This window comes from Enoplosus armatus, chromosome 5, assembly GCF_043641665.1.
Source record: "Enoplosus armatus isolate fEnoArm2 chromosome 5, fEnoArm2.hap1, whole genome shotgun sequence".
NCBI classification, from domain to species: Eukaryota; Metazoa; Chordata; class Actinopteri; order Centrarchiformes; family Enoplosidae; genus Enoplosus; species Enoplosus armatus.
This window is the reverse complement of record NC_092184.1, coordinates 7,788,161-7,903,458: the sequence shown is the minus strand read 5'-3', so window position 1 is coordinate 7,903,458 and position 115,298 is coordinate 7,788,161. Positions and strand designations below refer to the sequence as shown.

At 41.2% G+C, this 115,298-nt stretch overlaps 3 protein-coding genes and 2 non-coding genes across 5 annotated transcripts; 2 read left to right on the top strand and 3 right to left on the bottom strand.

Annotated features, from left to right (window-relative positions):
* Window positions 1-25,932: 25,932 nt before the first annotated feature.
* Window positions 25,933-45,456, bottom strand: cog6 (component of oligomeric golgi complex 6). Its single transcript, XM_070905927.1, has 19 exons — window positions 45,322-45,456; window positions 44,718-44,861; window positions 44,161-44,232; window positions 43,903-43,961; window positions 36,954-37,065; window positions 36,387-36,469; window positions 36,066-36,136; window positions 34,977-35,070; window positions 34,106-34,234; window positions 32,873-32,964; window positions 31,874-31,938; window positions 31,662-31,753; window positions 31,270-31,387; window positions 30,300-30,431; window positions 29,957-30,124; window positions 29,390-29,497; window positions 28,159-28,212; window positions 27,959-28,038; window positions 25,933-26,489 (listed from the first exon to the last, which is right to left on the bottom strand). Exons 1-19 carry the CDS (start codon window positions 45,442-45,444, stop codon window positions 26,342-26,344), a joined length of 1,944 nt encoding a protein of 647 aa, XP_070762028.1. The 5' UTR covers window positions 45,445-45,456; the 3' UTR covers window positions 25,933-26,341.
* Window positions 45,457-47,654: 2,198 nt separating this feature from the next.
* On the top strand, window positions 47,655-88,999 carry LOC139285679 (LHFPL tetraspan subfamily member 6 protein). Its single transcript, XM_070906295.1, has 4 exons — window positions 47,655-47,867; window positions 48,684-49,199; window positions 84,606-84,704; window positions 88,239-88,999. Exons 2-4 carry the CDS (start codon window positions 48,815-48,817, stop codon window positions 88,355-88,357), a joined length of 603 nt encoding a protein of 200 aa, XP_070762396.1. The 5' UTR covers window positions 47,655-47,867; window positions 48,684-48,814; the 3' UTR covers window positions 88,358-88,999.
* A 9,697-nt stretch (window positions 89,000-98,696) lies between these two features.
* trnak-uuu (transfer RNA lysine (anticodon UUU)) lies at window positions 98,697-98,769 on the bottom strand. Its single transcript has one exon. It is a non-coding gene; the product is annotated as a tRNA-Lys (tRNA).
* Window positions 98,770-99,476: 707 nt separating this feature from the next.
* Window positions 99,477-99,549, bottom strand: trnak-uuu (transfer RNA lysine (anticodon UUU)). Its single transcript has one exon. It is a non-coding gene; the product is annotated as a tRNA-Lys (tRNA).
* Window positions 99,550-100,457: 908 nt separating this feature from the next.
* nek3 (NIMA related kinase 3) lies at window positions 100,458-105,920 on the top strand. The gene is made up of 13 exons (XM_070906217.1): window positions 100,458-100,574; window positions 100,903-100,996; window positions 101,082-101,179; window positions 101,281-101,364; window positions 101,737-101,804; window positions 101,915-102,001; window positions 103,043-103,097; window positions 103,336-103,536; window positions 103,819-103,933; window positions 104,408-104,575; window positions 104,681-104,812; window positions 104,938-105,055; window positions 105,618-105,920. The coding sequence occupies exons 1-13, from the start codon at window positions 100,458-100,460 to the stop codon at window positions 105,688-105,690; spliced, it is 1,410 nt and encodes a 469-aa protein (XP_070762318.1). The 3' UTR covers window positions 105,691-105,920.
* The last annotated feature ends 9,378 nt before the right edge of the window (window positions 105,921-115,298 follow it).

Here is a 115,298-nt window from a genome sequence, read left to right as displayed (position 1 = left end):
TGCTGTGTGATTTGCAATCAATAAGAATATGTAACTCGTTCAATATTAATGTATTAAGACCTGAATAAATGTACTTCTGTGTTAAACATGTGTCAGATTTTTCATTCAACAATAAGAAATATAATGCATGCAGAGTTGACATCAGCACCTTGGAGTTTTGGTGTGGTAACGAACATGACATAGACTGAAGAGGACTGGGGGATGAGAGCTCAGAAAGCCAGTAAGTGGACCATTGAGCTTACATTCTTTTGTTACATAGAAGTAGTTGGTTGTATAAAGTTAGTTAGCGGGACCAACTCACCAACTTCTTTTCAGAAAGAAATGTAAGCTAAGTGGGAAACTTTAATGGCAGAAACAACTGATTGAAATACATCTATGCAAAAATAATGACTACTTTTACCAATACATGTATGCATAATCATGACAATAAAGTAACTAGAGGGATAATTCGGCTAGTTCCAACTTAGATAATCAGCTAAACTATCTAAGTTATGGATGCTGCTCTTTATTTATAGCTACTAACAAGAGCTCATAATATTACTAATATTACTACTACATACTACTAATGATTCCAGCCTCCAGAGCAGTCAGTCACACACACAAATGATTCTATAAAACTCCAATCTGGTATCTGAGTAGTGTGTCCTAATACCTAACCTGGAGAATGGCTTTGCAGGAGATGATTGTCTGAGGTTGTCTGGCCTGAAGTCACATTTTCATTGCGACTAATAAGCCAACTGACATTTCCAGGTCAAAGTGACTCATGTAGTGCTACAAGACTGACAGTACTTGACGAGACATTTAGTTGCAGAGGGCTATTATTATATATTGTAGGCTATCAACCCATAGTCTGAAAATCAAAGTATATGCAGAGTGAAATAAGCATATTCCCAGCTTTCGTCTTCCATTCAGTGTCCACACTTAAAAACTTGAATGTACACATTGTCAGGGGAGAATAAAGGATCCCAAAACAGGAGATTTAAGTGCAGAGGCTTGTTTTGTAAAAGACTGAAAAATCCTCTACTCATATGCTGCACTCCCAGTTAGCTAGCGTCTCATTTCTTCCCTATAATGATTCCTCCTGGCTTTTCCTTACAGCCACATTCCGCACCATGCACCCCCTACCACTGAACCCAGTCACCCCACACTGCAAACTGCACAGCCTCTCTGGCCCCAGTGTCTTTGACTTTGAGTTGTGAGTAAAAGATAACCTTTAACTAGACAAGCCACTGGGGACTAGTCTCATAAAAAGCCCTGGCTAAGAAGTCTTCTTAAGAAGTTGCAGTCTAGACTCGTTCCAACGCTCACCTCTTTTTCTTATTTACCATTTTTTCTCCTCCTATTCGTTCCGACATGGCAGAATTTCACACTGAAGAAAATTCCTGTGAATTGAGTATCAGCCTGTAGGAATCCCATCACAGAAACTAGACAAAACTATATAATCGACATGCATTAACAGTCAGTTTAACCAGTTGCATGCTTGTAGCTTAAAAAGCTCAACTTGGTTCTAGAAGTGGCACACTGTATGTTTCACCTCCCCCTGTGTCCAGGGAAAAAAATGTGTTTGCATTTCTATACAGTGCACAGCAATGTGGGCCAAGGTTTTGGTGTCAGAGCGAAGTGGGAGGGAGGGGGAGAGGGGGCAGAGAGGACGCTTGTGAGCACATAGCTGAGGAATGTGGGTGTGGACTCCTGCCAAAGGCATATGCGATCCTTATGTTCCCCTGGGTGCGAGAAGGCAAAATGCGGTTCGAAGGCTGGGGCCATGTCAGGACACAGATGCAGTGTGAGGACGTAGTAATGTGCCATGGAGTTCACACTCTTTGCTGCATTTGTGTTTTCACATTTCTACCTATTATTTCCTTGTGCCCATTGTCTTTGAATTGAAGACAATGAGTTAAAGACAGCATTTTGATATGAGGAAGAGGTTATACCACCTTAAACAACTCCTTAAATCTGAATTCTTGCCATTCCCTTTGCGGGACAGTTGAGTCAATATTTGCAAACACAAGACTCTCAATACTAGAGTACTGTGGCCAATAGTCAAATCTGCCACTTCCTGGTACTTGCCCATTAACAGTGAACTTCCATACTCTAGTAACATTCCTGAAAATAAGAAACGCATTTTGAATGTCTGTGGGTCATATATAACTACGTGCTTTTAAGGAAAAAGACAGAATTAAACAAAACTGATGTATAGTATTTAGCTGAGGTACTAGCTTGCAGGCAGGCACCAAGAGTATTTACTGATAATCACAAAAACAACAAGGGACATCTTTGAAGGGACAAGAGAGTTAGTCACGTAATTATCGTAACCATTTAAAGTGAAAAATGTTATGGGCTAAATACTGTACAGTGGGCCAGTAAAAAAAGAGAAACTAAATAATTAGACTGGATCAAAAAGCTCCTGCAAACAGAATCAATCACATTCTGGACAAAATCCAATGATGTCCTCGTTCAATAACACTGCCAGATTAGATGTAAGACTTACATAGCTTTATTGTACAACATATCTTTGAATTTTCAATCTGAATATTATTGGACTCTGACTGTGTAATTGGGCTAGAAAATAACATTGTTAAGGATTTGATTATATAAAAAACATATTTCAAAGGGACTAATAACTAATAACTAATTTCAAATGTAAATAGGAAAACACAAAATAACATTGTGAGACTTGTTCTATCTACTGTACTTATCTTTTCCAGCTATCATGCAAGCCTGAACATGAACATGTGTGTGTGGGTGTTGGAGGTGTGTCTCCAGGGCTCTGTGGGTGACACAAATAAGTCTCAGAGAGACTTTGGACCCAAAAGACACCAAGCAATGGGCCCTGTAACTAGTGAAGTGCAGACGAGGATGACAGAACCCATAGGTGGTCACCAGCACCAGCTGAGCCTGCCTGCTGCACATTGATCCAGCAGAATTTAACATATTGTTATAATTTGCTGCAAAACAGCATTAGAAAAATCAGTTTTGACAACTCAGTCAACAAGTTTCTTTGTTGGATCCAAGACTTAATGTCTTATAACATCAGATGAGGTGATATGTGTAGCTCTTAGTGCCAAAGTGTCTTTTTAAAATACAAATTATTTAATCGGGATGTGTTTGTGCTCCTTTGGTAAACCCAAAACCCTTCTGGTTGACCCAACTGACCCTGTGGTTGGTCTAACTGCCTAAACTCAAGTGCCCATAGTTTGCATACATGCCCCTCTGGTTGGTCCAAGTACCCCTCTGGTTGTCCTAAATGCCTCTCCAGTTGGCCAAAGTGCCCTTTTTGTTGGCCCCAATGCCCTCCTGTTTGGCCTTAGTGCCCGTCTACTTGGCTCAGGTGCCCCTCTGGTTGGCCCATGTGTTCTTCTAGTTTGCCTGATTGCCCATAGTTTGCTTGGCATAAGTACCCCTCTAGTTGCTCCAACTGCTCCTTTGGTAAGCCCAAATGCTCTGGTTGGCACTCCTGGCTGACCCAAGTTTCCTTCTGGTTGGCCCAAGTGCCCCTCTAGTAAGCCCATATGCTTGCAGTTGTCCCAAGTGCCTATATGTCTCTCGTTGGCTTAAGTACCCTTCTGGTTGACCCAAATCCTCTCTGGTTGGCTCAAGTGCCCTTTTGGTTGCTCCAAGTGCTCCTTTGGTAAGCTGAAATTACCCTTTTGTTGATATAAGTGCCCTTCTGGTAAGCCACAATGCTTCTGTGGTTTGCTCAAGTGCTAATCACAACCTACCCTAATGTGCTGCCCCAGTGCACCATTGAAGTACCCCTTTTTTTCCTCCCTGTCCCATAGAAAGCCTGTGCATGCCACTGATCAGATGCACTACATCACACCATTCTTTGGGCCAACAAACGTCACTATGAAACAACACACTTCAGTGGTGGGAAGAGAGACAAAGAGAGAAAGACGTAGAGAGACAGAGAGAGTAAAAGAGAAACAGATGTAGCTCAACTGTTGTGTAAGTTGAGAGGAGACGACCGAGCCTGGGGGCGTGATTTGTGTCCTGACTTGACCTCTCCAGCAGCTCTGATAAGACACCCAATAGGCATGTCACACACATACTAATCTGATTCTTTCTCTTTGACCCTCGCTCTTTTTATCTTTACTGTTTCTGACCATGCTGCCGACCATCACTGTTCCATCCCTTCCCTTTGTGATTTATGCATTTCTGGAACCGATTAGTCCCATATGACTTTAGCTTCCAGGTTAGTTATATTCCACATCAGTCTTTGCTCCTTGCAGACTTTGTAGTGTCACACTTTCTTGCTGAAGGAGCCCTCCTTAACCACCTCTGACATTATTTTAGTATCTATTATCGCAGCACTAGATATATGTCTCAGAGAGCTCCATTTATGTCATGTGATGTAAGCAATCTTGGGAAATGGAGCCAGAGCAGAGTCTGTGAGTAAGTGTTTTGTTGAAGACCAAAGTGTGTCAGAGCCGCCAGTCCCTGACACCTCAAGTGGGGTTCATTAAGGGAGTTTTCTGCCATACTGTCAAGCCCTCTGGTGCTGGGAGGAGGGGACTTAAGTGAAAATTCAGGGAATTTCAAGCATTCAAAATAGATTCAAAGGTTCACTTCTGATGATTAACGGGTTGAACTTGACAACCTGGTAATACCTTATGACTAACTTGGCAGTGCACAGAAACAATAAGAATCCTTTTTCCGAACTATACCACAGGCGATGGTTACTACAGGCTGCCTTTGTGTTGCTCAAAGCTGTTACTACACGCAATGGGAGTCTATTTATGGCTGTTCACTCTGCCTGGCAATGGCTCGCTCACAGCCATATTCCATGATTTATATGAAAAATGCCCCTCTCCACCCAGCTTGGGTTTGTGGTTAGCTGCGACTGGCACGCGACTCCTGGTATTTCCTCCAGAGTGATAGTAAGAGAGTCACACACCGGCACTCTCAAGAATAAACAAGGTCTTCTTGAAAGGCTCACAGGATGTAAACACTGAAGTTTCTATGGTAAAATTACAAGAGGACAAAGAGGGAAAGAAGGAGAGAGAAGAGGGAATGAAGGAAAAGACACGGACAAAGTAAAACATCAACAGAAAGAAGAATGAAGGAGTTAGGTGAGGCCGGTTTATTTGTGTAGTATCATTCAAACACAGAGGTAATTGCTTTGCATGGAGCATGACATGTATAAAAAGGAAAGAAAAATAAACCACAGCAGGATAAGATGCATTCAAATGAAAATACACAAAATAATAATCTATAAGAAATAAAGGTTTAACAGATAGAGAGAAAAAGTGAGACATCACAAAGCAATCAGGCAAGAATGAAGGCATTCGTTTGCACGTTATTTGTTAAATCGATCTTATAGTACTGTAATATTTCCTGCTTAACATTTGTACATTATTCCACTGACTCACTGAGGCAGGCATCTCGAACCACAAATAGAAAGAGCCCGGATCCTTGACTTTCGCCTTTTAAATACTTAACACATTTTATATTAAGCATAAAGTAAGTAAAACTAAATTCACCTTTCCTTTTCCCAAGAACTACAGCATGTGGTCTATCCTATGTTCCTATGTGATGTTCCATTTCTTATACATCAATCCAGCAATGAACTCATAATCTCTCTTAGGCGATTGCAGCTGTACACAGAGACTAGCATTTAAAAACAACAGGATGCTGTGACTGTACTTTGTTGGGTTGTGGCTTATGGTACAGTACATTTTCTGGTTTTGGAACAATAGCGCTCATTTGCATGTTTAAGTCCCAATTTAATACCCGTAAGCCCACAAAGATTGTCTACTCTCTCAGCTGCCCCAGGATGTTTTCATGACTGACAACTACGAGTTGTGGTTCTCTGGTTTTCCACTGAGAGAACTGTTCATCCTAACAAATGCTGAATTGGCCACTTTAGCCCCTGAGACTTAGACCTTTTTGAGTTTGTTGTTATCAAACTGTCGTTTTTATTTTTATTTAGTTAAAGGACACACGTTAGTATTCATTACTGGTTGGCTTGACCTTGCCATAAGTCATGAGTTTTAAAGTATTACTCATCAATGGCAGGGAATGGGAAAAGGTATCCAGCTGCAGCAGTGGGTCATTCAACCGGAGATGAAATTATTCATAAGTGTATTCTGTGTCCCCTCTACTCACGCGTGTCAAAAGGTGTTTCACGCTTGTTTACGTTTTATCCAGGAACATATCAGTTACCTGAGCCAGATGCTAATAATCTGCATCCAGGGTACGTGTAGGTGAGAACCAAGTATCAGCAGGACATTTGAAAACAACACCATCAACAACACTCAGTACGGCTGACAAACACTGATTGCTGATCCTAACAAAGCAGCATGTGTGTTTGGGAAAGTCTGGCACTGCGTTGCAGGTGGAGGCAGTCCGTCTCCGTGTTCCAACCGCAGCATTTGTCCCATCGCTGTTGCAGTCAAAGATTTGTCTTCTGATAACAACTGAGTCAACAACAACATCATTGTCTGGTTTCTGGTTTGAGGGTGTCAGTTTGGTCTCTGGGCTGTCCCTCACTACAGTACATTTGCTCTTCAGTGTCTCATTGAATTTACATATCAGGAATGTAGCTTAATGTTGTATCAATACAAGCTCACAATAACAACATGCCTGTGTTTCAAGCAGTCAACAGAAAGTGTCACAGCTAGAGCATTCTGAGTGTCTGCCTTTTAGCTAATTTCTTCATCTGCACAAAGCTGAGAAGCAGACATAATAGCAATGAAAAAGTCAACCAGTGATACACCCAGTAGAGAACAAAGCAAAGGAAATGGCAACCAAAACCCCTTTTTTTTCAAATTTAGTCATCTTTTCAGCAACCAAAAGTTTTTTGTTTTGTCTGAGCTTTGTTGTGGTAAACACTCTTGCATTTTATTTCAAGTTATCAATTATTTAAGCTTAAATGCTCAGTCTGTAACCTCCCCTCACGTCTTTCATCCTGAAATTTATTGTCCAAACTTTTATTTCTGAAGGTTTTATATGTATAAAGAGGCTATAAAATTTGTTTATATTTTTTTGTTACAGACATAAACACTGAAACAAAATGTTCTCAGTTAGGTCAAAAATGGTCAAAGACAAAATGTTACACTTACAACTCTGAAACATATGAATATTTGCAGTAATAAAGAGTCATTAAACCTGTTTGATTCGATCATTTGTTGGCCTATTTTCTGATTCTATAATTGTCCTCACCAGGATATTACTACTAAATATCAAACTTTTCTTAATGCTTTAATGACTATTGTTAACTGTCATACCCTTTTGCTGTTATAATGCAGGTGTTGCCTCCTACTCTGCACGGTTGCTATGGCAATATCACATTTTCTGTGCTTTTGAAGTAACTCTTTTGATTTGACCAAAAATAGCATCAACCTATGACTTAATCAAAATGGGCAATTTCTATGTCTTGACTGATGAAAGGAAATCCGCACCATCACTGTTCATTATCTTGGAGCAAAAAAAGACATCTTTCGGTGGCTGAGGGATAATAATACTAATATACTAGTAATAATAGAGATTATAGCCAAGAAAAAAAACAACATAAAAATCTGGGAGAGGGCAACTCTTTGAAACCATTAACTATGAGCAAGACAATAAAGAGATTAAAAAGCCAAAAAGCCGCCCTGGAAATCTCTTTTATATTTCAGTCTAGACTTGAGAATGACCCAGAGACCCCTGCCACAGAATCACACAGTGCAGCTCATGGGGGATTAAACGGTCCAGGATTGGATAAAGTCTTGATTCTTTCTCTGTATAACGTATGCGTTGTGGTATCGAGTGGTAGTCTCCTTTAGATAAGGGACAAAAAATCCTGTTGATACTCTCCAAGTCCCTTTACTATTGCTCCTGATAATGTTATGGAGTTAGCACTCTGTGGCTGGCCAAATGTGTGTGTTCTGAGCAACTCCGTTATTGACTTAGAGAGTTCAGGGAGGAGCTCATGTCAATAAACTTGCCTGCCCCATGCTGGCTGCACCATATGGAGAGGTCTGGTTGTAATTCGTGGGACAGGCCAGGGCATAGTGCCAGGGAATTAGAGAGGCGGGCGGCAGGAGACATTTTAATTTGTGCTGCCATGTGCAAAGGCATGCACCTCCAGCCTGGGTCGGTTCCTGTGATTAGGCCGGCCAGCGTATTCTTAGAAGAGGGGAGGAGCAGGAAAACATGGGGAAATAAAACAAGACCCAGGAAATGCTATTGATTATCTAACATGAACTGTCTTAATATAAAGATGTGACAAGAGCAACATCCTGACTTCATCAAAACAAAAATATCATCAGAAGTACGTTTCAGTGACAGCGCTACAATCTAACACAGCAGACTAAGATCAGTGATGTACTTAATTTAAAGCTCCACTAATCAATACCTTTATATTAACACTGGATCAAATTACTATGTGTAAAATTACAAAGGCCACTCATAGTGTCAAACCCAGAGAGAATATCAGCCAACTCTGCAGCTTTTTAGTGTGTTTGAGCTTATTACCTGCAAATTATGCTCTCATCAGCTCTGTCTCCAGCAGCAGGCAGCAAAAAAACTACTCCTGATAAACCAACCATTCACTACTTGCCTTGCACCAAATGGCAGGCAAACAAAATTGAGACTAGCTGGTGAAGAAAGTGAAACATAAGCAGCTAAGGAGCCAGCTATTTCCCACAGGAGTAAGTGGAAACCAAAGCTTTAAAAGGAGAGATATTGGACTTACATTCGTCAGGTGTCCAGAAAAATGACTCCAAGTGAATGATAATCCTCTGTGTCTGCAAGAGCAAGAAATCCACAAGAACATAAAAAGTCATAATGAACAGTAAGTTCCAGCTCGTTATGGAGTTCTACTGGCCCTATGTAGACAGTAACACTTTTTGCTGCTAACTAATTCTTATTTTGTAGTGAAGATGTCTTTGCACAACATGTGGTGTAGGCCCAGGTCCAACATGGCAGAAAAAAAACATTATTTGGCATCCTGCAGGAAAACATTTATCCTGGGACAAAGGGAAACCCATAAAAGGTGTTTAGAATATTGTCATTATTAATGAATGTTAGACTATTAATTAGCAGAGGAGGGGAAAATAATGGACATTTCTATAAAAGGATTCACAGAGTGACTTTAACGACTTTTTCACCTTTTTCTAGAAAGTTTACTTTTGTGGTTTAATGCCAATACAGAGTCAATGTTTACTTGCTTGTGCAGGATTTGTTTATTTCAGTCAGTTTACACTGTAGGATATAATGTATAGCACTAGCCAGGGTAACATGATGGACATAAGTCTGTTTTAATGTTTTTATTTCAGTATTTCTGTGATTTCCCTTTAAATCAGAAGCAGTTGCAGTAACATATAACAGTGTCACATTAAGCCCTGTATCTGTGATTATCTCATCATGAAGAGTCAACTGGTGTCATTCTGAAGATAAATTTGGTCCAGTGGGATGCGCTGCCGTCTCTCCTGGCTCTGGCAGGGAGGGAGCACCTTCACATCTCCACGGTGACAGATTCCCAAGAAAGAAGCCGAGCAGCACACTCAACAGTCACTAAAGATGAAGAGCTTTGTTCTAAAATGAGACATTCAGGATTTTAAAGAGAAAAAAAAAAAAACACTCTTTCTACCAAAAATGTAATCAAATCGTGAAATTGTTTTTGTAAATTGGAATCTTGCTGTCAGATTAGAGTAATTGTGCATTAAAAATCCCTGATTATATGAAAAATACATTGATTTGAGCTGCATGGTGATGTTTGAAAGCCTTTACTTTGCTCTGAGCTGTTATTTATGTTCAATAATCCCGTGTGGCAACCGAGAGAGATTGAATTCACTGGAGGCTTGTCAGGTGTAAAGCTGTAAGCATTCCTCTGTTTCCTAGACAATGGGATTATGGGATATAGACAGTGAGATATGTCCAAACCCGGGGCAGCCTGGGTGTAGGGAATGATCTTGCTCTCATTAGTGAGCTGGGGAGAGGATGGCAATTACCACTCTGGGTCCCACAGGAAGACAGTGGTAACTCTAAAGGGACTTGTTAGGTGTGTGATACACTGTGTGTAAAGGTGACACCTTTTCCTCATGTGAGAGACTTCTGTATGGATGTACCTGGTAGAGAGCACTGCTAACTGTAAAATAACTCAGGAGAATTTAGCATCTTACAGAACCTGAATTCTCATAATCTCATAGTTTGAGTTCTTAGTTATACGAGGATTGATTAAATAAAATATAAAGAAGCAATAACAAAATCTATTTATTTGTTTAAAACAATGGATCATTTGGCATAAATCCGGGTACTGGTTCACATGTGTTACGTTTAATTCTAGGATTTCAAGATTTCAAGACTGAGCCAATTGAAGTCCTGGACCAGATAGGACTTAATGAAGGAGCAAATGTCATTTTTACTATAGATACCCGTGCATTTGTTTCCTATCAAGTAACCTGATTGGACTTTCAGGAAGCACAAACAAATTAATCACAGCAACAATATTAATCTGTTATGTTACTTCAGGTCAAATCACTTCAGTCTCCAAACACAGTAATGTAGAATGGTGATGTCATGATGAATCTGGGTCGAGGCCACATTATAAAACTTGTAGCTTAACAGATGGTGCTCACACACGTGGCAAGGACCTCACATGACCTCATACATACATTTCAAGGGAACATTTCACAACACACTATGGAGAACAAATAGTACTCTTTATATAGTCTTTCCACACAAAGTGTATTCAGGTTCAGTGGAGTAGCATTAATTGCAAGCTTGTGGCAAGCGACGTACGAACAGGACATTTTAACCCTTTTTTGGGGACTAAGTAGGGACACAAACAGCCTGAGTGCGGCTTTTTCCTGCTATATTCTACCCAAGCTTGTTGGCCCCGTTTTTGTTGGTTTTCTTTTCATAGTCTTGGCCATCATTCACATCAGTTATGACATGATGTTATTCACTGGCTTAATTGCTGAAATGCAGGGATGTTAACCAATAGTTTTACAATGAGTGCATGGGGCAACAACACAAGTAATTAAACAGCTTTGAAAATTTCAATTTCAAACAAATGGCATCGATAACTGTTTTAAAACCATGTGTGGCTGTCTGACCTCTCCTGTTGCCCTATTGCACGCTGCAGTAAGGCTGTGTCAGCGATGTCACACACCATTTCCTTAGAATGACGACCAGATCTACAGACCCAGGTGGTTCAGAAAAGGATTTTCAACACACAGTAAGAAGGAACAACAGCCACAAGAAAGCTATTATTCTATCATACATAATGACGAGAGAAAAGCCTTTTCAAATATTGTTTATCTTGAGCAGCATTCAAATAAGCAGTTTCTCTTCAATCTAAAAGCACTATAAGAAATCTCTGAATTCAATGTGTTTTGCAAGAAGCAACAGAACATTTACTAATTTGAGATAATCTCTTCATGACAAATCAAGAGACAGTCATCTCAAATTCTAAATTACAATATGAGTGCCTTGCTCAAGGGCACATCAGGAATAGAAACGCATTGGTGACATATATGAACCGAACAAGAGTGCCTCTTTAAAACGTATACAATGTATTAGTCATGACGAGACCCACTCATACAGTAGTGTTAGTGTAACTCAGAATGAAAAATGTGTGCCTGTGTGTGAGTGTGAGTGTTGGGGGAGAGCCGATTCACTGTTGCTAATGACTGCCTTCCCATGAGCTTAATCAAAGATTTGTACATTTAATTGCTGTCAAGTCAGCGCTCACCACCTGCCACGTCTTGCCACACATGTGCTCACCCCCTCTCTGGGAGCATTTCCAGCTCCATCTATCATCCCTGGCTGAAGGCTGAGACAACACAGCCTGCTGGGCAACCTGCACTCAGTCGTCCAGCCGGGCCCAGCCAGGCCTGCGCAGCATGGACCCAGAGAGCCTGCTCAGCGTGTCGGGAGGTCTGTCAGCACCTGGGCTTTACAGTGCCAAACCATTCCTCAAATTATTAAAAACAGACTAGCCTAAATCTGACACTGAATAAAGCCAGCGAGATGTATGTTTTTGTTTTCTTCTCTCACAGAGGCATTCACACAGCCGCGTGCAACCTGGTCGGGACATGAGATTCATATCAAAGCAGAGGAGTTCTGTGAAACACCGCCAACCGTGCGCCTCTGTAGGCCTCACCCTAACTCCCACGCTAACCGCTATCACTGTGTGTGAGAATTGGTGGTCTGCTTTGTCCCTCAGCACAGCCCAGGATGGAATGTGGGTCTGATCTGTTATCAGTCTCTGCTTGTTTTCCCATTTGATGCCCACAGGCTGGGTGCAACGCAGCCACACTCTTGCACGAGCGGTGTGCGGATCTGTCAGTACTGTTCGCTAATACATATCAACCTTTGGATTTGTGGGGCTACTACAGTATGCATGACAGACATTATTAGTCCCCAAAGGCCTCCCAGTGAGCCACAATACAACACAGTGATGGAGCATCAAGTAGATGCTGAAATACTGGGAGGACTTTCGCTGAGCACCCTGCCAGACAGGATCCAGTATGTGGGGGCTGTTTCATGGACTGTTGGTCATAAGTGGTGATTTCATGAGCACTTCATAGGCAAATGTGATTTCTTACATCCCTTTATCAGTAACTCCAATTTTGGTTATGTTTTCATGTTTCAACAATGCCTCTTTAAAAAAAAATACTGATTTTATAGGTTATAATTAATGGCTGATGCAATTGGATAGACCTACAACCAATCAGAGCAACAAAGAGTGTGACATAGCGTTGAGCGACAGAAAAAGGTAAACAGACTACAGCATGCAGAGAGGAACTGCGATGGTGTAGAGAAAATATAGAAAGCATATCGTCCAGTTTGTTAAATACTGAGGCGATGGTGGATTCAACAGAATGTTCCACATCAGCGGCAGCCATATTTGTTGTTTACGAAAATACCTCAAACCTGCCCCATTTTAGAAAAGCGGTTGTGATTGGCCCGACCTGGGCCAACAGGACTCGCTTGGTTCCTGGGCTAAATGGCTGTATTAATGTTTCCAAATCCTTAGAAATGTATACATGTCCATAATAAACCATTAAAAAGGATAACTTTTAGTATTGTCAGGTTTTGAAGAATCCCTTTGGCTGAAATGAATATTGATATTACTTGCTTTATTGTTTTAGGTAGCTCTTTAATTCAAGAGAAAGCCCTTCCAACGTTCATTCATTCAGCCGACAAGTCTGCAGTTATAAATGTTAGAAAGCCACTAATTAAAGGACATAGCTATCTTTATTAATTATTATTATTATGCATATAAAGAATCAGAATCAGAAATACTTAATTGATCCCCGGGGGGAAAAATAACAGAAGTTACAGGTGTTCCCATTCAAGAGTAGAAAAGTAGCATAAATTTAGAAATGAGAGTATGTACAAGTGAAGATATATATATAAAAACATATATATATATATATATATACAGTGCTTAACAAATTTATTGGACCACCACCCAGTGCAAGGTGTTTGCCACCGCTGCCCTAAATTAACAGTATTGCTGATTACCAAAATATTTTTTATGTTTCTGTAATGGTTAATCCACCAGTATGTGCAAGCCAAGCTCTTTAATAAAAATGATATCTTTAATGCTAAAATATAATTATTGTTGTTAGCCATGAATTTTCCAATTTACTGTTTTACAAAAAAGCAGAAAAAAATAGAAACGCACATTATTATATTTTGATTGAGAACAGAAAATTTTGTTTTTGTGGTTGTATGTTATTCTTGATTAATTTCTGACTTCTCAGAGAATTCCAGTGTGCTGGCTCAAATTTGGGTATAAAAAGTTTGAAATTCCGTAGGGAATTCACTGAGAAAGAAAGAGTCCAAATTAAAGCACTTCATGATGCTGGATGGTCTTTGAGACAAATAGGGCAAGACATAAAGTGTTCTCACAGTGTGGTCAAGTATGCCTCGGACTCGATTGCAGAGACTGGTACTTACAAAATGCGTCAAGGAAGAGGCCGAAAACGAAAGCTAACTGAAGCAGATGTCAGGCACCTCAGGATTTTAAGTACTAGAGACAGAAGGAAGACCACTGCTGATCTTCAGGCAGAGATTAATGCTTCGAGATCAGAATCTGACAAAGTCTCCAGAATGACCAGAGGCAGACGACTGAAGGAACAAGGCTTAGAGGGAAGAATAGCTGCTGAGAAAAAGTTTCAAAAGTTTCATCCAAGTCTCTGGGAACAGCTAGAAACTATTTTGAACTCAATAACAAAAGAGACTGTCAAAAAGTCCATAAAAACAATGCCAGCAAGAATGTAAGCTGTTATCAGGACCAAAGTATTAAGATTTTTGGTTAATATATGTGAATAAGGACTATTTAGCTGTTCCAGTTTGTTATTTGCCTAATAAATAACAATACAATTTTTAGTTTGAAACAAGTTTTTGACAGATTTCTAAAATATTTGTGTTTTCTCGTTTTTATGACAGGTGGTCTAATAAATTTGTTAAGCACTGTATGTATATATATATATATATATATATATACACACACATATGTATAGATCACTAACAAAGCCATGTGTGACAAATCATAACCCATTTATAAATTGTTGCTGATTAAATTGTTTTATTTTGGAAATGTGTCAGACATTCACCCAAAAACACCAGCATGTTTTAAACCACATGGAGGCAGTTTTTCTTATTTTTTTCAAAAACCAAATTATCTAAACTGATATTAATCTCCACTTTACATCTGTTTTAACCCACATTTCCTTTTCCAGTAACATAAATTGTTAAATAAACATTTGCAGTGTTTGTATAACAAAAATCAAACAGGGAAATTAAAAGTAGAATTTGGCTCAGGAAACAGGTGTCAGACCGGTTTCACACATAACCAACCTTTCACACAAGATCACATACAGCATGATGGTGGCTCAGGTGTTACAGTTAATCCAATGTTATACTCGTCCTTGAAAGTTTGCTAATTATCCCGTCCGTAGCTCGAGGCTAGACAGAAGAAAACAGGCCTGACCTGTACGGTGGGAGTCACTTCGACTATAAGCTGGCAAGTCTGGACAAGGCCTTCTGTAGCCTGGCATCTCCTGGGACCAGAGCACTGCATGCAAGGTGTGATCCAGACCTGCTCCCCTGGGTGCCTGAGCCAGGGAGCAGGTGGAAGGCTACAGCTGCCTGTTTGACTCCCTAAGCTCATCAGTGGCCCAGTCTTTTCACTGTCTGGAGGAAAGAGGAAAGCTGACTTGCCTCCATAGTAGGCCTTCCAACAGGTTCATCACGACTGACAGAAGAAAGATTGTCTAGTAATAATGGCCACCTTTAAACTCACTTTGAAGACTTTCTTACTCTTGAGGTTCCCAATTTCAAATCTGAGCTTGGCAAAAAAAGCCATTCATTGTTTTCCTATACTCAAATAGAGTTAACTATAACAGGAAGGACACACCTTAACTGATTTTAATGTATTAATCAAATCCAAATATGTCACTTTTACTTTCAAAGAAAGTATACTTGGTTTGGTTATTTCAAATGATTTTCTCACATATCTAAATCAAATAAAAAGATGTACAACGCAGCAGCAGCATCGATACTGTATGAAAAATATTTCCTGCTGTTGAGTTGCACCCTGCGGTGCTGAACCCAGTCTCACAGTCAAGAGGGAACTCTCCGCACATTCAACTCTGTATACTCGTCACGACAGCAGTGGGTTTAACTGGTGAAATCAGAAGCCAGAACTGGGATCCACCTGCTCAGCTTCTTTCATCGAACAGTGTTATTATCAGAGTACACTGAAGCAGCAAAGGCAAACACTTTTGGTGATTTGTAAGGCTGCAATACATACCTATTGTTCATCCTTATTGCATAACGCAGCATATTCCTGCCATGATTCATGTGACTCAGTACTTCTTCATCATGTAATCTGGACAAAACCGAACCAGACAACCCAGTTTGAGGATTGCACCAGCAGAAAGGAGGCTCGACCATATGGCCGCTCTTCAGGGAATAAAAAATAGATAGAGTTCACGATCTCTCTCATATCCTGACAGCAGATGCAATCCGAGTGGTCTGTTTCGCTGACTCACATGTTTGGGCCACCCACGTATGAGAGCGCCAAGCTAAAATCACACACAGTTTCCACGACAACCATAATTTATACCTTCCAAACAACTTTTTCTTTCATCTCACATAAAATGTAATTAGAAACTTGCTTCTGGACTCAACAATGTCATAAATACTGCACTTTTGCAAATAAGAATAACAGAGTTCCTTTCTTGGGGATGAATAGACTTTGCATAACAGGTAAACTAAACTCCAATAATAATAATAATGATAATAAGGGTTGTTAGACAAAACCTTTGAAATCAGATCTACTTGATAATTTGGCATGTTGCTTTTACGGATGTTGAACCCAGGCAAAGGCAAAAACAGCATAAATCACAGTGCAAGACAAGTGGAAAAGTGTTTTGTGAAAGCATGATCCTCCATTCTTGAATTTTATCTAACTTCCTACTGTGATTTCCTATTTCAGGTCAAACACAGCTTCCTACTTCTTGATCAATCTGTAGCATTTCACATGCCAGAGCCAAGATATCACTTAAGAGAAAGTCAGGACCTTTCGGCGAATGAATAGGAGGAAATGGCTGGAGAGTTTACCCACCATGCCAGTCATTCGATAATAACACCCCTTCTTTGCGTCTGTGTTAAATACCAAAGCTTGTTTTCTCTGCATGGATTTGATTTGCTTCCATGATTTGAAACTGACCGCTTAAAAAGCGCTCTGTGGAAAGTTTTCAGATCTCTCCTCTCCCCGCTCCTCAGTGAAAACAGGGCCTGATCTGGCCCCGGCCCCGGCCCCCGGCTTGTTGGGACAGCTGCTCAGATGATCTGGGCTCTCCGCAGGTTCCATGATTCATTTTCTGAGTCAACACCACGAACTTGAGCTTCAACCTCAATGCAGTCGTGAGTCACGGGCAGATTTGTAAATATGAATGATTACTCAATTTGGTGTGTACAGCGTAAATGCTTAGAGCGTATCTCACATAGAGGCTTTGTTAGAGAGGGCAATAACACTAGAAACAAAACACTGACAGGATAAAAGTGCAGAAAAATATACAAATTCTGTCATTTTTCCAAAACAAGATTTCTGCTCTGAAAACAAACTAAACAAAGATGGAAGTTTTCTCTCTTTTCTTCTCTTTTCCAACTACCCCACAAGGCATATTTTGCTTCTTTGACATGAGATTTGAGTTGTACAGATTATTTTGAGATAATAAGGAATTTCTATTGTACTTTTCTTGTGCCGAGAGATGAGCAGCTGAATCTGTGCTACAGCTACAGCTATGTGTATGATGTGATTATGATTCACTTACACTCCAGTTTTTTCTCTAAACTCCAGGGGGTCCACTGACGCAGGGACTATTGTTAAAATACAAATGACATAGTGAAGTTCCTCATCCAGACTTCTCACTCCCATCATACTGCTAAACAACATGGCTAGTTTATCCAGTTTACAGGACTCATCTGATACTTGATTAACGGTGATGGGAACTTTTGCAAAAACCTGATGGCCAAATTGCTTAAACATGAACAATTCAGTCAATACCTACAAAGAAATAACTTATTGACTTGGAAGAATGCGCTCTGTAGTGTGAGAAAGCACACTCCTTTTTTTCTCTGAGACAGGGCATTACCAGAAAAGCTCCCAGTCACACCCATATGATGAGGGAACGGGCGAAGGTTTCAGTGTGGCTGATCTGGATCGCTCTGGTTCTGCTCTTCACCCCGGACTGAATTAGCAGTACGTCTTTCAGCCGGTACCTCCCTTACCAGTCTGGCGTGGAGAGTGTGTGGGCTGGGATGGATTAATGATGTCAGGCCAGCAGTTTTGTCGCAGCCACTCCCAGTCTGCGTATAAAGCCACTAATCACCAATCTACCTTCTGCAGACTGCCCCGAGTTCCCTACTCATGCTAAATATTATTGTTGTGAGTTGTAGGTCCAGTGACTCATACTTTCCATTGACATCTTACTCATTCAGCCGCTACAATGGGAAGGAGTGGCTTTCTGCTGACGCAGTGGTACACACATTCCCACACACTTCTCCAAACAGCCATATTCAACTGCAGTTTATGCTCCACAAAGTTCAGTTGTGCCTCACTTTAAAGCACCATGAGACTTTTTGAAAACTCTACCAGTGACTAATGAATTGTAACAGCGCCATTCTGTCTCTATGGCTAACGGTGGCCTGGAAGTGAAACAGATAATGAAGTTACGAGTTCAAAATAACAGTTATGTAGCTAATTAGAAAACCCATTAAAAGGTGAAGAAGAAGTCAGTGGAGTGATAATCCTGCTTTGTCAGGTTTGTCAACATTCATGTGTCCAATGTTTTGTGATTTTAGTCACTTGTGGCAATCCGTCAGTTGACAGTTGAAAATGGGAGTAGCTGGAGGTGAGAGGTTGGGCTTTGTTTTTCAAAACCGAGAGGTAGCCAACCTAAAAGGACGATCGCCGACAAAGACAGACGGATGCATCCCTCCTGCCCTCTGTTGCACTTAAACATACAGCAAACGCTACAGCCGACACGCATGTGCGTCCTATACCTGCATGAGAGGAATCAACTAGTCAGTAGTCTGTATGTGTCCTCCAAAAAACATTGCAGAGAGAGACTCCACAGATTCACCACAGTGAATCTGATTTAACAGTCTCGTCGTGTGCTCAGAATGTAAATTGTGAATCCATCTGATAAACAGATCCATCTGGCAACATAAAGTTTTGCTCTGCAATGGCGTTGTCTTTTGCTTGTGGGAAAAGTGAAGGTGAAGGCATAACATGGACAAACTTCACCAAATGCGGACGCCAACGTCAATTCAAAATGCCCCCTGATGAGGACTGACTAAAGCCAGTCGCACTGATCACACAGCAAACATTACAGTAGACCACACATGAAACACAGTGAAATTTTAAAACCAAGGAGTCTCAGAAAAGTGAGGTAAGTGTTGAGTCATACGTGCTGACCAACAACCAAGTCAAATCGTAACAGACACAGTACATTCTGCTCTTTTTGTGTTATGAGACAGTAAAAATGACACATATTCCGCCTTTAAGCTGCTGCTATTTTGCTTGTTCTGCTGTCAAGGGAAACTTCTACTTAATGCTCTTGTGTGTGTGCTGCTGTGATTCTCTGTCACTGGCTAAGCTTTCTTGGTGTGTGTTTGAGTGCACACTATGGGGAGTCAGCATACAGGCCCACTTCACGTGGTTCGGAAGGTGAAGGGCTATTAGGGGAAAGGTGAGTATGGGACTGCTGCTCTGGGTTACTCAGTAACTGGGGCTCTCTCCTTCCCCTCTCAGGCCTCTAGTGCTGTTCCTGCGCAACCACCCACACACACGCACACACACACACACACGCACACACACGCACACACACACACGCACACACACACACACGCACACACACGCACACACACACACACACACACACACACACACACACACACACACACACACACACGCACACACACACTGCACACACGCCGCAGCTGTATCACTGTGTTCTGTCCTCTTTCCTTGAGTTCTTTCTCTGAAAGAAGAAATAATGAAGCAACATTCTAGTTCTCATATTAATTTCCTCATTTCCTCAAAGTCTGCAAGCATTGATATCCAAAACATGAACTTATCTACAAGTGTCATTAAACGTGCAAAAGGTACCCCAATGATTTCACCCCAATAAGTCATTACCAGATAAATAAATTAATGACTCATTAGATTTTACTTTTATATATTATTGCTAACAAAAATCACCAAAACCGACAGCCTCTGCAGCCTCTAAACTGGGTTTTACATTTTCCAATAGGTCAGATTTGATGAAATATCAGCAAATGCTAAAACAAAAAATCTGGTAATAATAGATTTTGCAAAAAGAAAAAAAACTTTGGACTGAAGAACCACCAGAGACAAGGCCAGGGCTGTGACCTCTGACAGAAAAGAAAGGAATTCATGGGAAATGTGGTTTTCACCTATTGAATCAGAGGCCATTTTTTTTCTTTACCTTTATTTGTAGGACTATAATCATGTACTGATTATAGTTAGTACATAAATCAGAAATACCATATATTTTCTATTTTCAGGACATTTGGTGTGAGAATGCTACTTGTTCAAGGTGCTCTAAAAAAGGTATAGTGAAGCTCTTTGCCTTCAAAGGGTTGAAGGGGTTAATTCTGATTCTGACTTTAAGTAAGAAATAACACAGCTGATGTGAGACAGAGACAACAAAGATATGTTTGTACATATATACACTGATCTCATCCGCTTACCATAAATATACAAAGGTAGTGTAATTAGTAAGAGGGTGAGAAAGGGATGCTCAACTTTAAACTAGCACTCTGGTGATCGAGAACAGAACCAGTGCCGGATGTTGCCACCTTTGACCGGATCCCAACCTCCTACCGTTGCATCACCTTCCCGGCACTGTCGTCAAAACACAGCCGTGTGTAATGCAACTATAGCCTGTGCTCACAGCCGTGTTTGTTTACCGTCCCTGAGCAGGGACACATGAAAGTGGGGTAACCAGGTCTGTGGCCGTGACCCCGGCGTCAAGAACAACCCCTGTCCATACAATCGCTGCCTTTCTTCCTCTCCTGCACACACTCACACACACACACACACACACACACACACACACACACACACACACACACAGCTCGGCCCTGTTCTTTCGCCTCAGGATGGGAGTCACAGGACTGTGCTTTGAAGAAGCGCACAGCACGGCCGCATTCTGACCAATGAGGGCGAAGACAGTGCTCTCTGTGTGAGTAATGATTGACAGCATGTTGGATTACTCACAGAGGCATTAGTCATGGTGAATTTGTTACATGTTCTTGTTCTCTATTCTGTCAGTGTGAATAGGTCTGTCTGTCAGGTTCATGGATTTGGTCGTGTGCTGGCGGCAAACCCGGTGATCTTTAAAAAGTTTGGCAAAAAAACAAAAAAGCATCTAAATATACAAATAATTCATGAATGATCAGGGTAAACACAATAGATGTAAATACACATCTGACTACCACTGGGTAAATAAAGACTTAATAAATCTTTATCATATTCAAAGGTCTCTCTTTTGTGATGCAAACAAAAGTTATCATGTTCATGCAGAAAAAAACAGTAAGAGACTTTTCATGGGTGACTAAAACCCAACAACAACAGAAGACAATTCTAGTCATTAGTAAAACAATTCGGAAATCACTGAACGTGCTTGTGTTTGGCCCAGGACTCTGTACAAAGTGTTCATACCAGCAAAAGCAAACATGTTTCTGCTGGGAGGAAAAGGCTTACACAATGAAGTATCACAGCCACACGCAATACTGTACAAGCATTCTGGGGCACCATCAGGGGGTCCAACCTTCTCCAACAGTGTGAGGGCAAGGCTGCTCCATCATTGGCTAATCTTTGGCCGGAGAGAGCCAGTCATCTCTGCGCTCTCCTCTCATCCCACAACTAACCAAACACTGTGCTGTTAGCGTCTCTGATATGCTTTGTTTATCAGGCCACCTGGACATGCATCTGGTCAGCCAGGGAGTATGTCTGTCAATAGCAGCGCCAGATGGACGTGCATTAATAACCGTGTCTTATGTGTCAAAATCACGAGCTGCAAATGCTGACTTTTGAGGCCGTTTTGAAGTTTCTGAAGGCCTGTGTTTTGTTGTGTGCACTGAATGAAATGCTGATTAGGGTGATGGGAACAGCAGAGAATCAGGAAAAAAAATAATTAATTACCGTGCACTTGTGTTTCAGGTCAGTACTTCACAGTGTCCCCCTTCCTGTGCTAACACACACATTGCATAATAACCTCCAAAGAGAGGGAGAGAGGTTTGACATAAGGTAACCGCTCCAAATAATAAAAGCAATGTGGAGGAATAAGTCCAAGTAGTATTTATATGATGCAGAAGATATTTGAGCTTCGTAAAATGATGGATGACCATGCCCTGTGCTTGAAGCAGCACAATACGTGGAAAGCATCTTACATAACTAATGTTTTTATTCTAATGGGCTTAATAAGGTATGTTAGGGGTGAGCGGGTTGAGTGGCTCAATTCAAACCAAGAATTTGGCTGAGGTGATGAAATCCAAAAACAAAGTGTTCTCCATGTATTGACTGAAACCTTGTTACACGTGATGACTGATAAATTAGATTCCCTGGGATAAACACATCTCTTCTTGCAGAAGGTTTGCCTTCAATGTTTAACAAGGGGGCAGGACATGATGCAACTGCCCATGATCTGTATGTACAGCACAGTTTGTGAAATGAAGAACCTAATCAAAACAGATAACACATTAACATTGTACACTTTACAATGTTCGTACTTTGTAGTTTCGCGACGCAAAGTCCATTATTTCGTCATTGATTTCTTAACAACTTCCTATCGGACAGGACGCTATCTGTGGGGGAAGATTAGAGCTGGAAAGTCGAAAAAGGCATTTTGCTTGAACCATGGTGTTGCTGGTAAAGAAAAAATACCAGCAGTGATAAAGGTTTTTTTCTAAGCTCAACGTGTTCCAAACAACTGCCCTGAGGCTGCAAAAAACTGTTCTGTTTTTAATATTCGGTCCTTGCTACTCCTAAGGGTCGGGTTATTTTCAATCAGAACTAGTTCGTACGACGAGATACGGGGATAATGACTCTCCTGGAAGATATTCATAATGCTGCACTTGGTTGGTGGTAGAATGAGAAAAGAGAGCTAGAGAGAGAGAAGTTAAAAGGCTCCTTTCTCACCTCTGCACAGCTGGCCTAGCATGGTGTGAAGTGGGTGTGAATGTCGGATCGTCTGTTTCGAAATGTTACAGAAATTGTTGGGGGGGGGGGGGGGGGGGGGGGGGGGGGGCAATTCATTGTTTCATAACCAGGTTGGCAGATGTATGCACATGATACAGTTATATACACTTTCCACAGAATCATCGCAGCATTTACAATCTATAATTGCACTGTTAAAAAAAATCATAATATTTTAAAACTGTGGCAGTATGCTGCTGATCAGGGGTTGGTGCTTGTGATACGTTGCAATTAAAAGAAATGTTGGACTACATTTCATATCGAGGTACTTCAGATATTTTAGATACTTGAATACATTTAGACTTATTTGAAACGATTTACCATTTCACATTGCAAATAGCGCAACATGCAAAAATCTTTTTGCACTCACTTTCACAGGTTGTTCAGAGAGTCGACATGTGAAACTTCTCCACAGAATGTAAAACGTATCATTTTGAATTGCTTGAGTCGAATTCGCTTGGTAACCCTATCCATGCATGTAGTCATGGGTGATTCAGTGTTGTCATTTAGGACTTTAATTACTTTTATTGTAATTACTATTTTCTATTTAATGTGCTTTTTATGGATGCACACTAATGTTTAATGCACTGTATGTATTTCTTATAGAGCCCATCTGAGGCTATAAATACTATATGTGTCTATTCAGTTAAAAGTGAAACTTATCACTCAGACTACAATTACATTTTTATTTTAATGGACAGTGTAAGTACAGTATATTTCATTCTACTGAGCAATAGACAGAAGATCAATTTTATTGGTACAATGATTCATTTATTGTTTTGAAGAAAGTTTTAGATGGACATTTGAGTTTAAATAAAAAGTAGCTCTTCTCGCATTTATCCTGAAATTGTGTCTTAAAACATTAGAACAGCATCCCGACATTGTGACACAAAACCCTCATTCCTCTTTTTCAGCTAGTTACCAAATCCTGCTTTGAGGAGCTGATGATTCATTTCTAAGCGAGGCAGCAACACATGACATTTGTGAGCATGAACGTGGAGAAAGAGCAACATTAGTTCAGTAAGATGTGTGATTCCCACAGTGGCTGTGCATTTGTTTGAGTCATTTTCCTCTCAAAGTTTCTGCCGAGCCAATAGATAAGACTCAAGTTGTCAACTGTGGATCGACATTAACCACCAGTCACTGGAGCGAGGTGGTGGGGGGGGACTCAGTATTGCCGGCATTATCCTCTAACCCAGATTCCTGCTGGTCTCACGCTTCAGCAGGCAAAAGCTTGGTGACCGCTGTCATATGGAGCGGATGATGGGATGAATGTTTGCCACCCTGCTCACCACTACCTGCCTCTAAGTGGTGACTCCATCACCTCTCACATCTGCTAACTCATTAATACAGTCACCGGCAGGAAAAAGCTCTCACTCGCTGAACTGTGTAGGCCCACATGTATTCGCACACAACTGTTGTGAAGCTGAGCGAGGGCTTGCACTGTGTGTATTGTTACACACGAACAATATGTTGTTATTCAATAACCCTGCTTCTCAAACATCATCCCACTTTCTGCCAAAGAGTGCTGAGTAAAAACAGTCAAGAATCCAGCTTGTATCCGACTGGAGCCAAGCAGAATTGGAAGAGAGAGCTGGTCTATTTAAAGGACTTAAAGAGTGCCGTCCAGATGCTGAACTTTGTGGTATTCCATTTATTCCCAGTACTCAATGTCCTGGCCAATGATATCTGAGTAACATCCGGTGAGCTGGGGAAATCCTGGGACTCAGTGCTGGTGGTGCTGCCAAGATCAGGCCTGCTGCCATGAACCTTGATGTCAGATAGCAGAAATGAAATGCTGCCTCTCAGGCCAGAGACCAGACCAGATCAATATTCACTTATCTTTACTGTTTCAGTGGTGCTTTATTGGGGGTTACGTTGTGTCAGATTTTCACTGATATGATCATCGTCATCACATCACAACTGTCCAATGCGGTGGAGTTTACTTTCAAGAGAGATGAAAAATACCACAATATTGGGATCAACTGTACTGTACGTGCATTTAGAGATAAGTTAGATTGTGGCTACTTTAAAGATAATGGAGCAAATCAATCCTTTTGACGTGCATCTTCAGCCAATTCTACTGAGGTTTCACTTCTAAAGATTTTTGTTTTTAATTCATTTGTCATGCCCTTGTGAAACCAAAGCCTTGAGGGTTAGTATACTCATACTTGAGTATGACAGTAGCTCATGCTATATCACTTCATCCCAGTCACCACTGCATTATCCAGAGACAACTAGAAGGGTATTAGGTTCAAAAGACAGCACATGGTGAGAAAGTTAGTTCATATTTCAATACACTGCAAAACACAATAACATTTTCCTCCACCTGACACACCATAATGTGTTTTAAATGGCCAAAGATTCATGTAAAAGGTAGAATTTATGGAAAATTATACAAAATCCAGTATCATGTCAGTAGTGGAAAAGGCTCTGGCTGTGTGCTGGTTGAAGAGCCGATTGATCACTGAGGCGGCCCAGCTCAGACAGACTCCGGGTGTCGACCGACTGTCTCCCCAGTCGGTCATTGGGAAAGGACTTTATCCAAGTACATCTTACCTGTTGTGTGTAAGTGGACTGTTCAGTTAACAGTGACAGAAACTGTTGTGTTTAATAATTAGGCTACATGGAAATTGCTGGATGAGAGAATTATTCCATTTGTGTGAAATCTCACCCACTGCAAACTACTAAGCGTTAGCTGCTTATCCTTCATGTTTATTCCTTTATTACTAATTTGGGCTCGTATTTCTTGTTTAACTACATTAGTAATAGTATTAGTGTTTTAGACCACACACACACACACACACGCACCCCCACCCCCCTCATTGTGGCAGACAGATGGTAAACAATGGTGCCCATGTATCTGATTCCTAAACACGTCAGTAAAGTTTTATGAATCCATGTCCAGTCTCCGTGTCCTGACCCAACACCCCATATTGGTGAAACCTGCCTGAACTACATCCTTCATTACAATAGTCTTGTTTTCACATCTTAGTCAGCATGGTTGACCATTTTTTGAAAAGCTAAATGAAATGGTAAGACAGATTTTCCATTTTATCCCTACAACTGAAAACAGTTGAGATTAAAATAACCACAACATTTGTGCTGAAGCTTCTGAGGTTCCTCTTGGCATTGAGGCTGGATTTTTCCTGACCACTTTTAAGTGTGGAAAAATAAGATAAGTCTCTTACATTCAGTGTATCCTTTTGTTTTATGTAATGTTCCATATTTTCAATAAAAAGACATTGTTTTGTACAATTATGGAGCCCAAACAGAGTACACGGTGTGAACACAGACAGAAAGAAGAAGACATACGAGCTTTACACATACGAGAGAAAAACAAGCCGACTGCCTGCAGCAGTGAAAGTAAATAGATCATATACGTATAATGTTATTTCCTCCTGGCACACAGGAGTGTCTCTCTATGCTGTCAGCGACCCACATCCCACATTTCCCACAAAGAACCCCACCTTAACAACTACTTTTATATACATTTGTATTATTATACTGTACAAATTACACAGCTCTTTAAATAACCTGCAGGCTGTCCTTCGCTGGGGCTCACTCTGTGTTTTTGAGATCAACCAGGTGGGACAAGAGAGTCTCTCAGGACAGCAAGGTCTGAACCTGTTTAGGTGATCTGGGTACCAGGTTCTCTGGGTCTTGGTAGCTGTTAGCTGGGCTGGTCAGCGCTGTGTAAACCTCCGCATAGGCTCTGCACACCAGCTCTGTCGACTGACGGAAAATTTGCTCCCTGCACAAACAAATAAAACTCTTTAGATTTATATACTCACAAAACAAGTAACAGCAGTGAATGGGCCTTCATTTGGCCTCCAACATTTCCAGTCTAAATCAGACAAGCAGTGCTCTGCTGTAATTGGTCACTGATAGAGAGCTGAAATAAGTCAGCCATGAGTAAGAATTTGTCCTAATTACTTTTTTGTTCAGTGACCATTGTGTGCCCCCGCTGTGTCAAAACAATGAGTGGCAGTATGTGGTGCACACTGCCATCTATGGATACATATAACAGCATTAATGCACAAGCATCAGGTGTCAGCCACAGCAACATTTACTGAAAAAAAAATCATTTGGTTACTATTTTGATAATCAATTCATGGTTTTAGTAATTTTTCATTCGATGGTTCTCAAATGTGGGAATTTGCTACTTTGCTTGGTCTTACATTCGAGTAAATGAATATATTCTATTTTAGTTCTTCAGTGTGATTTAAAAGATAATCATCATCATCATAAAAAATTAAACATATACCATTAAGTGAAGGACATAAAGTGACTGTCTTTCAGAGGAGTTTGAATGGAAGATGCAACAAGTTGGACTGAAGAGGCCAGTCAGAGGACTCAAGAACACAGTGGAAGCGCCTCTGTTGTATCCCACTCAGGCTCTTGAGATCCATATTTTTAATTGGCCCACAGAGAACACACAACCACAGTGCTGTGTATAACACCTTACCCCACACCAAGTGCACTAACACAAAATGTGAAACGAAGGGAGTCTAAAAGTACATTCCCATTATTTGTGCGCTCCAGGAGTGTTTTCAGAGTGCTGGCGGGTGTTTTTGTGTATTTAGGTGAGCAGAGAAGCAGACTTGAGAGATAGCGGGGGAGAGAGAGAGAGAGAGAGAGAGAGAGAGGGAGAGAGGGAGAGAGGGAGAGAGAGACAAAGAGGAGGAATGATTTCAGGGAACGAGTGTGAGTGAGAAATGGACCAGAAGCTAATTAATGGCGTCCTGCCCATCAGTCCTCCCATGTCCATTAATAGAGAACATTAACCTGAGGTACAGAGTGCTCCTCAAGCCTGCTGCACTTCCCAGTAAACGTGACTCATAGAAAGAGCGCTCCAATGTAGCAGCTGGATTGAGCTAAAAGCATGTGCATTTTCTGATCAGTAAGACAAATACAGGTAGTCCTGCAGACCGCTCTCTCAATGTGTTGGTGGCCTTAGCAATTTAGCATCCAAACTCACCAGGCATTTAGTCGAGTGTTTTGTTTGGAATGCAGTAATGATCGTATTACATCTGGGAAACTAATGAATGTTGAACATTATTAGTCCAACGCTCCCTCTATTTTTATCACTCTGAATATGCTCTTTACCCTGTTGAACCATGCGATGTTGTAAACATTTAGCTTGAAGCCTGAATATCGCATGTATGCTATTCCTTCCCTGAACGGAGAGAGCTACTATCAGAAATAGGGATAGGAACTCACTTGATGGCAGCGCTGAGCAGGAAGTTGAGCTGTGGCATCACAAGAGTGTCAGGCGACGACAAGTACCGATCAAACTGGACCTGTTGTTTGCATGGGAGAGTTAAAAACAGGCAATAAGTCAAAGAATCGTAATAATTAAGTGTGAATGTATTAATTCCTGCAGGAAAATGTGCTTCATTAATACAAACAGCGTAACTTACCATCGCTGCTTTCACTGAGGAGCCGTCCATGCTCGGGAGGAGGGATAGAGGACCCTGAGGCAGAAAAGTAAACATGCACTTAGATAATAATAATAATATAATGTTGGTGATTTATAACTGGTTATCATTCAGCCCCAATTTATCAGTTTTTTGAATAAACTGAACTTGGACATGTAAATCTTGATTTGTAAAATCAACCCCCCACCAACTGTGGATGTTAACAAGACAAACTGATACAGTCTTGTAAAGTCTAACTAACTAAAACTGTGCAAGGTAAACACATGACTGACTTTGTGAAAACAACAGCAGGAACTTTTAAGGCAATTAGCTGACACTGATTATCCAGGATGGCAACATTAAGTCAAGCTAAATGCCTGAATTGCCTACATTAAAAGGAGCAAATAGAAGGCAGTGCAAGGGTCAACGTTACAGTGCAGTACCTTGAGTGATTTTATGGAGATATGGGCACATTAACACTCTGTGAGCCTACAAACTCATCTGCTAGCTACTAGCCAGTGAACAGTATTGTTTAAAATCACAATATTCTTGTTTCTCATCTGGTGTATCACAGAAAACTAAACAGTGAGAGTAAACCTGAAAAGTCTAAAATAAACTTGGGGATTCTTGTTGGTCATTGACACCGGGGATGCCATCATGTGTAGACAGCTCTACTTGATCTTTTCAAACTATTTAAAGAAAACCCGCGACAGGCCACCGGAGGAGAGAAGTAGTGTGCAGAAGAATGACAGCTCATGATTGAGCTCTGCGATGAGCTGCTGCTGCTGCTGCAGCAGCTCATCGCAGAGAGCACAGGCAGTGGTGTGTCCTGACATGACCCGGAGCTTCAAGTCTCGAATGCTAAACCACAACTATGGGTCTCAGTCAGCCCAGTAGCAAAGTGTGTTACAAGGAGGGAGGAAGGCACCAGGGCATCAGCTCTCTCATCTGCACAGGACACTTCTGGAGAAGCTAATATATTTTAATAGAACATAATAAGATCTGCGTCCCTCTGTCCCTCTCTCAAAAAGGATAGAAATACTATTATGCCCTAATAAAGACATCGGTCATGTGGTAACCATAGTGATAGCTATTGTAAAGCCTGGAGAGGTAGTGTAAACAATACTGTTAGGGCCTGTATAGTATAAAACAGGACCATTAGAGAGTCTAACAGGAGAGATGCGAGAAAAACGTCACGAGCGAGTGCATGTGAACGTGTAGTTAAGTGCTCCACCTGTTCAGCACTGTGCTGCTGGACACAGCTGTAGATATAACTCAGCCCGGCTCTGGTCAGCACGTAGGATGCCTGCTCGTTGATCAGAGTGTCAAGGTGAGCCTCGATCTAGAAAATGAGAGAGATTGTTAACCAATGATACTTGTGGTTAATGGAGAACCACTGTGCTATTGATAATGAAACTTCAACAGGAGCTCTTGTGGTGCTCAATTACAAAAGACGTGCTAAAAATAGCAGGATAGACGGTACATTTGAGCATGAACAACAATACATGACGCACACCCTTCTATGAGACAGCAAATTAAATCTTTTTAATAAAAGATTTGGGCTCTATGGGTTTTCATTAAAGAATAATAATGAATTATTTTCAATGAACAATACCCCTACGCACAGACGATGTGATGCCTGTAAGCTGAGCATTCATGTTGAATAACATAAGTGTTTCATGATTCACTTTGTCTTGTCCTACTAAGGTGTGGTGTGTTGTTATTAGATTCATGCCCTTGACTAATTGTAATTTATTATTCATTATCGATTTGTTGATGACTGTGCACAATGAGGGCAGACCTGGAACTCGAGCATCTCAAGCCTCTTGTCAGTGAACTCAAAGAGAGCCAGCGTGGTCTTCATGACGTATAGCGAGTTGACCATGTAGGTAGCCATGTCAGCTGTGCCGAGGTTACTGGCTGACACAGTACACAACTGTAGGAGGGGATCCAAGATGCAAGAGAGCACCTGGGAGAGACAAAGTAAGACAGAGCCTTAAGAGACGAAATGAAAAAGAGATGACTTTGATACATTGGTGATAAAAACAAATATTAAGACATTTATATCCCATAAATTTAAGAGATACAGCAATTGCTTAAAATACGACAATGAAGGGAGATTTATGTTTGACTTATGAATTTACCTGAGCAAAGTCAGCCTGGCGGGCATCCAGAGGAACCACTGACGAGTCGTGGGAGGCCAGCACCTCCCTGAGGAGGGAGAGGGTCTGAGTGAGGGAGGCTGTAGGTCCCAGGTCTGCAGGTGGCAGCTCCACCTGCCCAGCCAGACAGAGCCAGAAGAAGACAAGGTATTAGTAGATGGAAAAGAGTAAAGTTATTATGGCAGAGGTTAGTTGTGTGTGGGCTGTAGCCTTCACCAAGACAAGCGGACCTCATAACATTATCAAAGCATTAAACATCCCTAATGAGCAGCATGACAGACCGAATATACAACTGCTTCTCTGCTGCCACTACTCCTCAGCTTGCTCAGATTCAGTAGAGCTTTTTTAATGAAGAGGGTTTTGATTTCATTGGCCTCTGGATACACAACACAGAACTGAGCCTGGCCACCTTTGCCCACCTAATAGAGGAAATTATGAGAGGGCTGTGTTCCTGACATTAGCTGGAATTGACACCAAAACCCTGAGGGCCTCCAATTTGATTAACACCAAGCTACAGGGATAATTCTTGTAACTGCTATTGATCAGGACACAGCCAGCGTGTTATGTGGAAGAGCTCCCGCTCGTGCTGAGGTATATTTGGATCCCAATTTAACTAAACGCTAACAAGTCTGGTGTTTTTGGGCAGCTAGCACCTGTTCAATTCTGTGGCCAGCAGGCCTAAACTGTTTACAAGCATAAGTGCTTCAGAAATAGCCTTGTTGTCTTTGAGGGTTTAGACGCAGGGCTGAAATACACAATGTGTGTCCGCAGGGTGCAATACTGAACTTCTGCACTGTCATTTAAGCGATTCTATGAAAGAACATTGCGAACTGTCTCTTCTTGCTCTATCTCCTTGCTTAGGTGATGGTATTGTTTTCCTAGCAGTCACTTTCTCACAAGTGTACAAGAGACAACAATATCGTGGATTATGCAAATAAAAACCATACTGTACCTTGTCCATGAGTCTGCTTGCATGAAGGCTGAGGCTGTTGAAGAACATCTTTTTGCTGAGGACGTGCATTTCTTCAATAGTGATGAGCAAGGAGGCCACGCTGGTCCCAATGATAGAGCTGAACAAAGATAAAACAGGGGGATAAGTCAACTAGGACTGTATCCGGTGATTATTTACATGAATTATCTTTTTCTTCCCGTTTCACCACTAATCGTTTAATCTACAAAATATCAAATATAGCACATTCCATGAGCACAAAGTGACATCTTGTGAATTGTTTGTTTTACTCTACAAACAATTAATCAATTAACAAAATTATAATAATAATTAACTAATAATTTCAGTCATTGTTTGGTTATAATTGTGCTACAAACCTGAGTGAGTTCAAATACCTGATAGTGTGGTGGTAGAACTTGAGCAGGTTGGACAATTTGTAAAGCAGGACCGCACCTGGCTCAGCCACAATTACCTGTTCTATCCGCACCTGACAGATCCATAACACGCAGAGTGAACGCATGAGCAGAACATGACAGAACACAGTATGCATTCAACAGAGCTGGTCAGTGTTTCTTTAATAGCTTCTTAAACTAATTTGGTTGCTCACTTTCAGCGGCCTGCAGACTCCCTCAGTGATGTGTCCAACCACCTCCTGCATGTTCTCCTCCACATCTAAAGTAAGAGGAACACAAACACAAAAATAGTTAGGGCTATTTGGGATGAAATACACCAACTGTTTTGAGGAGATCATGAATATAAGCACAGTGTTAATAGTGTGATACAGGATTGGGGAAAAAAAATCCTCTTTTGGATCCAAAGTGCAGTACTACACTGACTGAGTATAACATAAGGTAAGAACATTCCTAATTAATTCCTGCATTAGTCTTAGGATTAGTTCACACGTTCATGTTTACACCAACTTCTACATTTACTTCTTGAGTTCCCTGTGTTTAGGCAGGTAAAATCAATGCCATCATTTAAACTGGCACCATATAACCATACTGACACCAGGGTGAAAATGCAGGGCTCAATTTTCTTTCCAAGTCAACTCTTACATGATTTGTTCGGAGACCATAATCAAAATTCACTGCAGAACACTAACGGTGGAAGGTGATAAATGTTGACACTCGACAGCCTGGATGTAACAGCTTAGCATAACAAAATGAACCAAGGGCAAACCCCGGTCTCGACTGATCCCCCGACTGTGCTGTCTTCATTCTTAACTGCTTTGGGAACCGAAGAAGTTAAATTAGGGAAGCAAGCACAGGATTAGTCCATCAGGCTGAACTAAATGTACTGGAATTCGATTTGTTCACACTCTCTAACTGCTGCCAACATCTCTAACCTCATTGAACGACTGGTTACCCAAACTCTGTCCAATGAGCAAGCTATTTTTTGTGACATTTGTTTACAAGCCCTGATTCACTTGTAAAATACACCAAATTAAAAGATGCAGCAAAGCAAATGTTTTTGATAAAGGTACGATTAAAACAAAGAGGGAAAAAGCTGCAAGTGTGATCACATCATTTGGAATTGAAGGTGTGGCATGAACCAGAGATGATGGAGACCTGCACACTGCGTAATCAGCATGTACGAAACGTCATACCTTGCAGAGTGACTTGCTTCAGCAGAGCTTCTAGATGCTCTTTCTCTGAGGCGGTGGCTTGGTGCAGCCAGGCCAACATGTCCCCAACATACCTGAAAGAGCGACAAAACAGTCTGTATTAAAACAGTACGTCACTGAGGGGCCAACCCGAGGGCTAATCTTACCACGCCGCGACCACAGCTACATCGAGGCATGGGTCATCGCGTTTCACTCCCCTCACACACAAACACACACATGGCTTTTGGTGTTACATAACGGTGGAAAACAGCAAGGTTAAACTTAAATTATTGTATGTAAGCCTGTGTGTGTGTGTGTGTGTGTGTGTGTGTGTGTGTGAGAGAGAGTGTGTGAGTGTGAGGACATAGGGAGGTGAGAAAGAACTTGATGTTCTCAGAATTGCTGATGCCGCCTATAAAGTGGAGGTGATTTTGTATTCTGCACATGGCTGGTATTCTGAGAAAATCTCCCATTTGGCTCCTGGGCACAGGAGGAAGAGGGAAGAGGATGTGGTACAACAGGAAACACAGACACACTCAGACACTCCTTGACAAAATAGACATTTAACATATTCTTGACTTGGGTTTTAATCTCAGGGGTGGAACTAAATCTAATAGATTTATAGTTTAGGAATCACAACATTTACAATAGATATACTATAGAATACTCATCCTAAAAATTTATTAAAGGATGACTGCGTTTCTGGGGAATTGTTTCTGTAATATCTAGAGTTAGACAAACCCATTGATCCCATTTGAATGTCGATGTGTGTAGTTTGAGTTTAGTCTAGGGAAATTCTGAGAGTTTAATATTCTGGGAGTTTAATATTTGTATAATTTCCCACCCGGATCAATAAAGTATTTCTGATTTTGTGACCATGAGAAATGTTTTCATGTTCATGCAAAATCCTAATAATTAATAAGTCTAGTCTTAATAAGTCTGGCACTACTTATATACTATACGTATTTGTACATCAGCTCTGGTTGTGGGCACACGTAAACGGGAAACAGGTTGAAAGTTTGATATAATCTAGTTTATTTGTTAAAAGTGAAATTACAACTTGTGGTTAAGTTCCACAAGCCATTCATCTTTGTAGAGGTTCCCATTTTTAAGGGGAGAGTTAATTTAAGTCTTAAGCATCCAGTTTCTCTGACCCTGGTTACATTGAAAAATATTTGAGTTTTCTTTTTGGTTTTATTATAAATGTTCAGCTCATAAATGGGATCAGCCATGTACCTCATAGGGTCATGTGAATGCATCTCTATGGGGCGGGGAGTTCCTCCTGGCCCGCCGCGGGTGAGGGCGTCGATGAATCCTCGCACCACCGCACACCTGCGTGCAGTCCCAAACTCATCAAGGGTGTACCTGACCAAACAGAAGAGAAAGAAGGCAACATTCAACACCCAAACCTCATGTGAAAAGACGGCGGTCACAGTGTTTTCGTGCAGACTGTGTGTCGGAGGTCAGTCACTGACATACATCAACAATGCAGGCAGCTTTTCCAAAAGGAAAGACTTTGAGGTTGTTTTGATTACTTGGCGGTGGCAGGCTCTGTGACAGACTAAACAGAAGATAGTGCTGAATTAAGATTCCAGGAACACTGGTCTCCACTCTCTCAGCCTCAACATCCCCAGCCAGCGCATGACCTCGGACTCTTTGTGAGCACTAAGACAGGTGCACTTCAGAGAATGCAGACAGACCCGGTTTGCCATGAAAACATATATTAGGGTAACGTGTGAAACTTTCCTTTGTGTTGTTTTGTTTTAGAGAAGTTAAACTCCCAGCAAGCTCCAGGAAATCTGTGAGTCCAATGCAATTCTTTGCTTTATATACTAAAGGGTACAAATTGTTTGCATAGATGTTGCCATTCAATTCATTTACATTTTATAAACATTTTTCTTCATTTTCTTCATTATGTATTGCTGATTTCTACAGTTACTGAGTTGATTTTGGACAGAACACCTGAACAGGTCTTCTTCTACTTGCTGTTAATACTCTTAGTGAAAGACGTGAAAACACTGGAAGATAAATGAAGGGACATACAGCATGTTATCTAGATGAAATAAATGTTGCTGTTTGTAAGAGTGTGTGTGTGTTTGTATGTTACTTGTAAAGGACAGGCCGGTCCTGTAATGCTTCCATGGCTTGAGTCAACACAGGGCTGATATCACAGGTCTCTTGGGTCAGTCCTCTGCAGTCATCTTTGTCGAAAGAAGGACAAGAAATGTATTTATAGGAGTAAGACACTATCATCCAACTAACTAAATAGTGTTATGCTTTTGTTATGCTCCATTCATTGTTGCTAAATGTTTTGGTCCATGGCAACCCTGTTGGCAAGAAGCAAATCAAAGAAACAAGAACATTTTTCCACCATATTTTCCCATGAGCTTGAACCAAGAAGTCAGTTTACTTATGCTTCAGACAATACAAACATGAACAGGCAGCGGCCAATCTTCCAGACTGTGGAGGAAATGGGTCAACACGCTGCACTCTTGCCAGATCGTACCTAATGCTGGAAATGCAAATAAGAGCCCTCTTCAAACAATGTGCAGTAATATTTTTGAAAATGTAACAGACAAATGCATACAAAAAAAGAGACCCTTCACTTAAAAATAAACTAAATTTTAATCCATGCAGAGAAATTACAAAACAACATAATAACTTGCAGCTCTTTCATTTGATCATTACCAAACTTTCACTTGCCAAATTTCTGGATTTGGGTCTTTTAGCAAATCTAAACCACAGCAAAATAAGCATCTGTAGAGCAACTCATAATTTAGTAGAGTTATTGTGTAATTACACAAATTAGGTTTCTGTGATCTAAATGGTTTATTTCCATTTTGATTTCAATGACAAAACACACGGCTAAGCTGAGGAAAATTTTGGTTTCTGGCATTCTTTTGGCAAAATTCAGTCAGCGGTTATGAGTCACAGCTTTGTATTTAGTTATATATACGATACAAAAACAACAACAAAAGCAACAACTGATCATCCAACAGCAACTTTTTGGAGACTGGAAACTGATTATGGAAGTATACTTTTCATTAATTTCTACAAAATACACTTGATTGTCCGTCTTTAACAACACAACATCCAAGTTCAAGCTCAGTATGGAGGCCTTACACAATGAGTGTCACAGTGAGTCAGTTTTATCCATCAGTGTGCTCGTGGTATTAACTCTGTGCACTGTACTCACTCTGAGCCCAGCGGTAGAGTTGCTCATATGAGGTCTCCTGTAACACAGCCATCTGCTCCATGATCTCTAACCTGGAACAAGCATGCAAACCAAGACCACATATTACATACCCATAACCTGCAGCATAGTGTCAGATCCCTGACAGTGACATAAATACCAGACCTGGATGTTTTTTTTATCACTTGTCTGTTCCACCACTCAAAATAAATGCCATGGATTTAACAACAAGAACAGAATCACTGTAAAAGACACTGTGTTAGTTCATTCTGTCAGAGGAAGTGGAGCGCAGAGTAACACAATGGAGTGAGACGTGCACCTTACCCTGCAGTCTGCTGGTTGGTTCGCAGGAGGATTTTCACATCCTCATGGATGTGCTTCACTCGGCTGAGAGCTTTGAAGAAATCCTGGGAAATTGAACAATTTGCAGAAGTCAATGAATATTTTTTGGCAAAAACGTGATCATGCAATATTAAAAGATATAACCTTGAGTCGAAGCTGATAGATGTGTGGTGTTATTTCACATGCTAAATTATTTATATACATAATATAAAAAGTAGTCTTTTTAGATCATTTAGATTATTTTTTAGCACGGATAGTAGTTGGTATGCAGTGTAAAGTGATGGGGAGGATGGTAGGAAAAGGTAAAAATCACTCAATCTGTATTTAATGGACTGTGGAACATCTTGACCACATCTTACAACTTCTTAGGTATTGTAGCCGCATGTTGGCAGAGTGAGAAGATCGATCACCCTCTCAAGCAAAAAAGTGAAGGGAAAAGACAGCTACAGATCTGAAAGACACTAATCTGTACCTGATTTTGCATCCTCCCATCCTGTGAGTGCGAAAAGGAGGATTTAATTCATTAGTATACGTTATGATGGAGATTACCTCAGTAATGGGAGCATCCCGAGCCCCTCGCAGCGTAGCCATCTCCTCATTAGATAGCTGGAACTTGGCAAGGAAAGCTTGAGCAACCTGAGCTCTTACCTCCAGGCGGTGACTGAGGGGAAAGAGATAAATGTTGTAATTTCCTTCACTTGCCATTGTTGCACTTTAGTATCTTTATAAAGAATTATTTTCTCCTTATAATGTTGTGTCATTTAGTTTTCTGGGCCTTTGCTTGTCGTCACGATTTGTTTTGTCTATCTTCAAGGCCCTTGTGGACTTTCAGCTCACAAAAGCGTTCAGATTGTTCCTTCTGTTTTTCATCACTGAGTTTTATCGCTGTATTTTGTCATCCGACTTGTCTTTTCTTGCTGTGCGAATAAAAAGACCTGTCAATGTGGAAAACAAAGTTGTATGCCTTTATTTAACAAAAAAAAATGGTGCATGCTGTCAACAAGCTGTAATGTTTGAAGTCCTGCAGCAGATGGCAGTCATACTCCTCACACACACCTTTGCTCACAGTGAACAACAGGGTGAGATGACAGGGTGGGAAACAGAGTAAAGATATCGTGTGCAGCAGTGAGAAGATAAATAACAGAGGAAGACAAGAGAGACAAAAAGAATACAGATCCGAATACTGGCCAGGTTTTGTCACTATCAATAACAGCAGAGCGATCACTATCAGTGTCAGTATAAGTGTCTCAACACAATAGTGACCATGGCAACCGCCCCAGTCAAACAGGGAACTCTGTCACGGGATAGCAGAACAAGAGCGAGTCCTCCCTCTGTCCCCATCTTGCCATCCAAACCACCTCGTCTATATTCTGTCCCCCTGTCTGTGAAAACAAGGCTGGATCAGTAAATCACCAGGTTGTTTTGGTGGGGGAGAAGAACCCAACATTATCTGACCATTGTCTCTCACAGGGCTATTACCAGTGCTCAGCCAGCTGAAAGTAAGGGGTCGTAAATCTGTTACAGGATTCTATGATTTAGTACTTCTCTGTACACCTCACCAAGCCTCCCATGGAGGACCTTGAGGCGTCTTTACGCGTTTCGATGTGTTGAGCGTTTGACGAAACACACAAAGACAACAGCTTGGCTGGACCACCGCCTTTAATTCCATGCAGATAGGCTTGGGTAGTATACTTTAAAAGTGTACTTCATTACAGCAACCTGGCCACAAGTAGTGACAATAATAATAAATGTAACAGTAAATGTTTCATTTTATAGAGACACAGTTGTCCCACCTCTACTTTAAAAAATGCATTTTGAGGATCATGCTTTCACCGTGAGATTGTCAAAAGCAATCTGTTAGTCTGTCACAAACATTATACATAGCATACAGTGCATTATTTAGGTAATGTAACAGAAGACACTTCCCAACCCTGCACAGGTGTATAAAAACACACTGAACTTCAAGAGAAAATTGAAAAAGAATTGATTCGAGTAAGAGAAAACACATCATGCTACTGAGAGATAAATTAAAACAAGAGCACTCGAGCTACCTGATATCCCACCGAAATTACAGTGACATATAAAAAATAATATGCTATGCTAATGAGGTCATTAATTAAACTGAGTGATGCATAAATTAGAGAAACCATTTCCATGTGAACATGCTTGTCTTCACACAACACGAGCAATATTAATATGAAATCTGTAAATTCTTGTAGAGCGAGGAGCTATAGTCTCAAGAAAGGAGATTTTATCATTAATATGCAAATTTATGCAGCAAGCTTTTACAAAAACTCTAATTGGATCATCTGTTCTATAGTGCAAACATGACATTCCTATCATTAAAGGTGGTTGAGTCATTTTCTTCACAAGAGTGAAATGTACACATACACAACATTGAATCTGGGACAAAAGGTCCCACATTTTTTATGGGCCATAAAATTGACTGGCCACCTGATGGTCCTTATAGTGGTCATAATAGGCTTCATAAGCCTTATCTCATTGGCCACATTTAACATGTCATAGCTTTGCATTTCATTAATGTAGCGTAAATTAACTGCATTTCTAACAACAGGTTGGTTCCTTCAAGTGAAGTCGTGTTCACTGTGTTTATGAGAAGAGTTGACTTGAAGGGCCCATTGATGAGAAGAGAAATGTGAAACTCAACAGTTACTTTTTAATGTATTCTTATCAATTACTTGACACTGAAAAACACAAAATAATGAGTAATTTTTGGTGTCAGTGACCTTGCAACAGTGTCCTCAGGGTTAAATCACTAGGAATGACATAATTTATTCAACTTCTTATGTCAAAAATATGACCTCCTGAGTTTCATTTTAAGGCAGCAATTGTTCCCAATCCCTTATTTATTGAGGTTTCTGTCTCTAGATATGCTGATCTTCATAGACATGGGAGCACCATGTCAAACTTTGCAACAGATTCACCTCTCGAAGATAAGAAACGCCCCCAATTTCTTGTGTCTGGGACAAGAGTGACAGACCTGCTCCTCCAGGATGTAAATCACAACAGAGAGACAGGCTGCACACGCCTGTACAAGATGAGGAGAGGGGGATTGTAGGAGAGCAAAGGAGAGCAAGGGAACAGTGGAGCAGCAGGATTGTTTCCTACAGCGCTGTCAGGACATGACAAATTCTTCTACAGACTGCAATTACCAAATACCAGTGAGAGGCAACATACTTGAGCGAATCTGCAACGTCACACTAAAGGCAGGTATGTAGAGACTCTGGGCTAGTGGTTCACAGGGAAATTAACTCAGTGATGTAAGCTTTTCTTGAACACCCAAGAAGCGCAAAGTTAAATTAGGTCCAGGTTACATAATGTTACATGATGGGATGAAAACAAGTTACAGTGTGTGTAAACGTCTGTCTCTCTGTTTGTGTCTTTTTGTGCGCGTGCTCAGATTTCCCAACTAGGCCAATTGATTTTGTCTGTTCAAGCACAGAAATCGTTTCAGCAATATAACACAGCCCAATCTCATAAACAGCTTTGTCAGTTAAAAAAAAATTGAGAGCTTGATCAGTGAATAACATTTACCAAGCTCACTATTTGTTATACAGAGTGTAAAAATAGCAGACTTGAACATTTGACTTCTATGAAAAGATTCACAGGACGAATGTTAAGATCAACTGTTCAAGCGAGTGCCCAGCCCTCTAAGAAGTTGTAAACCATGTGGGTCGATTATCCATTAAAATCTATCAGGGGCCATTTCAAAGGCTAGCGTGGAAATTTGGCATTCACAAAGCTGTTAGTTAGCCACGCGCCAATGATCACAGAGCGCAAACGCAGCCAGTCACATCAGACAACACAAAGGCCTACTCACAGCCATACCCTCATTAACAGCCAGCTGAGCCTTAATAAGACTCAAGTGTCATTTTACACAGGTTGTCATTTACACTCTGATGTCCCTGATCGTTCTCTCAAGGGTTTTGAAGCTCTTGATTTATTAATGACCTACACAGAAGTCACACTGAGAACATTTGCTTTATTTTCAGGAAAAATAGTCTCAATGAAACACAGGGCTCCGGGTCTGATAATTCATCACATGCTGTAGGAATTACTGTGGGAAATAAGTGGCTGCGACAAGCCAAATGCAGGTAAATCTCAGTGGTTACTACATGTATCTACATTGCTCTTTGGCATGCAGCCAAGTAGGCCTATTGTAGCTGCCTGAGCAGTTCCTTTATAGCTGGAGAACTAAACCAACAGTCCAACCCCTTCAGCTCCGGCTGCCATGAGGTGAAAGAAACATCCGTTTGTGAGATGTCTCAACTTGTTCAGCAGATAACATGTCACGCTAATGCAAAGATCACACAGTGCAGGACAGGTGGGTAGCCTTATGTTTCATTATGGAACAACACACAACACCTATTTAATGCTCTTGCTGACAGCGTCTTTGAACAGCACCAGCCCAAAACAAAAGAGCAGCACGTCTGAAAGCCAGCGGACAAACACCAGTCATCTACTCTCATCGGCTCGCCTCTTCCACCTTTGCTTCTGCACACTGTAAGCAATCCGCTGTTCCTTTCCATTTCATTAGAGGTGACAAATGACACGGCGCCACTGGCAGATAAGATAGCAAACAGTTCAGGACAGGCCTGCTCTGCCGGGTAAATACACATCAGGAGCATCTGCAGAGCTTTGAAAACGACTGTACTCTCTCAGCTGAGCTGCCCTAAAAGCACAAAATGTGAGATTATGCTGAAAATGTAGCACTGCTATAGTAAGTGCCAACAGGACAAACTCACACAAAGAGAGAGGACTACAGAGGATTGTGTGACCTGAAATAGATCTGACCGAGAAGACTGGAGTGGTGTGGTGCAGTGGGCTGACTGAAGGAGGACAGCTTGACTGCACACTTCTCCTGGCAGCTCTTCTGAGACAAAATTGCTAAAGACAAGGTCAAAGCCCAGCGTGCAGACACTATCCCATCTGGCTGTGGGGTCATTGTGGTTCTGCGAATGAAAATGTCATGCAGACGGACAGCAGGTCCCAATGGGACCACTATGCAATGAAAAGGACAAGGCAGGGGGCCACTCAGAAGGGCATTCATGTCAAACCTCTGACCACTTCCCTTCAACAAGACCCCCTGCACAAAGCGATATGACTTGTATTAATTAATTGTCTGCACATATTCACTGGTGGCTTTATGCCCATTGGTGTCTTTCACTGCTCTCAGATTCTGAGCTCATCTCCTCCCTTTTCAATCTCGCTCCCTCCCCTCCTATGTCACCTTTTCGTCAAGGAGGTCCTGAAAGCTGTGCCAGCAGAGCATGGAATTGCAGCGGTACATCACAGCTGGAAGCAGTGTCTTTTGCCAGAAATCTACATTATCTTTGCCCGTGCCTCCATGTCAGCTCACAAGGTCACTGAGCACTAAGGTCACAGCCGCCACAAATGCTAATGAACCCAACCCCAACCCCCAGCTATCAGCGAAACAGGAGCGGGTGTTTTATTTTCACATCCCTGTCAACACTCTGCCAGCCAAATTCATAGATTAATGATACCTAGATTAATTTTATTGGCAGGCTTTCAACCAAAAAAAAAAAATCCATCAGTATTCCAAGAGTGGCTGGGTGAGTACCCAAGATACACTGGCTGACTCCACTCATGACTCTATGTCATGGTGAGCTGTATATATTGGATGTGCATATCTGATAGCTCTTAATATGTGTTGTCAGCAAATCTCAATGCACACAAATACAAGAACACGCTGATAAGCTGCTCTCCAGTTGTAATAGTCTGGCTTCAATAAGATCAGGGAGTAACACCGTGCAAACAGGAACTACTTTGATGTGTATCTCAAGGCCATACATCACAGGACATGACAAATAAAACAAATAAAGCTGCATTAATGATGATTGCTGCCCTCCTTATGCAAATAGACAACTGCAGGAGAAATATTCATTAACCTCATGAATCATTCATCCCTCCTCATCAAAAATAAAGATGTTCTTGCCAGCTCCTCTTGCCCTGCACCAAATCTCCCTAACTTCTGACACAGTAAAGAGAAGCTGCATTTCACAAACTAGAAATGTACTCTTCAATTTATTACTGTTTTAAATTGGCGGGTCATATCTTTATTTGGGAAAATATTTTTAAGTATCAGTATCTCATTTTTATTGTAATGGTTTGGTTCTAATTAAATGGGGAAATCCCCTTCGGTTGACAACTGTCAGAAGCAACTCCAGGAAAAAACAAAACTGGTGGACAAGCCAGAGCTCAGGGGCTTCTAATTTAAAAAGTATAGAAAACAAGGAAGTGCTAGCCCATTAAGCAAGGTCACTCTTTCCAAACATCACGTGTGCAATAAAAGCTTATCACTTACAAAGTGGACCATGTTGTTCCTGCTGTGTGATATGATTGAAGTGCTATTTGTCTGGAAACTTGCCTGAATAGAAAAAGGGTTAATTTCTGTGTGGAAATGAGACACCAGAGGGAGTGAAATGATGGTGTCTAGCTTTGGACTGATGAAGATGCCTATCAGTGACATATGTGATGGGTTTCCAAAATGACTTATAGCCTCAGAACAGATAAGGGGAGAAATGGCGGTATGAGATTTTGTTGAACTTTCTGCAGATAATTTAGAATAAAGTTGACACCTTATCTCCCTGATCTCCCTGACATTCTGAAATGCTAGTTTAAAAGTTCAGGGTGGCAGCCTTGTCACATGGTCTTATTCTACATTTTGGTGACAGTTTAGTTACAATCAGATTGAGAAACAACTTGTTATTGAGACGACAATATTAAGTCGAGTTTCTCGATTAATTTGCACATCAACACGAGAACAATTCTGAGCTCAAACCTTGTTTAATGTAATTCATTATAACCGCCCTACAATAAACTCTACTTTGGGGTAGGTTCACTTTTTATTGAGACTACTACTGAAGTTTTTTGGTGCTCCCTAAGTTCTACAAAACAATTTGAGGATGTACATTATAAAAGTGTTATGAATTTGACTGCATAATGGTAAAAGAAATACCTAACATTTTTTGTCCACCAGATTTATGGAGCAAAATATCAGAAAACCTTACAATATAACACAACCAAATGCTCCTGCTTAAGTTAGTTGAGCTTAATTAACTCCTTTCTGATTAATACAATTAAACAACTGAAGTTGTATGTTTCCCAAAGGTAGTAATAATTACTGCATATTGGAGTATATTACATTGTTTCTACTTTTCTGGTCACTCTATGTATTTGACTCATGTAGCCAAAAGAGGCTGTAAGATGTAATTATTTTAGAAATGTCTATGAAGGTTATCAGCCAGTTGGTAGGATTTCTAGACACAAAGTCAAATACAACTGGATTTGCTGTTTTATTCTTAAAGACATTTCTCCACTGTTTCCTTATGTCTATCTTATTTTAAATATACATGTGTGTGTGAAGTTACATGGTTAACTCTGCATAGTAACACGCAAACATACATCACCCCACATCCAAACACTCACACATACAAAATTAAATGAATCAACTCACTTTTCTCCCTGCAGCTTGTTGGTTTTTACGATGAGGTCTTGAGTTTGCTCCTTGGCAGCCTGTTGAAGAAAAGTTACTGTGTTTTTAAAATATGGCTTGCAAACATTATTTTCTTAAAAGAAATGTAATAAATCACTCATATGAAGTGATTAACATTTGAACCACACCACATTAATAAGAAGCGTCCACAAATATATTATCCTATATAAATTTATTTATCATTATTTTCTAACGACATGTGGAGATTATATACCGTACCTTTAATCTATTGGTCATTTCTTCACAACATGTGCTCATGGCCTGGACATCCTCATGAACACTTTCAAGCTCCTGTGGAGGACGTGAAGTCACAGTTACAGCAGCAGATGTACCCCCGTTCACACATCTCAATATTAGTATTTATTTAAATATAGGGCCTGCTTCAGTTACAGGTTTTCCGGTTCTCCACCACAGTCTTTGGTGTTGTGGTTATTGCTACTAAATTCTCCAAAATTCTTACACACTTAAAACTCTGTGTCACTCCTTGAACTTTAAAATGCACGTACTAAATCGAATCTGCTGTTCTACATCACTATAACAGTTGTGTCTCTGGGAACTGAAAACATCACTATTAATCCAGTAACTAAACACCAGGACCAGTCTGTGTTGTTCTGTAAAATATAGTTAACAGTTTAGAAGTGAACCTACTCAAAAGCCTTACCATGTGAATATTACCCAAGCCACCTCAGCTAAAAAAGTATCACTGCACATATGCTTTGGCTGTGGGTGTTGTTTAAGGGTAATAAACTGTATTTTCTTGCAAAACTCTATGTTACCTCTTTTACTTCCTTAAATATTCGTGCAAACTCCTCGTTGATCGCCAGGCTTCGTCTCTCTATGTCACCACGAAGATTTCTCCTGGTGCGCAAACTGTTGTCAGTGAAGAAGACAGAGAGCGCCTTCAGAGCCTCCAGCATCTCCTGAAAGTACAAAAAGGACATTATCATGTTAGTAAGTCGGGGAGTTGTGACAAATGTAGTATCGCTGAAAATCTGTTCTCCTTACACACAAACCACCGTAGCCAAGGGGATGGGTCATCTTTCTGTAGACTGCATTTTTTTTAACTTTCAGAATACATTTGCCATCGTTAATTTAATTTAAACCCTTGGTATCATACAAACTAGGACTCGACACCCAAGTGTATTAATGCCCACACTGACAACAACAACTTGCTAAGTGTTTCATGAATAAACATTTTTTGACGTTGTTACTGTGCTTAACCACAGCCAGTGAGGGGCATTACCGTTTCCTCCAAACAATAACCTCTGGGAGGGTGACAACATCACCTAAGGGCAGAATTATGTCCAGTTGTGACGCGACTAGCTTGCACATTTAGCTACTGTTAGCTAGCTAGCAAGAAGCTAAACACTTCCAATTTACCTTGTCATTGTCAAGCCTCGTCTCCAGTATTTTGTTAAGCTTCCTTGATAGCGGATTATTGGGTGGAGAAGGCGCATTTGGGTTCTGTATTACAGTTGAAATTTCTACTTTAGTGTCAGCCATTGTACACAAACACCTCCACGTCAACTTTCGGAAAGATGTTTTGGTCCGTCTGAAATGAACATCCGGTCGGCGTATCCCTGGAGGAGATCCACACAACGTTCCGCTACGCAGTTATTTATTTTTGTTGAAATAAGTTGCTGTTTGTTAAAGGGAAGATGATGACGATGATAATAATTATATCACACAAATATAATATTTACTTGTCTTTAGGCTCCTCACTCCTTCAAGAAAAGGTGTCATTGTGTTATTCCAATAACTGAATAACACATGCCCTCTAATGAGATAATGAGTTTCCAAATCATATGCTTTAAGATAGACAAGAGGGAAACCATAATTCAAACATATCTCCAAATTAAAGCATATCCAGGAGAGGTTGACTAACTCACTATATTCACACACACACAGGAAAATATTTAACACTGAGTGACAGAGAAGAGAGCACTGCTGCATTCAAGTGCTGCTGGAAATATTCCAACCAGAAATTAATCCAGCATTAATTTAAATATATCTTGAAAATGAAATCATTGCTACATGAACATGAACACTTTGTTACTTAATATCACTCACCATTCTTACCAGTAGAATTGGTAAATTCGTTTGTTTTTACCATCCAAATTTTGAATAGTTAAATTATCTGTTTCTGCACAATAATTGGAAAAACCAACCAACAGTGTTTATGGATACTTTGCTTCTATGCAATTAGCTTAGTAGGAATACTCAAAGGGGTGGGTTGACCTTGAGGTTAGTGAAGTGATTTTCTATCTGCACAGATGAGAAAACTGACATAAAATAAATTATATTAGATCCAACCCTCAAGTTGAACCCAACTTGAGTCTATGACGAATAAACCACAGATATACTTTTTTGTTTTTTGGATCACTCAATATCAGTTTATAAATGGGAAAACTATATTTACATCAGTCACACTGTAACACATTAATAATAAACAACTGATACAATTGCTACAACCCTGGTGTAAAGTACATTAAACCATTTACTTAAGTATTGTATAGTCATGGTTTTCTCTCATTTTGTGAGCTCTTTAATTACATGGTGTCTGATATCAGAGTTAGATTACATTATTTTTGGTGCCTTTTCTGTAACTTGTCTAATTTCCCCCCCAGGGATCAATAAAGTATTTCTGATTCTGAAGACGATATTGCTCTTGTAAATTCAGCTCAGGAGACACTATTTTTATATATAAAACAGTGTCTCTATGTTAAAAGGTAGTGTCATAAACCTAAAAAAGGCACATGGTTTCACACAGACAAGTACAATATACATGTTAACATATCTGGCTGTTTTAGACCAATGAAATATCTGATTGTGCTGCTTTAAAATCAACTAATTACTAACTAGTTTTATTCATTGATCTACAGAACATATTGACTAAAAAAGGTAACAAGTTAATGCCAGAACTTATTTTCAACACTGTCTCAAGATATTAAATACCAAGGCAGACAAAACATATATATAAAAAAATCAATGATAATTACATTACATTAAACAAATTAACCCAAAAATAAATATCCATATTCATATGAGAATGCTGAAGTACAACAATAACAAAAATCTTCACTCAAGGAACCTTTTGAGTCAATCAAGTAAGCTCATTGATATGCTCTCTGATCTGATCTCTAAAAGTCCCTGCTGTATTTCAAAGCCTTCACCTTTCACCTCATCATTGTGAACTTGAGTCAACTTTATGGCTTGTAAGTAAAAGATGTACTAATGTTAACATTAACCATATGCTAATACTATACCACAAAAATACTTTCATCTCTTAAGTCCTCTCACTTTCCTAACTTTCATCGCAACAACTACTCAACAACTACTGGCTTCAGGATTGTTATTTCCAAGTCAACTTTAGCAGTTTACGAGGCGTCCCTGAACGTATCAGAAGCGTGTCGGGAATGATAGTAGCGGTGAGTCCAGCCCCTGGGTGGGGATTTGTGTGATTGATGGTCACCTCCCGAGAGTGTTTCATGGACTCGCCTCCTCCCCTCCCCTCCCCTCCCCACCTCCCTCTCGCTCGCTCTCTCTCTCTCTCTCTCTCTCTCTCTCTCTCGCTCTCTCTCTCTCTCTCTCCCTCTCTCCCTCTCTCTCTCTCTCTCTCTCTCTCTCTCTCTCTCGGCAGGAATGTGAAACTGGAGTCCAGTCAGTCAGCCGCACGTTGCTGCACCGCACAGGAGTGAATAGTTGATCTTTGCCTCGGTTAAATATATTGATGAGGAGGAAGTGATTTGTGAACGGATTCTGCGGTCACTTTTTTAGATCTGCATTCTTGGGTCGAACGCATTTCTTCTCTCTTTTCCTCGACTGAAGAAAAGTTTGCCTTGAGACACAACACAGCTGGAGTCAGCAGATGGAAATAACCTCTCCGTGTACAGCGAGCGCACCTTATTCCGGAGGGCTCCCAACATGTAAGCTTTCTTCTTCTTTTCCCTTTTCTTTGCCTTGTTTTCATTATTCACATTCCGACAGTGTGAGCACTGCGATAACGCTGCGTGTTCCGTGTGGTCACCCCTAACGAAAAAAATCACTATTTTCCTGTAGTGACTTAAATACTGTGCTTCCTGAAGTAAATGTCCAGTTTCCATTGGTTTTGTGGTACTTACTGGGTATTTCATATGGTATTACAGTCCCATAACACGCCACAGGCTGTATCATTTTACTGTGATGTGTGTATAATCACTGTAAAGTTTATTATCAGAGTGCTGTTGCTGAGTCAACATTGTTTTCAAAATGAAACTAAATGCACTGTCTCTATAAGTATTAACCACTTGTTCCAATGATAGGCTACCCGTTGAGATAGACTAGTTGTTATACATGTTACTAGTTGTGTTATTATTTCTTAACACACATGATAATAAGAAACAAGTAAGATGGAGAATAATCGTTGCCCTCAGCTTATCAAACTTGAATTGATTATTTATTGGCATAAGAATCAAATAACAACTGTACTGAATCTATACTGAATAACTATGTCTGCGTTCTTCATCATTTAGGAAAAGTCTTAAAGTACTTTACAAAACCTAAATAACTAATGAGTTATACTCTCTGACTTGGATCTGTTCACATCTGTGATTGTAGCTGCACTTATAATGACTGGGGAACAGGTTTCTGGTTTTCTACTTATCAAGCTGTGATTTTTTTTTTATTCCACAAGCCAGCAACTTGTTCCCACAGATGATTTCTCTGTGAGTGCTCAGTCTGGATGCTTCTCTCCCTCCTGACAGGGACCTGGAGTCACTGAGAAGGTGAAGACTGCTAGTGTTAAATGCTCACTGCAAGGCTTCCCACAACACAGTGACTGCTCATCTAACCGCTGTTAGTTCAGTGACTGTGAACCATTCGCAGACTGTTTACCATGGCGTCTAGTCTGACATGTACGGGTGTTATCTGGGCCCTGCTGTCCCTGCTGTGTGCTGCTGCCTCCTGCGTTGGCTTCTTCATGCCCTACTGGCTGCTGGGGACACAGATGGACAAGCCCGTGTCCTTTGGCACCTTTCGGCGCTGCTCCTACCCGGTGAGGGACGAGGAGAGGCAGGCCACGGTGATGCTGGAGCAGTGTGGGCGCTACGCCTCCTTCCACGGCATCCCAAGTCTCGAGTGGAGGATCTGCACGGTGGTGACGGGCGTGGGATGCGGCCTCCTCCTGCTGGTGGCACTCACAGCTCTCATGGGCTGCTGCATCTCCGACCTCATCTCACGCACAATTGGCCGAGTGGCAGGTGGCATCCAGTTTGTTGGTGGTGAGTTACGTTTCTGTGATGTTTTGTTTGTGTTTGTACCTGCAACCAACATGAACCCCACATTCACAATGTGGGCAATGGGTAGTTCTGTTCTGACTGAGGGTGAGCAGAGCAGAGGCTCTGATTACAATTATGAGATGTTCACGTTTTGAACTGTGGTTTGGTTTTCTTTGCGCTGAAAGACTACAAGAAGACTACAGATTCTCTATAACTCCTAGGATTTTAATGGTTGTAATTAACTCATCAAGTTTGGTTTGAACTCTTCGACAGAAGTGTTCCCATGAAACAAAATCACATTGGTGAGGAAACAAGGAGGCATAGAAATCTTGATAACCATGAAAATTTCACCTCTGGCCAAAAGCAGTTGTTCCCTCAGATACTCGACTCCAGAAGGAATATAGTCTCTCAGTGAGACGTTGGTCATGGGACTCGGTCAATGACTTTGGGTCGGTTTGCATTTCTCAGCTCATGACTGTCTAAAAACAACACACACAATTCTGCGCATTGCTGTATTTGATTGAGTGAATTTTTGTTTCAAAAAGTAACACATTTACAAATTGAACTGGCTTTTGGTTATTTAAGGCTTTGGTCTCATTTAAAAAAGCTTGGATTGGGCTCACATGTTGTAAATAAGGTGGAACATATAATTTAATGAAGAAAAAACTTCTCAGAAAGAACAGAGCTGAGTTTCGTAATATCGACTTTTGGCATCTGTTCATATCTTTTGTAAATAGTTTGACTGATGGAAAATTGAGCTAGCTATTTGGGCTACAAGCATGCCCAAAATATGTGATTTTCTGCTCTGGGTTTGATCCAGAATGTGCCCCTTAAAGTTGAAAAGAAACCCACGCCCTTTCTCTTTGCAAAAATATCGTCCTGTCCGCGCTGCAGCTCTGGCCATGGTAATGTCTTTTTGTTTGTTTGTCTGATTACAGTAAGTGGACACGGCTCCGCACGGCACCAGCTTTGTTTATGTGTACAGTTGGTTTTGCACATGTGTTCTGCCGGGACGTGAGGTCTGAGGGAAGGCTTCCATTGAAGCTGCAAGTTTCTCTGCCCTAGTTTAAGAAGCTGCGGCACTCCAGCCCTCTCATTAACTCAAAAACTATTGCTCGCATACTGTGGCTCACCACTCTGCTATTTACAATCCCCATCACTTCAGTTTGGCTTAAAAAAGTGATGTGACAGAAAAGCAGGTTGCAGGCAGATCTGACAGAGCTGCCAGGTTTTTCAGAGGGATAAATCTACAGAGGACCACCACAACGTGCCATGTCCTAGTTCTAAAAGGCTTAGCTACTTAGGAACATCAGTATTAATGATGTATAATATGGAGGATGATTAAGGTGAAGGCTGGCTGGTTTGTTCGGAAATGTGCACTTTTATGTAAGGAGGGCTCCTTTTAAGCTCACAGCAACCCCGAACATGCAGTATTACAGCTAGCTGCTATTTTTGGTTATGGGATTAAAAAATCTCTGCCTGTCTTTCTTACGATTTCTCTCTTTCGCAGACTCACAAATCCAGACACGCATGAATTTAGATGGAGGGAGAGCAAAGGAAGGCGGGGTACAATACAAGGGGCGCCGCTCAGTTCTTTTTAACTTGAATGCTGGTGAGCCAAAGGGCAGAGATGTCTCAGAAGGGCTAATTGGAAGTGACACAATTGTGAAGCTCAGTGGGCTGCTCCATGTATTGTCTTCTATCACTTACAAAGAGGGCGGAAATGTCGTGGCAGGCAGGGTACGTTGGGACAGAGAAGAAAAAATACCTGATGATTGAAACATTCTTCTTATTAACCGAGGACCTCGCTGAGAAATAAAGATCCACAGGGGGAAAACTGAAATGTGTGCCGTGAGATATGATCAAATCTCAGCGATTAGCAGGAGCAGGGAGAGGGAGTAAATGAGGCGAACATTTGGTGAAGCAACGTGTGCGAATCCACCAGATGCAAAGGAGCCTCATGGTTCACCGTCTGATGCCGGTGTGTTTCCTCTGCTCCTATTGTAGGCCACTAATGAAGAGTGTCTTACCAGAGAGGCCAGGGCCTCTGGGCTGCCACAAGTAAAACATCCACTTTATATCTCCCGGTAAATTATCTCAATCCCAAGAAATAGATTAGCGCTGAAAGCATTTATCAGTGCTTTATCTCATTAGCTGCAGCCCCGTCTGAAAGGATAACTTTTAACAATAGCTATTACTGTTGCTGGTGTTGTTGTTTACGTCTTGTAATGCTGTTTTCTCCCAGTCCACTATAGGCAAGTTTCTCTAGTGCTGGTTAATTGCTAATGGCAAAGGCCCAGATTCCCTCCACAGGCCAGAGAGTTAGAGTCCGAGTATGAGACTATGAGACGGGTTCTGGCTCATAAATCACAGGCCTGAGAGCTCTGGGCTGCTTACACTAAACAACTGCCTTTGCTGTAGTTTCTTGTCTTAGTTATGCAGCAGTGCAGTCTCCAAAGGACTGTGGCACAGATGGGAGGTTCAGACATTAAAACATTCTTGACATGGATTTGGTTGTTAGGGATTTTGATTCCCCCCTACCGAGCCGCTCCTTGTCTTTTGGGTGCCCCAAGCAGATCTGTGCACAGCGGGAAGAAAGCTATTTAACCTTTGTTTTCAACAGCCATGATATGAAACCTTTATGTACCTTTTTACATACTTTTTATTTCCCCTTGGCAAAATAACCTGCCTTTAATTTATGTTTGTGTGTCCCCTTTTATTTTATCTCTCTCCTCTCTGCACCTGACAGGTAGTTTTGTTTTGACATTTTGCTGTTTGATTGGCTCATGATGACTGACAGTTTGACAGGCCCCAAGATTGGATGACTGGTCTACTCCATCACCAATTAAATATTATGGATAGTGATGGGAGCCTGGGGCTTCACCAAGTCAGTTTCTAATGGCATTTTTTCATAGTGAGATACTCCTTTCACTTTATAATATTTCTGATTGGTTGGGCCGTTTAAAAGTGAAATGCCTGATCTGCTTGTGGGACAGTTTGGGAATGTTTTCGATATCCTACAGAAACAAACTTATAATGGGACTTTCTCAAGTGACAGTGGTGCAGTTGGAGTTTAAGAAAGAAGACCAGAACAGCAGTTAGAGTAACTCCTGTGCTGAGACAATGATAACAAAAAAAGAGCGTGGTTAGGAAAAGCAGTACTAGAGACAGAGGCAAGTTAAAAAGGCTAGATTGTGCACTGTCCGATGTTCTTATTTTTTTATATTTTTTTGAGGAGGTCAAAGTATTTCATTTTTTTGCCAGCTCCCTTTGGTGATGTCCATTTAGTAACATTTTTGCGAATTGCAAATGTAGACCCTGATAATGCCACCGAGAACTATACCCTGTTGCCCTTTCCAGACAATCAATCAAATAAAACTGCTATGATCCAAAATACAAATGTCCCAAAGGTTGATTTGCAGCATTTGAAGCCCAAACAACATCACTATTCACATTAGGAGAGGCAGTGATAAAGCATTCTTCCAAAACATGCCTGAAATCTCTCAAAAGTATTGCCTTGACCCACGGAGAATGCCAGCTGGATTGAAATCATTTTAACTCTTGATAAAAATGTCAGGAGGTATAGCTGCTTAAGGCTGGAAGGTATAGGCAATATTTTATTGAGGTGTTGAACTGCTGCGTCCTTGAACCTGAAGGCAAATTAACAAGACAAACAATATGATGCATGATGGGCTATATTATACTATACTATACAGGCCTTTTTTATGGATTTTGTTGGGACAGTATGTAGGGTGCAAGCAGAGGACTTCATGTGAGCTGCTGCGGACCTGTGAGGTGTGGTCTCCCCAAGGGATGTGAAGAAAAAAAGAAAAGTTTGAAACAGCTCAACGCAGCATATTTCACTGCCATAAGGGAAGGTAGTGGTCAGCAGGGAATGTATAGTCTAATTTTGTCTGTCATTGTTGGGAGACGTACTGAGAACGCTTTACAGTTTTGGGAGGAATATTCAATGCCATCACTGCAGGATGGGCTAAAAGCATTTATTATTGATTAGAGACATTTAATGTCTATTACATTAAATATTACCCCTGGGTTCTGACAGTCCTTTTGATGAAATGAGATCAGAAAAATGTGGGTTTTCAAATGCATTACCGCCTTCTGATGCTCCCATGTGAGGTCTTTCAGAGTGAGATGACAAACTTGTCATTTATTTGACATACATTTATCTTTTGACCAGTTGCAAAGCTTTTGGTTTGGATTTTTTTATTTCTTCAAAGCAGAATTGAAGAAATGACTAAAACTTCAAAGACAGTGAAAGTAGAAACAGAATTCAATAAGAGTAGATGAAACCGTATTCGTCTGGTTTGTCTGAACAAAAGGATATGTTTGTGGGGGAAACAATGCGACGCACTGTGTCTAGCCTCCGCATTGTGCACAGGCTTGTTGGCCGCGCTGGTTGAATACTTCCCACACCAGCCTCCGCTGAAGCTGCAGTTGATCCGAACTATCAAATAATTGGCTGTGTTGCCTTCTGGGAAAGCTTCTCCATTTTGTTTTCTGGTTGATTGGCTCTGTTTACACCCCTGTGCCAGCATCTCGTTTGCCCACACTGGTGTGGGATGTCAGTAAATGAACAATATGAAGCAGCAGAGAGGATACACATGAAGTACGTTTAACTCTGGGTCTATTTCAGTTAAGTTTGCCTCAGTTTTAAGTGTATCACTTTCTTGAGTAGCTCTATTGTTCCGCCAGAGGTGACACACAACATGTAATATGCTGGTCATGTGTTGCTCAGGTCAGATGAAATTAAATTCAGCACATCTGTCTGCACTACCTCTGTAGCTCAAAGTGTATGTCAAGGGCAAGAGCACCAGTGATAAATTTAAAGACATGTAAATAAATTACAGATGGGCTGCCTTTGTGGCTTCCATAATGTTGCCAAGGGCTATTTGGCACAGGAGTGTGTTGTCCTGTTTGAGAGCCATACCAGCACAGCCAGGAGCTTTGTCCTTGTGTCGGCTTTGTGAGTTCTTGCCAGCTGGATCCCGCCCATTCCCAGAATGTGTGCTTCCACTCCCCTCTCACCACCAGCACTCATTTTCAAGAGGTACAACAAAATGAAATCGCATCCATATGAGCAAGGCTTTGGGATGAAGAGCTCATTTTTCTGGGGGAATATTCTGTCTGGAACAATGTCTCTTGACAGTCATTGTTTAATGGTGTTAGTTCACAAGACATTTCCTAAGCGATGGGTAAATATTCCCTGACGCCTTGTGTTGTCCTTTTACTTCCAAAAACCTATCTGTATTCCTTCCTCCTTGTAGGCCTGCCAGTTTGATGTGATGATGATGGACTACACTGTCTCATCTGCCATGTAGGCATTGCATAAAACTAATGAGATAGTACCGGCCCATATGTTTGAGAGCAGAAAGCCAGGCCTTTTCACTAAGGACAAGACTTTGTGTAATGGTTTTTAGAATGCTATCTTGCTCTTCATTGCTTACATTTCCGGCCACTGATGGTTATAAAGTGGACGTCTCTTCCTCTGGGTTGATTGATCACCTAAAGTGCAGACCACTCTTGCAACACAATAATGCGCTCATTCAGTCCGACAGCTATTTTTCCTCTGCATACACTTCCCTCAAACCCCCACCAACATCACCACAGGAGCGTTTGAAGTAAGAGAGCAGCGAAACGTAACCTGTGCACCATAGGCAGTCTGTTTTCTCCACCACTCTGGTATCTTTCTCCTTCACCCTTCACTCTTTCTCAGGATGAACTCACACATCTTTTTCTGCCCCCGTTTTCTAACCTTTCAGGTTACTACAGTATCATTTCCAGTGCTCTCAGTCTTTAACTCCCTATTTCAGGCTTGTTTCACCTTTCCCCTAATTCTGCTTTCTGTCCACCCGTCTGTGTCCTTCCGTTCTCCTTCTCCATCGCCTTCCCTCACTCTCCTCCTCCTCCTCCTCGCAGTGGCTGTGCACATTGCTGTCTGCAAGCAGAAAAAAAAAATAGATTGGGCCAGTACCCAGTGACCCGAAGAGTGGACCTGGGCTCAGCCAGAAAGAGAGAACGAATGAAAAAAAAGAGCGAGACAGAAACAGAGAGAAACAGGGCGGAAAGCCCAGCATCAACAGGGATTTAGTTTTGTCAAACAGGAAGTCTGGGGAACCAAAGGACAGACAGAAGGGTTATTTCAGTCTGTTCCTCTGTTAAGTCATTGTTTTCACTGCCATAGTAGCAGGCGTGCTGCATATCGGGTTGTTTTTGTCACTCGGAACAGAACTGTTCCAGAAAACGTGTCTACATTTGTGTCTGGCATTAATGCAGCTGTGAAAACAGAGAGCAAGGGAGCCTGACAGTGGGGAATTATGAATTTGGGATATACATTTGGTAGTGCTAATTGTTCGTTTGTAAGTTATATACCGAGCAAAAATGTCAAACGCTGGCCAAATGTGTGGATTCTCAGTTTTTGTATTATTTTTTGGGCTATTGGTTAGACCAAACAAGTAATTTGACAGTGGCCTCTGGGAAACCAGGATGAACATTTTTTAAAACCATTTTCATTTTTAAGATAATTTCTTGATAGTGACAGGTGAAGAGGTAGACATGAGAGAGGTATGACATGCAACAAAGGTCTCGAGCTGGAATCAATACGCCGATTCGATTAACCAACAAGACTAAGAGTCAGCCATGCCTGTGGCTCTCTGAGGCTGTTCTGAGCAACTTCGATGCTTTGAGCCAAATGCTAACCTCAGCATGCTAACATGATCACAATGCTAAGATGCCAATGTTTAGCAGGTATAATGTCAACCATGTTCGCCATTTTAGTTTAGTTTAGTGTGTTAGCATGTATATATATATGCATATCATTTGCTAGGCTGATGGAAATGTCATTAGTTTTGCTGGTATTTGGTCATAAATGTTGAAAATAATCATTAGTAGACCGAGAACACAGGAACCTAATTAATTTCTTTGTGAAGAGTTTGTTTTCTGAGATGATTTCTGAGTTGTTCTAATGAGTTCCCCTCTGCTTTAACAGAAAGGACGAAGCAGACAGAAAAGTAATTGTTAACACATATCACGTCTTTGCCGCTGACACCTAAAACAGCGAATATGTGTGATTGCATGAATCACCGCTCAGACAGATGCTTAACAGATGGCGGAGGCTCCGCTTCTCTGTATCACCGGTGACACACATTGTGGAGGGCATGTTTGATGTCACTGCCCTATCCTGTACTTACAGTGAGCAATACTTTAGTCACAGGTAGGGATACAAGAATAAACTCCTTTCTTGCGGTTGGAGCCATCTAAGTCCTTGTTTCTGTGGCAGATAAACCCTACTGTGTGAACAGAAACACAAAGAGAGGGAAAGAAAGGGAAAGAAAAAAAATATATGTTTTTTTCTGAACTTCACCAAATGTTATGTCTAATTAGGGATGAAGAAGATGGAAAGCCCACATTTGACCCATTAGACATCTCTGAGGGAGTCAGAGGCCAAGAGTCTGCTGAATAAATGAATAAGTATGGATTGGATGGATTGGGTCTGAGCCCTGTGGGATAAAGTAGTTTGCTCAGTATTCATGCCCTGTTTTACAGTCTCAGAGGCACCGTGCTTTTAACACTACAGTTAATTATACCCTGTTCTTCCTAGTGAGGGGGGAATGTGGGGTCAATACTCCTTTTGTGCTGCCTTCTCGTAGGTCAAATAGCAGGCGAGCGAGGAAATAGAATATGGGCTGGATGTATGGAGACAGATCTGCAAATAAAACGGCAGAATAGAAGCTGGGAGAGGAGTCTATTTTCGGTAAAGGAGTCCACAGTAATTGCCTGGCTTTAGTTTCTTTACCCTCAAACCATAGGTACATTATATTGTAAACTTCCATATCCCAAAGAGGCAATGCAAACACCCACTCAAGAATGAGTAATTTTTCTCCTTTTCGCCCTTTGACTCGTAGATGTCTTATTTAATTTGACTCAGTGTATCCGAGTGTCTCCTGCATCTTATCCCTGAAAGACCAGGAATAACTTGAAGAGCTGCATGAAGAGGCCGGAGCTCTCATGCTAGGTAATGTGTGGAAAAGAGTCGCCTCTGTCTCTGGGAGAATTAGATCAGGGTCAGTGTGCAGCTCCGGGAGAGAGGCTCTGTCCCTCAGTGGGTCACTCAAACAAACGGGGCCGTGCTGCAGGACAGTGGGGACAGGTGAAGGTGGCGTAAAAGGCAGCTGAGGATCAGTTCAGAGGGGGGGCGGGGGTCACCTGTGCACATGCATTTGTCAATCACGAGTGGCCCGCGGTCTGTTAATGACTTGGTGACAGTAGTTGCATGTGTGAAAGGGACACGTGCTCTTGTAAAGTGTGAAGTTGTCGCCTCTTGTATCTCTGTGTGTTTTTGAGAGCGCCTGTAGTTTAATTTGGCTGAGTGTGTTAATGTCCCGGGTGCTGAGGCTATTGCCTGCCTTTACTGTCTGCCCTAAGTAATGCTGGGAATTTAGGGTAAATATATTCTGTTGCCCCCTTCCCCCATCCCCAGCACCACTACAAGTTTAATTTGAGAGGCTTTTAATGAGTTCGCTTGCATGTATTGCACAAGAGAAAGTGTTTGAATTTAATACATTTCACAGCTTTCCTTTTGTTGTCTTTACAGCAGCAGTGGGCTAAAATCTATATTTAGCTTGTGATTGGGAATGCTAACAGAGTCAAGGATTTTTCCGTCATGAATTCAGCTTATATAAATTAGAGGCGGCAAGACCCCTTGAGAGAATGAGTGTTTGTGTGTTTAGTGATCAATACAAATAAGACTTCATTTGAAGGAGTGGAATGTGCATTGTGGGCTTTTTTGAAGCCTCGCTGAAACACACCATCAAAGGCACCTTGGCACAGTAATAAGCAAAATGTCACTCCTGTCATTATCATAAAATGACAACCCTGTAATTGTGCCGCATGAAATTATGTCTCAGGAAAAAATGTGTGCATGCCTCAGTTTTTATAAGGCTGACACAAGCTGAACAATAATCTCCATTTTGAGGCCCATGGCTGTACTTGTGGAGACTGGGGAGGGTTTAGTGTTTGGGTGGAAGGCGACACAGTGTGACTCCAGTTTTGCTTTGCTTCCCAGACTCTCATTCCAGCTGGTCAGCAGCAGTTGGGTGGGCTCTCCCATTATGGGATCTGGTATCCACAGCAGCAGGGGGTGCAGACCCAAAGGAGAGAGAGAGGGGGAGGAGGGAGGGTCAACATTTGGATAAATCCTAGCGGTCAGTGTTCTGTTGCTTAAGATAAACAAGTTAAGCTACAAGTTGCCTTTAGATTCAAGAAACAACACACCGCCATTCTGCTGATAGTCGGTTCAGCTCCCAAAGTCTATTTTTACCCTCCATGAGCAGATCAAGCCTCAACAGTTAAACAGCACCTTGTTGACTGGCCTTCCTGTGAACCCGAAAGAGAAAAAAAATCAACAGCAAGACATAAACAAAACCTGGCAGGAAAGAGCTTGAAGTCAGGCATTTACCCAATCTAGCCAGCAGACAAAGGTTGTGAAAGTTCTCTGGAATAAGAGGCCCGGAGATGGGACGCCCATTCAGTTCACCATAAGACTGAGTGGCTGGATGTATTTTGAGCCACTCCTTCCAAAATGCAGCCCTGTGGAAGCATAACACAAGGTCTCTGGAATGCACAAAGTGAGCTTCATCTCAGAGAGGAGGCTATAAACAGGACAGAAGACGTGCTCTACCCATATTTGTATGTGTTTATGGAGATCAGCAAGAGCTGATGGCCATATATAGGATTGTTGTGAAAAACAGCTTGGTGGAAGAGCTGTACGGAGCTGTCTGAGGTTCGGGAGCTGTTAATAAATGCCACACAGGGACAATTGGAACTTGCCTTGACAAGTTGTGTCAGATGCAGTTCACAAATAGCTGTATGATAGGTGGAGATGATGATATCAGCAGTGATACCTTATCTCTCTCCTCACCTGTTATAAGAGCAGAGAACAATAGCAAGACAATCTGCCCTCCATACCCGCTCCGCCTCTTCCTCTGCTGCTTTCATGCACTTTACTAACATTAGTCACATATTCTCTTTTCTGTTTTCACTTCTTTCTTGCTTGACTCGTGTGCATGTTCATTTTGCTTGAACAGAAACAAAATATTGCAGAAAAGTGAAATGAAAGGCGAGAGCTGAGAGTTCTGCTTCTTTCCAAAGGGAGCATGGGAACAAAGGTACTCTTTGATCCAGCAGAATGACTTTGCTCTCTGCACTAATTCTGGGTCTGGACCAGTCTGAGCCCCCCTGTGTTGTTCTCCCAGGCCTGACAAGCCAACTGCACCCAGTTCCTGGCCCACGGGGTCCCCATTGTCAATGGCGACGTGGTTCTAGTTACAGTTACTCCAGAGTATTACAGAAAGTTTTATTGGGAGTGATTTAGAGTAATACTGTGACTGAACCCAGGGCTTTTTAATCACAAATTCCAGCTATTGCTTGCGCTAGCTCACAAGTTGATGTCTCTAGCGGGAGATGGTGTGGATGAATCGAAATGATTAAATATGAGTTATTCTCTGGACTATAGACTCACATAATGAAAACACCAATCTTCAGTGTATAGCTCCGAGATAATGCAAACATTGACCACCATCATTTGTCTGCGTTGTGTTGTGGCTTTCATTTTAAATAAATCATTGCAAGACAAAGTAATCTAAATCCATTCAAAAGCCAAAGTGGGATCAAATTTTTTTTTTTCTGGCAGTGTCTGAGCTGTTCTTGTACCCAAGATATGAAAAAAGTATTGATTTTTTTTTTATGAAATACAATTATGAATACAACCTCATTACAGTCCCCACACCCCAGTATTATAGTCCGACTCTACCTGTAAGTAAGCACCATTACGTGGGCAAATTGGAAGGAAACCTGAAGCTTTTAACAGACACAACATAAAGACAAGGATGTCACCTGTTAAGGTGAAGCAGAATGGAGGATTTGTAATTACACAGTGATTATATGTGGAGCCAAGCCCTTGGGAGGCGAAGCGTATTGCTCCACTGCCACTGATATCACTCACATCTACTTATCTCCTGCACTGCCGGCTAAGACTTGATCATTAGTGAATGTGTCGCTAACATGACTGTCCTGACAGTGCTACTCTAATGCTGGTCCTTTGTTGGCATTCCCCTCGGGGCAACTCCCTTTCCTGCCTCCCGCTGCCTCCTGCAAGAGCCCGTAAATGCAAGAAAACCAAGGATATGGCTTTCATTAGAAAATTGTCAGAGAGGCTTTTCAAATTGAATTAGGCTCTTTCACTAGGCACGCACATGATGTGATTATTTCAGGGTGAAATTACACAAATAAAAGGAGATTCAGCTGATTGCTTGTCATAACAACATAGTTTCAGTGGCTGGCTGAATGGTTCTGACGAAGAGATGGCAGGTTAGAAGTCGATGTTATTTTTCCCAACGTCACTGAATCTTTGTGAGAGCTGCTGGATCAGGAAGTGAAGTCCTCCAAAGCTGTTCTGCTCAACATGTTTCAGCCTGACCGTGATGTGCTTCACCATCTGACATTTGAAGATAACCACAGAGTAAGTGGCTGGCCGGAGTGGGTTTTTTTTTTTTTTTCAAACAGAGAGCTCTCAGCCTCACTCATGATGGATGCCAAATGGCTCGTCATGTGCAAAGAGGGAGATAATAGAAGCTGAGAAGTCACAGGCACTCAGGCCGACTGATAAAACGGTGCAGGCTGTCAGTCACACAGCTGAGTGGACAAAGCGTAGGTTGTACTGTTTTGATTGCCTGCCTGATATCTGATTGTGATTTGATGTTATACCGATGTCTGTCACTCGTGGTAGACTGGCCCAGATATGTTACCCAGTATTGTTTTTTTTCGCCTCTGTAACTGCATCAGCTCTCTGCTGTGAGGTGGCAGAGGTGGCCATTATAGAGGTAGGCGAGTTTGACATCTGTCATTCAGTAGTTACACTGCACATCACCCACGAACCGCAGTGACATCAAGGTTAAACTGACCCAGGCTGCATGCACAACATGTCAATAAAAGCAGAGACAGCTGTGCGGTGTACAGAGACCCTGCAATACCCTGCTGGGTTTTGGCCACTAAATGTCCATTATTATCTCAGCATCTTCCCCTACAGCCTCCACTGTGTCTGGAGCTCTGAGATCATTTAGCCTCCACTTCCTCAGGCAATGCAGTTGAAGATGAGTTATCCATTATTTTGCCTGTCAAAAAAAGCTGAGAAACAGCTGAAAAGCATGTGGACTCGCTGGCTGTTGATCTGCGCTGGAAATGTCCTCCAGGATATGAGCAGGATTTTATTATGTATCTTGGCGAATGCATCCTGAATGATTAAACCTACTTTTGGATCTGACTGCAAAGCAAGAGCTGCACCTCTTAATGAAAATCAAGTGGCTGCTCTGCAGTTGGCTCTGTTGGAGAAACTGGTATATCTTCCTGTTCTACGATGGATTTCAGTCAATGTGATTGTCCTATGCAAAAATGTTCATAAAGGAGCTCTTGATCTTACGTTTACATGTTTTGGCCTGGGACCAGGCTGTTTACATTACTGAGGACTTTTCTGCTATCAGCACAACTGCACTGAATATACCTTGACATGTTGTAAGCCAGTTATCTGCTGCAATATAAAAAATGACGCCACATAAATTGAACTGAAAATAGCCATTTCTTGAAGTGTTTCAGGGTGGAGTTTCCCTTCAAAGCTGCCAGCCGTCATATAACTGTAAAGCAGAAATATGACTATACTCACACCCAATTTAGGATTAAAAATATGTGGTTCAACATGACAGGAAAACAGTAGAGACAAACAGTCAAAAATGAAATGTCAAAGGTTTCAAAGGAAATCTGACGGCTTATTATTTTAAAGGACTGCATTCCCAAGGGTGTGGAGCTTTCATGAGCTGGTGTGAATCTCACACTCTCTGCCTCTTCTTCGGGTTCTCAATCCAAAAAATACTAAAGAAAAATGGCAAATATAAGGTTACTGGTCAATCCACAGCTTTGTTCTCTATCCTCCAGAGACACTTACAGTGAAAGACTTGAGAGGAGCTGAGCACTTTTTCCTGAGCGGTTGTCGGCCAGCCACTGGCAACTGGCGCGTGGAGATTTCCCCTGGCGGCATACATTCAGTTTGAGAAGGCGCATTTATACTACACATACACCATTCCAAACTTCAAATGAAAAAGGCACGGGTGTTTTACAATTACTTTCAGCATAGTCACTGTGAAATAGTTTTCACTGCTGAAACATGTGATAGAGCTGTAGCAGCTAGTCAATAAAGCCCAAAGTAAAAACCTGTGTGGTTCGATAAGAAAACCAGATACCTAAATGGGATGAAGTAACTGGGTTGTGGTTCTCATAGACTTTGGGCAAGAGTTTGTGATTTCCTTTATAGAAAAAAAAGAGTTTCCTTTCCGAAATCTAGTCAGACGCTCCCCTGGGGTTTCACAAACATCCTCTTTCTTAGAAGCCAACTGAACAAAACAACAATTCAAAGCAGACTTGTACAGAGGTATCATAGGGATTTAAAGGTGTGTTGTCGTCGAGGCAAAGTATTCAAACAGTCGTCCTTCCCACTGCTTATTGATGGGCTCTCAGCAGGGTGTTGCTGAGTCTGGAAGACACCTGCCCTGAGCCACAGCAATCTGTAATCATGATCAAAGCTCAGATCCGTCAGCTGGGAGCCCGGTGGTGTCCTTGCTCTAAGCTTTGTTGTTTTGAGCGTGCTCTTCTCCCCTTGGCAAGCCCTGCAGGCAGTTACACAGGAGGCAAGTGGGAGTCGTGGGGACAGTGCAGGGTGGAGACAGAGACACGAGCAAGCACCAGGCCCAGGCTTGTGACAGGGCCGTCTGCAGGACTTATCGATCTGTGAAAAGAGATATACATCCTCTTGTGAGCTACCAACAGACCACTATTTGTTACTTGTGATGATGAGCCTCTTTCTGCTGCCTGGCTGTGTACCCTGGATGTGTTTTATACTGTTTCTCCCAACACTTTTTTTTTCTTTTAGAAATCTTGATCTACATTCTTCACATACAGCACACAGCGCTGTTCTCTCTCTGACATCCAGCCATTGACCTTCTGCTTTTGTCTTCCATCTTAAAAACCCACCAAGATTGATCCTACGCCGTGCGTCTAGCAATTAAGGAATCCCCCCCTTGCACCTCGGCTAAACATATCATTCTCTAACATCCTTCTCTATCTTGCCGCTTTGTGATAATTACCCCGTTGTTAGACCTTGAGCTTGAGAAGTAACACCTAACCAAGGGCAACGTGTCGCATGCAGGGCAGGGCTGTGATTCATTGGCATGTATACGGCTGGCTATATATCTTCAAGAAGCAGTAATAGGTGGGGGTGGTGAGGTGAACATGGGGGAAATGGGCTGCTGTCGCTTGAGTGGCTGCTAATGTGGTCCTTCCAGTGATAACACGAAACAATTGCCAAGACAATCTGTTATTATTATGTTCCAATGGCCTAAGCAATAGAAATGAAAAGCCTAAAGCTGCATGTAGGTTTTTCATGATCAATAAAGATATCAGTAGGGGTGCAACTCATTTGCCAGAGCCCAAGGTGACCCCTTCAAATAGCTTGTTTTGTCCAACCATAGCAATAGATATGTATATCCCTAATATTACTTTATAGAAAGGTTATAAACATTTCAAACACCGGATCACATGTTGGCTGCTCCACTTTTAAAGTAGAGAGAAACACTTCTCCCTCTCTCTCTCTCCACCATGCCATTGCTTTGCTGCTGTGGCACGTCAACTACGATCCAGACCTAATCTACCAGGCCAATAGTGAGGTCCCTGCAGGGAGCCCGGGGGCCCCAGGCCTAGCACCATTGCCTCATCCGTCTTCAAGACAGGCTACAGGCAGGGGCCAGCCTTGCGCCTGTCCTCTTGTGCTTGCATATGCAGAGCTATGAGGATGCTGAACCCCGAAGCCTTCATCTGGTCACCAGGTGGGCACCGGAGCAGTGGCCTGTCTCTTCCCCCATGCTCTGTTGGTGAGCGTGAAAATGAAAATCAGTGAAGACGGCCCTTTTTCCCTGCAGGGAGCCCCCAGCCTCTTCAGAGGCAACACGCAGGCGTGACCGTGCTGCACTCAGAGGTGACGATGAGCAAATAGCATGGGAAGTTAGTTTCACTAGCTGCTGTTTGTGCAGTTTCCTGTTTTCACTTCGGGTTCCATTTTGTTTTGGAAGCTGCTCACATACCACCGTAAATGTTTGCTGAAACAACATTTCATATTTCTGTTTTCTTCCTGTTGTAAATTTCAGTCATAGCTTTGTCACGTCGCCAGATTAGAGTAAACAATCAGTCTCGCAGTTATGCAAACACATGCACATGGTGCAGAGGCAGCCAGAGATGCTCCCCATCAGTGTGTTCTCCACTTCCAAAAGATTTTAGGAAGACAAAGAACTGTTTGCAAGTCATTTGTGAGCCTGTTTGCTTGTATTTTGTCACACAATGCAGCCATCTGACTGCAGTTCGGAGGCTTTTCAGTTTGTTTTAGCAGCATTGTGTAAATCTTTAGAAGTCAGTATATACACGATTTGCATGGGGCCACATTCAATTTAAACAGTTTGTTTTATTTGAAACTGCACTTTTGTTGTTTTATTGACTAGAAACCTTACTATAAGCATCGGTATTACAGAAAACTCAATAAATAAATAACTAAAATGTCCAATCTTGCTGACTATATATAGTTCAACATTAAAGCTTCGCCACACCGCAGTAGACAGACGTCCAGCCTTTTTGTGACTTATTTACTCTGGCAAGTACACTCAGAAAGTCTTGCAATTGTGGCAAAGTGAAGGACATGTTGCCCCTGACAAAGCTGCTGGAGGCCAAGCTCCTTGTTTGTTCCTTTCGAGAGGAAGTCAAATACAGCTTCAACAAACTTCAACTTAACACTGCAGTGAAGGAGACAAACGGCCTGTTTCAGCTGAAGCCAGATGCTGATTAATCATCAGATTAGAAATTACCCAATTTAAAAAAAAAAATTTCAGCAGAAAAATAACCCATGAAATGAGGCATTTGAGATAGCAGCTCATCTTTAACCGTCCCTTCCCTCATCTCTCCCCACTTCACTCTGCACCAGCACACTGAGTAAAGAATACATTAGGGGGTAATGAAATAAGGGCATTTAAAGAAAGATTTGAATTGAGTGTCAGTCATGGGTAGACGATCACATTACCAGTTGTCCATTGCAATGACTTTCCCTCCCATTAAGAGGTATTATGATCTCCTCTAAAATGTAATTATAGTGGAAATGGGCTCGTGTCTGCGCTGCTGAAATGTTCAGGAATATACAGATAATTTTATTTTGCTATTCTTTTTCTTGTTGTCGGTGCCTGCTATGTGGGTATTTGGAGGCTTCATTAGATCAGAAAAGCAGCTCGGTTATCCTGCCCTACATTTCATGTGGAGTGCATTTACATGAAATGAAAGAAAATGCCACCTACACTTCCTCCGTTTGTAGGTACAAATCCTTGAAAACCCTGCACATCTTTACATTGAGGTAAAAGGAGATTCAGACAGCAGAGGCAGAGGGTAAAGATGGTTTTTAATCAGCCTCTTCCTCCTCTGTGCCCCAAACCTCAGCTCAGTTACCTCCACTCTTTCCCCCTCCCTTTCAGGGGCTGCTGAGGGGTTGATGGGAGCTGAGGCAGGGGGAGGGTTGTGGAAGGAAAGGGGCTCTGGAGGCCGCCCGTGGAATCTTTGCATACCACCAGAGAAAGTGGGAGGGATTTTTACACCTCCACAGGCTCCACATCCCCCCCTCCCCCCGAAGCCTCCCAGCCAGCATCATAAAGTGTGCAGCAGCAGCTGGTGTCAGAGAGAAAGACAGAGAGAGAGGAGCGACGCCCTGCTATCTCACTTACCATCTTCTTTAAATAAAGGCCAGTAAGCAGAGTTGGGGGAGATTACATAGAAGAGCGGAAGATGTGGCACCCATCCCTACAGCGAATCACCAGATGGAGCAGATCTAAATCAAGTTTCCCCTGCTATAAATACAATGGAAAACAGGCAGACACAGGGAATAATAAGCGGCAGCATATGCCGTGGTCAGCCTCTGTGGGTAGAAAGGAGTGCTATTCCTCCATGCTTTGCATTTCTCCTCTGAATTCATCCATGAAGGCGCTCAGTTTAGCACGCACCACAGCAGAGGAAGCCCTGGCAGCAGGACATGCCAATCAGAGCAGTGGCCCTGTTTCAATGTTTTCTCTGCCGACGAAAAACAACTTGTATCCAATGAAAATTAAGTTATGTGATAAAACGCTGCATTCACCTTAATGGTCCAGCAACTGCTCGATATTACAAGAGACTCAGTGCCTTATAGCTCTGTAATTAAATGTTGAACAAGGGGCTAGTTGGGTTAAAAGCTGCTGTGGTCGTTTGTTCCCCCCTCCTATCGGGTATCATAATCTTTTGATGGGTGGAGGAGGGTTTCCTTTGTTGGCCCATAAGGATCAATTAAGCCATCAGGAGGGAGAGACGGTAATAAGACATGTAATGGAAGGTGCCTGTTCCTTGGGGAGCAGTGTTAAATTCTTCACCGCCTTGTGTTCACACATTTATCACTGGCACATTACAACTTGTAATCAGTCACAGATGTCAGGGGTGGTGCTGACTCTCTGTCACTCCTCATGTCTTCACACTGGTGTCAGGTACTGCATAATGCATTTAATGTATGTTCCTGCAAACTGCAGAGCTCTATGTGAGGATCGCATGTGGACAAATGAAATTAATTAGATAATCAATTAGAATATTGCAACATAACCTTTTATTGAATCTGTGATTCATATATGGCAAGTTTTCATCATAAAAAGGGTCAAAACTCAGTTCAGTTTCCATATAACATGATGCCTGTGCAGAGGAAATGAGCTTCCGGTTGAGAGTAGCACACTCAACACATGAAGTGTGATCATGGGGTGCGAATGTTTCATCTTCACACATGCTCCACATGCCTGTCTGCCGCCAGAGTTGGGGTTAAGTCTATTTGCAGCTTTCTTTCCAGATTTGGTTTCACACTTCCTTCCACAAGTCGGTTTCATTCCAACACTGCTGGAGCCAAAATGTGAAAAAAAAGCTATTTGTCAGCATAAACAAAAGGGCAGAAACATTAACTAAGGTGCTCGATGTTTACCACCAATCACAATACAGCCCAAAGCTGAGGAGCTGATGGGTGAGTTTACATGCTGTGTTGCCAAGGTGAAGTGCGACAACAGTTTCAGTCCAGCAGTTCAGTATGTACTGACCAGAAATACTGCTGCACTGCACCTTGTAATTTCTGTGTTTTGGAATAAAATGGTTTGCACACACAGCCAAGCCGCAAATTTCACTCATTGCGGTCTGGCAAGAATTTCAGCCACGCTGTATAACAGTTGACTGAGAGTGCTCTCCTTCACTCATGCATTGTTGTAAAGCCTTCCTGCACCTGACTGGATGACCGCACCACTCACTCGGCCATCATTGGTCTTTCCATTTCATTTCCAAATTAAAACTAGACAACAGCTATTGTCAGCATTGTCAGCTTAAATTACTGAGCAGAAATGATCCACACAGCAACAGAATCCCACTTCATTTTATACCCACAACACCTAGTTGAAGTAGTTATTCACCAGGTTTCGGAGTGTAGAGAGTTTTGACTCATGTCATCATCTAAACTGCTCCCCACAGTTCAGTGATTGGTTTACCAGCTGTCAGGCTCCGTCCATTCTCAGCGGATGTTCCCTGAGTTTGCAAGCTGTATGGTGGAGTAAGGAAGAGGAGTTTGAGGGCTATTAGCCTTAAAGGCAAACTTTTACCTACTGAAAAACAAAAGATTTGCACAATTAGGTGTACAATAGAACTCCAATGTTCTTCCTCTGCCCCTCGAAATCAAGTAAAGTGAAGCTGCCTTTCTTAACTGATATCCTGATGGTTTACAGTTCGGAATGAACAGTCACTTCACTTCAGTAGAAAACAGATATTAAGGTAGTTAGGGCACAATTTCATCAGCCCGTAAAGTCTTACACAAAATACTTGATTTCCTTTTTAATGCAGCATGCACATTTGCTATGGCTTTCTTATCATTTTAGAATAATGAGGAGTCTAAATAAACTGACTTATCTCAAATAAGCTGCACTGATTTACCAAGAGGTTCTTAAATAAAAACCTTCCTGAGGTTAGGGGCTGAGGCCAGCAGCAGATCTATGTACCACCTGTTAACCAGTGAGTCTGTACACATTCTGGTCTGTTCTACTAGTTGCTCTGCTGTATGGCTGTGTTCAGATTGTATATGAGTGGCTATGGATCTGTATTTTCCATTTACAGTAATAAGTTTAGCGGATCCCACAAAGAAAACATGGATAACGGAGACGCTGTGAGAGTCTTGTGGAGCACTGCCTGCCTAGTTGGCCTTGCCATATGGTGTTGGTGAAGGAGCCAGCGCCTGGGGAGGATGCATCCGTATGGTGGCAGGAAATACACAGACACAGCAGTATGGCAAAACAAGACAGAAGAGGAATGCTAGTCTCCTTGCTGCAAACAGACCTAACATGAATACATGCGGTATGACAGAGACAAATGAATGAGGGGATAAGAATGGAAAGGGTCAACAATGACCTTCAGACTAAATTACGAGCTGCGCAGCGATTCATTTGTTCCCCGCACGGCCATAAAGACTGCGTCCTTCAATACATCACTCTGCATCTGCATCTTTTCCCCCTTGCTTCCTGTCCCATTAAACATGTTAACAAAAGAGCTCTGATAACATCTGTTTTCCTCTGAAACGCCACAAGCTTCTTATTGAATTCAGCCTTTGCCACGATCTCATCAATGACACCGCGTGTCAGGTCTGCCGCCGTTTGACATTTTAAAGGCGTTTCTGTTCTGCTCTCTGTTACACACTTGGAAAAAAAAAAGGATTGTGGAGCATTTGGAGGATTGATGAGGGACTAAAAGCCCGAGCAGAAACCAGCCCGAGGAATCTGTTAGCAGCAGTGAATGGGTGGGTGCGTCGGTGGAGGGTGGCTCTCCTGTATTTTGTGTGACCTTTTCAGAACGACTCTGAGGATTTCGGTGCCATCTGTGCCCTCCGGGTACCACTAATCCCATTGCTGCTACACTCAGCAGTAATGGGTACCTTAAACCTTTGCAACATGCCCCTGATCTTAGTCACACACACACACACACACACACACACACACACACACATACACAGGGACACAATCCTTTCTTTGTTGCTGTTTCCACTGGCACACATCTCATATATCTCCCTTTGCATTTCTTACTTCTTCTTGCATTAGTGTCATTGTGTTCTAGTGTGATTTATAGTTAATGCTTACCCTCTGCTTTTCTGTGAACATTTTGTCAAAACAAAACTGTTTTTATGAGGGGATTTGCGAAATAACATACTGTATATCATCTGTAATGCTTACTGCTAAACCAACTCACACATGCATAAATGTAATTAACAAAGAGAGATTTAAACATTTCAAAGAGATCAAATAGGTTTTTCCTTATTTTGACCTGAACCTGAATGCACTGCAGATTTATTGTAGCTGCTATTGTTGCTGCTGTATCAGTTTCTCTGCATCTCAAAATGCATTTTCAGCCATTGCAGATTCCTCTTTATTCTTTTGTATTCTCTCTTAACCCTGTCGGCTGAACTTTGAAGTACTACCTCCTTCCTTAAATGAAAGTGCGCTTCCTGGGTGTGTTTATTGACTCACTTGTGCCGTCACATTCATGCTTATGTGCCTGCCATGCCTGGGCTCTGAAAGAAAAAAGCATTATTTTGAGACAGAAAACTCTGGCCTCTGCTGAGAGGAAGCCTATTTTAGCTTTGGCTCCATGACAAAAACTGAACATGGTGCAAAAAAAAAAAAAAAAACAGGAATTCCAATCCTGTATTGGACAAAGAAACCACAAATAACAGAGGATTTATGAATTAATTCTGAGATGTGAACGGATACCTCGTAAGCACACTCATACACACACACCTCACCACTATAAAGTCAGCATTATTCTTGATGTTGGTGATCTATTCTTGGCATTCTCCGTCTCTGGCAACTTCATTTCCACTCTTGTTGTGACAATCTGGAGGCTATGTGTCAGGAAAGGTTTAGCAATTTGTTTTGTTTGACATTTACTTCAGCGGCTTAGTTTCCTGTCAAGTGTGTTGCAGCTGCTGGAGGTTTCCTGCTTTTTACTAGTTAAGTGCCCGTTCGGAACAAGCCAATCACTTGGCCCCGCTCATCCGATCGACTTCACACTCGACACTGAAAGTCGATCGGTTGAGCAATTGTTATGAAAACCAAAGAACAGACAGACAGATACAGACAGATTCCTTCCTTTATAATAAGATGACTGTTGACCTCATTTTCATCTGCTCTGCACTCCTATGCCCTCACTCTGTTTTCCTCTTCTCTTGGTGAGTGAGATATAGTGGATGATCAAAGTCTTTCTCGTCCTCATTGTGGTGGAGGAAAACAGAAAGAAGCTTCAGGATATGGCACAGATTTCTCTCTGGGATATACGCTGTGGACTGCCACAACAGCTCTTCATATTATTTTCCTTTGTTTTTTTTGTTTTTTTGTATAATGGTAATTAGTTTTACTGCGAACACCTTAAAATTGGTGCGGGCAAAAGATCTTTCCTCAGCCATCAAGAGACCACTTGAAGCGAAACAGAGAAGCATAAATTGCGATATTAAACCCCGGGGAAGTGCTTTTGCCTCTGTTTGATAATTCTCTCATAATTTGAAATCATTTTCAGAGGTAGAAAGTGATGACGATGAGATTTGTATTTGGAGCTGCAAGTCAAAGGGATAACAGCAGGATGAAAGAAACACACAAGATTGACAGTCCAGCGGTGAGAGGATAGCTCAGCTAAACTCTATTGGATTTGTGCACTGTGGCCATATGCAATATTTTCTCCTCGCCTATGATGTATTATTGTGAAGCTTTCATGCAGGACAGGTTTTTTGGTGTTTTTCATTAAACTGGCTGAAGTGTGTAAGTGCTTCCCTGAGGAATGATTCATCGCTGGTTTGCCGGGACGCAACCAAAGCTCGCCTCCCTAACGTATGAACCACTGGAGCAGCCGGAAGAGTTTTCTACCTGGTGTCCCCCTTGGTTTCTGCTGTTCATTCATCTCAGCATTGATTTTAATAGTTGGGGAGGTGGGGGTGCAACTTTTGAGGGATGGATGGTCTGCGGGCTACAAAGTTGGATCTCATTTATATTTTTTTATAGCTTACAAGGAGAAACACTATATTATAACGCAGCACAACAACACTCCCTCCTGGGTGATGAATTGTGGGTGATTGATTTTGGGGACAATCAAGACAAAAGTCAGACTCACATTTACCTTTTGTGCAGATCTTTGGACGCTGGCAACAACACAGCATGTGCAAATAAAGATCTTAACACTGAACCCCCCCCCCAACCCGCTGTTTGCCTGTGATCATCAGATCAGTAGCAGAGTAAGGACACGGTGACCTTCAGGTTTGGGGGATGGGGCGGTTTTTTTTCTGTAGGGACTTACCCAGTGGGCTGAACTCAACCTCTCCTCCATCAAGAGTTCCCATGTTCCCAGACACCAGCAATTGTGTCTTAATGAATTCACTGAATACTAATCAGGCAGCCTAAGTCCACGGGGTGGGGCAGGGCTTGACACAGACAAGGTCCTGTATAAATATGCAGAACACATTTCTTTTCCCCGCCGTCATCACATTCCTTCTGATTTAGAAACCAGCAAAAATGAAATTTGGGTTGTTGCCTTTGAGATATCTAATTTGAGTCTCGCCTGTTTTGTCGCTCGTGTTTCTGTCCTGCTTCATCTGTCGGTTAATACGCTTGTTTGTCTCATTATGGAGTTGTGACAAATCTGTTTTGATTTAGCTTGTGTCCTGGGGATACCCTGTGATTGTTTCGTCCTCACTGACTTCAAATCGCTCCAATTCAGTGTGCGTATATTTTGCCACCGAGACCCTGTTTATATAAATCTCAGCACCACTGGCCAGAGGTTATATCCTCTAACATTAATCAAGACTCAACCGACTCCTATAATCTTTTATCCGAGTCCTGTTAGCCCTACGGACAAACTCTTTATGGCTCAATCAATCAGACTGACTAGCTCTGAAATGTCCAGTGGTACACTCTCAACAGCCCTTGGCAGGCTATTCAGTCACTGTGAGGCTACCATAACAGTGCTACAGTAATCAACATTCAAGAAAAAGAAAAAAGATTCATCCCTGAAAAAAAAGAGTCTGCACGTGCAATGACCTATGATCGTGGACAATTCAGTTGTAACAAGTCCCTCTTAGAGCCACAGGCACTTGATTCAATCAGGAGGCGCAGTGGGGACGAGCTATTTTGACAGTGAATGGGAGCCTTTGTGGACACATGACATTACAGAGGCGAACTTTCCTGCCTCATCACTAAGAGCACTATAATGACACAAAGTTAATTTCGCTGTGAAGTTTCACAGTTTCATCCTACAAAGTTGAATCTCTAATTCATCGTCAGCGCAGCGGACCCAAGTTTTATCTCCTATTTTAAGCTTCTGAAGAGAGTCGTTCATGTTCATGAATACTGATGGAACTTTATAAATCTCTATTTGCACGGAACTAATATAACCTGAGGTTGGGAAGTGATTTGTATAATTGAGGGAGATTGCTGATGATTTTAATCCCAATGCCAAGCCATGGTTATAATTTAAGTGAAATTCCAGTGCAAATTACCTGCCACATCTTGGTGAAGTCAGGGGTCCCCGGGTAATACTTACTAATCCCATGCAAATTGAATTCGTTTTTGGCATCCAATGGTGTCGTCTTCTTTTAGATGCAAAATATTGCTCTTTGTTATAAAACTGGAGGCTGTGGTGGAAACTGGAGAGGAAGGCTGTGAACGCTTTTTGGAGGCAATGTGAAGCTTAACTTTGCTCAGTGACAAACTTTAACATTTTTGACTTTACACACTTATCCGTATCCAGTATCCAATGTACTGAATTTCATTTTCTGGTCCTAATGTTTTTCAGAAAATACAGAGATAAGGAGATAATTGATGAATTACATGAGGTCTGAACATACTATTCTATTAGTCCTGTGTAAATTGAGCATAAGGCAATAAAAGTGGAAATTCACTCTAACCACCCTGTCTGCTGGAGGAAACCACTGGTGCTTGAATAGTATTGTTACCACATTGCATCTGTTTTTCTTCAGATTTTGTTTCTCTTTGAACATCTCAGTGAGGGGCACTTTTGCAAGGACTGTGGGAACTATTGATTTTTATTCGTCCTGGCTGCCACGCTATAATCTGTGGATTCATGCCATCCACTGACTCTTATAACATGAATGCCTGCAGCTTGATTGAAGCCATATGTTTGTGGGAGGCAGTAATGTAATAGAGGTGTTAAGTCTGTATTATCTGAAGTGTAGTAAAAAGAAACTTGGCCAGGGCACCATCCTGTTTTAAAAGTTCTCCTCTTATTAGAAACACATCATGCTGAATAACTGCTCCGTTGTTCATTCTGCAGCACTTCATGGTTTTTCACATTTTCCTAAATGGACACAGGAGTAAATAATGGAAAGCCATGGAATTATTTCAGGTAATTATGGGTGTTTTCTGTATTCTCCACAATTACCCATATAAACTGCTTCATTTTGAGCCCACCTGCTAGTGCTCAATCCTTTGGGTTTTAATTTGCCTGGGTTCAAACTCATCTAGCTGGTTTTATTTCTTTACCTTAAATGTTTTTGATCGAGTTTGCCTCAGGGCTTAACTGACAAAATTCGAACTGTTTATCAAGATGAAGATTTAATGAATGTGCCTGTCAGAACAAGAACCAAGTCATCACATTCAGCTGGTGCTCTGACCAAGAAGCAAAAAATAATCAGCAGTTTGGGAAAAGCCCTCAGGATCTCCGCATATTTCATCATGTTTTACAACATTTTTAACACCAAAGTGATAATAAACAAGCGTCACTGTCATGTCTCTTTTCCGTACAATCAGCGTTTATTCTAGATCTTGTTTTATACCAGTGGGTTCAAAGGACTCCCTAACAGCATTGTTAAGAAGAGGAGGTTTCACCAGGAGGCTCCAGTTTCATCACCAACATTCATCTCAACATAATAGCATCCGCTTCAATTTACCTCAGCACTCTTTACTACCCTTGTCAGAGATGGCATAGCAAGATAAAAAAGCAAGATAATGGTAAATCGTCATGTGAAATGGAATTGGTAGCCTTTTCTTGACATCTGTTTGGTTTCAATCTGTGGAATCATCGGGGCAGAAATAGCGTTTCATCCTTGAGCAGACAGGATAAACCAGATATTATATGATTATGTAGGATCACAATACCAGTTCAGTGTCATACAAACTGTCAACAGTCGCGCACAACCTGAAATCTCTTTCTCTCCATTGTATTGCTCATAGATTACTTGACATGTTACATAATGTGTTCTCATTTCGGGTATTCTCCTCTTCCTCAGAGGCTCTTAAATGTCACAATAACATGTGATGAAAGCATTGAGTGTCATCATGTAACCTTTATCTCACAAAAGTGAGAAAAAAAACTTTCAAAAGGTAACTTGCATGAGTTCCAACATTTTACTTCACAGCTAATGAACTGTCAGAAATGCTCACTTAAAGGAATAGTTTGACATTTCGGGAAATACTCTTATTCTCCACTGTCATGTGTGCATGATAAATATAGGGCTACCGCCAGCAGCCAGTTAGCTTAGCTTAGCATTAAGACTGGACACAGGTGGAAAAAGCTAGCCTGACTGTGTCCAAAGGTAACAAACTCTGTCTACCAAAATCCTCAACAAGTCATTTCACTTTGGTTTTTGTATGTATTAAACAAATGAGGTATAACATGTAAATTAGAGAGCTTTAGAGATGCTCGTAGGTGTATTTTGTTTAGAGCCGGGCTATAAGAATCTGCCTCTTGTCCTGCTGAGATTTCCACTCTTACTGAATGGTTTTCACATTACACCCACGCAATGAAATGCTGGGAGCAAAAGTGACCTGTTCATTTAGGGAATATTTGATTTTTCGGAGTTAGGTAAGACTGGTTAAACTCAATCCCCAAGTGTAAAAAAGCCAGCCGGGTGTGTGTCCCAGAAGACGTGAATGCAGTGGGCCGGCACTTTAAACACATGCTATGGAGTACTTTGTACACTTGGCAGTGGGAGTCAGTTTTTCCTCGATCCCTGAAGCGTTGCATTGTCTTTCTGAAAGGAGGCTCTTTGTGTTTGCAGTATGGAGCTTCTCACATGAGGAGCCCTAGTACTGTCAGAGAGACATTTTGATGTCTGGCAGTGTCTGCGTGGAGGATACTGAAACATTCATTGCATATTTGGATACTATTTCCATGAATATTAAAGCGTAGATTGCGGTGTCTTTGATTCTCCCTCTCCCCAGAAGGCCTTGCATTAGCATGTTTACTGCTCATTGTAAAGGGTAATTAAGGTAGGAACGCATCGCTGTAGGTATATGCTGACTTTTAGACACGTGGCCTACTGTAATGCCTTTCTGTCAGGCTGTCAGTGGGAGGAGGGTGCTGCTCAACACATCAGACATGACCCAGTTAGGGAGCTACACTTGTAGGACCCTATAAAGTGGATCCTACCCTGAGGAGGATTTCCATATCCTTTGGCTTTGTTGTTCTCCTCACACATTTTCTTCTTCACTCGACTCTCTGATGGATGGAACAGTCATCATTTTTTAAATTGAAATTCCAGACCAGCATGCCGATAGACATTTGTATTGCAGTTTGCAGAACATGATGATGTTCTTTTCTAGCATGTTTTCCCACTCACTTTGAATTTTTAAATTACTGAAATTTCAGTTAAATGAGGCCGGAAAACCCAGAATCTACCATAAGTTGGCTTTGACTCTATCTTTGTCATGTGCAAGTAAAGTAGCTTATTGTCACCACCCTGCCAGCAAGCCTCACAATGATAATAAGTCATTAAAATATTGCAAGATATTGCAAAAGCTAATCTTCCCTTTGACTTTGGTGGAAAAACCAAGGCAGCAAATTAACACCAGTGCAGCATGGTAGCAGTCAGGTGATCTTGACATGGCAGGTTTTCTCAGATACTAACAAACTTGAACCCATTGTTTCCACTGTTCTTCATGCTTTTAGATTCCAGCACAGGAGTGACTACCTTTATAAGAGAAAGGTGAAATTGTGCAACAGTTTGGAAAAGCTAGAGGAGGAATTTTTCTCAGATGCAGCTGAATTCTTTCCCTTGTTTTTTTTTTCTGCTGCTTCTCATTTGACTTCTCCTATTAACTGAAAGGAGGGGGAAGAATGTCCAATTTGCAATATGAGATCAGAGGAGACATGGTTGAGGTCGCAGGGAGGCGTGGGTTTGTTACTGGAAAGAGTGAGACATACAGAAAATATCTGTGCCCTCGTGTGAAAAGCTCATTCTCCCCACACATCCAGAAGATGTTCTCTTCAGAAAGTTATTTGCTACGCATTTAGCACACCCCAGTTTCATCTTTATGCACTGCGTTGTGCTGCTGAGCTGTAGACCTAATGCAGTTATTTTTTCTGCTTAATACATGCCCACTGCTTAATGAACCAGAAGTTCATTTTGCTCTTGTAATTGGTGTGTTTATTAATTACCGGTTGTAGTCGGAAACTGTGTGACAAATGAGTAGTGTGATTAGATAAGACCGGCTCTTGACAGAATGCCTGTAGCAAAAGCACTGAAACAGATCAATATAACACAAGCTGCTCTTTCCGCCCAGGGCCAGTAATGGTAACTGATAGTTGACAGAAATGAGACTGTGTTACAGGAGAGTGGCACAAGCCAACAAACCAGCACGCACTGTGCATCACTTTGGGCTTATTTTCGGCTTGTTCCTCAGGAATATGTAATCAAAGCTGACCGTGTAATATAAGTAGTAGTAAAGTAGTCTCATTTGTGATGGTTTTCCATTACCACAACCTAAACTTGTGAGTACTTGTTAAGCTTTGAAATTCTTCTTTGCATTTCCATTGTGTTTTACAAACTGGGATGGTGGTCCAAAACAGCATCTAGCCCACTGCGTCATGTCATGGTTTGCAGTTTGCTCTGCTGCACATTTAACCTTTCCCCTGTACTGTACTGTTCTGCTGTGTGATACCAAAACTGTGATACACCTGTGATGTACCATGCAAATGCAATCACATTGGCTTGACCAATAACAGTCAACAGCGCTGCTATCAGTGCCTGAAAGCACCTGGATTTAGCATCACTTCCTTAGCTAGTTATAGGAAGCTCTCGCCAAAGCATGCGCAGAACAATAGCAATAAAAGTAGAATGGATGACAATAGTGACATTACTTCTAAGAAAGGTGAAAAATGATCTTCGGTTGTTTGAAGTGCTTAAATGAACCCTAACCTTGGCATAGCAAAACAAACAAATTACATGTGAAACCAAGACATAACTGAGATCACAAAGATGTGAACTTGATGGACCACAGCACTACTCCCAGGTGTGTTGATGGCTGTTTAAAACACTATAGTCCCGTTCAGTTCAGTTATTATTAATTAGTCCCAGAAGGCAACTGATACACGGCAGATAAAACAAGATGAGCCAAGAAGCAATACACGACAAGACAGCAAGTGAAAGACAAAACACATGAAAGCACCGGTCTGTTTGCAGGATGACATGAAAATATAACCATGCAGTGTTCACAGGAACACGACACAACAATGAGGCTTGTTAAGCCATTTGATGGCTGATGGGATAAAGGAGTGTTTGTAAATGTTTGACCTTTTCTTGGGCCGGTGGTGACAAATACCAGAGGGAAGAGGGAGAAATTTGTCACGGAGTGGATGGTCACACTCTGAATGAATAGTCAGAGCTTGTTTGTCACAGAGCTCTGTTCCTACTGGCCTGGTCAGTAATACAGTTTCCCATGTTTGACATTCAAGTTGTAAAAAGCCAACAAAATATGGATCTTCTGTATAGTCACCCATCACACAGTAGGTAATGTATCTGAAAATATAATTAGAAACAGTTGGGAGGAAACATATCGTTCAACCAGAAAAACATCTTCACCATGAACACACCTCTTGTCCAACTGGATGATTGAGGTATGATCTTTTGGGAAGTGCTGTGCAGAAAAACCCCATCAGTTTAGCAAAGTAATATTATTAAAACAAGATAATTCAAGACTGCTTCTTAACAAGCTTCATGTAGCTTTGTAAACTAATAGAAGACTGGCTTAATAACGCTTGAATGCCAGCCACTGGCAGCAGCAAGTATTCATATGCTTCACTTTGCACATCACATATTGCACGTACTTCACATACTCTCTTTAAATCCCTCCTTTCTCTGTATCCCCCTCATCCCCCATCTCTCACAGCTCCAGAATCTAACGTTTCAACTGAACCTCCAGATCCCTGTCTCGCTCACATAAAAAACACCAGGCGCGCCTGCGAAAATGGTCACATAGGAGTAAGCCCCTCTGAAAACGACTGTGTTGATCCAACTTGAATGACGGAGAGAATCAAAACATCACAAGAAAAGCAGGCATGCAAGCTGTACAGGCTGATGTGTGCCTTGTGTTTCAAGTGGAGGGGAAAAAAACATGCCTCAACACGCAGGGATGGGTCTGTTGACAGATCAGTCACATGGACTGTTTAGGCTAAAGTGACACTGTGGGACTCAGGACCTGTCGCTTTCTCTGATTAAAGCTCTGAAAAGCCACACACACATTTTTACAATATCATATTAATTACACTAAAGAATGTATTCATTGATTAATGACATGCAAGGAACCTTATAACATTGAGCACAGTGCACACATTTTACCAGCTGTCTTGTGGGTAAAGGCATCGGTGCACAAAATGAGTCCTGATTGATTTGGCGACACATTTGGTTACCACCTTGAGCAGCTTCTTTGTCAGAAATACAACAGAAGAGCATCTGTTAATCTGTTAACATCACAGCCAAACTAACACACATAAGTCAGTGTAATAATTTCCTCAAAACAGCAGGGCACAGTAAAGTTGGTTACTGAGAAGTTGGAAGTGTGCAGCTCACTGTGGCTGCTCCTTCCATTACTCCCTTGCAATATTTAATAAAATAATTGTTTTTGAGTGATAAAAACATTGTGCTTCCTGTGGCTGCCTCTTAATAAAAGCCACCTCGTCTTTCGCCATTTGAAGGCTTTTAATGTGAAGCAGCAGCAGTAGGAAATGCTGAGTTTGTGTTAGCAGTAGGTTAGTACAGCTCTGATACGGCTGCAGGAGAGTGAACAGTGAACATGGAGGCTGACATCAATGAGATCAAATTAAAAACAGTAACGCTGGATTACATGCTACATTGCTTTCTGTGAATCCCTCATGCATAAGCAATTTGTATCCAACGCGGGAATGGTGGACTCCACCACTAACAATGGAAATTACTACATAGAGAGATAATTACAGAATGTAAATACATTGAATGGCTACTGCTGAAATATGCAAACGCTAAGTAGTATCAAAAACAGGGTTTGATTCCATGCAAAATATCTTATAGCAGCCATGTAATGTTAAATCCTAAAATCGAATTTTTCCTGCTGTTATTTTATCTTTTTTTTTTGGCACTGCACAGGCCTGCCTTTTCAGGTGTGGTTGCTCGTACATTTCCCTCCCTCTTTCGGATGATCTTCCGAGCCCAAAAGGGAATGTCTTACATTAAGCCGGCCCATTCAGGCACATACCCACTCCAATTCCCTGGCCACCAAAATTCTCTCCAGCTTAGTGGCAGCCTTTTCTCCCTGTCCTCTTTGGCCTTTTGAATGATAACCTTGAATGGTATTGTCTCGGGGCATGAAGGAGAGTAAAGAAATTCCTTGGTTCTTGACAGAGAGCAGGAAGGCTTGACAAAAGGCATCAGCACTCCCTAACTCAGAGAATGTGGGGCATATGAAAAGGGGGCAGTTTTTCATTCAGGTAAAAAGCGTTGACAGAAAAAGGATGGGGAACAATAGAGCAGCTTTGATGGAATAAAGCACTCTGTGTGCTTTTTAAAGCACTGAAAATGCAATTTCAAAAGTGAGCTCAACTATGATGATGAAATCTGAGGCAAGGATAAGCAGAAGAAAGTTCACTATATTAGAGCAGATTTGTGGATTGAACACTGATATATGGGACTGATTGTATTTGGTTAGTCCATTTAACTGAACTCTTTCCCAGTTCATAGAATAGCCTTTCAGAGAAGCCATTAGGTCTGAGATAGTCATTCAGATAACTACTGCATGGAGATCAATTGAAACTTGATTTGTGAATAAGTTGTCTGACCTCTTAGATTCTGCACTGTGTGCTCTCTCTGATCTCTTCCTCTTCCTCTTCATCTCCTCCGCCAGAGAAGACTATCAGGCATCAGCTGGCTGCCATAGCAACTGAAACAAGACTCAAAATGGGCTACGGTTTTACAAACAGTGGTTTGTGGCAAAAAGCAGCAGAGTAAACAAACATACCTCCCAGGCCTGTGTTGATGGAGCAGCACTTGAACCTCTCCTGATCCCCCAGAAAGCTGAGGGCATCTTTAAGTTTGACCTGAGGGAGCAGCCGATTCTGCTAAAGGGAAACTAGTTATTTTGATTCTTAATAACCTCCGTGGAAGGCACACACAGAGTGTCTGTGGATGCTGGTGATGGCAGATTTTCTCACATTTATGATCTTTTCTTGCCATGTAGTTGCTTTGTGGCTGCAGTAACAGCCTTCTGGTGACTTTCACTACTATCCTCGTGGCAGCTTAGTGGAGTACTGCAATGTTTTCATCATGAGACGCCCATCTGCTCACAGAAAAATGAGCCGCCTGTTGAAGTTGATCACGTTGAAAGAGAAGAAAATCTTTCTGTGGTTTGGGGAAAGGAATGAGATTCACAAAAGACCATTGTTGGCACCAATATGGGTTTTTTAATTTTGGGTGAAGTCATTTGGGCATTTGCGCTCCAGGCCAGAATGTTGCTACACTACCACAATATGTAATATAATGCACCTTTGCACTTGGTTGGTGTGTTTAAATGGCAGGGTGCACAGCAGTTCTTACAATAGCAAACGCACAAAATAAAGATATTCATTCATTCATTTACCACCGTGCCAATTGGATAGCTTAGCTTAGCCGCTAAACTTTTGGAGTGTTGTCACCAATTCGGCACTACAAGCTTTACTTAGAAGTGACTCTGAATTCACTGAAGGTTTCTTTATTTTTTGGCACAATGATTTCAACATTTATAAAGTCTAAATGCACCACTTTGTCTGCATGCAGTGAAATGCTGTTTATTATTCTTTGGGCATTCTATAATACTGTATATTTATATCTTTTCTAATGTTTTTCATTTTACATAACATTCAAGAGTTGAATTTGTCAATTTTCTATTGCAGTGTTCTCATTTGACTTTTGCTCTTCTATCTCTATTTTCTGCTACAGCAAACCGATTTTCCCAAGGGGATCATTAAGTTCTCGCTTATCTTATGAAGTCTAGCATGTGGTTTAGTGCTTGTGATTGTAGTGTGCCCGCTAGCTCAGTGGTTCTGAAGCCGGGGGCCAGGACGCCAGATTTAGGTCAAGAAATTTGAGGGAATTCACAAAATGATTTATGGAAAACAATACATTATATAATACAAAGTGTGTTCGTATGCAGCCTGTGGTGGGAGGTTATGAGAAGGCATTGTCTCAATTTAAGAGGTCACAGGGCAAAAGGTTTGAGAGGCGCTGCTGTAGCTGACAACCACATGCTAAATGACACAAATCCCCAACTGTCTGTTTGTGCAGATCGGGGCGCATCTGTGTCAGCTTAGGAAGTAAGAAGGACAGGAAGTATCAGTCTACAACAGCACGCATGGAGAATCAGAGCCTGAGGTAGTTGCTTTTCACAAGTCCACACATCTTTCCAGCAGCTTGCCTCATAAACATTATGTGAAAGAACATTTTTCTTTCTTGGTAATCTTTCTCCCACATCCCAGTCACCAGCCTCCCTACCTCTAGTTCTCAATAACCCACATACTGAGTGTGGAGGATGGGATTTGATGGAATTAACTATAGTGGGGAAAAAATAATATAAATAAAAGCCAAAAGAGAAATGTAGGACCATATATGATACGGAATTGAATTACACCTTGGCAATGTGTATATATTTGTATTCATCTGCTCCCACTGTGATTTGTGTTTTGCTGTATCTGTCTCAATAGTGTCATGGTGACATGTGAGCGCTCACATTGATTTCACTCATTGCAGTGTTGCAGGCTCAGTGAGTTTATCCCCAAAAACAACAGAAAACACTGACAGTTCACCCATAAACCTTTGATTTTTTGGTGGTTACACAATGGAACTGAGCTCTTGTCTTTGTTGTGGCAATTATTTCCCTCCTGTCTGTAGTCTTAAAGTGATTTTCAGCGTTCCATGTCATCATCATCGTCTGACCTGATGTGGAAACTATGCACTTAAGTCATTCTTCTCCGTGAGCTGCCTGCTACAGAGCAGCAGCTCTTTTTTTGATCATTTTAACAAATGTGTCAATCAAAGAGTGATTGAGAATCCCCATAAATCTTGATTTTTCCAAGTGAAAACGTTGCAGTTAGAAGGATAGAATAACAATGTCTTTGGGAGACAAAGCCACATTCTGCCCTGCGCTATTTTTTTTCCCCTTCCTTGTGCTGCAAGGAAATTCAATTTGATTACATGCTGCTGTATCTTACACTTGAAAGAGAATTTTTGATATTGTTAAATATTAATCATGAATACATTATCATGCTTGCATGCTTTATAGTCTTTACTGTTACAAATTTGAATCAAAACATATTCGATAATATTATATAACTGAGAATTTTTTAATGACTGTGTGTTTGCTCACTTGCTTCTAAATGCATTTTTGTACCTTGTAGAATAGCGGCTTTTTGTGTTCATCAGGGGTCCACAGTGGTTGCTTATACAGGGATTTACATCAAATGCTGAACTGCTCAGCTAAAGGTAGTAATTTGAGGTCTGAAGCAGAAACTCGTCTGAGGTTCTCTTAAGGGTCTGAAGAAGAAACGGCTGAGTTGTTACGTATGACAATCCCTGGATCCCCTCTGATCCTGAGCTGTAATGACACAGACTTGGTTAGAGCCTTTTTATATCCCTTCATTCTCATCAACATGCCAGAGTCTCACTGAATTGATTTTCTACCACAGGTGCCATAATCAGCTGGTCTATTTTCTCCCAGAACGGAGCCGATGACATTCGCCGTCCTTTTCGCTGCAACTGGGGAAAACACAGATGTCTTCTTCACTTTTCCTACTCCACCTCTGACGTTAGCTGTTTTGTCTGGCCCATCTGCATTAGCATGTGGATTAATTCCTGCTTGTTATCTGGCCTAGATGTAATAAGGCAGTCCTGGATGGCAGGGGTAATCAGGTTGGAAGCCAGAGCTTTCTTCCCTTCCCTTCCTCTGCTGCCATCCGCACATCCCAAAACTGATAGCAGGGCAGACACATCGGAGGGGATTAAGCTAATGTGATGGCAGAGCCACCTACCAGGGGCCCCCACAGGGTAATTTCAAGAGACAGGGCTTGGCATCCAGGGAATAACTTGTCAAGACCTGGCTGCAGGCTAATATTGAGGATATTAATCCTTAATGTAATGGCCTTGACTAGATTTAACTCTTGTCTCTGTGTGCAGCTTTAAGCGCAGTCATAAGTCTCTTTAATCACTGACATAAAGCAGTCCCTCAAGGATTTTCCAGAGTTTTACAGTAATTATTGCGTACCAAAAATGCTAGTTTTTTTCGCCGTTGCCTCTGTGAGAAATTGCCAAGCTATTTGCATATGTTAGTTGTTCATTTGCAGCGGTTTTATGAGCTGCTGGCAGAGGGACGCTTTGTTTTGTTGCAGTAAAAATGTGATGAAGTGTTAAAATCACTATGCGTGTCATTTTTCAAAGCGATGTGAGGCTTGTTCCGAGGTAAAAGCGCTGGAACAGGTAAGCGCTGCCTCCCTGTCAGTATTTGCTGGAAACGGTTGATAAGGTGAAAAAAAAAAACACAGAGGGAGAGGTCACACACATCACTGTATTGGAGACTCGTTGTCTTTCTGATCATTTTAATTAAAACATAAACCAAAGAATGAGTGAGAGTTTGAAATCATTTCACCTTGCTGGACATCTGAATGCAACAAAGAAAAAAAACAACACTCTGCTTTGCATTTTTCTTCCTCATTAATGAAAAGATTATTGAATTATTAAAACCCACAGAGGCGAGGTCTCGCTAAAACAATGCAGACTTTCCTCGAGCAGCTGAGCGAACACCTTGATGGTGTGAGCTTGTCCTTGTGCAGTGGGTGTCTTGTCAGCCTCCAGCCATGTTTTGTGATTTTTTTTTTTTTTAACCCCCAGTGACCAGCCAAGTTGTAGCGATTCCTTCATCACTGACACTCTCTTTCTCTCACTCCTGTTCTCAGGTCTGCTCATAGGATCTGGCTGCGCACTCTATCCATTGGGATGGGACAGCGAGGAAGTACAACAGACCTGCAACAACAGTTCAGATCAGTTTCAACTAGGTAAGACGTCTATCAGGCACACACACACACACACACACACACACACACACACACACACACACACACACACCTACAGCCTTACTCACTGATGCTTGACTGTGTAAATTTGTCTTGTGTTCGCTGAATGTTCTGGTTCCAGGACAGATAAATCTATGAAAAAGTTAGAAATTGAAAACAGACTTTTATATCTGGCCCTTGACATTCTGTCATATACAGAAGAGACACGGTCCCTTGGTATTTAAAATGTATGATAAAAAGTCAACAGAATCTCCAGTTGCTGTCGATTTCTGAAGTGTTTTATAGCTATAAATATGTGCTGAGAATAAGCAGGAGCCCAGTTTGTGTTCTGTATTCTGCTGGCTCTGTCAGGACTATCTCAGGCAGTAATATGCTACTGTATCAGACACTAGGCAGGTGGAAAAGCTATTCATACTGCAGCTGCTCTTTTATTTGATGCTAATCAAATAGCGTTTGATTTTTTGGCTTAATGTACACAGAACAGAAATTAATTTGCTGTAATCGTAATATTTTGATTAAATGTCAAAGGTTGATTTTTTTTTTTTGATGAAGCTGTTGAGCTCATAACTTATGTAATCAGGTGGCACCGGGTACACTTAAATTTGCTATCTCTTTCAATTTACATCAATGTCCAGCATGCTCGAGCTTTACTTTTAATTTTTTTTTTTAAAAGAAGCTATTTTTTTCCACTTTCTTCCTCACACAGTAAGAAACACAGAGCTTCTATTTATTAATTAAACTGGATTACTATAATATCTGTTAACAGCTGAGCGAGAAGGTGTGGCTTGTTCCAAAACAACTAGTCGGGTGTCCCCGGAAGAGTGCGATTTTCATTGCACTTCATAGTACGAAAGTATTAGATAAAATAAACAGCCTCGCCAGTGTCGGGTCTAAAAACATTTAAAAAATGATCCCAAGAGAGCTGTTAAATACAAGGCAGTAGGGTCACAAAAATCAACCTGGTTCATCCTAACCCCATGAAATATGTTGTGTTCAAAGTTGACATTTTGACCTGCGTCCAAAATTAAAAAGTTCAACCTTTTGGAAGCACGAATGTAGTCATTGCAATCTGCCCATTTGATTTTGGTATTTGTTGTGTACAAATATGGAGATGGTATTATGGTACAAACCATGAATAGCCACTGCATATTTCCAAGAAATGTAACCATTCGTTTTTGCCACAAATCAATGAAGTGTTACTCATGGGGAAGGTTTTGACCTGCCAGTGGCACCAGAGCACCACTAGACAATGAATACTGATATCACATTTCATGACAATCTGGTCAGTAGATATATTACTCTGGATGGATAAATGAACAAACTCACTGAGGGACCAACCAACATCGCCTTCCTTCCCAACCATCACCAACAAGGCAACAGTGTTGTATGTTCTATTGTTATGAAGTTAAGAAATACAAGTTGACTTTGTAAATATTTTAAACATTTTCAGTACAGATTACAACTGCTTCTGCGTCAGAAGATAGATGTGACTGTTCTAGCAGCATTTAAATCTAAACAATGTCCATATAATTCTGACTGATTGAAATTCCTGAACATATCATCTTCATTATGGACATTTTGGACCATGTCAGCGGAAGTAATTATGTTGGATATCAAGTTTTAATTCTGTGATTCCCCTCTTTGAAAGAACAGGCTCTTGGTACATATAGATTATTGTTAACAAGTGTGTTTGCATCCGTGTGTTGTTCAGTGCCTCAGGAATATTAGATTTGCTTGTTAATGACGACCGCTCCATCATTATTTCCGTTTTACCTCATTCCTGGTAGCACTGTGATGTTCTCCCACGAGAACCATGGATTTCACGCAAATGATGAGTACTTTGAATCTCTCCTTCATTGACTCGTTCATTAATCATGAAGAGAGCAGACAGCGCTTTAGTAATTCAAAGGTAACTTTGAATGTAGCTGCAGGATACATTAATTGCATGTATGTTCAATATGAAAAAGTTATCTCCGAAGTCCACAGACTGAATGCATAACTTCGACCTGTCATGAAATATTCCCACATAATGTTAATACATAAACTACATACACATTTAAAAATGTTTTCAAGTATAACTCTGACACAGAGAAATAAGGATTTTCAGTTTTGGCTATTGAATCAGGTTTCGACAGTGAGAAGACAGCTGATATGATTTGTTAATGAGACTCCTCCTCCTCCCACCCGGCTGGTAATTAGATAACTATATTCAATATATTCTCCCAAAATGTGACGTCTACAATGAGAAGTATGGATGGTCATCACAACATTTTCCAAATTTAGAATCAGATGTAGGTCATATCTGTGTTTTATAATGCACATAATTTCCTCTGAGGATTATAGAAGATGCGTCTAAAGGAGGCACTTTATGTTTTAATTTGTGTAAGCTTCTGGCTTTTGGCTCCGTTTCAGCGTTTTCCGCCACGGGTGTGCTTTCTAAAAGTCTGTATTGTGAGAGTGCATTTGCCACATACCAGACTGTCTCTTTGCAAATGAAGTTAAACTATGTTCAGTGCATTTGTTTTAACAGTGCTAACTCTTTTTCACAAGAGGAAGGGAAATGTTGTGGCTTCAACAAAAATGTTAAGTAGTTCACAACATTTTTTGCTCTTAACACTAAAGTGTAAAACGTTGGATGTAAGGCAAGAATAGAGCGTGCAGTGTTCTTATGGTACAGTTCACACAAATAGATTATGTGTTTCAAATGAACACATGTATTTTAAATGAGACACAGTTGACCTAAAACTTATATTATCAGTTGGCTGTAACCTTCACAATCCTGACTACATTCCAGTCTTGCTCATTAATACAAAGTGCAGATACAACTAGAAGATCAAACTTCCATGAATATTCCTACAACATGCTGCTATGGCCAGAAACACTGTTCCTAGCACTCTAGTTTCCAAATTAAATTGGTTCTTTAATTCTGCAAACAAACACTTAACATCATGGAATCGTGAAAGAACCTTCTTATGACCACATGCATGTGTAATGGTGGACACACCTGGATCATCCTTCCTTATTCATTTATACACCATGGTCCAGTGAGAGTTTTAGCTCTTTTGGACGGGCTCTATGTGTACACAGGACAATAACAGTAGAGATTATACCATCGTATATAACTTATAGTGACATCAGAAACAACAAAAAGAGTACAGGGTAAAATCAGTCTTTAATCACTTAAATATAAACATTACAGATACAGGACTTGAATAGAGACAATTTTTTATCCTCCAGCAGTTTATTTGATCTCAATGCAGTAAACAGTTTTAAACTTGAGTTCTTCTATAGAAGATGTAGAAGTGATGTGAAGGCTCTATGAATGTGGAGTAAACAGTTTGGGTCTCTTCTAACACTTAGACATTCTGGTTAAATCAAAATCAAATCAGTTGTTCCCTGGCCAACGGCTTGTCTGTCCAAATTTCACTGAAATCCATTCATGTGTTTTGTGGAGATATCCTGCTGACAGACAGCGTGAAAAAATATCATTCTGAAACCGTCTGCTTTCCTCTGCAGGTTCCTGCCAGATCGGCTGGGCGTATTACTGCACAGGGGCAGGGGCGGCGGCTGCCATGCTGCTGTGCACCTGGCTGTCCTGTTTCGCGGGGAAGAAGCAGAAGCAGTACCCGTACTGAAGAGAGCATCAGAGAGACGGGGACAGGCGGAGACCTCAGGCGGCACGACGAAAGGGAGAGGACTCTTGACTGTGGACTCACACCAGTACAGCACATCAGGCACCAAAGACACCAAGTCATTATGGTGCTCTGCACATCATGGGACACTACTCATCTGACAACTGCAGGGACTGTTTCATAATGCAGCACACACACATGGCTTTGAAAACTGGTTCTTCTCTTAAAAGCTGTTCGTAAATGAAAAATGTATGGACCAATGCTATTTGTAAAATTGTCACATGACTATTTCTTTAACGAAAAGAGTATTCTCTGTTTTTTTGTCTTCCTCCTCTTCAGTCATTGATGTTTATGTGATAGTGTGCCCTGTGATGAAGAGAAAAGTAATATTGCTTCATTGTTACGTGAAGTGTTTCTGTCTCCTCTTCATGTCTCATCCTTGCCTTAAACACAAACCGAAATGCAATAATCCCTATAACGTAAAGCAATCCAACACTGGCTGCCTGCTTCCTCAACTCAGCCTTTTCAGATTCCAAAAATCGGAGCATAGTTTATTTAACACATTCATAAAATATATATACGTTGTGTATGATAATGTATTTTATCATAATAGCACACATGTTTTGTATTCACTCTTCAAATTATTCTTCGTCATTATTTTTGTTTTGTAAATAAATGTTTATTGAAATTCTGGATTGAGAATGTTATTTCAGTCACAGAGCACGCCCCGAGGTGAACTGAACAGGCCTCCACTCACATTCCTAAAAAGCTTTTCCCATGACCTCTTGATCTCAGTAGTGTTCACTACATGTGGGAGTCCTTTTTTTCCCCACAATCGATAAAGAGGATAAGGACGGGCAGTGCTGTGAATTTAACGTTTCCCTGTTATTGATGAGGTAAATCCCGTGACCTCTAGTCAGATTATTTGCCTTTTGATCAGGTTACTCAGCTTCAAAGCTTCCTCGTCTTACAGACAAAGCCTGAGATGCAATCATACGCTGGGACACTGAGTAGCCATGCATCCATCAGCTTAATGTCAAAGGGTGTCTCATAGTTCCTCAACCTACCTACATAGTGTGAATAACAATAATGGTAACCTTTTCATAGCAATTACCACAGCTGTATGTGACATCAGAGGCGCGAGCTGCACCCTGCTTTTCAGTTACTATTTTTAGTTATTTGTTCCTCGCCGTTTTTCCTCCTTTGATTAACAAACAACACTTCAGAGATTCATCCAAACCCAAGTGTACAAAGTCAGCTCATTTACAATGCAGCTGTTCTCCATGTATTTGGCCCTCATTAGCATGCCCATTTTCTCACAATGCTCGGCATCCCCCAGATAATGGCAACCCCCCTCCCCCTCCTCCTCCTCCTCCTCCTCCTCTCCATCCTCACTTGAGAAATCTCTCTCAGCACTCGCTCTGTTTAATATGTTAGCATGGCTCCTCTGCATTCGGCTCTCTCTCTGATCTGCAGTGCTGATTGATATCACCAACGATTGTTACAAAGTGTCAACCAGATGCCTCATCAGCAGAGGCTGACACATTGGGGTCAAGTTGGAGTGTTCTCTCCTTTATATCAGTACCCGTACTTGACACTGACAGGGAGTGCACCATGCAATCTGAGGTCGTATACTCGTAGGCGGCTGATTGTCTTAAAACATGCAAAATGTGTGGTAACGAAAGTACAGCTGCTCTCATCAGCTGCTGAGTAAAAGGAATACTACCACTGTGGTAACCGATGTGAATTTAAGATGACCAGAGATGGTGTTATCTGCGAGCACAAGTATCATTTTTTAATACTGTGACGACCACACACTGATTTATACTCACCTCCATTGTATTGGGCAAGAGGCAGAAATCTACAGGGTTTGAGCGTTTGATACAAAGAAAGATACATTTTGGGTGGATTATCACATTAATGGGTAAAGAACCAAGAAACAAATGCAAATTGTCTATCTGTCTATTTGAAAAGGTGTCACCTTTCATTCATTGCTTTAACATTTATGGTTCTGGAAGACCAGCAGGTACCAACAGGCGCAGACCAAAATGCATCTGGACACGACAACCAATCTGAGCAACGAAGCATGTGACGTAGCAGTGGGCTGCTAGGCTAGGTAGCTAGTTCCAACATCCAATTCATATGGCATGGCATATGACATATGGTTCAACATAATACACAGACGTTTGGCATGACATGATTTTAGAAGCCAACACTTACCATTTCTGCGTAACGTTCGTTTAATTCTGGTGCGATAGCGGGTTCAATACGTTCCACATCAGAGGCAGCCATCTTGATTGTTTATGAAAATGCCTCAATATGGGGCGCTTAAACCTGCACCATATTAGATAAACGGTTGTGATTGGCCCGACGTGAATCAGGCCGGATGGAAATCTGTCTGAACAGGAGGGGGGCCAGACGCATATAAAACATGAACTCGCAGATCCGCCTGGTATCCAGGCTAATCTGGATTAGCTCTTAACAGAGCCATAGTATAGTTTGTTCAACTACAACCATGCTAACTCTAAGTTAGCAAGGGTGCTTGTGCTGGATCCTCAAAGTAGCCCACATGTAAATGTTCTTTTTTTATTTCTCAGTTAATTTTCTCTAACCTTAAAGGAAAATGCCACAAGAGGAAGAAAATAAAGCGAAATCAACAAACACAATCATACCACTGAGGGAATTATGCTGAATTTTGCAGCGTCTTTTTTAATATTGTTGCAGTGGGGATTGTTTAAGGGAAAAAGCACTGAATCACCTTTAGAGAGTTCAACCTTGGCAGCAAGTTAGATACTTCTACATCAATTAATTCTTTCTAATTAATTTTTCCCCCCACAGTACCATAGCGAGATAATTACTGCCCTTAAGAGCAACTCTGCTTAAAAAAGGTTTCGTGCTACCATAACACCAATCTCCATAAATATATTGCATAATTGATATTGCTGCAGGATAGCGAGATAGTGAGCCATGACTGCAATCATACAGAACCTGTATGGCAAAATAGTGGTCTGTCACCCTCGTCACCCCTCAGCAGCAGTTGTTTTGTTGTGCATAGGTGAATCTACTGGCAATGGAGTAAATAATAATAACATGAAAAAGCAGAACTACAAATACGAAAGTATCTGCAGCACAATAACTAAGACAGTTACACAGGTGTTTCACATCAACCAGAATGCAAACAATCAGGGTGCCCAGACAGTGGAGTTGTTTAGGCCAAAATCTTACTGATTTAGAAAAAAATCCATCCCACATATTTTCTTCTTTGTTTCCTACTGTGAACAAATCCCTGCTGTACTTAGAGGAACTTCCAATTAACTGTGTATGTCTGCTTTCAGAGACAATTATGGTCTTCATATGGACAGGGAAATAAAGGGAATTCATGATAACATACACCAGACAAACTGCATCAGCAAAGAGGATCAGAGGCTGTTACTCAAAGCTCACAGACAGGGGTATACGGATTACAACTCTGGGTTCATTGGTTCACATACAAGAATACAGAGAGGCTGCGGTAAGCAGGGCTTCTAAATTAGCAGTTTGTTTGAACTCGGAAAAGTTAATCCACATACTGAGAGGGCATATTTGAGTAGGAAAAAATGCCAGAGTCTCTTCAATATTGATAGTGCCACTGTTTACCTTTTAAAGGCCACACACACCCACATAGGCATTTCTATTTCTGGCTGATTACACACCTCTGCTCAGGTTCAAAGTAGGCAGAGCTATGCTGGGAATTACATGAAGTCACTGGACTCCAGCAAAGGCCTTTTTACACACAGCAGACATTTTGATTTGTCATAGTAGGAAAAGCAAAGGTGATATTGATAACAATAACGATGGCTCAGTTCTATTCAAGTGTCCCAGTAAGTGAGAGAGCATGCACAATACCAGGACCCTGAAACCAAATGGAATTCAGCCATCATTCGTTTTATTATTTACACCTGTGCTTGTACTACTGTGACATGTCAAACTGTCTAATGTGGAAGAAAAGGCATATGATGAAGGTGTCATTTGTCCCACCCTAACAAGACAGTCTGTGAGATGTCAATCAAGCGTAGTCTGCACATGCTCACACAGGTGTAATCAGCCAGAATAATTAAAATCACCTGTATGGGTTTAATATGGGGCCTGAAAGGTTATCCAACATACTTACACCTATTTTATAATCATTTATCATTAATTTAAAATCACACAGGACATAAGAGAGACATACTTCTGTGTTGAGCATGTTGCACATCTGGCCACACCCAATTAGATGTCTCAGTAGCTGTTTTCTGTTTACTTTCAAAAGCAAATTCAACCCACCTCCTCTGACATCAGTAATGAAGTAAACCTGTGGGCTATATTTCTGGACCACTTCATTAATAACAAATGGCACATTTTCATGAAGGAGAAGTAACAGACATCCAAATCCCAAATGGCCTCCACGTTCCCTCACTCCTCCTCTGTACCACTTCATTCCATCATCTCCTCAGAGTTAGTTCCTGGTAAGAGAAGAGTGGCACTGAGGGATGGGAGGAAAGAAACAGGAGTGAAAAAAGCTTTGGTATCCTCCCACAGATGTGTTCCTTGTGTGCAGTTAACATCAATGAAAAGCTGTAGGATGCAGGCTGCATCGCCTTTCAAGCTACTTCAGTTAAAGTTCACACTCAGGGAGCAGCATCATTTTTCCAAGCTCGGGTGAGACCTGGCTACAGCAACTTTATAGGTCCTAAAGACCAAAAGAACCGCCTCACAAATTTCCAGCGAACTGAAATCATACCTCTGGGCACAGTCTCAAAGAAAGAAAAAACATTGTGAGCTTGTCAAAGCTTGCAGAGATGACACAGTTTCCATTCAATGCTGAATGGAGTACCTGAATGGAGTTCTGTGGCACTATTTAAAGTAAAAAAAATCAAAATTCACAGTCTTCTCCTTACTCAGGGAACACAAACCCTATAGAGGTCGAACATAACAGACAACCAACAGAGTGCGAGTATTTCACATCCCTATGGAAGATACTGTAATGTGAGATATATGCAGAGAAGATGCAACAGCAGCATTCTCTGAGCTCCTATCTAAAAATTGTCACAACACTGAGGTACTGTTGAGTGTAATCAACAACTGCTATCAACCCTCTGCAGTACAGAAGCCTCCCAGGAGAAACATGCTGTTTCTTTCATCCTTCACCAAAGGTTCGTGAGCAATGGATTCCAAAACTGCTGCTGTTATAATGCTGTTTCAAATAGTTTTAAACATATTTTACTGTCATGTTTTTAAAGAGGTGTTAGTCATATGAAGTGCATCACCTGTCCCCAAAAAGTTGTCCTGGCTGAGCTCTTCCAGGAGGTCTTTGATAAAGTTAATCCCAGCGTCTTATCAGTCATAAACAGCTCTCTGGCCACTAGTATTTATCCAGTCTCAAGCCAACAGTAGTTTAGCTCCTATTTAAGAATCCAGCCTTGATCCCTTAATCCTCAGTAACTATAGACCTAACTTTAAACTGCTGTTTTTGTCAAGTTCATTTGAGCCAACTGACACTGATATTTAGAAATTCTACATTTTAGTGACTTATTAAACCAAGACAGCCCTCCACAAAAATCTTTGTTTAACTGCAGATGAAGATCACTCCACAACGTTGTCAAAAATGTATCTGTAATTGAAGGGTTCAAAGCTGCAATATGTTTCATAATAACATTGAATCAAATGTGCAATGTTGAAAATATCAACACAGGCTCTGCAAACAAGCTGTGATGAAGCCTATCCAGCACTAAAACACAAAGTTAACAAGCTGGTGAAAGAAGTTGAAAATCATTCACAGAGCTAGATGTTTTACAGTGGAGACCAAAACACCCTTTCAAAAGTCCCCAGTTGTAAAATACTAAATGTTCTGCGGGATTGGTACCCTGAGTTTCTGAAGTAACTTCCTCCTTTTTGTGTCCATGTGACATTTTCCTCTGGTATTTCTGTGGCACTCGGAGACTCTACCACAGGACTGTACCACGGGTTCTGCGGTCCACTGTGGTATTTTCCACATGTGGTGCAATCCTGTGGTAAATGTCCCAAAATACGGCACAAGTCTCTGAGAAGTAACAAGTCACTGGAATGGCACCCCTAGAAAATATCACATGAATACAGAAAGTAAGTTGTGGCACATCCGATACCAGGCTGTAATGTAAAGGCTGGCTGTGTGTCTGCCTCCTAGTGGCCAAATTTGATTAATGCAGCTTTAAGGTACTTCCGAGGTATGAAAAAATCTTTTTTTATCCTCAGCTAACCCAGAAAGTCATTCATTGTTTCATATAATCTTGTTAGGACTGTTGTAACTCTCTTTCCACACTGTCAAAAATGTGTGTCTTGCATTTACATGTTGATTTCAGTTTTTGTTTCGGATTTGTTCAAATTATAGGCTTATTCTCCCACTCGTGTCTATTTTGTAAACTGTTAGAGAAACAGTACATATTACGTTTCACCTCATCATCCCTCAAATGATCCGTCTTGAAGAGAAGCCACACACAACAACATCCAGCCACACACAGGTCCAGACTTACTGTCTGACTTGAACATTATGAGGTAACTGATAATCATATTGTTTTTTCTTCCACTTCCTGTAGGTCTGATATGTGCTGTTAAGCTCTCTGAAACTGCTGTAGAAGCTCTCACCCACTAACAACCAGGATGGTGATGTCCTCCTGTTAGTGCATGATAAATCAGGCAGGTGTCCTCTGTATTCGTAAACTGTAACTGTTGTCTTCAAAAAAAAAAAAGAAGAAAGAAAGAAAAGGCAGCCTGATCTGTCTGCAAAGCCTGTAAAGGATAAACAGATAAACAGCACTGAAGACCATGAACTGAAAAAGAGGGACAAGGTGACAGTATCCAAGATAATTATCTGGGGATCAACATATACTCTCGGGTTAAGAACAGTGATAAAACCTCTGTCACGCTGCTCAAATGGACCTTAAAGTTTAGATAAACTTTGGAGCGTCCCACAAAGTGACCTTCACCATCCACAAAGCAGCTTCACTGACACGACACAATATATTAAATGTTTTGTTTCTTTGATGTCCGTCTTTAATACAGCACATACACATATTTTGTTTCAGTTAATTTATTCCTTCTACTTGAATCGCCGATCAATCTTAAGATGTGAGCCGCGATCCAGTGGTTTGGAATCAGGCTACAGCTTTAATGTTTCCTCTATGAGACGGTTTATTATATCATTGGCAAATTCTTGCTCTTCATCATTTTCTGTTTTCATTATCTAATTTCTCACAGGGCGCACATTAGAAGATTTAACACTGCCTCCTTATACACTAAAATATGTCACCTGGGAAATAAGTAGCAGTATATTGCAATCTTGTAAACCTACATATTATTTTTTTATATTTAACTACTAAGTATTATATTTTTTTCTGGTTTTTAATTGGTCTCTGGATTTAAATATTCTCCTTTTCCGGCAGTGGCCTTCCAACCATCCCCATGAAGGACCATTTGATGGCTTTTAATTTAATGTAAGTTTCTCTTAGAAATTAGATCTTCAATGTTATGTTAGAAGAGATGTATTTCACTGTTATCCTCAAGCGTAAAAAATGTAAAATGAAGCTTAAAAATGACAGATTTTATGACTTGGGAAATGTTCTGTGGAAACATTTTGACATCACAGAAAGTTTCTCCTTTGGCCCTTGACCCTGTTCTTTGGTCCCTCACATCTCATGGCCCCTGGAGTTTGAGAGTTACCGAGTTGCCATGTGAACGAGGCATACTTTCAAGAACATGATTGAAGTCCTGAATGTATTATATAGAAGTGATGGTGTCTTTAAAACTGGCTTAATTCAACCGAATATCAATGAATAAGTCTTAGAAATCTCAATGACCCACATAGGGGCCCGACCCCAGGATTGAGAAACCTCTACACTAGAGGCTCTTAATGTCATTCAGTTTGAATTCATATTGCCCCACAGCTGCTTCATGTCAGTCATTTGTCATTTTTGAAGCAGCACAAACTAGAGAAGTGTCACAGCATCTGACTGATACCATATGTTGTGAATCTGCATTTTAATGGTCTCTCACCACCACAAACACCTACAGCAATGCCCATTCTTGTAGAAACACGATCTTCATCTCACCCCTGTCATCTCACAAATGACATATTTTCTTTCATATAAGCTCTCTAATTAATGATTAGATAGTTGGCCAGGCGAAGGATCCTCACTTATGAACTGAGCAGAGCGGACTCAAACTAACAGCCGAACACCATCAAGGGCCCAGCTGCTATTGGGGGTTCAAAACGTGACATGATAGTTTAGATACCAGACACAGAACATGCCTTCACTCTCAGTTTATTCAGGTTTCATTTGTAGCACAGGGTTTGCTGATCCTTAAATACGGGAACATGTAAAATCAAACTGTATGAAGGTCTTTTCATTAACAAAATATTTTTTATATTTTTAAATATGTTTTATTTGTCTCTGTACTTGTGATTTTACCTTATGAAAATCACCAGCTGGAGGCGAGTTGACCCACTTTCTGATTTAGCTCTACATTGGTATTAAATTCTATAATGTGAAGAGCTCATTGCAGTCTTGTCTTAAGGAGTAGTTCACCCAACCTTTCTGAAAATACAGTCATCACTCATTTGTCAGAAGAAGCTCTACTGAGGTTTGTGCAGGGCTTCTTCCCAAATGAAGTTAATCGAGACATCTTTTTAGAGCTCCAAGAAAAGCAAAAATTGTCCATTGCATTTCCCCAAACAGCTTGTGCAACATAATCCAGGAGCTGTAGACAAAATGTTGCCCACTGCCCAATATTTACCTCATTATTGCCTTTATTTTCCTTCTGTTGATAGGTTCAACCGGAGCACTGCCAAAGAGCAAAAGACAGGAGGTAATGAGGCAAATATTAGACATTCGGACCCACTATGTAACCATTATGGTAATGGAGCACTTGGTTTATGCTGCGCAAGATGTTAGGGGGCTTCTGCTAGACATTAAAGGACCACACCAGTGTGTTTTCAAATATCAACTACTTCAACAACTTTTAATGACAAAACACATACACTTTCACATTCACATTTCACACATAACAATATAGGTTATCACGTTATAACGTGAAACGTTTCATGTTAAAACGTGATAAATACTATATTGTTATAATGAGAAGAGTTTCTTGTTATAACGTGATTGTACAATTGTATGTCGAAATAATGTGAAAAGTATCTTGTTATAACGATAAACTTTACTGATCCGTCCACTATTGTCATAGTGCCAGGGCCGGTTTTTGCTATGGGCAATGTGGGCGACCGCCCAGGGCGCAATCTATGTGAGTCTCAAAAAAACAAAACAAAAAAAAATGCTAGACTGATGCCAGGCCACACAACACAAACTGCTTCCAAATAAATTGTATTTCATAATTAACATAGACCCATATGCCTACACGTAATTGATTGGGTTATGTGAAAAATGTAAAAAAAAAAAAAAAATCATCTACGTAAATTTGTTTACGTCACGTGACTCCGGACTCCGGTTGATTGACGGGTGAACTGACGGTGTTGGCAAAAGGTAATGCGAAAGGTCATGTTATGATGTCGAGTCTTAAATGAAGATCATGGATCAAAGTAAAAGACCAAAGAAGTCATCAGGTGCCCAGTTTAGAAAAAGAAGAAAAGAAGAAGAGGAGAAACGGGCAAAAGAAAAAGGTGTGCAGATTTCTATGAGTGATGTGAGTGACAGTAGGCTATAGGCTATTTATTAGCCTCTTGCTAATATGTTGCTAGGCCACAGAAGACGACTGTATTTGGTATTTAGTTTTGCTGAACTAGCAACTATTAGAATTGAGGCATCATGTCATGCAACTAATTTCCCCCATAGGCAACCTAGTCTAGTTTGTGTTTGCAACACAACAAGTGCAAATTCTTTTTTTTATGCTCCATAGAGTTGCCTTTTTTTTTGCTTTCTTCAGGGATTTTTCAAGCATGTGCAATTTATATACTGTATTTTATTTATTGATCTTGTTTTTTCTTTGTTCTAGTTACGTTTTTGTATTTAAGATTATATGTAATAAAATAATACAAATAATATAATATATTGTTGTGTTGGTGGCGGGGTTTGGGGGTAAGTCCTTTTTTTGTGGGGCCGGGACATATATTTCCCTATAAACTGGAAATATATGTCGTATTTCTAAATTTAAAGAAAGATTCAGGTTTATTTTATTTACTCGATGAACTTTGTTCCATTTTAGGGTTTCTTTTGCAGTAACTACAGACACAGAGTTCCTTAACTTCAACTTTCCTCGCAACAAAGTTGAAAGATGTTTTTACCTGAAAGGTGCTCTTCAATCAAAACCAATTAAATTTATTTAAAATGTTGACCGCCCGAACAGGGACTTGAACCCTGGACCCTCAGATTAAAAGTCTGATGCTCTACCGACTGAGCTATCCGGGCTCTTGTGCAGCACACGAGTGGGTTCTGTAAAAAAAAGCTATGTAGTACCTTTGAATCATCATGATACATTTTTTTCTTCTTCTCTGAGTCACCTGTTCAATTTCTCTGGGAGTGGATTAGGTCAGGAGGCGCGCGTGGGGGACCCGCACCCGCATTGTCCAAACTCTAACTTTCATAATTACACTTTAATCTTTTGGACAAGTCGAACAGGAAAGACAGACATGGCAGAAAAAAACAGCAACGTTACGAAGAGAGCCTATAGTGTAGACATAATAACATTACATAATGGATTAAAAAAACACATGCAAACAATAAAAAAGAGAAAATGGCAAAGATGTATTATATAAGCACTTGAAAACAGAAAACTCCAGTATGGTTTATGTTGCAGAAGATGTTAGGGGGATTCTGCAGTGTGTTTTCAGCTCCTTCAAATGTGGAGTGATGTAAAGAACACTTAGTTTGTAGTAAACTGGCTAAAGCATTCACAAGAAGTGCTTGTTTAATTCCTGTTAGAATGACTTGGTTCACTTAAGTCGTTTAAATCATTGATTCTTGTGTCAAAGTAATTTAGAGATCTATTTCACTGATATATTATGTTACTACCGCAATTTCTTTTATGAAGTGAAGGATGTTTCTTACCACTGAGGAACAGTTTAGCATGGAGTTTAACTACAATCCACAGCGTTTAAGTTACTTAAAACTTCAACCGCCCGAACAGGGACTTGAACCCTGGACCCTCAGATTAAAAGTCTGATGCTCTACCGACTGAGCTATCCGGGCTCTGAGTTCATGGTCACGTGGGTTTCCTAGTTAAATCACGTGGTATATCGAACCAAGAGAATATTACTTATTAGGTTATTTTTTTCTGCAGAGGCATGAAAGGACACATTTTATCTCCAGACCTGTGTCGCGCATTACTTTTCGTTCATGGCCAACATTTTACCTTGGACTCATATTCCCCCCACTCATACTTGATTGATTAGCACAGTCTCACGGTCTATGGTGATCAGTAGTTATGTCAGAAAAAGCATCTCGTATGTAACGTCAAGATCAACTCCTCGGCAGATTTAGTAGGTCACTTTCTCTGTCAGTGGATTAGGTCCGGGACCCGTACTGGTCTGTCCAAACTCTTACTTTTATAATTATAATGTAATCTTTTGAACAGGAAAGACTGCCATGCAGCAACATTATGAACAGAGCCTACAGTGTAGACATAATAACATTACATAATGGATTAAAATACACATGCATAAAATAAAAGACGGAACGGTGAAAGCGTATTATATAAGCAAAAAAACAGAATACCTCAATCTGAAACCATTACACTACTGGGACAAATGATTAATTAATTAATTAATTAATTAGTATAATTTTTATGGTCGTTGTAGATAACGTCTATGAGTCTCAATGTAGGATTTAGAGATTATGATCTACCGCCATCTGGCGACAACACCGCGCGGTACAGGTGTGCGTCGCTCTACGTCAGACAATAATAAGGAAGTAGCGGCCAAACAAACAGCACGAGTCCAGGTAGATGATTTTTTGTTGTTGTGTGCATTAGGCTTTTAATACACCTTGTAAATATCTAAAGACTAACACAAAAGCATCTTACATTAAAGTGCCGCCTCCACCGGCCCAGTCCGCTACATTAGTTGGTGGTCACTCTTTGTGGTTTATAAAGGAGCTTCATGGAGAGATACTCACTCCAGAGAGTCATCGGTGAAGGGTCTTTCGGTCGTGCTTTGTTAGTCTGGTGTAAAAGCAGTCAGGAGAAGTATGTGCTCAAGGAAATCCAGCTGCCAAAGGTATGTGCAAACGAAGGTAGTGATGTAACTGTACATACTGAAGCTTTATCCTCACCTGAGTAGTGGAACGGGTCAATGCAGCAACCATATTACTAATAGTGAATTAAACATGAAGAGATGTATGACTCGCACCACCCTGTAAACTACACTGCTGCATACCATATTCGAATCCAGGCCAGGGATACTGCCTTACAGCCTGGGGTCGGATATGGAAATTTCGCACTGTGCTGTTAATAACCCACCAGATTGTTTGCCTACACGGAGACGTGGAGGCTGTTTGTTTCGCATAATAGAGAATGTGTTCATGCTCGTATTTGCATTTTTATAGAATCAGTCCAAATTGGAGAATTCGAGGAGGGAAGCCGCCCTGCTGTCCAGAATGAAACATCCGAACATTGTGGCCTTCAGGGAGGCTTTTGAAGGTATTCACACATGTAACGCTCCCTTTCAAAGCTATTACAAGACATTTTGGACTCTCCCGACATACAGCTGATTGTGTTTGTTCAGCTGATGACCTCCTGTGTATCGTTATGGAATACTGCAATGGAGGAGACCTGCTCCAGAGGATCCGGCAACAGAAAACGAAGCACTTCTGTATTGATGATGTAGGCCTCGACTAACTGCAACTATTCTCACACCTTTATGTTACTGTTTTTGTTCCCCTTTTTAAATTTTGTTTCTTGAAATCTTTTTTTTTTTCCTCCAGATCTTGAGGTGGTTTGCGCAAATGTGTTCTGCCGCACAGCATATCCATGATAAACGGGTTTTGCACAGAGATCTGAAGTCCAAGGTACAGTAGTCTCTAAACATTACAGTTTATAAGCAGTATACATGTTAATATATTTTATGTTGTGTCTAAAATTTGTTAAATTTGTTGTTGTACATAAAACAGCCATTATGAACTCGGATCAGATTTTCTTTATGCTTGCTCTCTGAATCTGAACAAGAAACTGATAATTTAGTTTATTGGTTGGATGCATGTTGATAGAATCTCATCAGTGTGAGCGCTGTGGAGTGAAATGAGCAATGATTAAATTGCTGATCGAGATAAGATCTCAACATTATCTCCCGCTAACGCATAATATCATCATTTTGCCACGGATGGCTGCTCTTATTTTTGCTTCATGTTAAGTCATCACTTCTTTTTCATTTCCGTACCCAGAACATTTTCCTGACAGATAATGGGACAATCAAGCTCGGGGACTTTGGCTCAGCGTGTATTCTGAACAGGTACAGAAAGAGAAAGGCAACATGTTAAAGCTTTCCTTTTTTTCAGTTAATACTCAGCACTTGATTTGCTGCTGTTACTGTCACTTTTTTCCTTTGTAATTGTTGTGCAGCTCAAAGGCCTACGCTCACACATATGTTGGGACACCTTATTATGTGGCTCCAGAAATCTGGGACAACGCACCATACAACAATAAGAGGTATGTTATCATGTTTGTTTGGCTGGTTCTTCCATTTTATATGATATATATATACATATATAAGATCAAATGTACATAAAGTGAAACCTTAATGACTTTGGATCAATGTTCATGTGGGGAAATTGGATCAGTGCAACAAGAGGCATTAATTGGATAAAGCAAAGAATGTATACCTCCAAAATATAGAAGAATAACATAAGAGATCATAAAAATCTAAAATGTGCTACAGGGGGACATACAGATATACAGACAGTGTCCAGGCCTATGTAGGTGCATTGAGGAAGACTGTACACATCAGTATATTTATATTTACCATACATCTGCTTATAAGATATCTACATAATGTGCACATAATGAATGTTATGTACATGAACCCTTGGACGGAGTGACCAGTACAATATTTATCCCCATGAGGGAAAGTTACATCACAACAGGCCAGAGATACACAGGAACAGGATACAAATTGTATTCTATGATATTCCAGACGTGACATAGTAGATACAATATGTAATGTATCTATTTTGAATATTACTTTGGAGGTATACAGACTGTGTACCACGTTGCTCAAATGTATAGAACATACAGAAATGCTGCATATGCTCTGTTTTGTTCACATTATTATTGCACAGTTAAGCGCACAAACAGTTTTCAAAACCCCCTCATTAGTACTTTAAAGTGAAATTCTGATATCTGAGATGTGACTGTCATTGGCCAAACAGATTGTTTACTTCAGTGAACTACAAACAAATCCCATGGTCTTATCTAAATGTCCATGTTTGCTTTGAGGTTCAATTCCAGGCTTGATTTTCCATCAACTTAGCTTGTGAACGCACAGTGATTTTCATTAGACAGTCTTGGATGTGCTAATAAATGCACCAACAAAGAGGAGTTTTCAAAACAGTCTGTGAGCAGTTCTCAGCTCAGCAGTGGTTATGTAACTCATGCGTGGGCTTACCAGTCTTGTATCTTTTCGACTGTGCCAGTACATGACGAATGTCTGGTGTGAATGAATAACCATCTCTATGTCTGTGTGTTCTGCAGTGATGTGTGGTCTCTGGGCTGCGTTCTCTACGAGCTCTGCACCCTGCGACACCCGGTATTTACCCTCCCTCCTCTCTCTGTGTAGCACGGGTTTGACTGTGGGCCTCTCTCCAAATATTGTCAATGAATCATTGTATAAAACAGTTCTGCTGTCTCTTTACTGCGCATTGTGGAATGATGGAGGCCCAGTGTCTTCAGCTGAGTTAGATTAGCTGCTGTGTATTTTTTGTGGCTCAGATGTAGCGGCGTGGTTTGTTGGCCCGCAGATCCTCACACCTCGTTCTTGTGTCCAGTTCCAGGCATCCAGCTGGAAGAGCCTCATTCTTAAGGTGTGTCGGGGTGCGTACCCTCCCCTCCCCAGTCACCTGCCCTACGACCTGCAGTATTTGGTCAAGCAGATGTTTAAAACAAACCCAAAAGACAGGCCGTCCCTGCGCACCATCCTGACCTCTCATCGGGTTTCCAGACTCCTGCGTACACATCTACCCTCCCAGGTAAAAACACAGTCGCCACCTGGGCACTTAAAAGGTTGAGCTTCCTGCAGGGTGACAGTCACTCAAGCAGTTGAACCTGAAGGGATTTTATGGCTGCCCATCCATCATAACAACATACTGTCACAACATGGTGTCAAAGTGAGAATTTAAACTCTTATGCAACTTCCCTAGCTGTGGTGACCTTATGTGGAATCTGACCTTTGACAAGCTGCTGTTAGTTCAGATGGCCGCGGAGCCCGTGTTATGTGTTTGATTTACTGCATTGCTTTGAATCTCTTACAGGCGATAGAGACGGAGGAACAGGGGAGGCGTGCGGGTCGATGGAACAGAGAGGAGGGAACGAAGGTGGCTAATCTTCTGGGAGAAAGGAGTTTAATTAAAACATCAACATTTGAAGGTGGAGTCAAAGTTAACAATGCCATCATATATTCTGGGAGAACCACATCACTGTGTTATATTTTTTTATTCCTTTCCTTCAGACTATATAAAACACAATGAAAGTTTTGATAAGCTACTCAACACAGCCATACATGTGTCATCGGAGATGTTTCTATGATACTTTCAGGTATTTTCTTTTATTTATAAGAAAAATAAAGGAAGGAGGAACAGGCACTAAAAGTACAAATAAAGATGATTGTTGTTGAAAATGAAACAGCTGTTTATGACCATGAGTACCTCTTCATTGCTCTCTGCTAGAACATTGCTTGAAGAAAGAGAGGTTCCCAAATCTTCTACATTTTCCTTTGTTTTTGATTATTATTGTTTAATGTTTTCCCTTCTTGCTCTTTGGGTTTTCGTGCATGCACCCTCTAAAGATTAGAAAACAATAAATATAACAAATGAATGAATCCTATGTCACCATTTACCTCAGGCGTGGAGTCACCTGAGGCCCACTGTAAAAGCAGAGAGCCGGGTCCTCGAAAGCAGTGGGCTGCTGAGCCGTCGGACTCTGTGCTGCAGATGTTGGCCAATGCCAGCCTCGTCTCATCTGACAGCATGGCGTCAACCGGCCAGACCCTCACAGGCTCTGCTCATGGAAGTATGATGACAGTAGCAGTTTTTGCTTCCTCATTCGTACAAAATTCAAAGTGTGGAGAATGAAATACAGTATCAGAGTGTGTCGGTTTCATCCTTGTTTTTCCAGATGTGTCGGAGGAGCCAGAGGAGAGGAGGCAGAGGAGACGATGGGAGAGGGGTCCTCCTGAGAGGCTTCTGAGCCTGTTGGAGAAGGCCCAGCTGAGTAGAGCCTTCAGCACCTTTTTAATCAACAGAGGAGGTTCGTTGATATCTGAATACTTTGCTGTAGCACACAATTAACCTAATGTGGACGTTTTTGTTAAATGAGTCAGTGTAGTGGACAATATCCATGGTCCTCTGTGGTGTTGTGGTTTCCATATTCAGGCGACGACCCTCTGGTGGGACCCCTCTCCCAGCCGCAGGGTGACGACACTGACGGCCCTGAGCCGGAAGTGGCCGTAGATGAAGACCGGCTGCTGCCTCGCTCTGATGACGAGGACACGTGAGTAACCCTGACTTATTGCTGCATTTAACTTTTATATTACCAAGGAAGAGCATATTTTATCTAATCTGACGGGTCACACAGTATATCAGCAGGACAAAAAGGGAAATACCTGCAGCTTTCCGGTTTTATTCGGACATCCTGATGAAGTCCGTAATAGAGTTTTAGGTCATTAGCACTGGTTTTGCACGGTGTAGCCCTGTATGTACATATCTTGTAAAGACGCTAAGGGCTAATGACAAAATGTGTATGGGGCGGGAATGATATGATACTCAAATTTTCTTCTTCTTAACAAAAAAAAAAATAATAATAATACTGTTTTGTAACTCACTTTTTTGAGGGTCCAAAGCAAAGAGTATGGGCTGTAAAGCAAATTATAACAAAACAGAAATCATAGCACCTGGCATAATAAACATTATTCACATTAAAATGAATGTGTAAGCGTGTTGTATGAATCTCTGTTGAATGTATGGAATGTATTGTTTCTGTATAATTTGTATATGTGACCTCTAATATGAAAGCAAAGTTAAAATGTATTGTACTGTTGGTCCTCTCTTCACAGAGACTTTGAGGAAGAATCTCCATGTGGCTGGATAGATGAAGTTGAGAAAATGTGTTCAGAATATTCCCTCTGAGCCTACACAATCACAAGGCTGCCATTATTAAGCTTTACACTGACACTAACTAAAAGTCGTGTGATGAAGACCAGGTATTGGACAAATTTTGGACTAATCTTATGTCCAAGTTTTACAAAAACCCAGTAAAGCTCAGACAGTGAGACAGTAGGTTTTTTATATTGTATGTTTTAGTGAACTTGATCACACTGCTGCAACAAAACACTACATTTGAGATTAATATTGTTCAACTTGTTGTCATAAAACCTTTTTTACATGAAGATGTTTTATGTGTGTGTGTGTGTGTGTGTGTGTGTGTGCTCGGTCTCATTTGATTTGAACATCTCCTGTGTACTGTTCAGGTTACCAGTGATTACATTCCCAGTAGATGGAGGCCATCTGGAAGCTCCTGTTTGGCTTGTCGGGGAAGCAGGAAATATTATACTCAGAGCAGCTGGGTCTCCATGGGGTCACTCCATTTTGAGCCCGCCTGTCTATTTCCTCTGCAATATCAAAAGTAGACTAAACATGTTCAGTCATTGGTATTCTTTGTCTTTTATTCTCTAGGTGAGACACGAACAAACCATACATGTGGACTCTGTAGCTGTTATTTTTAATTTGCTGTGATCACAATGGTGCAGACACAGAGAGATGACAGTGCCTGTCTGTCCTACAGTAAAGGTTGATTATGTACCACTAGGTGGAGTTGAGATCACTGATGTGAACCTTCTGTAATGGTTAGGAATGAGAAAAGCTAGATTGTGGTTCAGATATAATTAAAGCTTTGTTGAAATCCTTGTGATTTTAAGAATCAGATGTAGTCAGATAAATCTGGGAGTTCTCGCCCTGAATATATGAGAATTTAAGGGACTATGTTGTTGGTCATTGGAGCAAAAAGACATTTAATATAAGAACAAGTAGAGCTCGTTACCCTCTTTGTTTTGCCAAATTTAAAGCTCACCAGTGTGGAACAAAAGTGGACAATAGCTTAACCACATGTTTGGCTAGAGTAAAACAAAAACCAAGCCTCGCCCATGACAGTTTGGCTTCAACAGGATATAGATACTACAGACCCTTGAGTCAACAAAACCATAATGGTGCTGATTCACCAACAGTCACTCCAGGGATGGATTATCCTGCTGCCTCCCAGTTCCTCCAGTGACTGAAGCCTCCCATTAGCTGACAGGAGGACTCTGCTATACGAGTCTTTTGCCAGATATCTGCCCATGATGTGTTTTATTGAGGAAGCCCGGGGCTGCAGTTGTGCCCTTATCTTGTAGCCACACTGGATCCCCCTGCAGGGCTCACACTCCAGCCCCCTGCTTTTTTATTCTTACTGTATTTCCCCTTGTACCTCCAAAGATGTCCATGTTTAGCAAAGATACAGATGAAGTGGTGTAGTATAGCTGAGCTACAAACCCGCCACGCTTTGTGTCCTGCAGATAGGAGGGTCTTCCATCAGTCTCCATGACGAACTACACAGCATCTTTATAGTTTAGCCATCTAATGTAAACAGAAGAGTCCGGGGTGCTTGAATGGTATACAGTAATAAGTATTGTGTTATTAAGGGTTGAATTTATTGAACCTTAGTCCATTTTGAGTATCAACTGAAATCCTGACGTAGCATTGAGTATCATAAAGTGTCAAGTATGTTGGCATTGGATGCTTGGTCAGATTCTTTGGTTTCCATATTCTTTGATCAGATACGTTCTGATCTAAATCAGGAAACTTTTCTTTTGACTGTATTTAGTTTATTAGTTTTATTTTGGTAAAGTTCTTTATTTGACATTGATGTTTTGAGCAATTTGTACAATACATTTGTATTAAAACACGTTTATTTTTCCTGAACTAAGGTACATTATCAGAAAACTAGTGCTATTTTAAAGCCAGCCCTAATTCCATGTGTGGGTGACTGTTACAGGTTTTCTGTTCTAAAGGTAATATTCAAAAGACTGTCATAATACTTTTAGTCCTAGAATGAATAACCCTGTGCAAGTAGGCAACAGCCAACATGCACAGCTGATGTACATGGGATGGTAACAATAACAGAACTTTGTTTTTACTTTTTTGGAAACCACTTACATGCACATGAGTATGTCATTACAGGACATGATAAATCTACACAAAATGTGTCAAACAAAAACAAACAAACAGCATCTCATACTATATTGCAGTTTAATAAAACAGCAAAGATAGGATTTATTGCAGGACTGTTGGTTGGCATGAAACTGTTCATGTGTTCCTGATATTTTGTCCACCCCTTTTAACTGGTGGGTCAAAGGTGCAAGACTTGGCTTAAAAACAAATCCTGACAGAACAATTTTATGAAGTTGTTCTTCAGAAAATATAGAGCCAAACAAGCAGATGAACAGGGGCTTCCTCTTGCAGGAAGGATGTGGAGTCGTGTCTGTTGTATCTCAGCGGCTATTAAAGGGTCAAAATTCTTTCTCTGTTCATCTTACTTCAAAGTCCTACTCATTTTAAAACATGCTACATCCTGTATGTCAGTATCTACTCAGAGTCACAGTGAGGTTGTTTCTCCAGCCATTGCTCAGACATCTAATCTGAAGTGCTTCATTGATTTTCTTCCTTCTCCTCCCGGTGACCTGATAGCAAACAATCAAGTAACTTCCCCTCTTATCAAATGATGCACAAAAGACCTTTCATTGTGTCTTTTTGGGAGATTGTCTGCGCACCTCGACCCTCAGCTTCTGTCATCACCCTTGATGAAATATTGACACTTGTTATCTGTCACAATCTCCGTTCTCCTTTTGTCTGCCTGTCACAGTGCCTGTTTTTGTGGCCTGCTTCACTCAGGAAAAGCTCTGCAGATGCAAGATGACCCAGTGATCTCTGTCTGGCTACTGATGCTTAGAAAGGCATTTTCTATCAATCTCATTCAGTTTTCTTATTCAGAGCACACTGAGGGAACTGTAGTGCTCACATTTCTACTGTGTTGTCTTTTTAGACGTTCAGCTACGTTACTTTCTGTACTGTATTTGATTTTTTAGTAGACATTTATAGCCTCACTGGTATCAAACACACAGTGAAGGAAACAATGAAACCTGCTACCATGACTCACTCAGTAAAGAGAAGTCTTGTTTATTCTTCACGGGGAGCAGCTCTTCCTGTTAATAACAAAGCACTTAGGCGCTGCAGTTGGGAGTCTCTTTGCAGCTATAAATATGGGAGCTGTCATTGTTATGATTATTTCAAGCCCTCTGCAGTGACCCTCCATTGTCTCCTGCCAGTGTTTTGTTGCTCCGTGTCAGACAATAGAGACTGGCGTGGCCAAGCGGGGTTTGTCGTGGAGCTCCACAATTCATCAGCTGCTCAAAGTAAAAAGGTCAGGAACAGTTAAATTTGGATCCTGGGTTATGTGAAGTAAGACAGTGCCGGGCCATTTGCAGTCTTAAATGTTGCTATTGTTTATGACTCACGCGCCTGTTGACTCCTGATGGGCTGGTCCACCTTTCGGCAGGGTGACAGGCTCTGCTGGCCTGTCCCTTTGCCATCCTTCCTTTGAGCCAATAATAGATCAATAGCAGACTTTCCTCGTGTAGCTTACATGCAGTTCACTGAACTCGGCTGTTTTACAAGTTTTCAAATGAATTAAGAAGTACGTTGTTACCTTTAGGTGGATTGAAATGTGATATGTGGTTGTATCTTTTTGTTTTTAATCTCATTTTGAAGCTATTGATTTTCAGCTCATCCTTCCTTATAAGTGCACTAATTTAAGAAAGACAAATACTTTCCCTTTTGATATTGGCTGCAGCAATTTTTTAGATATCACTTAACAAATGGTGTCTGTGAGAAGGGAAATTCCAGCCTATTTCTCAAAAGCACAACCCTCTTTCTGTGTCACTTCAGTGATCTAAACATGAATCTCGTGTCCCCCCCCCCCCCCCCCCCCCCCCCCACCACCACCACTACCACCACCACCACCCAACATCTTATCTCTGTTTATACCGTGCAAAAAGCAACACTTTCCATAGTGGTTTTGAAATGATTCTTATTACTGCACACCAACTCCCACACAGTAAAGTTTTGCTCTTTAGTTGGAAAAAGAGGCAGCGAAAGACAACCCAGTATGTTATATTTGTTTCGCAGTGAAGCACAGCGTTGAGTTTGATGCAGATTCGTTTTGCCTCGAAACTGCTGGATATGCAAAACATGAAAAAGGATACAGCAGTGGTCCAGAATCAAATGATTCAGTAAACAGTACATCCACACTGAACAAGTTCAAAAGAAGAAGCATAATCAGTGACGAGTTAATGGTTAATATCTTCATCATTCATGTCACTTGGACTTTCCGAGCACAAATATCACTGTTTACATCACTGGAAATGTTTCACGTATTTCTGAGATGTGTTCAAGGACCATATTAATGATGTTTCATGTTGTGGCCCATTTACTAAATCTCATGTGCTTTATATTATTACTGCCAAGTATTTTGCAAACGATGCTCCAGCGTTTCAGATTTTCTAATGTATTTTGTCAAGGCAGCCATCGGCTTCCATTCATTTCCATGTGGCATGGAAATCATTTCATCTCTTGAAGCTTAAAAGTTGACTTTAATGTTGTGTAATCTAAATCCAAAAGTCCAGTGCCAGCTAAATATTCACTGTAATGGATTACACAACTTAAGCAACAGATATTTGCAGAAATGAATGGGAACAAAATGGATGGCAGGAAGGGGAAAATATATAAAAAATCTGAAACTCCAGAGGACAGTTTGCAAAAGGGTTTATATAAAATAAGTGAAATGGCACAATTAATATATGATGATCAGATATCACTTGGATGGATTATCATGCCTCTCTTGCTTGATGGGACCTCTGTGTCCAGTGGAATTATCTTGGTCTTATCTTTCTGTCACATGGGCAGGTTGTATTTTAGGCGTGCCGTCTTCCTTGTTTGACTAGGAATTTGCACTGTTCTTTTGGGAGATACATCCCTATTTTAAAAACAGGAACAATAAACATGATTCAATCTTACTAGAGCTGTGGCTTTCAGACACACGTGAGTTGAGCAGATGAGGACATCACGTCATTTGGGTATTAAATAGTGATTTTCTGTGGTTAAAGAAGACAGAATTCTGCTTAGGAAGAGAGGGAAAGTATTGTGTGGTCTGAGAGGCTCTATGGAAATTCCTCATGTGGAACATGCTGACCTCAAGGCTGACCTGTAAGCGTCAGCTTTTATGTGTGGTTGTGCTGTGGAGTGTGCTATGGGCATTTGTTTATGAGTCTGTGCAGTAGTATTAGCGGGGCCCGGGTACCACTAATCCTGCCGTGTGCTTGGTGGAGCTACTGTGTAAAACTTGATAGGTGGATTCCAGCCTTCAGTACAAGTTTTGCTGGTCGGCTCTTTAGTTACTGTACAGTTCAATTTAACACTTTAACACTTACAGCTGTCTACAGTGAACATGCAGTTAGGGATTCAGCATTGCTCAAGAGCTGCAGTAACAGCCAGCAGGTAATAAAACGGCAGTGACTTTTTATAATGTGACATGTGCCCCTCTACATTGGTCCAAAATAAACCTGTTAATGTAATACACTAAACAAAATGATAACTGTAACTGGTCAATTTCTTCTTCAGAAGAGGTTTTAAACTAATTTATCTTCATAAAATACTGACTAATAAAGAACAACTCAACTTATTAGCATCTTATTCCTATATGTTTTCACATTGTAAGACAACATTATTATATATGATCAATTAAAAACTACTTTTGAATGCCATAATGTGATGTTATATGCAGCAGTTTATTGCATTACATTTTCTAAAAGTACATTTTACTAAATTTTTACAACATTACAAGGGCGCTTTGACAGGACATGTAGGAAATGTTGCTGTTGTGGGGTTTGACCTGGTGACCTTTCCTTTCTCTCATGAGACTGTCAGTCGCACCAGTGGGCTGTCCTCTCTGGTTAGAAGCTGCGGCTACAGGAGAGGATTAATGTGTTCACATTGGCTGGTTAGACATTGTTTAAATCCCCAGGAGTTTCCAGAGGAAGGACTCCCAGCTAAGGAAAGCCCAACCTGTCCCATCAAGCAGAACACACCTAATCATAACGTTTTTTTCTCCAACAGACTGTAATACCATGTTCAGTCAGGTTGAAACACTCAGACTGAGACAAAGGCAGAAGATTTCATGTTCTGTTGTATCTCACGTGTATGTGTTGGGGATGGAGACAACCTGCAGTGTACAGCGCTTTAATAGATAGGGATGTTTCCAGGAAATATATCATCCAAAAACATGGGGGATTGTATGGGAATTGCCACCTGGATTCACTGAATGGATTTAGTCAGAACTGTTAACCTCTCTTCCCACAAGTCCCATTTCATGCTGTGACTTGTGTCTTCTTGGTTTGACACGTAACTGCGGATGCACTAGGTATTTCAACATTTTCGATGGCGCCCTCATGCCCAGACACACACACACGCACACTTTTATTTGCTGTTGATTAAAATCAAAACTCTCCGGGCATGACTGGCTGAGCAGTCTTGTCCCATGAATCATCTCATGTCAGATCTAACAATTTTGCAGGAAGTTCTTGACTCCAATATATATGTACCAATGTCACACATGCTCCACCATTTCAGGCACAAACAGGCTTTCAATTCTTGCCTCAAGGTAAAAGACTCATCTGGTAGATGAAGAAAAGAACAGTGACAGGCATTGTGCACACACTCTATGTCAAATGTGGTTGAAATATTGAAATTTCATTTCCTGGCTTGCATTGCTGAAATATATATGAGACCAGCATGAGCTCTCCTGTTCTTGCATGCTGCATTCTTGTTTTTGTAAACATCACAGTACCCTGGTGAAGGGAGTGTTTTATCAACATTCTGCTTATGCTTTCTGTTTAATTCCTAAGATGTTATGCAACCAAAAGCTGATCTGGTCAAATAACTCCTCCAGGGACTGATAAGGCCTGTTTATGGTCCAAGGCGACTGGGAGTTAAGGAGGATTACATGTGACTGGTTATTTAGCCTACCTCCCTCCTTGCAGACACTGAGCTCATTCCACCGCTGGTTATTAGTTCAGTGCTGCCTCTGGTTTTAGACTGAATGAGGCTGTTGTGCTCGAACAAGCAGGATCCTTCTTTTTTGTCAAACCACATCCTAACAAATGATTACTTAACGCAATGTTCTGTCTCCCGCATTGTGTGTTTTTATTGCCTTCTCCTTCCCAGTCAGGAAAGTTGTCTTGCAAGCAAGGAATCTGCCCTCCCAAGAGGGTGGCAAACTTTTTATAGAGCGATAATAATACCTGTTTACCCCAAGACCAAGGTCTGTAAATACCAGAGATGTGGAATGTGATTCTGGTATAATTGTGGGAAAATAATGCAGATATCTAAATGGGCACTGGCTATATCAGGGTAATAACAGCCATTTCCTCCTAAATTTGTCCTGTGAGCCATGCAGGGAAAATGGTTGATTATCCTCTGCAGAGACCCCCTTCCCCCCAGATCCATTTAGTGGGACAGGCGCTTCCCTTGACATGTGATCCAGAGCTGTGGAGTGAATCTGAGGACGAGGACCTCACCCCAATCTCACCCCCTACCCAGCCCAAGCTCCTCTTCCCAGAAAGCGCACGCATGCTGAGGTCCCTGTTAATGCCCCAGCAGAAATTACCCCCGACACGAGTTCTCAACACACCAGAGGATCTCCAGTCATTTGGGACTGACAGAACTTCAAAGCAGCCATTCAAGAGGTTCATCAGCAAACATGCTGGATGTTCCACAGGGGAATAGGAACCTAAATCTTCAAATTAAAGGCTAGATCCAGATTTGTTTTTGTCTCCACTGACATGCTGTTGACAGCTACTCAGCCAAAACATGGTTTTTGTGTTGTGTGGCCTTGGAGGATTCCAGCAGTCACTTAAAAATTACTTATTTATATGATAAAGGCTGATTTATGTGAAAATGTAATTAAGTAGATAAAACAATTGGATGTCAAACATTCTATGAATGTCATAATCTCAGAAGTAGAAATGTTTACCAGTATGACTTCTGCATTTTCTTTGCGTCACTTGTACAATAAAATTTCACAGCTCTTCGGTCCACCTCATACTGTACAAGAAGGCTTTGTTGCATGCTCCCATCTGAAATTACCAGAGAAATGCAGACCAGAACGTATGCGATGGCGAGCATTGTGGCGTCTGTGTTTTCTCACCCTGCAGCCTGCTGGGAAGGAGAGGTCAGGCTGATTAGATAACTGTTGTGTATGCAGAGGAGCCTGCTGGGCTCACATGAGGGGTCCGATCCCTGATACACAGAGTTTATACAACCATGAGAGTTAAGTGTATACACTACTTCACTTTCTTGATGTTAAGCAACATGCTCTTTGTAAAATGGGTACGATTAAGAAACTCCTAAAAGTCGTTCAATCGTTTCATATGAGGAAGGTGCTGGTTCATTTTCTGAAGAGATGTGGAAATATTCAGTAATTCGCTCTTGGTGCAAAATTGCAGTTAAAAGTTTAGATAATCGATTTACATACCTTGACTGCATTTAAGTTGTTATTTTCTTTGTTTGTCCCTCTCTGCCTCTGCCCTGACCTTTTGCCCAGATGATAACAGTCATGAACACCTGGTGTTCAGATCACGGTTTTATGTGCTGAATACACACCACCTGACTCATTCATACAGTTTAACATCATTTTTAATGAAACTTGTCTTATTGAAATGAGTCATCAAGATGTCTGAGCCGTCCTGAAATGGCTCATGATGCTCAGTGAGCATGTGGCCAAGTCGCAGCTACTCAGATGAAAATGCCGCTTTAAGATGGCCTCCCCTGCAGATGACGTGAACTGCCTCAGTGTCAAATTGTTCTTGTTTGTTGTCATAATAGCCCGGGTCTTTAACCCTGTCCTCAAATCGCTCACATGGCCTCAGAACCAGAGTTATAGGTGGGGTATGAATAAAGTGCCGCTGACTGACCTTCAGGCTATGTCAATAAAGTTAGAGCACCATGTGCTTTCTGTTATTCACTCTCATGCTGTGTTGACTCCTCACTCACACCATATCACTTCACTATCATTTGTCCCCAGCAGGTTTTCTTAGTAAACTGCCAATGGGACGTACTTAGTAATAGTTTTTTTTTTTTCATCTAAATTTGACTTTGATGCTCTTTTTTATACACACTAGGATGTGTGCACAAAAAATGATGCCAAATGACTGTTAGAACTGTAATCCTTTGTTGATCAAAGGCATCCTGATTTATTGTGTAGCTGTACTGACTGTACTGTTCTGGTGCAGAGGGCCAGCCTTGTCAGTGAGAGAGATTAAAAAACACCACGTCCTTGTGGAGGAGGAAAACAAAATGTTGCAGGATGATAAAACAGAGTTCCTATCTCGGTTAAGTTAAACATAACAGACACTACATTACTTTATTTCCTCTCTAGTGCCAACTGATCCACAAGCAGATATTTAAGCTGTTCTTGACTTGGTGGTTGTTTCACCACATTTACATACATATTTATTAAGTGGTTGCCTGAAGATGTGAATAGTCTATGTTCTGCCATTAATAAAGACTTCCTCTCCCCTACCACTGGTTGCCACACAGGAAGCTGGCACTCCCCAGTGGGAGTCAGACAGACTTCATCAGACTTTCTACTT

What these genes read in the sequence shown, in the direction of transcription:
- cog6 (XM_070905927.1), bottom strand. Translation starts at nt 45,444, where the DNA reads ATGGCTGACACTAAAGTAGAAATTTCAACTGTAATACAGAACCCAAAT. An exon ending in GAGTCTGCAGGCCGCTGAAA is followed by an intron (nt 31,754 to 31,873) that starts GTGAGCAACCAA and finishes TGGATCTGTCAG; the next exon opens with GTGCGGATAGAACAGGTAAT. An exon ending in GCCAGGCTGACTTTGCTCAG is followed by an intron (nt 30,125 to 30,299) that starts GTAAATTCATAA and finishes TGTCTCTCCCAG; the next exon opens with GTGCTCTCTTGCATCTTGGA.
- LOC139285679 (XM_070906295.1), top strand. Translation starts at nt 48,815, where the DNA reads ATGGCGTCTAGTCTGACATGTACGGGTGTTATCTGGGCCCTGCTGTCC. An exon ending in TGGCATCCAGTTTGTTGGTG is followed by an intron (nt 49,200 to 84,605) that starts GTGAGTTACGTT and finishes TCCTGTTCTCAG; the next exon opens with GTCTGCTCATAGGATCTGGC. An exon ending in TTCAGATCAGTTTCAACTAG is followed by an intron (nt 84,705 to 88,238) that starts GTAAGACGTCTA and finishes TTTCCTCTGCAG; the next exon opens with GTTCCTGCCAGATCGGCTGG.
- nek3 (XM_070906217.1), top strand. Translation starts at nt 100,458, where the DNA reads ATGGAGAGATACTCACTCCAGAGAGTCATCGGTGAAGGGTCTTTCGGT. An exon ending in TCAGCGTGTATTCTGAACAG is followed by an intron (nt 101,805 to 101,914) that starts GTACAGAAAGAG and finishes ATTGTTGTGCAG; the next exon opens with CTCAAAGGCCTACGCTCACA. An exon ending in TCTGCACCCTGCGACACCCG is followed by an intron (nt 103,098 to 103,335) that starts GTATTTACCCTC and finishes TCTTGTGTCCAG; the next exon opens with TTCCAGGCATCCAGCTGGAA.